This window comes from Homalodisca vitripennis, chromosome 4 (genome assembly GCF_021130785.1).
Source record: "Homalodisca vitripennis isolate AUS2020 chromosome 4, UT_GWSS_2.1, whole genome shotgun sequence".
NCBI classification, from domain to species: Eukaryota; Metazoa; Arthropoda; class Insecta; order Hemiptera; family Cicadellidae; genus Homalodisca; species Homalodisca vitripennis.
Window position 1 is genome coordinate 44,029,861 of NC_060210.1, and position 131,837 is coordinate 44,161,697.

At 33.9% G+C, this 131,837-nt stretch overlaps 1 protein-coding gene across 13 annotated transcripts; it reads right to left on the reverse strand.

Moving 5' to 3' along the window:
- Positions 1-13,988: 13,988 nt before the first annotated feature.
- Positions 13,989-104,200, reverse strand: LOC124359235 (glycerol-3-phosphate acyltransferase 1, mitochondrial). Of its 13 annotated transcripts, none has more exons than XM_046811817.1 (15): positions 104,053-104,196; positions 90,506-90,587; positions 58,963-59,227; positions 48,226-48,387; positions 47,826-48,001; positions 40,866-41,099; positions 38,743-38,930; positions 36,890-37,125; positions 35,687-35,843; positions 34,563-34,895; positions 27,910-28,106; positions 25,985-26,110; positions 23,562-23,669; positions 21,683-21,758; positions 13,989-16,378 (listed from the first exon to the last, which is right to left on the reverse strand). In XM_046811817.1, the coding sequence occupies exons 3-15, from the start codon at positions 59,215-59,217 to the stop codon at positions 16,209-16,211; spliced, it is 2,418 nt and encodes an 805-aa protein (XP_046667773.1). In that variant the 5' UTR covers positions 59,218-59,227; positions 90,506-90,587; positions 104,053-104,196; the 3' UTR covers positions 13,989-16,208. The 13 variants fall into 13 exon arrangements, with proteins under 13 accessions (XP_046667773.1, XP_046667765.1, XP_046667763.1 ...); XM_046811809.1 differs by lacking the exon at positions 90,506-90,587 and adding an exon at positions 80,801-80,927 and having other exon boundaries at positions 104,053-104,192; XM_046811807.1 differs by lacking the exons at positions 90,506-90,587; positions 104,053-104,196 and adding exons at positions 80,801-80,927; positions 86,733-86,885.
- Between the last annotated feature and the right edge of the window lie 27,637 nt (positions 104,201-131,837).

Below are 131,837 nucleotides of genomic sequence, written 5' to 3' on the forward strand. Positions count from 1 at the left end.
TAAATAAATTAATAAGCATAATATTCTTGAAATGATAAACATATGTTCAAACTGTGGGTGTAAAGATGCGATGAGTGTTCAGATGATTTAAATTTATCGAAGATTTAATCCATAGGGAAATTTAGACTTTGTGACAATTTGACATGCTTGTTCTAAATTTCTTAATTTTGATGTATTTGAATTATTTTTTATTGATCGTATTGGTTTACACACACACACACACACACACACACACACACACACACACACACACACACACACACACACACACACACACGCACACACACACATATATGTTATATATATTATATAATATATAATATATATATATATATATATATATATATATATATATTATATATATATATATATATATATATATATATATAAACTGTTTCGTATAACTAAACTCACGAGACAATCCAAAACCTTATTTGTTACAGTAATAAGGTAGCCTTTAAATCTAAAACACGGAAAATTGTTTTACTGAACCATGCGCCGGCACCAATCAAGTGTTTTCGCAGACCGCAGTGTGTGCGGCATTGTTTCATGTTGTGACTTGAATACTTCCCTCCCCCTCCCCATCCTTATCTATTCATCGTTCCCTTCTTAGGGCCCCATACACCTGCGAGTCTGGCTGATTTTTAAGATTTTTATATATATAAGATAATGTTTTTTATACTCTCAAACCTTATGACTGCAAATAAAATATTTTAATTTTTAGACTGTATTGTTGTTTAAAGAATAACATAAATATGAAAGGTCATAGAAACATTTTAAATCTAAGCCCTACAAAATACAGGAAAGATTTTTGACTAGTAATTTCAATACATCCAAAAATAAATATAGTTTTGTGCAAAATAAATGAATTCTTGTTATTTTTAAATAAAAAAAATATATTTTTCATTATTTTAATTTAGTTGCTCTAAACTCACTAAGTAGACAACATACTTTATAATGTTTTATTAGTAAAAATATTTTAGATGCCATCTAATGTGCAGTAATTTTAGTGCAGTAATTTTGCTGTAAATCCCTCTTCGTTACTTCTTTAATAATTGTCTGTATATCCATGACTGATGCCGCTCTTAGACCGCACGTGCCCGTCAAAATTCAAACTTCAACTAGTGATGGTCGTTACAGAACGTAATAGGATTTAATAACACTATTACACTTAGTAGCCGTCACCGTTGTAATAGGTTACAACAAACACCCTATTATTTTTTGTCACGTAAACATAACAGTACTTAGTAAACGGCTATCTGAGAAACAGTCTGGATCTGTCACTTCTACCCATCACCCTATTACAAAAACTACGAGTAATACGGAACGAACGGTGTGTCACTGACACTGGATTCGTTACGTTACCGCTGTCACTATATATTTGAGTTTTGTCACGTCATTCACACGTGATTCACAGACCATTCGTGTCGTGTTATGACACGAAAACTTCAATGCACTTGCGTTCTGACTCTGAGGGCTACTATCGTGTTTGTGCATTTCAAGTTGGTTATTGACAGTTCTAACCGTAATTAATAGTTTAATAGTAGTGTTTTGGACTTTTTCCACTAGTTTTATACATTAATAAAATTGTGTTTAATAGTTTCACTCAGTTTTTGTAGTTAATATCTTTAATTTGTGTTGACTGGTGTGTGAAACAAAATGAACAGAAAACAGAAGACTAGTTATTTGTGGTCTTACTTCACAACTACGGATCCCGTAAGTAAAATTGCTAGGTGCGATTTATGTGGTCAATTGGCAATTTTAAAACTACAGTTTCTAACCTTAGAAAGCAATTTAGAAAGAAAACATACCACTGTTGCTTTGCCACCGCCAGGAGGGAAACACTTACCGTATCAAATGTGGTTGAACCCCTTGCTGTTCCTTCTTTGGCCTCTACTTTAAAACAGGACTACATCGAACACCAACATTGCCATGCAGAATGTAAATTCTGACAACATTGCCACTAATAGTTCAATGTGTAATATTGTACCAAATAACCAACCAAGCATTAGGTCCTTCATACCTCAGCAGAAAAAAAATTAGTGAAACCCAAAAGAAGAAACTAGACAAGCTCCTCTTAAATGTGTTTGTTCAAGATTACCAACCCTTTTCAGTAGTAGAGGACGAAGGTTTTAAAAAGTTCGTCAATGGTCTAAATCCAAACTATGTTCTGCCAAACAGAAAAAAACCATTTCATCTTCTATGATACCAGCAGAATATGAGATGTGTTTTGAATGCTGTTCGACAAGAAATGCTAACAGTATCAAATGTTACTTTGACAACTGACACTTGGACCTCTTCAAACACAGAGAGTTATATGGCTCTAACTTCCCACCACATTTCTAACGATTTTGAATTAAAATCAATTTTACTTGAGTGTTCTGTCATCAGATCTTCTCATACAAGTGTAAACTTGGCGGTAGAAATAGACAAAATTGTAAAAAAATTTCACCTTGAAGGCAAAATCATGATCATTGTCTCTGACAATGCCAGTAAAATTTGTAGGTGGCTATAACTAATGAACTAAAACTAAAACACTTCGGATGTTTCGCCCATACAATTAATTTAATTTTGCAGGATGCATTGAAGGTTTGTCAGAGCTTAACAGATCGCATAAAAGCTATAGTTTCTCATTTTAAAAGAAGCACTAGTGCTACAGAGAAGCTAAGGGAAGTACAGAAAAATTTGGGACTGGAACCCAAAAAACTATTCTACAAGTAGCTACAAGATGGAACTCAACATTTTATATGTTGCAAAGAATTTCAGAGTTTTAAGGATGCTGTTAAAACGACAGTGGCTTTAATCAATAAAGAAATTCCAGTGCTCCACCGAAGATGAATGGAAGACTTGCTCCGAATTGGTAATGGTTCTGGAACCATTTGAAGAAGTAACCAGAATATCTCTGGGGAAAATTACCTTACAGCTAGCCAAGTGATTGGATTTATCAATGGACTAGTTTTCTGTCTGCAATAAAATGAGAAAAGAAACCCTAAAGCGAAGTCTCCAAACGTGTAGTTGATGAATTGCTCAAAGGACTAAAAACCAGATTTTCTAACATTGAAAACAGCAAGACTATAGCTTTGGCGACGTTGTTAGATCCACGTTTCAAGCTTGCAGTATTTTCAGATGAAAAATCAGCTGGATCCATAAAAAACCTACTGCACTGAGCTCATGTCAGCCATATGGAGCAAGAAGACAAGCACTTCTGTGACGTCTGTCAGTGGAAGTCAGGAAAAAGACGATGGAAATCAGCCTCTTACAAAACAGGCAAAGTTTTCTATCTGGGCAGACCTTGATAAGATGATAGCATCCAAGAAACCGTCAGGTACGTTAAAATATATTAATCTGTAAACCATATTAAATTGGGTTAAAAAACACTTTAATAATCCACTTAAAATAATTGTATTTTCAGGGTTAAAGGCATCTGCTGTCATATTCAATTACGTGTTAAAACACTTTATTATCCACTTACAATAATTCATTGTATTTTCAGGTTCAAAGACATCTGCTGCAATTGTTGAAATGAACCGTTATTTAGACGAGGAATGCATCGGACGCTCAGAAAACCCACTACTGTGGTGGAAAACAAAATGAAGTTTTTTACCCTCTGTTGTCACAAGTTGTAAAAAAAACATTTTTGTGCAGTGGCAACATCGGTCCCCTGTGAGAGATTATTCTCAAAAAGCAGGATACATAATTACAGAACGACGTACCAGATTATCAGGGAAACGATGTGAACAACTGTTGTTTTTAAATGCTAACAGATATTTAGTGCAATAAGTTTTTTTAGTTGTTCTTAGTTTAGTTTTTCTTATTATATGTCAGGCAAACTGTGTTAAGAGCTGTTGTTTTATAATGCCGACATATTTTTAGTACAAGTTTTTTTAGTTGTATATTTTTTACTTGCATATTGTAGTTGTAATATACTTTGTATATTTTTTCAATACGTTGTATCTCATAAATTACATTCTAAAAGGTATTGGCTTATCAACTTTATAGCCCTGGTTTAAGACTTAATAGTAACTTAACTTAAGTAAATTTTAAATGACACACTAGTTCATAAGCAATTTAGAATTACGAATAATAATATGTTTTAGTATTGCAACTCTAACCTGTAATTTCAAAAATTAAGTTTGAATTATCAGTGTTTGCGGTGACGGGTGTTTGCTGAAGTTTACGAGAGCTACGGCTGTAACGTAACTGTCACCATTAAATAATATGGTGACAGTGACAGACCGGCCGAGCGCGAGCGGAGCCACAGCGCCAGGCGGAGCCGGAGCTGTCCCGTAATAGGTGACAAAAATAATAGGCTACTGGAACCTATTACGGCTCCGTCACGTAACGTTGGAACCTATTACGTCAAAGTAACCGTAATTTCCATCACTAACTTCAACTATCGGTGGCGGTGCGAACATGTGTGGACTTGCAGGTTGAAAACTGCGCTGCAATTCTTTCACCGTTTGGCGGCCAACACACGGCCGACTCACATGTCTGGCACGGTGCGGGTATGTGTGTCCAGGCCTTTAGCAGTAGTATTCACCGTTAAATACAATCACCACTAGCCAGCTCCATGGCGAGCAATCCACCGGTTCGGTAGAGTTTCATTCAGATTTTCATGCACATTCCAGTTGTCTTCATGCAGCCTCGTAAACAACCAGTTTTGTAACATACCGAGATACTGCTGACCGTTAATAGTGTTTCCATCAAAGAAGAATGTACCGTAAATAGATGATCGGGATATCACGCAAAACACATTGACTTTAGGAGAACCTCGTACATGTTCAATGGCTGCAAGTGGGTTGTGTAGATCCCTAGTTTGTATATTGCGTTTATTTCATTATCACTAACATGGAAATTCGCTTCATCGCTGAAAGTGTTATCATTGTCAATAACATCAAGAATCTTGTTTAAAAATGCCTCATGTTTGTGTTTGACACCAGGACGCGGAGCTTTTTACAGCTGTAACTTGTACGGCTTCATAACCAACCAACGTCTCGAAACACGCCTAAAGTAAAGTAAAGTAAAGAATGTCTTATTTTACCAGGCGAAGTTAGGGCTAAGAAGCCCTCTCTAACACTTAACCTGGGGACCAACGGCTTAAAGGTGACTTCCGAACCACCACCAATGGCCGGGCAGGAGGGCCGCTTGCAAGGACAGGATCGCTCAGCGGTCACCTATCCAAGCAGCAGCCACGCTCGACGTTGCTTGATCTGGTTATCTTGCGATAACCGCCGTACCCGCTACACTGCGCCATTGGCTAAAGTGTTGTAGGCAGTTGTAACTCTCGACTGGCACGACGATTTCATTTTAAAGGAATACGTTGGAAAGCAGTTTGAATTAGTACATTTTCTTCAGGAACATGAGGGCGACCATAACTCTTTCCTTAATATACACATTCTGTATCTACAAACATCGATATCATCTGCTAATTTTCCACCCATTCGGAGGATCAATTTGGTGCCTCAACCGGAAACATCTTTAATCAAGGAATTCCATTCGGCAAACTCAAAACACAAAATAATTACTGTTGCGGAGTAGCCATTTTAAACATCCTGACGGTTGCCAAGAGAAACAGAAGACAAATGACATCTAGCGTGTATTAACATAAACTAGACTATGTATTAGTGTCTCCGATACCCGAGCTGAGGCGCAATAATCGATAGCTTGGACAAAATAATACTTTGTAGTAATGAAATGAAAAATTCTTTATTTATACAGGCAAAGTTAGGGCCGCATAGCCCTTTCTTACACTTAACCTGCGACAACGAAAAACATAAAGCATTAATTAAGTATTACCGTAAGAATAAAAAAATTAAAGAAATAATTACATTTAAAGAATGTGGTGAAATTAAAATAATATTTTAACATGATAAAATTAAAATTTAACAAATTAATAAGTTAACTAATTATGTAATTCTTAAAACGTATAAAATAAAATTATACTGTTAATATATACATAAAACTAAAGTAGTTGTTGGTAATGAGTCCTAACTTTTATCACACACAATCCTACATTCACCCCTCTGTCAGTGCCAAGCCCACAGCATCTCAGACTGGACCTGGCTCGGCTAACCGCTTAAGTTCAGTTTCGCTACAAACCGGAAACAGCTATCGATGGAAGAAATTGTTTGGGGAAGGGCATTCCACAACCTACAAGCCATTACATGAAAGGACTTATCCAAAATTGCAGTCCTGTGCTGAGGCATTCTCAAAATGTATGAGCCAGAGGGAGTGCTTTTTACACCTACATGAGACACAGATTTACAATATTCAGAAAAATATCTTGGAAAACCAAATTTTAATATTGAATGAACTAGCTTTAGAAGTTTGATGGATCTTTGATCTTTTAATTTTAGAATATTTGACTGAATATAGTACAGTGTGATGTGCTACTCCCGTCTCACATCGTAAACTTAACGTATACGTACAATAGTTTTGAGTTCTTTGCAGCTTATCACTAAGTACTACAGTCATCTCATTGATCACAGAGTTACAGTAATTGAAATGTAGAAGTACAAGTGATTTAGTCGAGAGCAGCTTCATATGTTCTGGTAAAAATCGTTGTAAACGTTTCTATGATATATCTATTTCTATACATATATTATTTTTGAAACACCCTGCATTTTATAAGTTTATAATGTAAAGCGTCGTAAATAAATATTTTTAAATTAATTACAATAATCCTCAAATTCATTACAATGAAATTCTAATTAGATATTGTCCTTATAAATATCTTGATGTAAATTAAAACCACATAAAGGATTTGTTCTTTCAGATGCAATGAGTGGGTTGTAAACTGTAACATAATTATCTCTGCTATGATTTAGGGATAGCGATATTTTACAGACCCGAAAATATTATCGTTTTACACGCTGCAGAATTTGTGACCCTAAAAGATCAAGGTACAATAAACGGTTCTGAAGGAGACACTGCACCTGAAAACCTTTCTGGTTTAAAAGTAAAGTAAAAGTAAAGAATGTCTTATTTTACCAGGCGAAGTTAGGGCTAAGAAGCCCTCTCTAACACTTAACCTGGGGACCAACGGCTTAAAGGTGACTTCCGAACCACCACCAATGGCCGGGCAGGCGGGCCGCTTGCAAGGACAGGATCGCTCAGCGTTTATAAGTAAATGAAGAATTCGCAAAGGATAATGTAATGAAAGAGGATGTTTAAGAAGAAACTTTAGATCAGTTCATTGAAGGATTTATAAATCCCTGTGCCAATCACACCAGTGGTGCCAAATGGTATGCTTAAAAGTGTAAGCCAAGGAAAATAAATTGTTAGATTTCGAATCGAGGCAACGGATGTATTAAAAGGAAGTAGAAGCACAATTTCATATTTACGTAAAGCCGCCTTTCTCCAAAAAAAAAACAGTAGCAGTCGTGGGACTGCCGATAGAAGTGAAAACGGAACTATTAAGTTGAGAGTAATTAACAATACGTTATAGTAGCAGTACATCTGTAATAAATGTGACGCGTTTTTAATTTTCCAATTTTAAAATCCACGAAAAAATATTATCAAATAACTAGAAATCTATTTTACCACGCTAGTAAGATAAATCTTATACCGTAATAATACTCATTTCATGATGAAGAGGTTAAATATTAAAAACATAATTAAAATGAATAATGTTAAATTTTAAATACAAATATTCGTACAAATATTAAAAATGTTTAAAAATATATTCGTTGTTTTCATTATTCATTTATCTGTATAAAAATATGTTGTAATTGCTCAATATTAATAGTTAGTTAAACATAGAATACAAGTGAGTAAACACCGAGTGAACAACAGTGAGTTGAACACCGTTGTAAATAATACAGTTATTGCTACGGATAAAGTATATAATTGCAATAACAATTAAACCCACAATATTTTTAAAACTAATAAATTAGTTAAATTAACTTCGTTCTTTCGTAAAGGTATTTTTATTGCACAATAAACTAATTTATTGAGTTAATACGGTATCAGTGAGCCAATGCGCCAACTACAGTTCCGGCAGAAACGTTCACTCATCACTTCATACGCTACTACAGGCTAAACTAAACTTCCAATAAAAAAATGATAAATTACAAAAAAAATATTCATCTATTTTCACACAACTTTCTCGCTGACAAATTTTGTCTGACCAAAAAATAAAAAAAAATCCTCGCTTACTACTTTTTTCTTGTCATTGTAAACGCTATGTAAAATGTAAACAAAAATCAAAATTATTTCGAAATTTTTTTAATATTTAAAAATGTAACCAATAGATTGCCAATATTAAGAGCTTTAATTTGACGCATCTTACAGAATTGTACGACATTGGCTTCACTTTTAAATCGCGAGAGGAAGCCGTAAAGGTCACTGATTTTAGCAGTCTGTTTTCATACTCCGCCGGGACAGTTTTAACACAGCGAGACTGACTTTTTCATGCAGGTTAGTAGTCCGCGGCCAAGTCTACGGTTAAAAAACACAGCGAGACTGACTTTATCATGCAGGTTAGTATCATTAGCATGTCGGTGACGCGAACCGAGGATTTTACCCTCTACCAAAACGCTCAACGCGCCTAAAGAAGTTTTCACTTCAATAAAAATTTTGACTCATTAGTTGCTTATTCCATTGTATGTTTCAGGTGATATTTTAACACTTGTTTTAATGCAACTAAGACAACAAAAACAACGCATGTGGACTGAAGAGGAGAAGAACCTTGCCCTCTCCACCTATTAGGTTACAAATCACCACTTCCATACAGATTCCTACAAGACAGAGGGTTTAAATTACCATGTGATACATTTATTCTAAAATGGATCAATAATTTTTGTGCCACAAATACAATTTCCGTGCCACAAATAAACATAGTATTGTTTATATAGGGAAACGAAAATGTTCATTACATACAAGTCCACGCTGTAGTAGCCTACGAAAATTAAATATAAGTTTTATATATTTATTTTATTTTTTTAATTTTCTGCCACAAATAATAATTTTTGAGCCTTAATAGTTTTTGTAAACAATTATTGAAATAGTGCACTTTCACGGTGTAATGCGAAACCGATTAATAAGAGGAGTAAAACATGATTTTATGTGTAATAAATACATCATGGTACTGCATTTATAGGTTTTTGAAAATTCAGACCCAATTACCTAACAGAAGTAATATTATATTTACATAAGTAACGAATATGTACAGAAACAAATTGAGTTGATAAAAATATTGAATTCAAACATAATGTTATTAAAAAAACTCGTATCTTCATTCTGAGCAAGCCCAATTTTTAATCATTCTAAGATTTCAATGCATACATATTATTTTTTACATCATGTATCCTACTGTGTGTTTGCATATTGCCTACATCGGAAGGAAACTCATTCCATGCTATTGAGAAACTGACCACGGGACACTTTGCTCAAGGTTGGGAAGGTCATAAAACTACTAAAACTAAAACCTACTTTTTGACTCACCCTTCTGAATGTGTGAATAAAAAAGGAACATGTTAGGATGGTTTTCTATGATTCGACCCTTTTCCTAGGTCCAGCTGTATAAGGGCAAAATTCTTTAAATATATTTTATTACCTGATTGAAATTACCATAGGAAGAACCAAACCATTTATTGTACCTTAAGTCCTTTGAGTTTCGCTAATGATATTTAACTGTCACAAAATGCATTTACAATGTTCGATTTTTGTAATATTCGTATGCATATGAATTGTGAAGTAGAAGTGCATATTTTTTTAATTTGTAGAAAACTATTAAGCTCAAGAAATATTTTTGCAGCATAAAGAAGAAAAAATGTGTAGAATCAAATTTATATTTTTTGCAAAACAGCACAAACTTTTGTTGTGTATTTTAGTTTTATAAGAACTATTATGGTACCAAATTTATTTTAGACTAAATAAAATGAATAAATTAAATTTTACGTTAGGTTGATCCTAAGGGAGCAATATATATATTTGTCTTTACATTTGAATAGCTGCTTCTGCGTTGTTATCTTGTTGTTGACGCATTTTTTGTGTATTTCTGCCAGTTGCACAGTTGCAGTGGTTTCAACTACACTATTGAAGCAATTTCTAAGTCGGACTTCCCAGTAGTAACAACCATTCTCAACTGTGTTGGGAGGACTTCGTTAAGGCGATAACAATTAGGTCAAACTCATATACTGTACAACTTCTTTTTGTTATTTTTGCACTACAACGTGGGCTTGTAGTGCATATTAATGATTGGCTCAATACAATCTAATTAGACACAAAAGTTATGTTTTCTGTACACGAAGCCCATACTTTGTATAATAAAATACACATATAAACCTCTTTATTTGGGGTTTGGAACCTATACCAGTAAATAAAACTATAAGGTTCGTTGAGCCAACGAGCCAGTTGAGTAATCCAACGTCTATGTTTTTATAAAGTGGGTTGTTGAGTCAACTGTCATCTGTACAAATTACATTTCTTCCAGGAAGTTCATTGGGCCAAGGATCAGTAGAGTAATGGAACAGTTTCCTTTATTTGTTACTTTTGCACTACAGTGCGGAATAAGCTTACAGTGCACATGTTTGATTGACTTCAAAAAAATCTGTTGAAGCACAACATTTATTTATTGCAGGACAAAATTCGTACAATAAATGCGTATATAAAACTCTCTACTTTTGCACTACAGCATTACTTGTAGATTTATTATTGGTTAACAAAAAAAGCTATTGAGACAAAAATGATTTTTTCAGCAAAAAGAGGCAAAACTCATAAAAGTTATTTGTATGTTTATAATTTATATTTATTTATATATATATTTTTATGTCTCACTCCCAACCTCGAGTCAAGATTGCTGATCAGTAGTGATGCGCAAATCATGAGCGAACCGGCTCATTAATTGATTTGAGATCTCTCAGACCATGTGATGAAATGAACCAGGTCATAAGGTGAGCTGACTCCTGATTGAACGAACCATCGCGTAGCAACCAGAGAGTCGCCAACCAGTTTAACATTCTTCGGTTCACATAGTTCTTTTTGATCTGAGTGATCTGCAAGACAGAGGAAAACTGTTTAAAATCTGAATTTATTATGGATGACAGTTACACATCGTTGAAACCTATTGTATTTCACGTACAAAGCCTTAGAACCATTAAAATTTATTTTATTGCACAGATAACATTAACGATGACTTTTGTATCAGTTACGTTTCACGGTAAGGACGAAAAACAACAAAATGAATATTTAGGTTATATTTTTAGTAATAAAAGCAACATTAATTATTTTAACTAATATAATTGATTGAATCAAGATAAAATAATTTAATAAATTAATTTTTAATTGGTTTATTCCATGATTTGATCGAGCCGACGGAGTGAGTGACGTTAGTGATCTGATCCGAATGAGCCGGAGCATTCCAAAGACCTGTTCTTCCCATCACTACTGATCAGTCCATTCGGGTGTCCCCTGAGGAACTAGTTCTGATTTACTCTTGCTCACTTAACTGCCTCCAAGCTATTTCGTACTCATGGTGCTGATCTGCGGATACGAGCTGAACTACAAAATTTGATCGTGGATAGACAGAATTGCTTACACAGTGACTTCCAACGGGTTGCTCAGATGTAATTAACATGTGGTTATTTTGTACTCAAATAGATTATATTGAGTACTCAAATCCAGGAAGAAATAAATCCTTCTCATAGAATATTAACAGGCACAAAGGCGTTAACATTGGAGAGGGGGATGTGAAGGGAATAGACCCCCTACCAAAAGTCCCAAGATAAATATTTGTAAAACATCAATTGAACTTATCTGAAATCTACTCTTAGTAGTAAAATGGCTTAATATATATATATATAAGATTCAATCCCCCTTCCAAAGTGAAGTCTTATTTACTCCACTGAACTGGCCAACCATTTAAGAGTTATAATATCATCAGTGCTGTACACATTAACCTTCGTAACTAATAATACATCATCCCTTCATAATCAATAAAAGCATCTTCCATTTATAACTCTAGATACAGCCACATTTGAAATCTACCTTCCATTTGTTCTTACTTAAAGATATTATTTCCTTTCTCACAGACCAGTCCTGTACAATAATCATTTAGTGATGGACAAGCAGTTTTGGTTCACACAGGGTGAAGCTACTAGTGAGGCGCTTGGGTCCGTCATTATAGGTGTTTAGGTAGTTATGTCTTATAAATTGTACTGTTGTCTGAGTGAATGGAAAATAAGACCAAACATTTTAAGCAGTCATTTTCAAGCTCTATAATTTTAAAGAATTTTCGGTTCCAGTTTCTTTTTTCCATAGATAGTTTACCAGCGTGTGTGATGGTAACAAAACTGTTATAGGACAGCTGGCTTAGGTCAATTCTTTACTTTAATTCTTTTAGTCTCTATGTACAGTTGTATAGAGCATTCTCCAGTATCATTGTCAAATTAAAATAGACTACAGCTGCTTAACCAGTTATCATCTTTATTGAGCTGTGTTGTCACAAGTGAAGTTTCTTCAAGGTGGAATGAAAATATTTTTACGTCCTGTAGGAATTTTTCATCAAGGGGATGTAGAGATTATAATTTGCCCGAATTTGAGTTTATAGCCACCTTACATATAACTTGTTTCATAATCAATCTGGTCTCAGCAGCAACATTTTCATCCTCGTCACTCACATCAGTCTGCAGAGATTATGTTGCTGTCGTTAAAAATTAACAATATTTGTCTTGTTCAGCAGCTGAGTTATTTCCTTGGATGCCATTATTTAAGGATATAAAACTCTGTTATCTCATGTGAGTTTACAAATGGTTCCAACCTATATAAATAAACTACCTTTTTTAGTCAGCCTTTATCTATCTAGTGACCTCTGTCAGAGTTTAGTGTATAAAATACTGCATTATCATGTCTTTATTTCTAGTTTGATGTAATAAGTCTCCCGATATTTCAACATTGTTCAGTTGTTTTGTGTTGAGTGAAAATCAACTAAAGATAAGGGTTAACATTGTTCAATTGTTTTGTGTTGAGTAAAAATCAACTAAAGATAAGGGTTAACATTGTTCAATTGTTTTGAGTTCAGTGAAAATCAACTAAAGATAACGGGTTAGTCTTTGAAGGCCTGACACATTGATGAATTAATGTTTAAAATGACTATGAATTAATTTCTACTATATACTAGTTTTTTACATTTTAATGGTTTAACTATGAACGAAAATGTGAAAAACTGGATTAAACTCTTCTACAATACATAGTTCTGCAATAACAATAAAAATGGCATTGTAATATAAGCATATACAACTCTAATACTTCTATCATTGCTAAAACCCAGCTTACTGCTAACAAAAGAACTGATACTCGTTTAAAATCGCAAATACACATCTATGAAAACCTTACAAAAATGTATATACCTCCATCCAATTGCCATTAAACTGTGTATATGGATGCAGAATAATATTGACTTCATGCGAAAATAGTTGTAATCATAACTTGAATTATAAACTCAACCTTACACATACTGTATTTGTATTTCATCTAAAATTGCGAGGTGAGGCAATAAAGGTGCTTAACATATTCAGATAAAAGTATCCCTAACTTAGGGCATAGTTATGAAAAGACAATCAAATGTTGTATGTATGTTACCAACAAGTTTTCCCTTGTAATGCCTTTTTATTATTAGTACATTTTAAAATCTACTACTAATAAAAATATATATTGATTTAAAAGCATTAAATTATATTTAATAATCTTTTTAACATAATTTTATTACTAACATTTTTAAAATACTGAGTTTTATGTAAAAATAAAAATAACTAGAGTGCAGGTTTTGCATTTACAATTGAAAACAAAAGGGTTAAATATCAAAATACAAACCGTAAAAAGTGGTGACATTACTTTATGCACTTATTGTTCTTTCAAAATTGGCAATTAAGGGTTGAATAACGTTTTGTAATCTTATCATCAGCTGATCTATGAGCTACACAGCTCACTTGTACCTGTGAATTTTCACTTGATATCCTGTTGGAGAAGGGAATTCAAATAGAAAGTACTAAAATACTAAACAATTTTATTTAAAGAAACAAATAGTTGAGTATTTTAAAAATAAACAGCATTTCTGTACTACAAAATATTGCTTGTAAATAACAACAAAGTTAAGTCTACTTATTTATTTATATACACTGTACAATAACATGTTGCCACTAAAGACATTAGACTTAACACAACTTATCCGTTTTTCATTTTTAATGTGTGGTTAGGTATAAAATTCAATTGGTCTAAAAGGTATGCCATAAAATAATATATTTTGTCAAAATATTATTAATGTTTTTCTAAATACTTGTATATTATCAGTATCAGAACAAAATGAAGCTGTACACTTTTAATGCACAGCTTCGATGGTTAACACTGATATTGCTGTACAGATGCACTGGGCAGTACAGAACAACATCGGTGCTGTGGATATCAGAATTTTAAGTAATTGCTCATATTATACTAAACCGTTTTTATTATATATTGTTAACGTGATTAATTGCACAGTTAACCTGTCATTTTCCTTTCTTGAAGGATAAGGCGTGTCTTGTCTTTCAAAATATAACATATACAACAATAAGGCATCATTTGATATTATTGGAAACACTGAGTAACTGGGACGGATTGAAATAATATATGAAATGTTTTATTTGTTAGGAACAATAATGAACATTTTATGTACCGTTCGAAAAAACAAGTCTCAAGTAAATTTAGGGAAATAATTTATATTTAAGTTATAATCGGTCTACCAGCAAATGAATGAGCTTTACAACCAATTTGATTGAGCAAAATAACTACCTATCTATGAAAAATAGTGAGATTTGAACGATATTTTTTGTATGTATACACAAATTGTAAAGTAAGTCACACGTGAAATGCTTTCAATGATGTACAAATCGTATATGAATGTTAAAACATTAAATTAATATTAATTTCAAAGTAAGAAAACAAAACTAATCATAAAAATGCTTAAAAACACTCATTCATGTAAAAAAAGATAAATGTGAACCATTACAAAGAATCAAAGACTGTATAGTTTCCTCTAACATCAATCAGATAAGTTGATATGATAAAAACTATCTCATATAACATAAATGACGAGAACACATGGTAACTGCCAAGCCATTCTCAGAATGGACCTTTTAACTCAAAATCGGTTCCAACTGAGTCTTGTGATCCACTATCACAAGATCAACAGTGCGAGTGAACTGGAACAACTCTTAGATTTATTTGGCCTCCTGTACAAATGGAATAGAGTATTCTTTTACTGTACTATACACAACTACAACTATAAGTCTAACCTCAACTGAAAAAGTGACTTGGTAAACTTTGGCTTTGCCACTAAGGCTTTATATTTACAGATATCTATACATGTGAGAAGGAGTGTAAACCATTTTGATAGATAAGAACTGATAACAATATTAATGAAGTGAAATAGTTAGAGAAAGTGTGTACTATAACGAAATAAAATATGAAAATCAATTAAATCTATTGAGAAGAACAGTTTGTATATCACAGCTTAATTGATTATTTTTCTAACTGACAATCACAGCAACAAAATATTGTTTTTTGATCTCAATTACATTTAATTTAGAACACAATAAGGAAAGTTTAGTCCTAATAACACTGACAATTTTGAGCACTTCATTTAGGTGGACAATTTAGTACTAAGTCTGCAGATTAAGTTTCAGAGATTAATATTAAATTATTTTTTTACTAACAAGATTGTTTCATTGCAAAGCATAGCATAGAATTGTATCTTGTGTGACTAGTGTATATTAAACTAATAGTGCCAAAAACATAAGAAAGTAATATTTGGGTAATTTAAAACAAGGCTTTAGATAAGAACAAACTACCTTATGATGATTTAAAAAGTAATGTACATGACAGGAGATAAAACTAGTTTATTGTTAATATTATGAACCTTTCTTCAATTAAACATTCATATGCACATTTTGTCAGAGAAAATACATTATACTTTATAGTCTACAATATTGTTTCTCATGATAGGAATGTTACAACCACAATTTTTTAACAAATTCTGTACACAGTAAAGAATATTGACAAGAACAAAATCTCATAACAATTGTTTAACTACTTGATAACAATCCAACAATAAATGAATATTGCTAGATTTTCAAATTCAATGTCACCGGTTTTAATTCCATGTAGTGGAAATAGTCTCATTTCACAGCAAATAAAATCTATGAGACCATAACATTCTGAATGGCACAAGGTAGCTACTGGAACTGTTGTATCCGTTGTACTATTGGAGCCAACAAACCCTCATCCTCATAGTGTTGCCCCAGGTAGTACAGTTTTATCCTGTCCTGGTTGTGACACTCCACCACCTCCCACTTCTCCACCAGCTTCAGGACGTTCCGTATAGTGTCCACTGACACACTCTCATCTGCACACAAAACAATAATCAGTTATACCATACCACCAGATAATACAACTGTATCCCGTCCTGGTTGTGACACTCCACCACCTCCCACTTCTCCACTAGTTTCAGGACGTTCCGTATAGTGTCCACTGACACACTCTCATCTACACACAAAACAATAATCAGTTATACCATACCACCAGATAATACAACTGTATCCCGTCCTGGTTGTGACACTCCACCACCTCCCACTTCTCCACTAGTTTCAGGACGTTCCGTATAGTGTCCACTGACACACTCTCATCTGCACACAAAACAATAATCAGTTATACCATACCACCAGATAATACAACTGTATCCCGTCCTGGTTGTGACACTCCACCACCTCCCACTTCTCCACGGGCTTCAGGACATTCCGTATAGTGTCCACTGACACACTCTCATCTACACACAAAACAATAATCAGTTATACCATACCACCAGATAATACAACTGTATCCCGTCCTGGTTGTGACACTCCACCACCGCCCACTTCTCCACCAGCTTCAGGACGTTCCGTATAGTGTCCACTGACACACTCTCATCTGCACACAAAACAATAATCAGTTATACCATAGCACCAGATAATACAACTGTATCCCGTCCTGGTTGTGAAACTCCACCACCTCCCACTTCTCCACCAGCTTCAGGACGTTCCGTACAGTGTCCACTGACACACTCTCATCTGCACACAAAACAATAATCAGTTATACCATACCACCAGATAATACAACTGTATCCCGTCCTGGTTGTGACACTCCACCACCTCCCACTTCTCCACCAGCTTCAGGACGTTCCGTATAGTGTCCACTGACACACTCTCATCTGCACACAAAACAATAATCAGTTATACCATACCACCAGATAATACAACTGTATCCCGTCCTGGTTGTGACACTCCACCACCTCCCACTTCTCCACCAGCTTCAGGACGTTCCGTATAGTGTCCACTGACACACTCTCATCTGCACACAAAACAATAATCAGTTATACCATAGCACCAGATAATACAACTGTATCCCGTCCTGGTTGTGAAACTCCACCACCTCCCACTTCTCCACCAGCTTCAGGACGTTCCGTATAGTGTCCACTGACACACTCTCATCTGCACACAAAACAATAATCAGTTATACCATACCACCAGATAATACAACTGTATCCCGTCCTGGTTGTGACACTCCACCACCTCCCACTTCTCCACCAGCTTCAGGACGTTCCGTATAGTGTCCACTGACACACTCTCATCTGCACACAAAACAATAATCAGTTATACCATAGCACCAGATAATACAACTGTATCCCGTCCTGGTTGTGAAACTCCACCACCTCCCACTTCTCCACCAGCTTCAGGACGTTCCGTACAGTGTCCACTGACACACTCTCATCTGCACACAAAACAATAATCAGTTATACCATAGCACCAGATAATACAACTGTATCCCGTCCTGGTTGTGAAACTCCACCACCGCCCACTTCTCCACCAGCTTCAGGGCGTTCCGTATAGTGTCCACTGACACACTCTCATCTGCACACAAAACAATAATCAGTTATAACATAGCACCAGATAATACAACTGTATCCCGTCCTGGTTGTGACACTCCACCACCTCCCACTTCTCCACCAGCTTCAGGACGTTCCGTACAGTGTCCACTGACACACTCTCATCTGCACACAAAACAATAATCAGTTATACCATAGCACCAGATAATACAACTGTATCCCGTCCTGGTTGTGAAACTCCACCACCGCCCACTTCTCCACCAGCTTCAGGACGTTCCGTATAGTGTCCACTGACACACTCTCATCTGCACACAAAACAATAATCAGTTATACCATAGCACCAGATAATACAACTGTATCCCGTCCTGGTTGTGACACTCCACCACCTCCCACTTCTCCACCAGCTTCAGGACGTTCCGTACAGTGTCCACTGACACACTCTCATCTGCACACAAAACAATAATCAGTTATACCATAGCACCAGATAATACAACTGTATCCCGTCCTGGTTGTGAAACTCCACCACCGCCCACTTCTCCACCAGCTTCAGGGCGTTCCGCATAGTGTCCACTGACACACTCTCATCTGCACACAAAACAATAATCAGTTATAACATAGCACCAGATAATACAACTGTATCCTGTCCTCGTTGTGACACTCCACCAGGTATAAAATAGTTGTGCCCATTTTTCTCTCTGAATTATACTAATTGCACAGCTTTAAAGGCATATTTACCATAATTTGTCACCTTTTCTTTGGTAAATATTGTAAAAGTTGTGATGGTTGTTTTGTGCTAATCATACTTTCATCAATTGAAAGGTTTTCCCTTTTCTTTGGTAAATATTGCAAAAGTTGTGATGGTTGTTTTTGCTAATCATACTTTTTTTCAATTGACAGGTTTTTCCCTGGTATAAAATGTAATTTAGAGATCCTGTTAGCATGGACCACTAATTGTTGAAACCTACAACATGGGTCGTAGCCTGGCTGTCCTGAGCAGGGCAGGTTTGAGGTATTTACCAAATGAAAAAATGTCAGAGTTGCCTGAAACCTATTTCTATTAAACATTCTACTAAACCAAGGTGTATACTGGCTGGATGTGGTGACCACAAATGAGTATATTGTTACCTTATGGTTTAGTCCCATATTTATTATTACAAACAGAAAGGCACTGATCTCCATTCGTGTAATGGACTTCAATTTCTTAGACCGTCTATTTGTTGGCAGATTATTCCTATTACCAATCAAAAACTGATCAGCATACATGTTTGTATATCTTGAAAACATATCCAACAGAATTGGCGTGAAGAATGAGTTAGAATAGCTAACTGGAGCTGAGTTTCTATTTGGACATTGTTTTATTGAAGAGCTACAATTTAAAGAAAACTGTCATTGTAACCTGGATCATTTTCCTCATCAACATCAGCCCATTCAGATCCATCTTCAGAGTCTTCATCTGAACTAAGGATGACATTTCTAGGTCTAGCTCTAGGCATTGGCCTTGGCTGAAAGTTAGGGCTAGAAATGTACGAGTGAGGATGTACAAAAACTGGTTGTTGCCTAAGCCTAATTGATTACTTAGGCTTGATCTAAGTCAACACTAGCGTCATAATCGGGATCACGGTCAGTATCATCCCCAAATAAACAACTGTCACTACTACTGTCTTCAGAAACAATTACATAACTCACAAAAATGTTGTCAAGGTATTCTTCTTCAACAACTCTTCTTATGGTCTTCTCACTTACAGGGGACCTTGAGCGATTCATAATTGTAGAAACAAGATGACAACTCTTCTCTAGACTAAAATAATATAATATTTACCAATGAAATATTAAAAACTCAACTTCAGAACATAACCTCAAACAACAACACAGTATGAGATAAACAACACACTGAGAAAGATGCGTCACATTCTGTTGACAGCGTTGTCAGTGCCTTCTAGATGGATTTTCGTTAAGTCAATTGATCGGGAAGTGTACTATAAAAATTTATTTTGAAAAGAACAGTTCTTCACGAATAATTTAATATGATATTAGTTTAAAAATATAAAGTTTTCAATTTTTAGTAATCTTTTTCTGAACATCCGGTAAAATCAGATGTTGGCACTTTTTGGCCAACTTTTTATGTCCGGTAGAATCAAATCGGACGTTGGCACTTTTTGGCCAACTTTTTATGTCCGGTAGAATCAAATCGGACGATGGCACTTTTCGGTCAACTTTTGACATCTGTTAGAATTGGATGGAATAAGGAATGGTTAACTGATGATGGTAATCCATTTGATAGTGCAGCAACATAATAAAAAAGCAAATACAGTATTGCAGTTTGGCCAAATTAGATCTATAATATGAAATACAGTCAAATTCCACTAATACGGTATTCTATAATAATTCAGCACGCTTGGTAATCCAGCACACATTTTGGAAAAGTAATATTTATCTGAAGAATGCAAAACAATAATCATTTAAATCATTAATCATCATCACAATGCAACAATGTTTTTTTCCATTTGTGATGGACACAGCGTTTACGCGGGAGTGGAGAAGAGACTTGGCGTCATATTTGGCCGACTTCGGGTATTATCAATTAGAAACAAGTTAGTTACGTGACTGGTTATGGCCGTCGGCTGTCTGCCTATGTAACCAGTTTCCACTGTGTTGTCTTGTCATATGTTTGCATTTGTTTACAGTTGTCATTCTCTCAGTCTACTATTTAGTTTTAGTTTACAGTGATAGCTTTTTAATGAACTCTTGTATTATAGTTACAGTACTATATCAAGCTAGTGAGTGATTGAATTGTGATTAAATAGTGACATGGGTCCTATAGTTAATGTGCCTTCAAAAAGAAAACACTTGACTCTTACTCTGACTCAAAATAAAAGCTTGACATAGTGAAGAAGCTTGAGAAACAGGGATGAACGCGCCCTAAAACTTACAATGTTCTGACCAATTAATATGATGCGTAGATTAACCACTGTAGATAGACCGTAAAAAAAAAATAGTTCTCATAGATCCACGTATAATGAGGATTACCTGAATAATAAAAACGTTTTTACTGTGATAGTTTATTTATTTACTGCCTACATTATTTCTCTGATATTATCCAATAATCCACCATATTTGATAATTCGACATATCTGAAGTCCTGCCGGGTTAACGAAAGTTTACTGTAATATCTCTGTTTACAATTTTTATACCATATGCACTGAATCTGTAGTGCATGTGAATTTGTATATACATAACATAGCTATCGTGAAAATTTAATTCTACATTTGCATTTTTTATACGTTGTAGAAATGTTTATTTTTTTTAATAAAGTATTTTGAACTTGGACCTGAACATACATACAAATACACTTATGCTCATATTAACAAATTCGAATCTATTTTGATAGAGTTGGCTTATTATATCCCAGATCTTAAAATACTAAAATAAAATTTAAAAAAATAGTTTTGGATTAATAGGAATGAAGGCTAAGGATTATTTACTAATGGATAGGAAAATCACCAGGCTTAATGTTATAAAGCTAAAAGCTTATTTGAAGGAGTTTTTGTTCTTAATTCAGACTAAAGTAAAAATAAAAGGAAAATAATTTTTGTTTTTAACTAGTGGTTTATATAACGTACATATTTTTCAAATTCCACAACTGGATAAAGTTCTCCATAGTTGTTTTATCTATCATACTTACTTCCTATGTACATATAGTAATGAGTACAGGGAACTCTTAAATGTTATTATCTTGAATATTTAAAATAAAAAATACAGATGATTGAGTACCATAAAGTTTCTACTTACTACATGTTAAATTGCCTGTCTCCAGTCTGGTCCTGATGTCACCAAGTACATCTTCTATAAGTTGTCTCTCTGGTACCTATATAGAACAATAGGGAATCAGCAAATTACGGATAAAATAAAATAATTACATTTAAAATATTGAACATTTCATTCATATTTATTATGGGGCTCAGTTAATCCCACAGCGGGGCGTAAGACAAACAGAAACTGAAGGTTCGGTACTCTTCTTTAGCAAGACAAGGCAGGCAGAAATATTACATTGTACATCAGTGTTTCCTATTGTATTCAATACATTACAGAATGCACGATTATATTATTATTATGCTCTATTATAAAGGGTTAATCCAGGCCACCTTGTTGTATTTCTGAAATATAATTTCAAGCATGAAAAAGAGATCGCAATTGGATATTTAAATGAATATTATAAATATCTGTAAGAAATTATGCTATGTAAAATAATATATTTATAAAATGCCACCGCATGATCAAAGATGAAGTTTAAGCGTTCTTAATAACGCTAGCATGAAGCTCAGCGTCACTATCAAAATTGCTGCGTTGCAAGCCAGGTCTTCATAGCTGGAAAGAGGTGTTGGCGCTTGGTGCCAGATCTAGGCTATTAGGCAGATGATCAAACACTTCCCAATCTAAATCATCCAAGACTTGCTGTGTACGAATGGCTGTATGGGGACGTGCTTTGTCATGAAAAAACAAAATTTTTGAGCTTAATTTCCCCTACGATTATTTTGTATTGCTTGTCGTAGCTTCTGCAATGTTTAACAGTACCTCTCTGTATTAATTGCTGATCCTCGTTCAAGGAAATCAACCAGAATCACACCCTTAGCGTCCCAAAAAAACAGTTGCTATAATCTTTCTCGCTGACAAGAGTTTGGAGACAATTTCTTGAGTTTTTTTGGAGAATGTGTGTGCCCCCATTCTTTAGACTGCGTTTTTGTTTTACAATTGACATGCTTCAACCATGTTTCATCACCAGTAACGATACGATCGAGAACTTCGTTACCATGTTTAATGTATTCATCAAGGAAAGTTAGTGATGCAGCAAGTCTTTGTTTTGTGTGATCTTCCGTAAGAATTTTTTGAACCCACCTGGCACAAAATTTGTGGTATCCAAGCTTCTCTACAACAATTTCATGAAGTAAACTTTGTGAAATTTGTGGGAAATGTTCCGAGAATTCAGTCATTGTAAAATGGCGATTTTCACGAACTTTGTCATTGATTTTCAACATCAAATCTTTAATAACTAAGCTAGGAAGACTGCAACAACTATCGTCATGAACATTGGTACGGCCATTTTTAAAGTTAATACACCACTGCATTACTCTGCTTTCACTCATTATTCCATTTCTATAAACTTCACATAGTTGGCAATAGATTTCAATTGGTTTATGGTTTTTTTTTGACAACAAAAACCTAATCACTGGATGCACTTCACAAGTAGCGGAATTTTCAACTGCAGTACACATTTTAATTAATCACAATGAGGGAAGTAAAAGAAATAAAAACCCTGTGCAACTACAGCTCGATGCATATTGAACGCCGGTGTTTTTACACCACAGTAGCCCTGCCCACTGCCGCACCATTAAAAAACGTCTGTTACTCTCTGGATAGCCCTTGTATAAGATTAAAATGTTATATTGTATAAGAATGAGTATACAGGTAAAATATATAAAAATGGCCTGGTATATTTCAATATGCCATGAAAAATCGTGCTATCATTAAAAGGATTAATAAATCTGATTTTAAATTATATATTTTATTAATATTGATAGTCTTTAGTTACCACCACTGATGCATAATAGTAGTTTTTCAGACATTAGTTTTCTAAACTAAATTTACGTCAAGAAAACATAGTTTTAATTACCTGTCTGTTCTCGAGCCTGTGCAGATTCTGTACTGTTGTTGTGTAAACATCAATGAACGGTTGCAGCATCACTGAGTACAGTCTTTGCAGATCATTGTCAGTGTTTACCTGACAACACAATATTTTCAATTTCACATCCAGTAATAGTTCAAACAGTTAATAAAACTTTCAAGGAAAATGAATGTGCTGGAAAAAAAATCTTTGGGCCAACCACTAGACTTAATTTCATTTGAAACGGGTGCCAAAAACATTCATTCCCATGGGAACTGACACAATAGGAAATTAAAAAACAGACAATGCATTCTTGGACTTTAATAAGCCAAGGACTTGCATATATACAAAATTACAACATATTATTTATTATTATTTAAACCATATACATGTCTTAGATGTTTACAGAATTATAAATTAGGCTGTAATAAACTGAGAGAAAAGTTAAAACTCATTGTGATCTAAATCTACTGTGAGGGCGGAAAAATATCATCCTTACACTAATTGTGTGCCACAAAGCGTACATCCTCAGTCAAGAGGTCACATCTGAGAATATTTGTACTATTTTCAGTGTTATACCCACGTTGTATTTTGTTTAAACACTATTTTGTATTTATAAAATAGTTTTCTGGATTTTATTATTATTTATCAAACTTTTATAGTGGGGCCAAAATGTTTGTTTTACTAGATTATAATGTCTTTCCTTAAAAACTGCCACAATTAAAATTTAGAATTGTAAGAGAATAAATACATTGTTACATACTGGACTAGCTTAAGTACACAATCTTATAGAGCAATACTGGACTATAGGTAAACCGCTTACAAAAAGACCCTGGATGATCTCAGTTCACGCAGGGTGGGGTAAATACAACTCCGACGCTGTGATGCAGCACTCTCCAAGTATGCACCACTTCTCGGCAATCGCTCTATTAGATCAGCTGATTGATCTGGCTCAGTCGGTCTTGTTCACTGCTGCGATTCGTTCAGTTGAACCGGTCAGTACAGAGCCTTACTAAGCCTTCCCGCTAGAGCGTGTTTTACTGGTCATCATGTTGACCGAACAAAATGAACAAACGAACGACTGGATGTAATGACCGAGTGAACGAAAGGATCTGCTAGTAAAAGAGTGTTTGAATAGAGGAAGAAACAGCATATTGTCCAGTGAATCGAAAGATATATAACAATAAATGTACTATTTTAGGAATCTAGTAAATGCTAATATATCAATTAAAACATATTTTAAAATGTAATTGTAAGTTACTAGATACATTACTAAATATTTTAAATGGTAATACTTTTAATCAATGGACTTTGTTGATTGATATGCCTTTGATTTATCATAAGTAAGGTTATTCCCTACAAATGGGGAGACTCCCTAGTCCCCCTGTTGAGTTATACGATTACGGTTTTATTCTTAATCGGTTAGCAGTGAACGAAAGTAACGACATGAACAATTTTGAGGACCTAGTGTAACCTAATGCATAAACTCTATAGTTTTAGTTAGTCCCATATGATGTTAAGCTATTTTTCATGGATAAGAATTTTTAAATGAACTAATAATATTATAATTTTTAACGATGATTAAAAATAGCATATTTGGTTTGAAAAAAATATCAAACTCATTCGGTTGACAGGAAAAAGTGAACGAAAAGTTCTAGGTGAACGGGTCTTTTGAAACACTCTGATCTGGATCACTTGACTGACCCGTTCGAATTGAACGACACATCTCTAATGGCCACTGCCACTGCACGGCTAACCTCAAAACAAAATGCAAGCTTCCTGGATACATCTATGTCTACATTAATATTTTACGCTTAGACCGCGACACTTGTACATGCCTATACAAAGAAATATATAGTTATAGAACAGGTAAAGTAGTTGCAGTGTAAACAAATCTGTGAGAGCGAGACACGATCCACACAGCTGATAAACAGATACAAGAAGGTACTGGTCCCACTCACCACCCCAACTCCCCGCCGGAGGGGGGCCCCTCCTGTGCGGTACTGCTCAGAAATTTGCTTCTGCGCAGGTTTCTTTAATAGCGGTTGACCTATAGTGTACTTTTGCACAATGTTAACACTCTCAGCCCCAGATGAAGATTTATGATTATGATATTAATTACTGTAGAGTAACACAGACACCTGGGGCTGAAAGTATTAAAACATATGGTTTTGTATTTTCCAATTGTCAATGACACTGGAAACTTGACGGATATTGGGTTAGATCGTATACATGGTAGCCAACCTGTAAAACCAATATGAATTTGCCTAATATAAATCCTTCAAGCATTTTTGTGTCTAGTAATCTGAATTTTATCTGCAGCAATACAAAGAGTAATTTTTATACAATTCAAACCCAAATTTGGTATCCTCCGAAGGTCAAAGATTATAAATTTGGGAATCTTTCCATAAAACACCAATACACATTTTTACCTTATATTCTGGACCTAGGTCCTCCAGTCGATTGCTGATCACTAAATCCTCCTCATATTCGTCATTATTTTCTATGTGCCTGGCAAACCTTTGGCTCCATTCTTGTTCTTCTGTCAACATGGCTTTCTGAAAAACAAAATTACTGAGTGTTTATTTGAACATTTAAATGTATTTAATAAATAATATAGTGCTACTGAAAACTGTAGGAATGGTGTGTAATTTTATAATGCTACATAATTGTGGACACGTCTATTCTATGCCATTTGCGATTGTTAACTTTTTAAGAAGGATGGCGTGAGAGAATTCAATACGAAATCCTAATATGTATGATTTATTCAATTCGCTCATTTAATAGTTTTGATAAAACAAAAACATTTATATAAAATATCAAAATAATAAAAATTAAATATAAAATATGAAAATCCCCAAAAAATTGTAATCTAGGAGATAAAGAATTGTTAGTGCACACATGTTAGTTTCATGTTCACACTGATAAATAACATTTAAAATTTTAAGTTAATTCATCAATATTTTAGAGACTACCCATAAATTAGACTTATTGGCCAAAAAAAGACCAGGCTCATTTAAAGCATGCTGTAGTTTTACTAATATAATTGTAACTCTGTACCATTTATAGCAACAACCATAATTCCCTAAAACTATCCAGGAAAAAACAAAACAGAAGGAAGCCATACTGGGCCAACAAACACACCCAACTCAAGAATCTGTACGAGGTGGATTCAGAAAGTTCCCGGACTGTACTCGCCATTTTTTAGACACGACTGTATAAACTGGTGCACTAGTAGCCTCTGCCACAATAGCCACTGAGTCATTTTGTCGAGTTTTCGTTGCTGTGAGTGGTTAGGTTATGTCTATAAGTTGTGCTTTGTTGTTGTGTGTTATCATTATGTAGCAGTTTTTGTGATGGCTGATAAATAAATAAAAAGCTCCCTAGTCACTGCCTTATTTCTTGACTCCTGTAAAGCGTTTGATGCCCTCAACCACAATCAGCTTCTCTATAAGCTACAAACACTGGGAACTATGGGAAAAACAGCACAATGGTTTTCTAGCCACTTAAACAACAGACAACAGCTTGTTGAAATAGTAGACACACGAAATGGCACTAAGTACATTCTTAAAAACTCCCATTAAGAAGAGGAGTGCCAGAAAGCTATTGAAAGGTTTTTAGAAAATTGAAAATCACTGTGACATCACTCTACATATGGAAGACAATCCCTCATATAGTTTCAAACATTCAAAGAAGAAACGAAGACCAACATCACATAATAAACATCTCCAACTTTACTCTTCCGATACACCGACTTGCCCTATATGAAAAGAAGCCATCCTTCAAGGGAGAACTCTTCTTCAACAAACTCCCGGACAACATAAAAAACACACCAACTACGGATCAGAGGAAAACTTTCATAAAACTGTTGTATTCTTTAATTGTTTGCTACTGAATATTTAGGCTTATGTAGGATAACGTTGCTGATATAAGTTGTATATTACACAAATTTTACTTGGTTATCATAAAATAAAACACACAATAGCATCAGCACTAGAACATAACCAATCTAGCAAAGAAGCAGTACAACAAGAAACAAATAACGGTCATCATCAACTGTAACAAAATAAAGAATGGTTTGAACAGAACAAAGAATGGTGCAAGTTACGGAACATTGAGCTTTATTGACAGCAACTGATGATAAGCGAAGTTATTAATATTTCTTTCATAAATGGCCTTATTTTAATTGGAGATAATTTATTTTGGTAAAATGTTTAATAAATAACACATAGGTAATATATTTTATTGTTACTTAAATGTAAATTTTCTCAACGATTGACGGATCGGACGTTGGTCTCTGAAGGGTAAAAAAGTTGTTTATATTGCAGTACTTTTTACAACCTATAAAATTACTGACCTGTTGAGGTAGAAGGATTTCTGCAGTGAGGAAGGATTCTATCACTTCACTGATGGCAGTTTCCAGAGTCTGGCAAGTCTTTGTGAAGATGAACTCGTACTGCATCACCTCACAGAGCTCCACACACTTGGACATTAGCTGGCCCTGGTAGACGACTCCTGTTGAACTTTCCTTCAACAGGCACTTGATACAGGTACCTGTATTCCAATATACATAGCACTTCATGTAATATTTCACTACACTGATGTTTACCACAATTTTATGAAAATAGTTTAGCAAATTTACTCCCTTAACAAAATATATACAAAATGTAAATCCTACAACATCTCCATCTGATCACAAGAAAATATTTCTTGTAATGGAAGTAAGAAGAAAATAAGACACATGAAAATATAAGATAAATAAATAATATATCTCTGCAAGTTAAAACCCGATAATAACATATTTCTAAAGCTACATAGTTTTTGTCTGCTTGTACAGTAATATTAAATCAAATTTTCATGGGTCAGTGAATAATACACCATTAACCTATTGCAGATTTATTTGTTTGGCTCCTCCGGCCCCATTTTTTGAAAGTTAATTTGCGTGTTTTCAGCAGAACAGAAATGTTTTGACACATCGAACTGCCCAGTGTGATACACGTAATTGATTCTGTAAAATGCAAAAATAGTTGCTGTGATCACTAGCACTACTTAACGAAGAGTAAATTCAGCCAATTCAATAACTGCGATCTATGGAATATTTACAAATGTGTTTGAGAAATCTAAAGAATATACGAGGGCTATCCAAAAAGTAGGTTACGTTTTGCTCTGTAGCCACAATGGGTGCGTCTATCATCGGCACTTTGATGTCAGGGCGTTTCTCCGTTCAGTCGCAATTCAGCCGTGAAAGTGAGAGGTCGCTCCTTGTTGTTTTACAATAGCAGTTTAAAATGCGTGACAATTGATAACCCTGCGAGTTGTGAAGTGCGGTTGGTAATACGGTTTTTGTTAGTTAAGCACAATAAACTAATTGAGATTTATCTAAACTAAAATTTTGTATAGAACTTCGTTTTTGAAGTAACCGCTGTATTGTTGGATAAATTCCAAGTTAATTATTGTGTCATTGTACCATTCAACTGATGGTGACCATAATATTTTTCCTCAATAAACTTGAAAATCTTTTATTATATTTAACTCAATGGGCCAATTATACAATAGTTATTGGAGGCGATTTGAATATTAAATTTGATATTACAAAAAAAACAAACCATCTGAGTTAAATATTTTTTAAATTTATTAAGGGAGTACAATTTTTATTGTCTGAATCAATCTCCCACACACGAGGTGCAAATTGCCTTGACAACATTTTTGTCAATTGTAGGCAGAATAGGGTTAACTCTTGTAATATTTTTCGTTTTCCCTTTTCTGATCATGATGGTGTAATGGCTGACCTTAATGTGCTAGATACTCAAGCTCTTTCTGCACCAAATGATAAAAATGGTTTTATTGGAAAAAACATGTACTTACAAATTGTCTTGCCTAAACAAGAAATATGCAACTTAATATCTAGTTTGAATGCTTATGACTGGAAACATTTAATTAATGAAATTAAGTTCACTGACGCTGAACAATCTTTTTAGTCCTTTTTTCAAATTCTTTTAAATAATATAAATTATTACTCAGTTATTAAGAAAAAATCATTTATAGCTAAAAGCAATTTTAAATATAAATGGTACACTAGTGAATTAAGGAATATGAAAGAAAAATTGTTATGTTTTGACTCTTTAATCAGAAGTTCTAGGGAGCCTTCGAATGAACTTCTCCAACTTTTTAACCCACCTAAAAAAAAGAATATAAATTATCTATTAAAAACGCCAAACTTAATCACAACAAACAATTATATTAAAAACCAGCAACAATAAAAATAAAGCTGCATGGGAAATAATTAAAAGCAAGAGTAAAAGTACACCCCATAGGCTTCAAACTGATATTACTTCAGAAGATTTTTAGTAATTTTTTTATTGACTCAATAAAAAAAATTAAAGTGAAAACCGGTACATTTATTAATAGTAGTTTAAATTCATTAAAAGCTAATTGTATTAATTCATCATTTTTATCATTTAAATCAATCAAGCCATCTGACACAATTGATGCAGCTAAAAGACTAAACAATTCAGATAGTAATGACATCTACAATATATCCAATAATCTGTTAAAGAGATTTGATTTATACTTTTGTTGAGCCACTAACCACTTTGCTTCAATATGTGTATGAGTCAGGGTAATTTTTCCGGAGCAACTGAAGGTGTCCAGAATTTGTCCAGTCTTTAAAAAAGGTCCCTATAATGATCCAAGTAGCTACCGCCCAATTTCGGTCATCCCAGTCTTGTCTAAATTACTAGAACTACTGGTCTATGACCAAATAAGTGACTATTTAGAAGAAAATAAAATTTTAAGTCCATCACAATTTGGTTTCAGAAGAGGTAAATCCACTATTGATGCCATTGACAAGCTAATACGAAATATACTGTCAACTTTTGAAAATAAGGCCTTTGCTCAGGCCACTTTATGTGACCTGAGTAAGGCCTTTGATTGTGTAGAACACAGTACTCTTTTAGCCAAATTAAAAGCATTATGGAATTCATGGAAGTGCCCTTGATTTTATAAAATCATACCTCATCAATAGAACACAAAAAAGTATACATCAAAGGAAGTTGGTCACAGGAAGTCAAAATAGAGTACGGTGTCCCTCAGGGATCTGTACTTGGACCCTTACTTTTTTATCATATATATATAAATGATATAACATTGGCTGTTGATGCTAATACGCTTCTCTACGCTGATGACACAACTTTTTTCAATAGTAGTAATAACCTGAATGAAACTAAAGAAATTAACCGACACCACAATAAACAAGGCATCAATATGGTTTAAAGAAAACGGTTTTTTAATGAATGAAACTAAAACTCAAAACATTTTGTTTACTTTAAAATCAATTCCTGAAAATAGTTTTAATTTTGAATCAAGTAGTGTAATCAAAATTTTAGGAATTCATATTGATAATAATCTTTCATGGGGACCTCACATTGATTTTTCTGTCTACTAAATTATCTAGAATTATTTTTTTATTGAAACGTCTATCTTGCTGCATAAAAGTGAAAAATTATGTTCGGACTGCATATTTTGGATACTTTCAGTGAATTTTGAGATACGGATTAATACTGTGGGGAAATAGTGCTAGAGTTCAGGAAATAATGGTGCTTCAAAAGAAAGCTGTTAGATTGTTGGTAAAGCTGAATATCTTGATAATTGTAAACCTGTTTTTTTATTAACCAAGGAATACTTACATAGTTAATTTATATTTGTTTGACTTATCTGTTTACATTTTAAATAATAAGGACTTAATAAACCATACACAAACACATAATTATAACACACGAAACAAAAATAACATTTTAATTGAATATTGTCGACTGAGCAAATCTTTGAATAGTCATGTTATAATTGGGCCTTGAAGGTGTATAACAAATTGAAACATTTGATAGAAAAAATACCCTCTTAAAAATTTATAAAAATAAACTTTATGAATGGCTATTATTAAAAAACCCTTTATATAATATTGATGAGTTTTTTTCTATTAACAAAATAGACTTTTAATGATTGTTTTAAGATAAACTCATAATATAACTAATATAATTATCAACTAGACAATTAATGTCTTATATTGTTATATATATAATATTTATGTATTATACTTATTAAATATTATTTAGAGACAATGCTACTTAGTCTGTAGCTGAATTAGACTTTGTCAATGCATGTAACATGTTTTACGACAAATAAACGAATTTATTATTTATTATTATTATTTATCACCAACTCTGTGAAGTTTATGAGAACAATGTGATTACAGAAGGTAGAGTGTGTCAGTGGTGCATTAGGTTTAAAAATGGCTGAATTAGTGTGCATGATGATGAATGAAGTAGACGGTCAAGTATTGTGACCAATGAAGTAGTCTGCAAAGTTGATGAGAAAATTTAAAAAGACCGCCGATTAACAATAACGGAACTCTCACTTAAGTTTTTCTCAAATTTCAAGGAGTTTTTACACAAAATTGTTACACAGAAGTTAGGTTACCATACATTTTGTGCAAGATAGGTACCGAAAATCTTAACAGAAACTCATAAAAATCAGTGTATGGCTGCTTCATTGATATTTTTGGACACATATGAAATAGATGGTGATTTACTGATTGTACTGAATGTATGTGTGATTCCAATTTTTGAATCATTACAGGAGACAAGAATTGGGTAAAACACATGAATTGTGACGCAGCGCTTTGATGATGATAAGTAACTGTGGGAGAGTGTGAATACCTGGTTGAAATCTCAGGTGGTAGAATTTTATAAAGCTGGAATTTCAACTAGTTCACCGCTAGTTGATAAGTGCTTAAATTTGTATGGTGACTATGTTGAAAAATAGTATTTTAGTGTCACTTTCAAATGTATATAATAAAACTTTTTTTCAAAACGTAATCTACTTTCTAGATTGCCCTTTTATATATAATTTAATTTGAAAGTTAAGTAACCCTAAAAAAAAAAACATTAAATGTATTATATATAACACTGAACTTGTAACAATTTGTTTAGAATCTGTTAATCTTACCCATCTTAATTGGTTCAAGTATTCCACTAGTTTGAAATAAAATATATTATAGACCAATAGGTTAAAGGGAACAAATTGTTTCACCATAAATCCCGTCTTCTATTCACTCAATAACAACTTACTTACTGTCAAGTGTTACAATAAATGCTAAAATTATTGTATTTCTTGAGATTTTTTTTTCTTTTTAAAAATTTAGGTTTGGTAAACCTAATAGTCTAGAAGCCAAAAACCTTTTGTATAAGCACACAAAATTGTTTTCTTGGTAATGATGGAGAGATTTTTCCTAAGAAAACAATCGGTCATCGTGATAAACATAACTCATAGACGACTATATAACCACCAGACAACTAGAAAAAGAAAATAAAACCCACAATTTAAAGGCACTATGTACAGTTAACCGATGATGATTTATTATTTATTTACGTGTTTTACAGTTATTTTAAATACTTTGTGAGAATCTTGTCAATTACTGTTGTCACTACACGAATTATGAGAGCAGTGCCTGTAGTTCCATTATGTAAGTATCCTTGTTTTAACCCTAAAACTGGCTTGCATTTTAGCCTTAAGTGGCACAGCTTTTTAACCCCTTGTGCAGAGTAAACAAAAAAATAAATACAAAATCAGTTACTATGCAAAATATAAAGGATTATATATTATTTAATTCAGAATAAAATACAATGACAACAATAAAAGAAATAAATATTGGGTTTGCCTTTACATTTAAGGATGTATAGTGCTCTGGAAGATGAAACTTATTTTTGAAAAACAATTGTATCTTCAATTTAAAAATTGAATTTGAATTACAAAAATCCAAAACATACAAAAAATTCAGGTTGTTATACTAATCAAGGAAGTCTACTTAAAATATAGAAAGAAAATAACATACAAAATAAACGAAACAGGTTTTAATTTGTTTTTTTTTTTTTTTTTATAAAATACTACTTTGGGAGATATAAATGTAAAATAACATTGTTTTAAATATGTGTGTCATATATCATTAAGAAGATCAACTGATTAAATGGAGTAATATATCTTTATTAATAGTGCTTAACCCTTTAACAATCAGGCCATAGTTTTAACTTTACTTCGTAACACCCCAGCTATTGAATTTTAGTTTACTTGCCAAAAAGGCCATCCTAAAATGGAACTTTTGACACACTTCTACAAAAACTGGTGTAACTCATCTATAAATAGTAGTATCTTAATGATTTTTGTTTTGTTTTACTTAATATTATATTTAAAAGCATAAAAATATTTTTCTTAATAATGAAACCTGTTTTAAAAATTTTGTTCCTTTCAATGTATTAGTTCTTTTGTTTGTATTTGATTGTTAAGAACTAGAAGATGGTAAGAAAATATACAAATTGTTACATGTATACTGAAAAACTCATGTGAATATGTTCAGAACTAAAGTTTTTGGAAATATTTGTCCAAAAATGTAAAAATAAGAAAGGTTATCTATTAATTTATGTTTCGTTTGATATTATATAACAAACTAAAAATAAAGAAGTAAAGGAATAACGTAATCAAATAAGGGTGCAGAGATCTTGGCTCATGACCATTTGGAAATATAGTTCCAGAACCAGTAGATCGGCCCGTGACCATCAAGGGATAAATTTGTAAAAACAGCCAACAATGTATAATAGGCCTATATCAGAGTGACCACTAATTTTATTAAAGAGTTGAGTCAAGCTAAGAAAAATAATAAATGAAAACACAATTTCTTCTGATATCTTCCTATTTCAACCTCCACCAAAACTATTGTAACTGATGATTGATTTCCTTCTTAGGAAAAATTCTTTTATAAATTAAAAAAAAAAAACAGATTGTGCCTTTATACAGTATACATTGGCTTTTGGCTCCTGGACTACAATACAGAATATAACAATGATTGTTTCTATAACCACCTCTCCATCTCAGATAGCTTTGATAAAATATGATGAATTCAATGGCTCGATGTGATATTCTATAACTTATTGCAGTTAGATACAAGGAAATAGACCTCACCTATTACAGCTTCCAACACAAAGTGTGGCATGAGTCCGTTGCTGTAGTATTGTAGCTCTATAACATTAGGCAGGATAGTAACAGGTGTGACAACAACGCCACTACCAGTTCTCTCTCTCCTCACGAGACCAGGCCCCAACACGTCGATGGCATGATTAATCACATCCACGGAATCTCCGACAAAACCGCAGTCTCTATCTGTGTAACTGAGCTGCTCCCTCAGCCTGTCCAGGGCCTCGGCAATTGATTCTATGGGGGCACCCTCTCGGAACACATTCAGGAGCAGGAAACTTACAGCATTCGTGGACATCACTGCTGTTGACCGGCAACAGTCTGACAAACAACACCACTCTTTCAACTCTACAAGTCTTAGGGGAAATCTTCACATATTTCAAATAGATCTAGATTAAAGTAATAAGAGCTCATGTTTAATTCACTGCAGGAAAGTAAAGAAAAATGTAGAAAACGTTACATTTAAACTTATAAAAGGCAGCAAAATGCTCAGCATTTTCCTCCAAAGTTTTCACAAGTTGTTTGTATTTTTTCATTAACTGTAGTATCATGTGATTGATTAACTGTGTTTGAGTCTCCATCATTGTATCACATGGGAACTCTTGACATTGCAAAGTCACAACTTGTCAACATGTCTGATACTGAGTGCTCACAGCTTTTTTCAATGTGTTGTTAAACATTGCAGGTAATTTTGCAGTTGTCAAGTGGTTTTTATCTGGCCATTGCATGGTACACAATGATTGATAAAATAACACATTAGATCAAAACAAATTTCTTAATCTATCCTCCATCACTTGTTTGATATACTGTACAACAAATGTATATCTGATTAACAAACATGCTATTTAGAAAATGTGAACTTGTTAACCCTTAAGTACTGACACGTGGTGTTTTCAGACCCCCGCCTTGTTAAATATAGAGACACCCGGGTCACAAATAACCACACTAGTACTTAAGGGTTAATGATTGCTTGTGTGATAATTTTTGAGGTAGGTTACTTAGTTTGGCAAGAGAGTAAAGTTGTGTTTAGAGAATGAGTTGCCCTGAGGTAGCTTACACTAAACCTGACATTAAAAGTAAACTGTAAAGATAGAATGACCACAGATACTGACCATATACTACGTGCCTAGCGATGCTGTCCACCAGCTGCCTGTGCTCCTCCACCACCACATCTGTTCCATACAGTGAGGCCGTCGATGGAACACTATGCAAGATTTTCTTCTTGTTAGTTTTGGGGGCAATCTTGCTCTGGAATGTGCTCACCAATTCCTGCAAACCATTTCATTGAACCTATCATTAGTGATACACAAATGTTCTGGACAAACTCTATGCTCTTTAGTGAAGATAACTTTATTACTCCATTATACTAAAACCAATATTTATAATTTAATAATTTACTACCATAGGATTATAGCATACAATAAAAAATATACTGAAATAGCTATAATATTTGTGAAGCAAACAGATTTAGATTTTTTTTTTCCATGCTTACTTGAATGAATGATTTCCAAAATTGTATCATTTAACTGCTGAAATTTGAAAAAAATATCACAAATTAGGCTTGATATCTTAAATTCAGTTATGTTTCGCTCATCGGTGTTCACCAAGAGATTTTTTGAACATTTCAATCTCTAAATGTGGAAATTTAACCATGAAATCTACTAAAGACTTGGAGGCTCAGGACATTTACAAACTTTACAAGTTTATTAACATTGGAATTTTGAAACAGAGGTTACTTTTAAGTCATTAGTGCTTCCCGTCATTGCTTTAAAAAGTTTTGCTTTTTAAACTAATTGAAATGATATGAGATTTTACAAACACTATTATGTTATCTCATGGGTCCTTCTAGTATACACGTTTGCTCTATGATTTCTTTCAGTTCCTTCTTATCTCAATGGCCTTTTCACACTGCTTTATTAAACAGGGTGGGAGGGTGCTAATATGCCCCACCTGGTAGTGAATGTATTATATATATATATATATATATATATACTGATGTCAGGGAGAAACTAAATCAGTGGAATAGAATTTGGTGTTTTCATCATTTGTTGCTGTTTATTTATTAAGTGGGTTTTCTAAAAATATTTTAAAATGTGCCTAATATTACTTTGGTTAATGTCTAAAATATTCTAAATAATAATTCTATATGCCACATAATAATAAATATTTTAGACATTAACCAAAGTAATATTAGGCACATTTTAAATATTTTTAGAAACCCACTTAATAAATAAACAGCAACAAATGATGAAAACACCAAATTCTATTCCACTGATTTAGTTTCTCCCTGACATCAGTCACGATTAGGTTCTTACCCTGAGACTGAAAGGCTGGTTGAAGTCGACCCGCATGATACCGTAGTGAGATGTGAGAGCTGACCAGATGCTGCTCACAGCTGAACGGAATGTCTCCATTTCCTTGGGTTGGCCGGTCTGCTCACGGACAAAGTTACCATCTACGATTCGTTCATAGTTTATGCTGACCGGTACCAACAGAGCGTCCTCTATTGTACCATCCATGTACGCATCCACAAACACACTCAGTAATCCTCCTACAACAATATCAAGTTATGATGTAGCTGTAACCTCACATTTGGTATTTGTCTCATCAATGTGTGGTTATTACTACTGTGGTCATCACAGCAACTGTTACTGTTAGTAAATGACAAGCATTTTAACACTTTATTCATTGTAAACATTTATTTAGCTATTACTAAATGTGAATAAAAACAATACTTTTTCAAATGGTTTATTTTTTTGGACGAGGCCTTTTGAAACCATAGGTTTCATCATCAGGCAACTCCACAAATCAATTTATTTAGCTGTTCCAGTAGTCAGTAACATATATTTATTGATTGGAAATATGAGTATGGTACAAAATTGTAATTCTTTGTAAATAAAAAAATGAGTTCTTAATTACTCTCATTCTTATAAATGTTACTTTAATGTGTGTTATTACCTTTTTTTTAAACAAATAAAATCCCAAAATGTTCGTTTCCAAGAGTGAACAGATTTCAGTTGTAAAATCAAATCTAATTGAATTAATTTGATGCTTTCATAGTAAATATTAGATTTTTCAGGAAAAAATGTTGCAATTATAGAACTAAAGATAAGAACAAATTGTGTCTCTTACTTCATTACACAAGTAAATATGTAAAATGGCATCCTAGTTTTACACTACTTGTGGAAAAATCAGCTTATATCTTCAGAGCAAAATGACATGATACTTGGTATTTTTCACTTATGAACTAATGGAAGTATTACAATATGGCTATTAAATTTATGCTGAGTGATATTTGTATATGTGTTTAAATCAATTTTATTAAAAAAGTTATAATTTGTGCATTTTAGATTTTTTATTTGTGAGAGGCTTAGGTAACGTTGGCACTTTGTGAAGAACGTCACTGTCAGTATAGACCACGCAGACTGTTAACACTGCAGACTACTACTAAACATGACATAGTAAACTCATGCTAGTCCTAACTAATTAGTACTAAAATCGGTAAATATTTAACAGAAATAATTAGAAATTTACTTATAAAAAGGTACACAACAGAGTTAATAATACGTTATAATTATGCCTACACGGTTTTAAAAACATTTCAGTTTATTAGTATTGATACAAATATTGCTATTGGCTCGGGTTAAAATTTATTTTTGTTCCAAAGTCAGTTTTAAAAATGCAAATTTATATATTTTTGAAGTTATTTACAAATCTTTTCGTATAAATTGAGGAAAGGATATGCGAGAGGAAAGGGGCAGGAAGTAATAGACTATGTTATCCTGTGAATGTTGAGTTCAGCTCTAGTTTGAGCTTCTTCGTCACCAAAGTTTTTGAATCTCTTCAGCTGAACATGACTGCAAATTCCAGAAGTAAAGTCTGTGGCAGTGTTAGATTCCAGGCACTGCACTAAGAGGAAAGTGAACTGTAGCTAAACTCCACATTCACATTGAATCAACCCTTCTCACCACAGCTACAACAGCGGTGTTGTATATAACTCGCCAATTTGTATTTCTATCTCAGTTGACATTTATAAAAATGTTGTAAAATAAAAATGACCCAAAGCCTCAATCATTTTATGATTTATTTTACTACTTGGCTGGAGTTGTTAGGACTAATAATTAAGGGTAAACAGGCCGACAGTACTACGACGAGAGGTTCACTATACCTTTGGGCATGCAAGGTTTGCCTGTGCGAGTCCGACCGCCCTCTATGAAGAACTCAAAGTTGTGGCCTGCTCCCAGACTCTGCATCATGTATGTATGAAGCAGGGCTCTGTACAGTGTGTCCTTCTTGCCCTTGGTGGGATCCATGCGCCGTTTGATGAAGAAAGCTCCTAGTCCTCTCAGCAGCCAACTTTAACACGCCATAGAAACCAACATTACGTGCTGAAGAAGTGGTCATCATGAGACATGAACATTACAGTTGTAGTCTTGTACTATAATAAATCACTACTATTAATTCACTGTTTTAAAGGATTTTTAACAAGTGTTTAGGTACACAAAATTATTTGGCTGGAGCATTTCTGTCAGTATATTAACCATACAACTACATAGAATTTTCAAACCATTTGATTTAATTCTTTGTACTGTATACATTAAAACTTGCCACAAACCCAACAAATTAAACTTTAATATTCAAAATAAAATGTTTTAAAATGTTACTACCTTAAATAAAATTTGAAAAGAGTTCCCATGTTGACAATTAATATACTAAAAATATTTATATAATGTTAAATAATAATGTTTTCAGTTATGTTGTTGGAATTTCACACATTGATTTTGTTTCCTGATAACAGAGAAAACTATGAGACAACAGACTGAATCAAACAGGAGCACATTCAAAAATAAGTTTTTGTTTTCAAGGGGTATGTCTTAAAACCAAAGGGCATATCGGGGGAGAGGAAGAGGGAATATGAAATTGATACAATATTACACATCCGAAAATTTCAGGGGGGAAAGTACTTCAATTGCTCCCTTCAGTACGTCATTGTGGATAGAGACATTTAACCCAGTATGAGAATTACATAGGCTGGGTTCAAGCTACTAACTGAAAAATATTAATCTTCTAGTCTGTTGTATCTCTATTCATTGATACCACTTTATACAGATCATGTGAACACAAAATAACAAGCTAATTCATTCATTGAATGGAATTTAGTTTTTAAATCTTTCCTTAACCCTTTTAACCCCGACGTCCGTACTATACGGACGTCGTAAAAATGGCGTCAACTCCCGACGTCCGTATAGTGCGGACGTGCACTTTTTATTACTTTACTGGCCACGTATTTCACCAAATGCTTTGAAATTTCACAGACTTGTGCACAAAGATATTTTGCATCGAAATATATTAGTTTGTAATGGTTTGACTTCGTATTTTGTCAGTCTGTGACTGAGCAATTGCAGTTCGTCTCGACTGACTGCTCACGCTTGTTGCAGACAGTTGTATATCACGTGGTTGTGAATATTCCGTTTTCTTCACAGTTTTAGGTTAAAGTATAAAGTACGGCAGTTAAAGTTTAGTTTATTATTTGTTTTATTTCAAAATGAGTAAAAGACATCGTTCAAAGTCTCCCGTAAGTGAAAATACAATAATTAGTAACCTAGTTGCAAATGGTGTGGATGTGATTAGTGACGATGATTTGAGTGATGGATATCTTGAAAATTTACATTTTGTAGTGATGTAAATATTGTTTTAAAACTTTTTTAAAATTTAGATTATGAACAGTTTTAGTTATTTTGTCAGAAATAACTTTGGTTTTATGTTTATTTTAAGTACTGTGAATTTCAAAGGTCTTGTTACATTGCCTTGCCCAGAAATGGCAAAAAGAAAAATTTACACGGCTTTGCAAAAATTGATGTTACTCTACTTGTAAATAAGGTAGGCCTATAATTTTTGTTTCCTTTTATTAAGGATTAAATATATCATAAAGTAAATGGGTATTTTTGTGTCAAATATTTTTTTATCTATATGGTTTCCATGATCAAACTTGAAATTTTTTCATTTTTATTTATTTTTTATATATTTATATGCATTTAAAAAAAATTACTTTCAAAATAATAATTTTATTTGTATATTTCTGTAAGCTACATTTATAAAGAAGTAAAACAAAAAAAGAATTACCTAAATATCTTAAAAAATAACTGAGTTATGAATTTTTTACAAAACCCTTACATTTTGTCTGAAAATGGCTTGGGATTTCTGGCACATCACATGATTTAATGGCCGGGGTTAAAAGGGTTAAATGATAAAAAATGTATTAAGAAACAAAATAAAATAAATAGCACCAACCCAAACACAGGGATACGTAAGTTTTCCCCAGCAGCAACAAGGGGACTCTGGATGTTGTTGTTTGCCAGGATGAAAGTTATAACAATGTAGTCAAGGTGAGAACGGTGCAGCGGCAGAAAGATGAGAGGAAGCTGCGAATCACTGGCTTTACGCAGGGTGGCAATCTGAGCGGGATGCACCACCACACGCGAGAACAGACGGCCCATAACCTTGTTCATCACGTACGATGCCAGTCTGCTGACACACATACAAAATATTAGTCCTATTGATATTTGTGCTTATGATACACAGCCAATCAGGATCATCACTCACTTAAGTTTTCCTGCTCACAAAACACATTGAAACATTTCATACACAAGTAATATCTTTAGATATTTTGGCCTCACCGTGGATATCTTCAATCAACAGACATTAACCAACACTTCTTCTCTTAACAATCAAATGTTGGCAATATTTTATGTACTGTGAATCTGAAAACCTAAATGATAATGATAATCTAAGTCCTAGTCAAATCAGAGTTAGTTAAGGCAACACTGAAGTGTTTAGGCACAGAAGATATCGTTCATCCAAACAAGAATAAATAAACAACTCATTACAATTGGCACCTTGTCTGTGCTATTTACAAATTATAATTATATTATAGAATTGCACTTTAAGACATTATTCATATTATAAACTGCCTAATTGACACATTTTGCTATGGAAATTTTATAACTAATTATTGCACATGTACATACATTACTTTAATAATTATTTATCTGTATATTAAAATATTTATTTTGGAGTAAATATACCTGTAATTTTGTAAAATAAAAGTACTTTATTTTACAATATTATTATAAATGAAAGGTTTTAAAATTAAATTATTATATTCTAATTTATGTTTACTAATACAATATGACATTCAAATATTTAAAGAATGATCAAATAACAAAACAAAAATGGATAAATGCTGCAAAACTTACTCAAATTTCAAATATTAAGTCAAGAATGCATGTACATATTTCACTAAAGTAAATTGCTAAATTAATCTAAATTTCATGCATAAAACACACAACAACCCCCTTGAAAACCTTGTTGTTTTTAAGGAAACTCTTAAAAATTGCAGATTTCATTAAAAAACTTATTTTGAAGATTTTTGTGTCTTTCTTCATGACCAACTTCAAAAACAATTCATTAAAAACACTCAACACATTACCATAAGCATATCTTCCTATTTTTCCAAAAGAACAAAATAAATTAACCCTATGCACTCGAAAGCAATATTTATAGTTTGTCCTCGGTGCTCGAATGGCCAGCTGTACTGCCCACTGACATTTCCGCCTCAGCTTGGTTTTAATTTAGTACGCTATGTCCTGGGTGCTCGAATGGCCACCTGTACTGGCCAGTACAGAATACGACCATGTGCTCGTATGGCCAGTACTACTGGACACGACGTAAACACTTTATTATTATTATTTTAATTTATACTTATATGTTCCGGCGAGTGCTGTAACCTATCGAGGAACTCTTAAACTAAATTTGACATCTGCTGACATATGGTTTCCCGCCAATTCCATTTCTGCGTAGCAAGATTTCAGACAACTGATGTTTCGAACAAGGTCAGTCACCCTCGCCCATTACTACTTGTTGTGTGTGTTCATCTTTGACTTGTGTTTCGTACTGTTTGATGTTATTTAGCTGTGGATTTTTATTAATGTGTAAATATTTGTAAGTAATAGTTGAATAACTTTATAACACATTCTTTCATAATAAAATGGCAGCTGTGCAATTGATTATTTTGTAAATATTTGTAAATAGTTAGTGTTTACATTTGGAACAGTTCTTTTGTAGTAGGCTTTGTGATCAATACAATTTGTTAAGTTTATTATTTTGTAAATATTGTATATTTTTAGTACATTTTTTTTAATAAATGAACAATGGATGACTGTTTAAACCGTTCTGATGAAGTTAGAAATATATTGGCCGAGATGAAAGTGACATTGATGAAGACAGTGGTTCTGAACACAATAGTGATTTGGATTCCAATTTCAATGAACAATTTGAAGATGAACTCCGTGAAGAATTGGGTGAAGACGCCGATTATAGTATAATGGAACAAAACATAAATGATGAAGATGATATTCAAAATATAACAAATGAACACAATGTGGGAGAGGACAGTGGTGAGTTGTCAGTACGTGGTACAGATAGCAAGTGAAGACGAAGTGAGTCCAGACGGATGGCAAAAATGGAAAACAGGTAATGCTAAATTTAGAAGGTTTAACTGGGCAGGTAACAGTGGCTATAAACCTCCACTAACACACACACCAAAGACTCCCCTAGATTTTTTTCAGCTGTTTTTTAATGATACTTTGTTATCAGAAATCGTCAATGAGACTAACCGTGTTATGCTGGTGAAAAAAATTCAGATGAAAACACCACTCCAAAAAAGGTCAATGTGGCGGAGGTCCTGGCATGACATGTCATTATCAGAATTAAAAGCTTTCTTGGGTGTAGTTCTTAACATGGGGATGAACGAGAAAAACCAGAACTGGACGATTATTTTTCTACTGAATGGGTAGATTACCAGCCGTTCTTTAAGGACGTATTCAGCAAAGAGAGATTCCTACAATTATTTTGGAATCTTCATGTCAGTCCACCCCCTCTGGACCTGTACGAGGTAGGCTAACACGCTCAGGTAAGATACGAAATGTGGTGGCATACATGGATCAGAATTTTAGAGAATTCTATGTACCATGAGAATAAAGTGAGTGTTGATGAATAAGCACCGTCGGATACAAAGGTAGAGTTGTTTTTAAGGTGTACAATAAGGACAAACCAATTAAAATGGGGTATTATAATATTTTGTTCTTTCCGAATCAAGCACAGGCTATATATGTGCAATGGAGCCATATTTTGGCAAATGTACCACTGATAGAATGCCACGGCAAGACTTGGGCGTTACCAGCCATATAGTTATCCATCTGGTTGACAAACTAAAACAGACTTATGGTGAACATAGAAGGACTTTCATGTCTTTACTGATAGGTATACACGAACCTAGATCTTGCTCAAGTACTTTATTGAAATGAAAATTCATATCACAGGAACTGTTATGATGAACCGAAAAGGCCTACCAGCGCAAATAAGGAGTCAACAGAAGAACAAAGCAGGCAAAATCAAACTAAAAAAAGGTGACATTATTTGTTATAGAAAAGAAGACAAAGTTTGCAGTGCTCCTGTGGCAAGACACAAAGTTGGTAGCTATGTTGAGTACCCTGTATGATAACTCAACCCAAACTGTTCACCGCACAAAGAAAAAACGGACAAGAAGAAGACGTTGAAAAACCGACTGTGGTTTGTAAATATAAACCAATCAATGGGCGGGGTAGATCTCGCAGATCAATACATCTCTAGTTATTGTTTTACAAGAAAATCCATTTAAGTGGTGGTGGAGAAGGTTTTCCTTCTGGCTTCTTGAAACGGCAGTTTGTAAATGCTTTTATACTTTACAATCTGAACCAAGGACAAAATAAGATACGGCAAAGAAAATTCAGAAAAAAATTTTGATTAAAACAATTAGTGAGATGTAAGAAATTCAAGGAAAAGAGGAAGGCCTTCCACTTCAGATGAAGAAGAAAGACTAAACGGAAAATTGCACATCCCCTATCCACTTGATGGTGGCAAGACTAAGGACACTGCGTAGTTTGTAGTGATAGGAGACCTGGCAAAGGACAGAAAACGCAGCAAAATTTTACTGCAAAACATGTCCTAACAACCCAGGACTTCACATGGGATTATGTTTTGAAAAATTCCACTCCGCCAAAAAGTTCAAAGACTAAAAAATGTTGGAAAACGTTTTATGACTGTGTCCATATGTAAATATCAAATTGTAATTTCAGCAATTTATTTTAATTATTAAATTTAAAAATGTATGTATAAAAATAACATTAACAAACAGTTTGTTTATCTTAGAATAAGTTAGTTTCATTAAAGTTGTTCTTTTAACTATCTATAAATGGTGTTTACGTTCATTTTTAAATACCTATTCTTCTAATACAAAGGTCATTTAAAAAGAATTACGAGCTGGCTGGGAAAGTATACAAACATGGCGACTAGCTGGGAGTGGAACTAGCGCGGCCAATTACTACTGGCCATTCGAGCGGCGAGGACAAGCAATGACGAAACTAATAACGGGCTGTCTGAAGACGTTGCATGGCCAGTACTACTGACCATTCGAGCGCAAGGGGTTAATAATTAAATTTACTTATGAGAAAATTTACCCACAGCCAATTACATTTCAGATTATACAATGAAGTACAGATCCAATTTATGACTCAAAAAGCAATTAATCAGAGTTGGCTTAAAACTGAAAAAGATCTCTCTTGCGTTCCTCGAGGGCCAATTACTATATATCAGTCATATAGAAAACATGGCAAGATCAATTGAAAATGCTCCTAAAACAAATCTTTGTTTGTAGGCAGATCTGAATTTAGCATTGGAATTAGCATTGGAGTGCCAAGGTATTTAAGGTATATACTCTTAACTGTTTAGCTTTTCTCTTTAATGAACACAGTTGACCTTAGATAATAAAAAGACTATAAATAACACTGAAAATCATTCTACATATCACTCACTTCATACTTGCCCATGACTTCACATTTTAAGGAGAGATATTTTTTAAATATTCTGGTTGTATGAGAGATATTGTCTTTCTGGCAGCCAAGAGGATAAACAAACTTCTACGCAGCTAAAGAAGGCTTACGACTTAAAACTAAGGACCTTAAGACAAGAGGCTAGTGCTGCTCATATTGACAATGCTGCTAACAAAAATAAGGCTGTTTGGGAGATCATAAACAGCAAGAGAAATCATCAACACAAGGACACAATTTCTGGATTTGACTTCATAGTTAAAAACGGAGACAAAATTGACGACCCTATAGATATAGCCAACCATTTGAACAACTATTTCTCAACTATTGCTGATGAAACTCTCAAACAGAACCTGTGCATCAACTCAACAATGCAATTTGTTCAGAACCAACCTGTTGGAATGCCACTGACCTCTATGGAACCCACATCAATTGAAGAAATAAGTAAAGTAATAGACTCACTAAAAACAAAATCCTCTTTTGGCTTTAATGAAATATCCTCAAAAATTCTAAAATTTTGTAAAAATGAAGTAGCGGTACCGATTTTTCATATCACACAACTGTCTCTTCTGCATGGTACTTTCCCCTCAAGTATGAAAATTTCCAAAGTTATCCCTCTTCACAAAAAATCCAGTAAACACCACATAGAAAATTTTAGGCAAATATCTTTAATTCCAACTGAATCCAAAATTATTGAGAAAATTGTACTCTCCAGACTTTTCAAGCATCTTCAACTGAACAACCTTTTGACAGAGGAACAGCATGGTTTTATTAAGGGACGATCCACCATGACCGCAATAGTAGATCTGTTTGAGCACATTGTGGACAATATCGAGGCTGGAAATAATGTAGTGGGAGTTCAACTTGACTTGAGTAAGGCATTTGATTGTCTAAGCCATGACTTGATTATAAAAAAACTTTTTCATCTAGGAATCCAAGGAACAGCACTTTCATGGTTCTCAGCATACCTTGAAGGAAGACGCCAGGTTGTAGAAGTGACTCAGACCATAAAAAGAGTTACTACAATTTCTAGATCTGAGGTCCTGTCAATGGACCGTGGTGTACCGCAAGGATCTGTGTTGGGGCCTGTACTTTTTATATTATTTACTAATGATTTTCCTAAGGTTTTACATTCATACAGTAATTTAGTCATGTATGCTGACGATTTTATGCTATTAACTGCCAATAGCTCAGTGGAAAATCTGGAAATAAATTCATACATTGCTGTTAACATTGCTATGGACTACTGTAGAAACAATGACCTGGTTTTCAATGAATCAAAGACGAAACAAATTTCATTTGGGAACAAGAAGGATGACATTCAATCTTCAATCCAAATCTTCATTCTCTCAGCTCAACTAATTATCTTGGAATCATTGTTGATGACAAACTTTCTTGGCTAAATCATATTAATAACTTATGCCTTAAACTTAGCTCAGCAATCTATGCCATAAAAATGACGAAAGCTATAAGCATGACAAAAGCCACAATAACAGCCTATCATGCTCTGTTTGAAAGCCATATGAGATATGGCTTAGTGGTTTGGGGTGGTTCAACTGAAAGAAATCTCCAACGAATCCACATTCTTCAAAAAAAGGCTCTAAGAATCATGGCCGGCTTGGGATTTAGAGAGAGCTGTACAGGGGTATTCAAAGAGTGGAGGTTATCAACAGTAGTCAGCCTTTATATTGTAGAATGTATTGTGATAGCTACAACTCATAATGTCCAACAGCACCAAGACATTCACTCTTACAATACTAGGCATTCCAATAAATTTACTTTGCCAATCCACAAGTTAACTCTCTCTGAAACAAAACCAACCTATGCTGGAGCAAAATTCTTCAATAATCTCCCTGATGAGCTGAAGAAAATGGAAGGAAGGAAGTTGAAGAAAAGCCTGCATTCCTGGTTCCAAGAGAGACCCTTTTACTCAGTAAAAGAATTCTTGAATTGGAGAGCCGACTCGCAGAGAATGTGAAGACCTAGGCAGCTAATGACAACAAACCTGGGAAAGATTTTTAAGATAATATGTATTTGACGCCATTTCCTTCTTGATGAATGTGAAAATAAAGAATTGTCTTGTCATGTCTTGTCTTGTCTTGTTTGGTCCCCAGAACCTCTTCATTCTGGTAGGTATACCTATCTCCCCAGACTCTTGGGAGGTTACAGTTCCAATACCACAGTTCAAGAAATCAATCACTGCCTACAATTACTTTCTTATAACCAAAAGCATTAGCATCGGAATTAAATAGCTGAAGTAAAAAAATATTAAGAATTCATATCTAAATGTTACATTCAAAATTATGTATGTTCAAACTTATTCTACCTGAGAATAACATCTGAGAAGGTAGATCTCAGAGCTGTTAATATTTTGACTGCTCGCTCATGTTGTCGTTTGAGCATCGCAGCAAACAAGGCTGGGTCATCATCAGCGTTGCTGTCTTCCAGAGCCTGACGTGTTGACATATTGATGACGTCTTGGATCTTGGGGTCATTTAGCACCTGATGTACAGAAAGTGTGAATATTGTTTAGATGTGAATATCGTGTCTGCTCGTTATTGTTATCGACAGAACCAGTAAACAATACTGTATGCCGAAAGTAAGAAACAAAGAATACAGTACAAGGTGAGTCTGCAAAGCAAGTAGAGGTGATCCTTAGTTCTAAGAATAATGAGATATTTAATATAAAATTATTGATTTTCCATTAAAGGTGTTGATATACTTACGGTCTCATAGATGTATGGGAAGTGAAACTTTTTGAAGGATAAAGCGTGGTACAGTTGCGGAAATATCTTAGCGAGAAGAGTTTGAGGATGAGTGCCAAGTTTCTCCACTTGCAGTACGTCCACCACACTGACATTGCGGTAGTTCTTGTCCACATGAGCACTCTGCAAACACAAAGTCACTTATTATATTAGAAGTGAATTTATGTCAATGATTATAAAAACTGTTTCAATCACACAATTGTTTTTGTGAAGTAACACTGTATCTAATGTTAATGTCACTTTTAGACATTTAAACCTTTAACGATTTTTGTGTCTAAAATTATATTGTTTTGCTGAATAATTCTTATTGCTGTTTCTAACAGGGACCGGTTTGAAGTGCTTAGATATATACTTTTTTAAGCAAAAATTTTCCACACTACAACTAAGTTCGCATGGCTCAATAAAATTTGATTCTATTTGCAGCTCTTCAAACAATACAGTTGTTATTCTTTCATAACTCATTTGAGAGACAAGAATTCCTATCTTTGAATTCAAAGGGAAGTAGAAGTCTCGCCAGGCTGTTGTGGCAGTTTATATTTGGACTCCCATCTGTCGAACTGTGAAGTATCTGGCTCACCTCGATAGTAGATACTTAGTAAATAATTGTTCTCCATCATCACGAGTTAGAGACATTCCAAAACCCAAGGATTCACTTCCCAACCCACTCCATGACTGGAAGCCAAACAAAATCAAGACGACAGATTGTGTTGTATTAAGCAAGGGCACACCACTTTAAACCTACTGAACTCCTCATAGAAGCTTGATGCACCTTAAAATACATTTATTACTTCTAATCCTAAAAAAGTTATTAATGGCAAAATAACTCACACCATAAAACGCAATTATTGACAAATCTAGAGATGCAACATAAAGCTAAAGAAACTTTGACAGGGCTTTTAACACAGTGCTACAATATTCTCAGTACAGCCAACATTTAAGTCGATGTTGCCTAGTTTTCTGAACCTATAGGTCACTTAACTTATCTAGTCACTGGATTAGGGACTAGTCAACCTTGGTGATAAAAATTCACCATCACTTGATATAGGTATTTCACAAATGATTATTGCACATATTATACAGGGTGATTCAAAACTAAACGGCAATCTCTCGGGAGCTTATTCTATAGCTAAAAACAAGTAAAAAAGTTCATATAACCATACGCCCGGAAACGCTTCGTTAGCGAGTTACGCCTAGCGAAAGATTTCGCCCGGATTTCAGAACCCTTGGTGAAGTCAGGCCGTATAAAAATGGTAAAGGTAGTTACAAAGATACAAATACGATTGTTTTTTATGTTTTTATATCTGACAAATTTATTAAAATTCGTCCCAGAGCTGTAAATGCAATACTTTCAGAGATATCTTACGTAAAACACAAGAATTGGTGCAAAGAAATAACACATTTTTGTGTTTAACGTAAGATTACTTCCATAAATGTTAAATAAAGGTCATTGTTTTCTTAAACAGATTTGTAGAACATTTAATTCTGAAAAGATTCATGTGAATTACTTAGGAAAAAAATTAATAATAGGTATTGAAATTTAGCTTTATTTAAAAATAAAACAGACGCACAAAAATGCATATTCTTATCTGCATAAAATACTAACTAATGTTTAGGTTGTGAGTAACAGCTGATCATTTATTCTAGACTGAACATTAACATAAAATGTATTTACCTTTATAAAACTGTAATAATCACCTATAATAGTTGCTCAAAGTGTCCTCCGTTGTTAGCAATGCACGTTTTCGCACGATGAATCCACTCTTTTCTAGCGCGTTTCATAACGTTTGGAGCATTCTTGATAGTTTCTGCCGCCTCTGTTATGCGATTACATAACTCCTCTATGGTGTTAATCCGTTTTGAATAAACAATTGACTTCATCCAACCCCATAAGAAAAAGTCTGCTGGTGTGAGGTCAGGAGAACGTGGTGGCCATTTTACTGGTCCATTTCGACCAATCCATTGTCTACCGTATGTATCATTTAAATAGTTTTTCACATCATTAGAAAAATGTGGAGGTGCTCCGTCGTGCATAAACCATGCATTTATTCTGTTTTGAACAGGAATATCTTCCAAGAGGGTAGGCAGGTTTGTTCTTAAAAAATTTAAGTACGCTACTCCATTAAGTCGATTAGGGAGGAAAAATGGACCAATCAAATTATCACCCAGAACACCAAGCCATACATTGACTGAAAATGTATGTTGAAAATGCCTCGTCGCAGTTTCATGTGGGTTGTCGTACGCCCAAGTATGGGTATTACGAAAATTTACAATTCCATTTCTAGTTAAACAGGATTCATCAGTAACGAGAATACGCCGAAGAAAATACTGATATCGTAAACAATTTCTTCTTAACCAGCGGCAGAACATCTTCCGTTTATTAAGATCTTGCGGTAATAAGTCTTGAACACGTGTTATAAGGAATGGGTACAACTGTGCTTCATGAAGTGTCCGCCATACGCTTGACTGGCAAATATTTAACTGACGTGATAATCGTCTGGTGCTTGTGGTTGGTGATAATTCTACAGCATTTATTATTGCTTGTTCATTATTATAGTTCCTTGCGCTACGTTGACGACCAGTATCTATTCGCTTCGGTTTAAAGCTACCAGTTTCTCTAAGTCGTCTCTCCACAGCTTCAAATGTTTTGCGATCAGGTGTTCTTCGATGTGGAAAAGTATCACGATATTCCTGAACTGCAGCTAAACCATTCTTGTTAACTTTGCCGTAAATCAGTATCATGTCCGTATACTCTTCAAACGAATACATACCATTTAAATTATCTGCCATTATTTACTAAGATAATTACATACACTTTTATAAAAATATTTAATAAAATATTTTAAAAATAAATATTTAATAAAATATTTTATACACTTGTATAAAATATTTCCAAATAATCACAGGATCTCACAAAATACAATCTTCACATGCCACAATACAAAAACCTCCATAAAGGTTATTCAAATATTACTTCATGAACTTAATTGTTGATCAGCTGATATTGCCAACCTTTGCAAAGAAAATATGACGATAAAAAGTGTTAAATAAATGATCAGCTGTTACTCACAACCTAAACATTAGTTAATATTTTATGCAGATAAGAATATGCATTTTTGTGCGTCTGTTTTATTTTTAAATAAAGCTAAATTTCAATACCTATTATTAATTTTTTTCCTAAGTAATTCACATGAATCTTTTCAGAATTAAATGTTCTACAAATCTGTTTAAGAAAACAATGACCTTTATTTAACATTTATGGAAGTAATCTTACGTTAAACACAAAAATGTGTTATTTCTTTGCACCAATTCTTGTGTTTTACGTAAGATATCTCTGAAAGTATTGCATTTACAGCTCTGGGACGAATTTTAATAAATTTGTCAGATATAAAAACATAAAAAACAATCGTATTTGTATCTTTGTAACTACCTTTACCATTTTTATACGGCCTGACTTCACCAAGGGTTCTGAAATCCGGGCGAAATCTTTCGCTAGGCGTAATTCGCTAACGAAGCGTTTCCGGGCATATGGTTATATGAACTTTTTTACTTGTTTTTAGCTATAGAATAAGCTCTCGAGAGATTGCCGTTTAGTTTTGAATCACCCTGTAGATGTCTGTTGATGGTACAATATTACAATCAACTGATTGCTACACTTATCCTTCCCATATGTAAATTATCTAGACACTTTTTATAAACCATCTGAATTAATTAGGTATTTATGAGGTGGGTATAGTTTTTTGAAAGGAATAATATGTTATAAACTGCTGATTAAAATTAAAGAATTTATTTTAGGTCCCATTGTTTAAGAGTTGCAGTTTATGGTTGCTTAGATAATGTACCAGGACTATACATAATACACATATCACAACACATTGTTAATTGATATGTAGAGGATAAATAAATATTCAATTACTAAATTGGTCAAAGGTTCCATTTTATAAATGAATATAGACTAATGGTTATAGTCTCGGCTCTAACCGAGAGATTACGGGTTCAAATCCCGGGGAGGTCCAAAAATGTAATAATAATAATAATAATAAATAAAAACCAGTGGACTTTGAAGCCAGCATAGCTGATGCTAAGGCTTAAAAACAAGAAAAAAATAATAAATTAATATTTTTGATTATTCATTAATTTATATTAATTTAGTAAGAACAAAATGGTGTAAATATAACCATTGGCTATAAAATCTGACAATACACTATCAATGGTTTCCCTGTATAATTCAGCAAGAAGGAATTGCAGTCAGCACAGTTGAATATGATAAAATACTAAAAGTTTGGCCTGTGCAAAGACACATAAAGAGGTCTCTGGTGATGGGAATTTCTTCCGCTGATCATTCCCAGACTGCAGGGACATTGCAATCATCTGGCCTGGCCACCCATGGGCAGAGTTTTATCAAAACCACCGTTGAAGATTGTTCTGAGTTTATGGAGAAAGCATTGTGAGTGGTGGTGTTGAAAAATTAAAGATGGCCAAACTGATGTGCACAATGAAGGTCAAGGACGCAATTCTGTCACTACAGACGACTTTGATGGACAAATTGACAAATTGTTTAGAGAAAAACGTAGATTCACAATAAGTGCTTTGTCTTTGGGAGTTCCAGAAGTGTCAAAGTCTTCGATTTACTATATTGTTACAAAAAATTTAGGCTACAATAAAAATTATGCCCCCAGGTGCCAAGAATGTTGACTGACACCCACAAAACTCGTCGAATGGCTTCAGCTTTGACATTTCTTGAACTAATCCATGAATTTGACATTTAGTCATCTTTAAACTTTCAACACAATTCATGAACAACACCATCACTCATTTTCCGTATTCCAAGACAGTAAGCACACTAGAGCATCTGTCACTCTCAACATGTTAATGTTTCATGAAACAATTTATTGAAATGTATTTTAAATATGATAAGGAATAAAATATCTACAGAGTGTTTATTGAAGAGTAGGCTACTGTCATTGTCATCAATAAATTACTTGTAGATCAATAAATGGTATATTTATATTACAACTTTAATTTCAGTAAACACTCACAATAATTGACAATTTACTCTAATCGCATCAGCTTTTCAACGATGTTTATCCTTTTTGCACTGAATTCAATTACAGTAAAAAAAAAAAACAAATAATGCTCAGGAAATTATACTTTTTTCAATTTATTAAATTATTTAAAATGTTTTGATATAAAATATAATCTCTTGATTAGTAATGTATTTAATATAAACAACTAATCAACATGTGAGAAACTTATGCCACTGATATCGTGGGAATGTTATTCTTTCACTTATATAAAAATGTCTCTTCTATAGAGAAAGGAAAAATAACTATTCTGTCAGTGTTCATATAAAACATTTCTTGCCATATTGGTTAAAAAATAATAAAACATTCATACAATTTACAGAAAATTATCCTATCATGTTAATAATTGTAAAAATATATTATAAAACACAATTTATTATAAAATTGGCATTTAAAACAATATTATATTAGATCTATAAGCATAGAGTATAGTACAAATTCACTTTACCAAACAAATATTCCTTATCCTTATAATATAGATTTGAAAACCCAAAAAGAACATCCATGAAGTGAGATGGTCAATCATTGTTCAAAACATGAAGTGTATTTAGAGGTTATAGTGGGAACAAAACAAACAGTTAAGTTAAATAAAGTTTTAAGATGATTTGTTTAAAGTATAGCATAAAGAAACCAACTAATAAGAAATGTAACCTCCTTCAAATCTTGAAATTGCATAAAGTTGTGAATTGCAGTAGGACATTCCACTAAGAGCTATCAAACATTGATATAATTTTAGGTTAGGAAACATAAAATGTAGTTATTTAATCGAATTTTAGAATTATAACGAATTAACTTATCTATACCATGAACTTATGAAGAAACTCACAATTAAAGAAGAAAATTGTTTATGTAAAAGCTATATTAAATTTTTACAAGCAACATCTGTCTTAACAGCAGCTTGACTTTAGCATTTAAAAGTTATGAAAGGGGGTGTTATGAACAGGAAATAGAAATAAAAGTAAAGTTCAAAAGCAAGTGTTATAAAGCTATGGTGACATTGTGTAGTATGGGATACCTGGCAAGACCAGCCTCTGGCTATGAACTCCATGACATGTGAGTGAGCTGGCACTCTATCAGTCTGTCTGTCTGACTCGATATATTTAGCCCTCGCTCCCTGAATGGACCACTTTCATTATCCACTTGACAAGCAGTTGCACCACATTATCATCAGAACATGTTCACCTCTCTCAGTGAATATAATAATATTATCTATAGCTAGGACAAGTGTTAGGCTGTTTTCAAATGCATTAAATAATATCCCTAAAATATACTCTAAATAAAACAAACAATTAACATTTTGATCAAAATATAAGGTTTTTTTTAGATAATGGATAAATATTTCTTTAGCAATATTTCTGAATTGAAAAAAAAAATAAAAATTTTGTGTTTGACTAATATTTTTTAATCTTAAGTGGCCAATTTGAACTTATATACTAATCAATTGGTTTAATAATGAATTAACTTTCTTACTGTAAAATATAATACATTTCTTTGTTATATTTTTAATATAGCAAAGAACTGGTCATCATCTTTTCATTAATTAAATTTAAGTTATATTTCAATTAAATTCTGAGTTTCTTGAAAAATGTTTTGTAGGGACATAGAGCTTTTAGAAATTACTCTAAAACCAGTAAATCAGTACTCTAAAACTATCTTGAGAAAACTGTTAGGCTAAAGCAATTTTGTAAGAATAATATTTTGTTGAAAATGTAAAAAATCTAACAATGTCCTATTGTTTAAATTGATTAAAAATAAAAAAGTTACAATTATTTTAATATTTGGGTGTTAATTCTTTTTTTACAAGAGCACTCTTAAATAAAAAATTCTGATTCTTTTAAAATTATTTGTTTTAGCATCATAAACATTTGTTTTTAAATAAAATAAACATCTTCATCCACAAAAAATTAGTTTTTTTAATACGAGTACACCAAACTAAAATAGCTTTAACTCTTAATTTAAAAAAAAAATAGGTAAACAAATAGGATATCACTGGATTTGTTAAAAAAATGGAAACATTATCTTTATTAACTTATTTATTTCTTTTTGCTGTAGGAACAATCAGCTTTAAAATATTTAGTTTTGAAAACTCTTAACCTATATTATTTTGAAATGGAAAGTGATATTATTTATTTAATTTTTTGTTAATGTTCCTTTGATTACATATTCGCTGGTTTAAGTTTTTTTTGTAATATGCTTTAAAATTAAATATGATTTGGTTGATTTCTGCTTCCTACTAATATAATTAATTATTAGACAGATGGAATACTGGATGATCTTAGTAAGGAACTTTTTTACGATAATGATTACAGCAATGAGCTGTATTTGGATGGATTTAACCTTGAGAGATTGATTGGGAAGCCAATAAGTAACCACTTCGACCTTGACCCTTAAGTTACATCGCAACAATGCTGATAGTGTCATGGGCTATCAGCCACTGACCTCAGTGTCCTATCATCTACAGTTGCCTTTCTGTAGATTAATGCAACAAGTACAGCTCCTTAAATGTTATATAATTGCTATCTCATGCATGTGCTGAATGGGCCGCACAGTTTCATTGTTTGAACAACGTTTATTGAAATCTAACAAATGTGAAGAAACCCTGTTTGCATATTAGCTTTTCATATCAACACGTTCACAGCAGTACCATTCAGATAGCTTAAATAAATAGCTATGTGGTACCTGCTTCTATCAATGTGTTAAGAACTAATACCTCTTTTCTATAATATATTTTTAACACATTCAACGTGAGAAAATGAAGGAGAATTTGATAAAATAAAAATATGTCATGTAGTATTACGTGCTGCAGTCAAGGGTTTTAAAACCAAACAATAACAGCTCTCATATCACTAGATGTTCCATAATTAAATGTTCAATTTTATAAAACACTTTCTACAATAATTTTAACTATAGCAAACTTGAAATACTAATGAGTTAATGTGTAAAGAAATGTTTAACTCGTTCTGACGAGAGGTTACTCCACTGTAATATCCTTGTTAGTACTACTGTTAATTTTGTGTCATTATCCTGTACTATCAATATTATTATCAATACTCTCCCTTCAATAAAAATATAAACACTAGGCAATAACAACATGGGTATCAGAAAATGTATTTTACTATTTTACTACTACTTAACACTTTAAAATAAAATATACTTCCATGAACAGTTAGGAAAAAGGTATATTTCATACTGGCTGACATTTTGAAATATCACATTGAAGATACCTACAATGATAGTTCTGTAGCTCAATTCATACCTAGTGACAACCCTCCAATGATTGGCCTACATTAATTTCAACCTCTTCAAAAGTATCATTGGCACCAGAAATATAATACAAGACAAAATTAGAAAAGTAACTAACACAAAGGCAACTCCCACCACTCTACTCTGGATCCATTCTAAAATAACTAGTACAATAAATCATGTTTTGTATAACACTAGATTGTCATCAACCAGGCTTAAAAGAATTTTCAACAAATCATGTTCTGTGACATATAAAATAATCTTACAGATCGTGACTCTAAGCTAATATTATGATACATTGTGAAGAATTATAGACTAAACAAAATATGATTAATTAATATCATAGCACTACTTTAAATAAATATTCATTAATCAGATGAAGCTATGACATAGATAGAACTGTATGTACAACTAGCAGAATTAGCGTTAAAGAATCAATTAAAAAATCATAATCAATATATTGGTTGAATTTAAAAAAGAGAGAAAACATTCTAAAACTTTATAAAACTAAACTTTGAAATTCATAATCTTTTAGACATTTTTCAAACAGGTTTATATCATCTATGGGAATATATCTTGAGATTTATTACAGATATAAAAATAAAGTTTTGTAGCATGATGCCTTATTATCAAAACGTACAAAATATTCTTCAGTTTTGTTATTTTTTTTAAATCAGTAGTTCATACTCACTGTTCCAAAACAATCTAAATTCTACACTTAAACTAATCTCAAAATACAACCTCCTCCACTAGTGAGAGATGAGCCTACATCTATTAGTGAACTAGTGAAGTATTCATTTTCGTTAAAATTATAGTTTGCATACATTTTTAATTTTGTAAGTTGAGATTTATAAGTAACTTGATTTCCTACACTAATTTTTAAAATGATGTACCTGGATACAAAATGGTAACTCAATTTAATATACGCTAAATCTTACTTTCCTTATATAAATTGTGTCTAATGTACTTCTTGTAGTAAAATGTAAGCAGTAGACATAACCTAAAAGTATACATTGTAATATACTGTATTACACTTGTGACATATTTTCTAGTATGAACCAAAACAACACTTACTGCTTTACATATTACACAATTTTTCTTCATAATATGTTACACAACACAAGTTTCCATTTTGTCACATAAATAATTAACTCAGTAGAACATAATGGCTGTGACTACTCATATACTGCTTCAGGTCCTCCTGATATCAGATGTTGAAATCAGACTGTTAGTGTTTACATAAAGATTCAGTTTTTATTATGTTGGCACAGCCGTATTCACTTTGCTTCAGAGAATCTGAATTTATTAAGTTTATATTTCTGAAACCAAAACCAGCGCTAAACCTTAGATTTCAGACAATAATTTGAGATTCAAGTAAATTTTTACACACTAATTATTGTGTTTATACTGCAATAGTGTTAATTTCATTCTAAAAAGTAGTTGTTCAACTCAGAGTGTTTAGCAGGAATTTCTTCTTTCTTAACATATTTTTCGATGTTTCAGTAAAACATTAATGTTACACCCTAAGTTTATTTTATATGTATCGACTCTGCCTTACACTGTATGATAAGATCCTTGCATGTGCAACTGGTCCAAGATGACAGGTAGAATAAGGTTTAAAAGAGGATCGACCTCTTATTTTTTGTAAAACAATGTCATACTGTGTTAAAACTGAGAATTTACAATCTGAGATTGATTGCAATCATGATTTTATCATGGGTAAACAAGGTCTAGCACCAACCATCATGCATGCTAGAGGATGCGTGGTAGGATGCTTAAGTATGAATAACTGTAAGGGAACAAATCACCTAAAACATTACCATATAGACAACAGTGTATAAAATAGTATCAAGTCCACAATCTTCTAATAGTTCCTCTTTGGTTAACAGAAGGGTTGACTGTTTGTAAAGTGAATCAGATGACAGTTTTATATAATTAACTGACAATAATTGACCAAATAAAGATTAGTATGTAAAAAAATTAAATAAAACTGTTATACAGTATTTATTGAAAGGTTGAAGGTATGAAATGACCATGCAAAATAAAGCAGACTAGAGAGATTATAGTCAGTGTTAGTATAGTCAGTTTGCATAATACAAGAACAAAATGTGTTCAAGTTTTGCTCACTGGCGGCAGCACAGATTAAAGAATTGGTCTGTGCAGCAAAGAGTTAGCTTGTGCACACTGTGAGAGGAAGAAAAGTGTCAACTCAAAAGTATAAAAAGGGTTTACATTAATATAAAACAGCAATTCTTTTTTTATACAAGTTGAATATTAATATGTACTAAACACAATCAGGCTTGAAATGTAGGATCTTTATATACTTGTGAATAAACTCTCTTATTTCGATAGTAGAAGTAAAATAGAGACTGACCCGACTGCTGGGGGTGCAGGAGGCACAGCTCATCCCCATGAAGGGACGAGGTTGTCTGTCTGGCAGCTGACTCCATTCTGTCTCCTTTATCTTGAATAGTTGCCTGTCTGAGGCAGTGCGGAGTAGTTCCTTGCTACGAGTGCGTGGTGTGCTGGGCTTGAGGGATACGGTACGTAGACTGTGAGGTGTGGGCACACCACGTGTTTCCCATCGTGTGTAGACCTCTTGCATACGAGTGGAGAGCACGTCCACCATGGCGCGCAATCTGCAACAAAAACCGTGATTACTATAATCGTGCAAGTTTTAACTTTTAACTCCTGAAATCTACTTATGTTAGATTGATTGGAATATTGTTCTAATAGTTTAAGACTGAAAGAAAGCCTGGGTTTGAAATTTTTCTAGCCAATTTTTTTTTGAAAGTTTTCTTTATTAATTAAATGCACCAAATAACTTCAATATCAGTCTTTTTATCATGAAATAGAAGAGGAAAATTTTGAATTTTGTCAATAGAAGCTCAGAAGATAATGTGAGCCAAGTTATGTGAATGAGAACATAAAATCTGTGGAGAACACAGGTAATTAGGATTGTAGGAGGGAGATGTGCAATGTTTGTAAGATGAAAACTTTATATTAAATTCTTACATTCTATAAAATAGCCGTAGACACTTCCAGATTTTCAATGACAATTGGTAGAGTAAGCAAAATAGAAGTTCTTGAAATGTTTGCTGAAAATGTGATACACAAATTCTTCCCTAAAAGTAATTCATATTATGAATTCTTACCACAAGAACTTTAAAACAGTAGGAGGCTGTATTACTTAAAGAGATTAGATAAACTTGTTTGTGTTACAGTTATCCCACCTGGTCTGTTGCACTCTTTACTTAAAAACTCATATTAATAATGCATTTATACTTTACTTTATCAAACATAACATAAGGGTAAGTATTGTTGTAATTAAAATACCCTTTTGAGACAGTCCAAAAAATTGACTTGCAAAGATTTCTGTGTGTATTAGTATATATGTATTAACCATGATCAAATGTGCAGAACCGATTTCATTAAAATTTTTCATACACATAAAGCAAAATGTTTTACAATATTAAAAAATTACTCAGATTCCAATTGCATCTAATCAGAAATTCTTTAGATGCTACATGAAGCTGAACAAAACTCAAAAATAATACTAATGTTGAATTTTAATATTAGGGAGATACGAAGTTCACCATACAAAAGACCTGTCTGATGAAGAACATTCAGATTCAGATTCAGATAATTCTTTATTCATAGGTATTACAGTCAATACATTGAATAGTGTCATTAACTTAAGTATTCAACATTTCTTAAAATTAGGCTAATTTTACTTTATTGCATTTATAATTCCTTAAAAGAGTATAATACTTTGATTGTTAGGTAATCCTTAGGTATTTTTTTAAACTTATTGAATGATGGTTCAGCCTTAATATGTTCTGGAATTTTGTTAAAAAATTTAATTCCTGCATACTGAGGTTTCTTGCAAAAAAATGCCGAATGATGAGTGGGAATGGCAAAATCTTTACTTTGTCTGGTGTTATACATGTGAAAATCACTATTAAATATTTGATCATGATATCTTTGTTTTAAAGATACAATTACTTCGTAAACATAAAGGCCATAAACTGTAAGAATGTTTAATTTTGAAAAGTGTTCTTTAACTGAGGTTTTTGGTTTCAGGTTCTGAATAATTCTAATAGACTTTTTTTGCATTTTTATAATAGAATCAAGATTTTTTTGGCTAGTTGCACCATATAAGGAGATTCCAAAACTGATAATTGAATGAATGTAAGAAAAATATATGATTTTCAGTGTATTATGATCACATAGGTGTCTTAATTTGCTCAATGCATAAACACCAGATGATATTTTTGACATAACCTTCTGGACATGTGTGTCCCAGCTGAGGCTATGGTCCAGTTTCAAACCTAGAAAGTTTGTTTCATTTACTTGATTAATTTCAAAATCACCTGTACAGATTTTTGGATCAGATTTATTTTTAATGTTTCTTTTTTGAAAGGAGATGAGATTAGTCTTTTCAAGACTAAGCAATAAGTTATTTTTGGTAAAGTACTGTGAAAGGTATGTTAATATTTTATGCAATTTAATTTCTATATCATTCCAGGAAGGTTCATTTATATTAATACTTGTGTCATCTGCATATAAGCAAATGCCACTTGAACAACAGAGTTCTGGAAAATCTGTTAAATAGCAAACAAATAGTATTGGTCCTAAAATTGATCCCTGAGGGACGCCATGTTTTATGAGTTTTGCATTAGATTTGTAATGATTTACGATATTTTTACCATCAAGATAGGTTAATTCAACAAACTGTTTACGGTTTTCAAGGTAGGATTTAATCCAGTCATAAGATTTGCCTTTAATGCATAGTTTGTATAATTTTTCTAGTAAATTGGAGTGAGAAATAGAATCAAAAGCTTTGCTAAGATCTATCAAAAGTCCAACAGTTTTTTTATTACAATCCAAAGCATCTATTACTGATTCAATAAAGGAAGTGGCTGCTGTCGTCACTGATCTCCCTTTACGGAAACCATGTTGACAATTATGAATTAAATTATTTGTTTCCAAATAATCTACAAGTTGATTACACATAGCTCTCTCAAATATTTTGGAAATGGAAGGTAAGAGTGATACTGGCCTGTAATTTTCAACATTCCTTCTGTCTCCTTTTTTGTAAAAAGGTATAACTTTAGACATTTTTAATTTTGATGGAAATTTACCTAAAATAAAAGATGAATTGATAAGATGAGTAATTGGTTTAATTAATGGTTTTTTGCCTTCTTAATTAGACTCATTGATATTTCATCAAAACCACTGCTTTTTTTGTTTTTTAGATTGTTAATTATTTTTTCTACTTCCTCCTCATCAATCGGCTTACATCGAAAACATTTTTCTGTACTAATAACATGGCTATTTTCAATAAAACAGGGCTTGTCAGATGTATCAAAATTTAATTTTGGGAGAATTCTGTTTTCTACAATGTTGCTGAAATAGTTATTAAAATTTTCGCAAACTTTCAAAGGATTGTCAATGGTTTCACCATTTACTTTTATCTTAATATTGTTAATTTTTGGTTCTTTATTACTGACTTCATTGTTAATAATTTCCCAAATAGTCTTACTTACATTAGTAGAGACTTTAAGCCTTTCATTAAAATGATTCTTTTTATGTTCGTAAACCTTTTTTCTATAAGACTTATTTATCTTCCTTAATTCTGAAGACATACATTTATTTTTTGAATTTCTGATTAACTGGCTAAATTCTATTATTTTTTGTTTTTCTAATTTCAGATCATAAGTTATCCATGGTTTATTTTTCCCTTGTTTTCTACACAACTTCCTAGGAAAATGAGAGTTAAAGTAAAACATTAATAAATCATAGAAAATATCATATTTACAGTCAGGTTCCGACATATACATCCCTATCCACGATTCACATTCTAATGATTGTATGAAGCTATGAGTATTTATTTCAGAAAACAATCTTAAGTATTCTAGTTTTACTATTGGTGGTTTAGAGATATTACTATCTGAACTTATAAATAATAGCTGACCATCATGATCTGAGAGTTGGATATTCAACCCTGAAACACAAACATATTTCTTTTCAATATTCGTAAACACATTGTCTATCGTACTTTCTGATCTATCTGTGATTCTAGTGGGAAAATCCACCAAATACCTCATCCCATTAGCCGTTAACATATTATCGAGATCCCTAGCATTTCTGCTGTTTTTCATCACATCAATATTTATGTCTCCTAAAACAGCAATGTTATAGTTTTTTCTTAATAAAATTTCAAACATTTTATTGAGTTTTTCAATTGATTCTGATTCATTATTTGCTATTGGGTTTCTATAAAAACCTACAATATTTAATAATTTGGAATTTTTTATTGGAAGAATTCCTTTGTATTCTACCATACAGCATTCGAAAATTGTTTCAGAGAGAAGTTGATTTACTCGTATTTCATGAATGACAATGGGTTTAAATTTGATATGTATTTTTGACAAAATTATGACACCACCACCTCGAGATCTCTCACGGGCAAAACTTGAATTTATTCTATAATTTGATATTTTTAATCTTTCCAAATTTGATTGAACCATTTTATGTTCTGAAAGTACAAGTACGTCAGGTTTAATTTCTTCAAGTGTTATTTCGAGAGATTCTATAGACGATTGAAGTCCTCTTATATTTTGATGGAATACAACAAAAGTGCTAGTATCTATAGGGGGTTTAAATTTTTCTCTAAAAAAACAGGTTTATTTTTTGTGTTATTTATGATAGAGTCTCTTACATTACTAAAAGAGTTTTTTGACCTTTCAGTAACACTTTCTTCACTGTACTGCACTTGTGGTTGCTGGCTGGGGTGTGTAGTAGGGCTGTCAGGGACAGATATCAGACTATTCCCCTCGCTGACTGGTGCTGCCCTTAAGCTGGTCTCATCAACTTCTTCAGGGTTAGATAGTGGAAAATCTTGATTAGAAGACACACTCAAAGCATCACTCGAACAAGTTTGAATATCGTAACTTGCAATAGATGAGCGTAACTCATTGACAAATTCTGGAAAGCTCTTCTTATTCCATAGTGAGTTTTTTTGTTTTTCATTATATACAACCACATTAACATTAGCTCCAGTCATCTGTTGAAATCGCACCAAGTTCTTTGAAAAAATATCAATTGAAATCTTATCTCTTGTACACCCCATGGGGGAACATATTAGTTGTTCAAGTGGTTTATTTTTAAAATCTTAAATTAGACTGTTGAAAGCTAGATTGTAATCCTGCATTGATGGCTTCTTATAATACTTGTCTTTGGTCACCAACCCATACACAGTAGGACCATTGTTGACAGTCTGGCAGGTTAAGTGTTTGTTGATAAAATCTGATGGTTTTTGATGAACATAATATGTTAATAATAATGTAAGTAAACATCTATACTACAACCCATTTTAAATAATTAAAACCGCAATAATTCATATTTCTACCTAACAATTCACCTACTTGGTTTCAAATGTAGTTTTGTAATGCCCAGTAGCTTTAAATTTTAATTGTCAGAAACATAAACAATAATTACATCAATGACACCCAACAAGATAAAGACTGAAAATGGCGACTTCAGTCTCTATACCTTGTTCGCTGATGCAAAGATAATGATTAATTGTATTACTTATATGTATCAAGCTTCTTAGTTGACAAGTGTCAAGCTAAAAAATATGATCTGCGAAAAATCCATTATTTGTTATTTTATCCTCACAGTTTCAACCTTAGCCATAATCAGCGCACCTGATGATCCTATGTTAAACAAAAAAGCTCTACTGTCAATTTCAAGAAAATCAAGGTTGTGTTCTTATTTACTAGTATAAATTGGCTCTTGCCTCCCAGAAAATATTTATCTTTTTTGTAGCTGGTTTGTGGAGTGGGAACAGCTAAACACAATGTCTAATACTGTATATAACCAGACAATTGTTTAATTTTTAACTTATTTACATTATCAGTGTACTATTTACAGTAACATAAAATTGCAAACTATCATCCCGTGAATTACTTTGGATTGCTCAAGCCTCAGGAACACTAGTATACAACTAATTGATTACAATCAGTAATCACAGAACCAAGCCCAGTAGAAATAACTTAATATTTATATTTCAAATGTATCTGCAGAGTCATCATTTGCATGCATAAACTGTTACAAACTATTGATTCATAGTGACGATTACACTAAAAAATTACTTAAATTCAGTTCCGGTTATGTAAAAATGCTGCCACATTCAGATTTACTTATTTATAGCACACAAATTGCAAAATAAAAGTAAAAAGATTAAAACAATAATAATATTAAGACTATTACCATTATATATACATATATACACATGTTACATAATCAATTCAGCAAAACAGCCTTTGAAAATTCACTATACAAATAATTATGCAATTACATAAGAATACAATCTAAAAATTGTTCAATTGCTCGCAGAATTCTTCAATTGCTTTAATGTAAGATCTTATTAATACCGACCCTACTCCGTACAATAAGTGATCTAACAGGATGACGTTTGGAGTGCGGTGCGCCGTACCGCCCGCCAGTTAAACATCAGCTGATGTCTATTAATCAATCGACCAATGGCAATGAGGGTTTAGACGGCTCGGCGGATACGGGTGCTCCGTCACTGAATTGCCCGGTGTTGTTTGTGACATGAGAGAGGGGTTAACGTCAGTTCAAACACCAACAACATATCAATATAGTCTTTGTACGATTATATCGTATCGAACTCAAATAAATCAGTTATGGTCGTTGACTATGATAAACATGATCATTTCATTGCAAAATAAGATAGGCCTACAGTGTTTATTTGACTTGACTTTCAGTTACGCAAAATATCCTAGCCATTGTTCGAAGTAAATGAGAAAAATGAGGCTAAATATTTTAATAAGTTTGAACTCAATGGAATCTAAAATATTATTCAGGTCCCTCACACACTCATGTTTATCTGCAGTGTTTATAAGCATGTAAACAGCAAACACTGAATAGAAATTATACTCTCGCTGAATTGTAAACCCCAAAAATAACGTTGGCGTCATAAGAAATGTGTCCTCAATTCTGCCACTTAAGAAAAAAAAACACAAACGCTATTACATTATATTTCTTTTATTCAGTGTTAAACGTCCAAAATGTAAACTCAGCTAATGCATTATATAATAAACCGTGATTTTTAGATACAAATTATTTAAAATGTTCGAAACGATAACTAATCTTTATTTTTGATTAAGTTTAAATTGTAACATACTAAGCAAAAATTAGAGCACTGCTATTCTACAAAAAGAGTAAATGGAAAATAAATCGGTATGTTGTATAGTTTATAAATAGGTCTGCCAATATTATGAAGAAAATTTGGTAATACACAGAATACAGTTCACGATTTTATAATGTACTTAAATTTTGTGGCTGTTATACATTTTTTTAAAGATTTGTGATGTCGCATTGTCATGCAACAATGAGACGACAATTAAATCATTGACGGAGATAATAAAACACGTTTAAACGTTTTGTTATTCAACGGCTATAAATATCATGTAATCATTGAACAACTCTGTCTACCGTATAGATTCGAACAGCACAATTACACCTTATGGTTGATACGATATATATATATTACAAATAATGACAAGTTGAAACTTGCTAGAGACCATGATTAATTTGTTTGATCCGATTTTCTTTCCACTTTTCAAAGAATTAGCAAAGTAATAAAATACGCAATAAATAAAATACTGACGGATAAGTAGTTCAAGACTCAGGCATTGACTTATGAGACTATAAAAACATAGGTTACTAGTACTTGAAGATAACTCTTCTTTATCGTTCTCTAGGCAACGCGCATCAGACCGATAACATTGTAAAACATCACACCATGTTACATAAAACATTACAAAATAAGGATTTAAAGTAGCCAAGAGAGAGGCGTTCTTGATACAAGCTATTGTGAACACAGATTTAGATGGACCTTGATAAGAGCGATTACTTCACTGATAATACAGGTTATGGACCCGCAGAGACCACGAACTTTTCTAATGTAATAGGATTTTAAATAGTGTTACTGACTAGAATTGTTATACCCTACAGCAATTTCTCTTTTACTATTGTACGTTTTATTCTACAATCAGGTTTACAAGTACTCTGAATTATACGGAGTAACAGCAATTACTATCAGATCTGATATTGAAACTAGAGAATATATATTGCGATATAGAGAAGACATGCGTTAGACGGAAAGTGTGACTCATTGTCTTGGCTCCAGTCGGGAGAGAGTCTCAAGGAGCCAAGATCGCGCTAATGTCTGCCAACAGGTTAAGCTTAATACTACTATACCACAGTAATGATCGCTTATAATTATAGCAAAACGTGACATAGAGGAAAAGGTATCCTACAAGTAATATTGTATACAGCATGAACGCAAGGAATAAAAATGCTAAGTGTAGGTACTTTTTATGGCCCTTTATGCTCCTGTACATATAGTTAAAATATTACAGGAGAGCTAATTAACTATTTTTTATATTTATTTTAGACCACAGACAACAATATTTGTGTATATTAACTAAAAATAAGTGCATATATGAAACAATAAGTTCATTTTCTATGGAATTTCAAGTGATTTTCAGGAATTTCAAGTATTGGATTTCAACAAAATTGTATTAAAGTCGCATGTACATTATTTTTTTATTTTTCAAAGCATTGTACGTAATTAATTAAATCTTAAAAAAATTAATTAATTGAACAAAATATGACTGAGACATTCAACATATTTTGTCAAAACTAGAGCAGTAGTACAACAACTTTTGAATTCTTTTAATAGTAAGACCCAAAAATAAATACAAACTAATTTAACTAAACAGAGACACGTGTGTTTTACTGCCTAACCCCATCATATATGTATTAATCTAAAATATTCACGATATATGTTTTTAGGCTTTTGCGGCTGTTGTCACCTGTAACTAACATCTCCCTGTGTACACAGCGTTGAAACATTGTCACATAATTCAATTTTTTAAATACTTTGACCTTGTTGTAAAGAGCTAACAGATGTTTACTCAAACTGCCAATAATACAAATGAGTATGAATAGCTATTCCAGTTCTATTGAGAAAATTATATCTATACCTGACCATTTTTACACCTTTTAGTCATAGAAAGAAGGCTACACCTGATGCTAACAAAAATGACACTATAATATTATTAGGCACGTCTACAAAGGTTTTCACCTCAAGGAAGCGTTCTGAGTTCTCTATTTTTTTTTTACTGTACATATCAGACTAAAACGCTTGTCTGAAGAAATTCAGACTGTACAGTTTGCTGACGATATGTCACTTTACACTTGTCACAAGAACTATGGCACAGCATCCAACAACATGCAAATTGCACTTGATGAATGTAAAAACCTTTGATATATTATATCTTGAGCTTAATACCACCAAAATTCATATTACTGTTTATTCGAGGCAAAGATATACAAACGAACAATGTGGAAATTTTTATATTAATGGCCATGAAGTAACAGCAGAAAATAACATTAAACTTTTTTGAGTGACCATGGATAATAAATTATCATTTTCAGAACGTATCAATAACCTGTGTAACCAATGTCAAAGAGACATAAATATACTTAAAATGTTAGCTTGTGGTAGACGGGATCTCATCCTGGCCTGATACTTAAATTATACAAAGGCCTCATACTTGCAAAACTAGATTATTGTAGTTTTTGTTTAGTCATTTATATGCAAAGTAATTAAACAAATTGGAAGTTATACAAAATCAAGCTATGAGGATAACCGTGAACGCATTTAGTATGTCAAGGCACGGGTCTGAGGAAAAAATAAAATCCCTTTGTGTATAAAAGCCATAAACAAGATTGGTGGCTTTACTTTAAACACAAAATACATATATCCGCAATCACTGGGATTTGGACTGTTCAATTTTGTCGATCAACCCCAATGTAGTATTCAACACATCAATTCACAATAATAATTTCAATAAAAAGATCTGCAATACTACTATAACTCAACAGGGTATAAAAATATAGTGTTTGCATCAAGCTATAGACATGATGTAGCCGTTTTAACAGACGGTTCAAAATATAACGAAAATGTTTATGCTTTTTTTTATATTCCAGTATTCCATATATAATGCAAATTCAAACTAAATCAGCATATGTAAAGTTACTCAGTAGAAATATATGCTATTTATTTGGCAATAGAGTATGTTTTCTTTAAATGAATCCAGCATAGTTTTGTATACTGACTCTCTATCAGCAATCGAAACACTAGCAAACTGTAGTAAGAGACATAAAGAAAGTGGTATAATTATGATTTTTTTTTAATTGCTAGTGGAAACACAGACAAGAATATATTCTCAATGGATAGGTAGAAATTTAGCCAAATTGAGAGGGTGGACAAATTAGGAAGGAAGTTACAAATAATGGGGTACAATCATAGTGTTTTCCAGTCTCTATTGAAGATTATAAAGCTTATCAGAAAAAGTGTATGGTGAACAACTTTCAAACATCTTACAACGTTCTACAAAAGCTGTGTGGTTTAAACAAATACAATGGCACTTTACAAAATATCAATATATCATGTAATCTTAGCTGATGGGAAATCATTAATATTCGTAGAGTGAGGTTGGATCACAGAAATGTTAATATATTTTTATTCACAATAAAAAGATAATTCACTCCCCTCTGTCTGAATTGCACAATGTCCAAGATAGAAACAATGGAGCACGTTTTGCTAGAGTGTCCCAAGTATTGTTATGCCAGTGTGTGTGTGTTATGCCTATTGTTATGAAACCTATGAACTTGGTTTCAAATAGGTCAATCAATCAGTAAATTCAGTCAATCTACATGCTTTGACTGACCGAGAAAAACAGACACCCAAATTTATAAAGAAATAAATACATTTTTAATCAGAACAAAAATAACTCTATAAAGTAATACAGGGTAACCACAAGGCATCTCGGTAGCGATGGGGAGGGGGGACGAACGGGACCGGCCCCCCTCCCCCATGAGCATTGTATTTCAAATCGATTGCCAAATAGTTTTTCTTCAGCAAAAAAGAACAATTATGCCGTAATTTTGAATTCAGTCATAACAAAATATATAAATTAAAACTTTATATATAAAATATAATTTGCGAAATACAGGGCACATACACATATTACATATACACATACAATATATGTGTTATACACATATATTTCAATTCTGTTCCAAATACTTAACATTTGAATTTTACCGTCACGCAGCAACTATGAAAGTGAGGTTAGTTTTTACAATTTCTTGTGGTATCTACCTGTACCTGGTACTTTCAGTAACCGAGCACAAAATATACTTGTACAGATTTAGATTCATACTACAGTACTCCTAAAATGGTACAGGTACGTGTTCCAGCTACTGTTACTGCTAAACGAGTTCGATTACTTTATACCAGAAACGTCAGTAAACATGTAAAAGTAAAGTAAAGTAAAAGTACCTTTAGCACTAACCTCTACCGGGTACTTAGGCTTGCGGTAACTTGTACCTACTCTCAGGACAGACGAGTATCCGGTACAAAGTATCTGTTACAGTAGTCTCTACGTGATCAGTTGTCACAGTAGTAACTGAGTTTCTCGAGCTATGAGCAGTTCTGTACTGTGCTAGTTTGTTATTGAAGTGAAAACTTCTTTAGGCGCGTTGAGCGTTTTGGTAGAGGGTAAAATCCTCGGTTCGCGTCACCGACATGCTAATGATACTAACCTGCATGATAAAGTCAGTCTCGCTGTGTTTTTTAACCGTAGACTTGGCCGCGGACTACTAACCTGCATGAAAAAGCCAGTCTCGCTGTGTTTTTTAACCGTAGACTTGGCCGCGGACTACTAACCTGCATGAAAAAGTCAGTCTCGCTGTGTTAAAACTGTCCCGGCGGAGTATGAAAACAGACTGCGAAAATCAGTGACCTTTACGGCTTCCTCTCGCGATTTAAAAGTGAAGCCAATGTCGTACAATTCTGTAAGATGCGTCAAATTAAAGCTCTTAATATTGGCAATCTATTGGTTACATTTTTAAATATTAAAAAAATTTCGAAATAATTTTGATTATTGTTTACATTTTACATAGCGTTTACAATGACAAGAAAAAAGTAATAAGCGAGGATTTTTTTTATTTTTTGGTCAGACAAAATTTGTCAGCGAGAAAGTTGTGTGAAAATAGATGAATATTCTTTTTGTAATTTATCATTTTTTTATTGGAAGTTTAGTTTAGCTTGTAGTAGCGTATGAAGTGATGAGTGAACATTTCTGCCGGAACTGAAGTTGGCGCATTGGCTCACTGATACCGTATTAACTCAATAAATTAGTTTATTGTGCAATAAAAATACCTTTACGAAAGAACCAAGTTAATTTAACTAATTTATTAGTTTTAAAAATATTGTGGGTTTAATTGTTATTGCAATTATATACTTTATCCGTAGCAATAACTGTATTATTTACAACGGTGTTCAACTCACTGTTGTTCACTCGGTGTTTACTCACTTGTATTCTATGTTTAACTAACTATTAATATTGAGCAATTACAACAAGTATAATGATTGCATTGAACTTTTTATTAAGATATTGTTAAGATAATTGTATATTAATTATTTTTTCAACCACTTTGTATTTATATTTTGTTCATGATTTGTTTAACCCATCATATGTAACTAATAAATAAAACATAAAAAATTTCATATAGTTTTAATTACTCTCAACTTAATAGTTCCGTTTTCACTTCTATCGGCAGTCCCACGACTGCTACTGTTTTTTTTTTCGTCATCACCACGAGGCAGTACCGCTCTGGGCGCAATCTGGCGATTTGCGCATTAAAACGAACAGTTACTGGTAAAATAACAAAACCTGCTTAATGTGATACGTGTTAAAAATTAAACGTTTTAAATAGTGGTTTGCAAAATTATTAACTCCATAACGTGGCCAGTGCCGAGTTTTGTGAACCTTCAGGTCAAGAATAAGGGATAAGATGGGAATTTAAAAACAACTTTATTTTCATTATATTATAAATTCTAAAATTACATATTCAATTAACAGTGCACTCATATCTATCTTGTATAAACATTTGGTCTTAATCGGATCAGAAGCTTCTGAATTATGAATTTTCCAATTTGCAGTTTGGTTGATAGGCGCTAAAACCGGTATATTTTTGTTGTTATTGATATGAAACTGGAAGTTATTTTTAATGAACATTTTTATATGTAGAAACGCAGAAATAAACTGGCATTTAATATAACTGCCGTTATTGTAGCTCCTCATGTAGTTTGTGATCAACTTTTAAACTCGGATATCTATATTTTTTGATCCGAGAGTACGAGAGTAGACATCAAGATTTAGGTTTGGTCTTGATCTGTCACTTAAAATAAACTATTTTGAACAATATTTTGTTAATGATACTATTATATTTAGTTTTAGTTAAATATACTTCATAAAAAACGTATTTGTTTCAGAAATTTTAATTATTTCTGTATAGATTTCCATTACTGTAAACTATACACTTCGACCTGATCCCTGCACTTCTTTTATTAGTTCAGAAGTACTATAAAACAACACAACTAGAACCTCTCGTATTTCAAAATTTTCTACGAGGGTTTGATATCGCGGGTTTCCATGCTCCCGACTCCCCGGTGTTGCGGACACCCCCAAGAGACGCTTTCTGGGTGGGCCACTGAGGCATCCAATAAATAAATTAAATTGATTAAAAGTTTATAGCAAAAAGAAAAGTAAAAACATGTACATCGAGGCCGCATTTTAATGCATATAAGGTCAGCCACAAGGCAAGTCAGAAGAAAACAAATGAGTAGTAGAGACGAGTTGACTTTTTTGGGGAGGAAGATCAAGACGATCTGTCCCCGTAGTGGACAGAAAGTAAAGCAAGTGCAGTACACTGCTCGTTCTCCATTAGGTTTCTTAAAATTTCGGGGGGATCCGGATCCCTTGGATCCCCTCGCTGGCCACGTCATTGACACTTTAGATTCATAGTTACGATACAGAGTGTAGTAAAGAAAGACGAATACAGAGTTTGTTTTATCTCATATTCCAAAAGACAATATAATTAGCAGGACTACTTTTAAATTGAATGAAAATAGGCAATTTAATTGTGAAATGATTCGCATATTTCCATAACCACAACTCAGGTTGGGAATAGTTATGTATCAGTTTGTAAAAATATCGGCTACATTTGTGGAAATTTGGGGGTCCGGGCCCCCTCGCTGGCTACATCCTTGAAAGAAGCGTAAACACTAATTACTAACAAAGTAAAGAGGGGCTTCCAGCGTCAATGTAGTGGATGTTGCAGTTATAGTAACTGTATTTTTACTGGTAAAAGCCTCGCGGGCTCTCGCCTCCTGTAGGATCATATATCCAAGCTACATCCAAGCCGCCTATTTATGTAGCTCTACCATTAATTACTGTTCAGGTATTTGTAACTTTGAGGTACTAATCTACTACTTATACAGACATAAATTTTAAGTTTCTCTGTTTCCAACCTTTCTGAAGGGAAATAATTAATTCGGATTCACCCTTGTAAACACCATACACAACCTTCACGTGTTTCTCCCTTGAGAAATAACGATATACGTGGTAGGTGGTAGTTAGAAGTAACACAGACCAGCTGTACGCGGTAATGGTAGCTGCAGCACGCGCACAGTTTTTGTCCATTCACGCTACATGACTTTGGCGACCGAGTGGTTATTATTCATCACTACATGTGGAATGTTTGCCTAATATCAAAAGCACTATCATATAATTTCAAAGGACAATACTAGTTTGAGCCCTGATCTCAAATCTCAATTACCATGATAAAAAACGAAGAAAGTTAGTTTTATACGGCACTTCAACACATCCGGTCAGTATGCACGTAAACACGGGAGTCATTTAGTCACGCTGTGAACGAAATGTGCAGAGGCTTTCTCCTACAACAGCTGAGCCACGCCACTTTCTACAGGCTAACAGTGACCATTGGCTTTTAACCTGTAGTCAAAGTTTCAGATTATTGATGATACATCGTCCTTCATCCCACGGCTAATTGTTTACTTGTAAACGTACCTACATTACAGTAAGCATTGTGAAATCAAATTTATCCTGCAATCATTTCTTTTACAGCTCAGAAGTAGCAGTGATACAATTGGAGGGGAATTTCTACATGCTTTTTGTCAAATCCTATATTTGACTGTAAATTTTCGATAAATGCGTACATTAGACGCTAATACAATTATCTTAAATGATTTGTTTACAAATGCAGACTTTGTAAACAAATCCAAAAGCGAATCTTGCAAGTTTATACATGTGATTAAATTGTGTGCTCTAAAGATACAAAAACGTATGAGCTCAATATTAGCTGATGGTAAAATGTATTGCTGATAACGTTTTATGCCAATCGAAAAACATTCGCTGGAACAAAAAATCCTCCAACATGAACAAATGTGTTCAAATTCCCTAAATGAGTGGTTCCTGTCGGTCAAACGTCTCACCCAAAATAATCCAGGAAGAAATATTGTGTCAATTTACAAAACATTTGTAAAAAATACGGTACATAAAGTAGTAACGTACGCTGTACGCGTGCGCATCCGGTGTAAGCTACGTGTGAGAACGCACGCATGCGCGCGCGCGTAACACATTAAAAATGTCTTCTAAGGGCTAAAATCGATCTACTGATGGTGCTTAAATGTATCAAGAACAAAAACTTAATAGTAAATGTGTCCTGATCAGCACAATAGTGTTAGTAATGGCAACATGAAACAAAATACGTGTTAAAGCTTGAACGTTCACTGCACCTACTGTTATACTAAACCCTTTCAGAACATGCAACGATAACCAATTAAATACATATATAAATATGAAATCATAAGAATTTGATGGATCCCATTCACCTTATCATGAAAAGTTTACACAATACCATAAACGTTGCGATTTTAAATGAGACAGTGTGTTTAAATTGTCTGAAATACTTTTAATCGCATTTAACTAATATGCAAGCTTTCATATTTGTTTAGGTCAAATGTTTTATTGCATGCACTAATTGGATATCCCCTCACACCTTAAGACGAAATTACCTATAAACTACCAACATCTATTTTCCTGTCTCGTAATTAAATATGTTTGCTTAAAGTGTTTATTTTAATTTTTCTTGTTATTCTGGAACATGTACACTAAGAGCATGTTTCTACTTACTTTGACACGGTGAAGTGACAGCGAGAGACAGTGGCGCGACACGACTGTTCGGGCCGCAACTGAGGCGCAACCTTGCGTCACCTCACACGCCATTCCGCTCGCTCCTCAGTAGGCCTAGGTCTACCACTTCTGTCGTCGTCCTGAACTGTCTTCATTTAGTAAAGTAACGCCGCACCGCGCCGCACAGCGCCACTGCCTCCACTCCTTGCGAGAAATCAGGTCATTTTTTGTTTTTTTTTTTTGGCACGGCAACAAAACCATAATGTCACCGACCTAATGAATATTTTATGTTTAATACTCAAGTATCTACGAAATATTGAAAGCGATGCTGTTATCAGCAAATGGAATCGTCTCTTAAGACTAAAACTCAACAGCTTCATGAAGTAATGTGTCTAATAAATGAACCAGATTGTCCAATTTGATTAGCCAATCTCTCGATGTCGACTATTTCATCGGCGTGTATGCCACACTCGTTCGTTTCCGGGGCTGTTACACAACACACGGCACTGGGAAAGTGGGTACTGGCAGACCGCTTCCGAACTATTGGCTGGGAGTCTACCTCCCGTGCATGTTGGCAAGATGCAGGTGCGATCTAACTGCACCTCCCAGAATACCTCTGTCTGATCGCGACGCGTCACTCTGGACTGACAGCAAGGCTTACAACAACTAAAAATATCTTCAATAATAATGTTGATATAAAAAACATTGAAGATTTATGACTATGTACGGTTATATCTAAGCAAACAATACAGTAAACCCGGAAAACTTCAACTTGAGTTCCTAATAGGTAAAGAAAGTTAACTGATTAATATTCTATCTAATAGTGAGGAATTAAGAATTCAGTGGTAAAGGCATTTACACAAATCCTACCACCTAGCCGAAAAGGGTAGTACATGAGTAAATGTTGTGTAGAATTCGATTACACAAAGCACTGTGTTTTCTCCAGGGTTTGGGCATCTAAAACCCGATGTGGGGTTACATTTTCCACTACAGGGGACTGCAATTCCCGAATGTAAACAGAACACAAGGAGTCATGCAAATCCAAAAAAGTGGCCTTCCAATATAGCCTTGTGTTATCAAAGACGCATTTGTGAGAGAATTTGCCCGTTTCGTGATAACATTACAAAATGTATATTGTTCACTGTTTACTTTGTAGAATACATTCATATTCTACTAATAGAGTACAGAGATATTACATATATACTATTCATAATATTTAAGAATACAGAGATTTGGCGACTGTGTATCTAATAAATACTTAGCACCTGTCACTAACCCATAAAAATACATCATGGATAATAAGTAGACTAAATATTACACATAGAAAATGGTACATTCCATACATTTAAAAGATAAATTTGTTAGTTATCGCACTCTGAACTTAGCATTTAAAATATCAAGTTACACTTTCGGCTATAATTAATATTTGTTTTCGATATTTTCGCAGTCATAGAATCTAAAAAACAACGACTAATTAAATATATTTTATCAAACTTGAAACTATAAGTGGGTCTAGACACTAAAAAGGAACTTAGTATGCTATTTTAAATTGTTCAAGGCAAGCCTGTTTCTTTTCAAACTGCAATACCAACCGCGTTCTTCCACTAAATTTACTAGTACGCAATGTCAACACGGGCAGAACTTATTGAAGAAGTGGCGTACGTTTTACCTCAAGCGAAATCTAGCCAATTGTATTTAGAACAAAAGAAACACGCGAAACGCCAATGCACAATGTAACTGTTCTGTAGCAGATGCCTTCTTTATTATTATTTATTTAATGTACTGTCTAAACAGCCCAAGTTTGTTAGAGAATTCAAAATAAAAGTGCATAATATGTTTTACCCGGCAAATGTTTTGGATTTTAACGATTGTGACGTTATGTGCAGTAAATACAATTAAACAAGTATAATTTTATAGTCGAAGCTTTGCTATTGTTTGGTTGAAATGACAATGACCCTACCAGTGGTCATGATAACACACCAGTTCCTATCACATTGACCAACGTGCGTAGAATGTGATATTATTCTACACTTTCCATAGGTCTTTGTGACACAGGCATTAGAGTTGTGACTACTAATTGTGGCGTCGATGCGGTCGTTATCAGTTTTAATTGGCTATTACTCCGAATAAATTAACAATGTCCCGGGCGCAATCGACTCCAACTGGTGATTGCTATAATTAAAACATTGCGCCCATCCAAATAACAATAAGAACAAGTAATACAAAGACATTATAGCGTTTGTATTCGGAATCACAAATATAAGAAATCTTTCTAAGAAAGTAACAGATGTCGACTAGAGCTTGTGGCGGTTTGCAATAGTCGATTACTGCTGCCAGAGTGAAGAAAATAACTACTGGACACTAAATATATATGATAATAGAGTAAAATATCCATCCTTAAGGTATTGCTATACTGGAGGCCTATAAGGACAATGCTAACTTCCAGCACTTTTACGGTGATTTTTTTGTAGCAGAATTATGTGAGGCGTCTCATTTTTACGTAGCCAAAAACTTTTTTCCAGATGTTTCGATATTTCATTGGTCTTTGTCAGCAAGAAACTCAAACTTATTCTAATTTATCGCAACAGCATTTACAAGTATACGTTTTACAAAAGAGACGAATATCGTTATCCGTATCATATCTCTAAATAAGACATCAACCATGATTCTCCATCCATAACTACGTACGTACAAGTGTTTTAACATTGATTGTATGTGGTAAACCTGTAGACTGCTCTTAATGGCAAACCCGTAACTTATCGTTACAATCACGAAGTCGTAGGTTTTGACAATGCATACTACTAAGTAGCGTTATGGTGTCGGCAAATTAAAATCGACAAAAAATTGAAAATATGATCACCAATTATAATTATGGTAATCAAAGAAAAATACAATCTCCATAGTTCCGCAGGTTGAACAGTGGCCAGTGTTTACAACAGCCATGATCGCTGGCACTGACAGAGGCTTGTGAGGTTGGTATGCCGAAGTGACGCTGAGTACCGATCTGTATGCGGACAACACTACGACGTGGCCCCGGCAGGACCAGGAACACCTTGCCACATCCTTCAGCGGCCGCGCGGACACAGATTCACAGAATTGGCAGTTCCACAGGATATCCTTACGTTACGGAAACTGTTTAGTACACATATTTACAAACTTCTGTTTGTTTCTTCGTAATCTCTCTCTGCCCAAAGCAGACCAAAAGTACTACTCCGAATTACTATATTTATATAGGTAAGAATATCACTGAATGACTCCAAAGTACTGTACTGATTTTCTACAACAAACATACATCTCGAATTAATTTTAGTATTTTGTAACCCACGACAAACACTGGCTTTGCACAATAGTAAATTTAGAATGTGGACCAGTCTCACCGCACTGTGTTCAAACGTCTGTCTTCAGCGTTAAAAAAATGTTAGTTACAGGAGAGTGAGCCATAATATTATCTTCCACAAGAATATACAACATTAAAGAAGAGTTATTCATTTATACAACATTTTATAATAATTAAAATAAAACTTATTAATAAATATACCCATCACCACTGACTATACAATATAAGAAAACAATACAAGATTCGATATTAACGTCAGCGTAAAATGTCGTATTGTCATGGAAAAAGTTGTTGAGACTATTTACTGTTGTGGTCTAACAAATACAAAGTTAAGGCTTACGCTAATGAGAATTAATTATAACTGTCAAGATTACCTTTCATTGCACGGAGAAACAATTATCGTATGTTTTACTACATTACTTACTATTTTACTAATCACTTAACAGTAAATGTAGGTTTATTCTACCATTGCCTTAGTTTGTTCACTGTAGTCCCCAAAACTGTACATGAAGTAATGCATATTTATATGAATGTCTGTACAAATGTACAATTTTATCTTCCGATATTGTGCACGTGTGCTCATGAACAATATATTATGTTCACTACTATTTACTACGGTAATACTGTAATTACAATTTCGAAGTGTACACAGATCGTTTCGAACTTTCTTTGACTTGGAAAGTGTCCGGGTAGTATTATCACAGTGCATTCCACTGCTTCTTTTCGACAACATATACAGCAATGTTAAGGTGTGATGTGTAATCTAACAACAACAACAAGAAAGTATGGTGCAATCGATTTCAAGTTTTTTTATTTTAATTTCATTGTCATTTAAGATCACTTCTCTGAGGAAAGAAAAAGTAGAAAATTTAGGCAATTTGTTTTATCAAGTCCAAATACAAGTGGCTAAAGATTAAAATTTGACATTTTACGCATGTGCAACATGAGCGTTTATTCATGTAAACATATTATATTTTAAATTGTATTTTTTAATTATACATTATTTCGTTAATTACAAGTGTTTAAATAATATTTCCTTCCTTTGCAGCCATAGTTTTTATGCACACTATAAGAAGTTCAAATCCATATCTTCAACTGCTTTTCTTTCGGCCTGATAAGAATATGCTCCTTATTCTGCTACTGCTCGTAGAGTGATAAAAACACATATTTCATTGTCACCAATTGTTTCTTAAAGGGCTATGAGCAAACTGTTATTAAACCCTTAGAGCGCTAAATGACTATTATAGCGTAACTGGAGAGGATTAGCATGTTCCAGGTCCTTTACAGCATTCCAGGGGTTAAATATATAGAAAAATATAATAGAATTCTCAACATGAAAACCGTGCATCCCCTCAAGATTGCCTATGCCACTTCAAACAGAGCATCACGATATATATATATATATATAAATCGAGACAGTTCTTTCTAAGCTTGCCGCGCGAAACGATATAATTTTTGTATGATTATCACTTGATTTCAGCTATGTCATTTTAATGAAATTAAATTTCAATGTTGTATTATTAATGTAATTATATTGTTTGCCAGATTATTGTTGTAAATCTAAAACTATTGAAACATACAAGTTTGATTCACTTTTATGGGTAGTTTCAGTGTTTTTGATACTTAACCAGGGGTTCAATACGATCAAAAATACATATAAGAATGTTTATTTTACCAAACTGTCAAAATCCACACGAAAACGGTATTTTAACCCATACTGGCTTATTCACAGTTTTGTTTGTACGCCGGTGACAGTACGTCTGATCAATGTACAAAATCTTGCCAACAGTCCTTGAAACCATAACAATGCCCTCTTATAGATAACACTTATCTAGAATATACTGGTATCAGCGAAACATTACTGAAAGCGACAGCAATGCACTCCACAACATCAAAAGTTAGACGTGATTAATGTTGCTTAGCAGATACGGAGAGATTCATCGGGTCGAGCAAAGTCAAAGGTGAATAAAATCACGTTTAGTTCAGGCAGATAATATTGGGCTGCTCTGATTGGCCATGCGTCCGTCAGCTGACAACGAAAACAGAACCGATAGTAGAGACTAATTACTGAATGTCGTTAATCAATGTTCCACTTGCAGAATATAAACCACACAACAATTGTAATTAACCGTCATTTAATTAATTCGTGTTGTTTTCAAACTAAACTGTTGTATACAATCTCACGTATTTAATTAAAAATAATCTTAATATTTTCTACTTTCGCTAGAAATAAGTGATAGCCATATACGATTGTTGATTTTCTTTACGAAACGAAAACAATACGCAAACCATGTTATTTCAAACAAAACGGATTTTGAAATGTGATCTGGAATTTCAAGTATGCTTGCTGACTATGCATGCTGGCAACGTTTCAATTTCGTATTTACAATTATTTCATATTTGATATTTCATATACAGATTTGTCAGATTCAATACACAGTACAATATTTCAATGCCAACTTAACTCATACTACTTTATAAACAATACAAGATCTAGTCACAAGTAACAAATTAAAGTGAACTCAGTTTGTTTTGCGATAAGCTACCATGAGTACATCAGTGTCCAAATTCTGCCGCCGTCCACTGGTCTGTAACTCTGCAACGATGATATCCTTGGTATTGGGTGAAAGTTGATTTATTCTAGCGATACCAGGAGACAATACAAGGAAACATGCAGCAGTAGAGTAAAACAGCATAGGCCGACTTACCTTTCATTGAACAGCCAATAAACGAGACCGCCGAAAATACACCACTCGAAGAGGCCCGGCATACTGCCGCTAGCGAGGTAAAACGACATCATTCGTGCTGAACCACTAGCACAAGCACATGTCCCCACTGCAAGCACAAGTGTGGGCGGTCACTTGCTGTGAGGTATTGTCTAGACTGTGATACGTGACAAGTACACGGCTTAGTAAAATGTGTAACAAGTATATTGCTAGAATGTAATGAATTATATAAGCGTACTAACACATCTTTTGCCCACGGGTACTTGATAATCGGTGGTACACATGAAAAAGAAGTTCTTATGTCCGTCGAATTATTATTGAAGCAAAACGAATTTGTAGGATATAACCTCTATCTTAAAACGTGGCCTATACCCGAATCATTTAAATACGTATGTAATAAATATAAATAAATAAATAAATAAAATAAATAAATAAATAAACGTATGTTAATTTATTTATTTTGTAAGCAATTTGTATTTTATTCTTCAATACAATATTATCTTACGTATTTTATGTTTTTATACGTTTTATTTAATTTGAATTCTCTAATTACGAGTACATGATATGACAGAGTTGCCTTTCACTGTTTAGGAGGTTAATGGGAAGGAAATCAGTGATCATTGTATTGGCGGCTGTGACCTTACCTTTTATCCCATCAGAATACTGCTAAAAACTACATTTACCCCCTCCCTTTTTGGGTGTCGATTTGAGAGATGTACAAATGTCTCATTTTCGGATCATAATTGTTTTTACAGCTTAGGAGACGAGAGCCAATATTTGCGTTGTATAATCCCACTTAATTTTTGTGAGATCGAAAGAAGAACTTCCCTCAAGACGAAAATTCGTGTCCGTCGCTAGTTTTGGTGCGCGTGTCAACAAACAGACACCGATAACACAAGTCTACGTATCGTACACGTACAACAGATAGATACATTCAGTGACACTGCAGATCTGTGCTAGGCGGCTATAGTAGCCTGCTGTAACTCTACCCACGAGTTATAGTGTTGTAACCGGCAATATCCTATTCGCCAATCTACATATTCCGACCAGACAACGAGAACACAAGTCTACGTATCGTACATGTACAGTAGATAGATACATACAGTGACACGGCAGACCTCTGCTAGGCGGCTATAGTAGCCTGCTGTAACTCTACCCACGAGTTATAGTGTTGTAACCGGCAATATCCTATTCGCCAATCTACATATTCCGACCAGACAACGAGAACACAAGTCTACGTATCGTACATGTACAGATACATACACTGACACGGCAGATCTGTGCTAGGCGGCTATAGTAGCCTGCTGTAACTCTACCCACGAGTTATAGTGTTGTAACCGACAATATCCTATTCGCCAATCTACATATTCCGACCAGACAACGAGAACACAAGTCTACGTATCGTACATGTACAGATACATACACTGACACGGCAGATCTGTGCTAGGCGGCTATAGTAGCCTGCTGTAACTCTACCCACGAGTTATAGTGTTGTAACCGACAATATCCTATTCGCCAATCTACATATTCCGACCAGACAACGAGAACACAAGTCTACGTATCGTACACGTACAGATACATACACTGACACGGCAGATCTGTGCTAGGCGGCTATAGTAGCCTGCTGTAACTCTACCCACGAGTTATAGTGTTGTAACCGACAATATCCTATTCGCCAATCTACATATTCCGACCAGACACCGATCTCCGATTGAATGCGGTTCGCTGGTCAGTACGATAATACTGAACTTTGCTGACATTATCCATGACTCGAGATCCTTTATTATTTGGATACACTTGATGTGTCTTGGTATGTATACAACGACAAATCATTGTGAATAATGTTGTTCAAATCATTTACAATCCAACGTAGCAACAATAACTACTCACTGTTCCCTTATTTAATCGAATTCCAGAGTAACTCTGGTAAACCGTACATGTATTCGTTCAATATCTAAATCGTACACTGAATATTTATTATTGTACAAAATCGATATCAAATGGCAAACGTACATTTGTTTTCTATTTAAACAAACTCTCGTTTTTAAGCATTAAAAGAAACATCTGCATTTAATAAGATTCTAATAAACCTCTTAATATCTGCAACCGTTCTTCAAAATTTATCAGTCCATTCGTTGTTACCTCTTCCAAAAATTACGAGTTTTTACCGCTAACACTAATGTAAATTCTGGGTAATTGCTCCGGGACAGAGCTATGTGTTTGAGATCGCAAATGCTTATGTAGTATGTGGAAAAATATACATTTGCTGTGGAGTCTCTCAGACCCCATATACTTTATATTTTTATTTTATGGTTGTTTTTATTGAACTTATATGCAAATGGCTCCGACTTTTCAGACATTGAGCGTGGCAAGTTTACGGAGGCACAAGTGACTCTGAGGTAAATAATAAGCATGACTTAAATTATGAGAACAGTCCTCATAATACAAAATTGAAAATAAGTATTGTGGATGAAAACTAAATATAAGTAAAAGAGGGGATATTTCAACAGGAAAGGACATACTTTCCTGTCTTGCATGATATATCAAGATTTTAATGTTGACAAATTTCATCTTTGTTCACTAACACTTTAGAATTTTTTACGCAGCTTCATCGGTGCGTAGAATGTTCATTACAAAACGCTATATAACAAACTGTTGCATGCCATTAATATTATATATAATTGTACTTTAAGTAGAAACACAAATTTAAAAACAATTTGTTTTTGGAGGTTTATTTATAAGTTTATTTCAATAAGTCGTAAAAAAACACAGGAGAAGCCTTTTTACCTAAAAAGAATAGACACATCGTGCACTAAAATGTGCAAATCTGTTTGATCTTTGAGACCCCTGCTCGCCCAATACGCAACTTTTTCGCCTTGTAAATTAAGAGTTAAAAAAGTAAATTCACACATTTCTAACAGTGACCTATTAAATATTACTTTCTCTGACGACGTTCTCTAATCCGCTACAGCACTATCAGTGGACTATGTAATATTACACAGATATTATGCAACACAATACAGATTGTGAGTGTAACATAGATATACGAGTGTCTGCTGTATAAACATAACAGGCTGTCCAATACAGTGACACCACAGTATCTCGAAAATAGCCTTGGTGCCAATGACTATCCTTCTACCTCATCCCTCCCATTCTGTGCCAGCACCTCGTGCACGTCCGTGGCTAGTAGCTCTAGTCCTCTCTACGCGGTCTGCTGTAATGATATAATAGTTATAATTCCTGTGACACCTTATCAGCGCATTGTATTGAAATCATCCTTCTACCTACCTCATCCCTCCCATTCTGTGCCAGCACCTCGTGCACGTCCGTGGCTAGTAGCTCTAGTCCTCTCTACGCGGTCTGCTGTAATGATATAATAGTTATAATTCATGTGACACCTTATCAGCGCATTGTATTGAAATTAGGGTCAGGCGCCATTTCTAAACTATCAATTGGCTTCCAGCTCAGCCTACGTTAAGACAGTGGCTAACAGTCTTCAAGATACGATATCACCTGAACACTTGCGGATCAGCAAATGTAAACACAGTTTCAAGAATACTGATTCACGCGTGGCCAGGCTTACTTGTACATTTACAATATTAATAAATCTATAACAAGGTTTCTGATCTTGCCATAGTTATGTTCAAAAAAGAACACTGCGTTCAAAAACTGGAATCAATCTATCTTCTTCCGGTATCAAGGTACAAGCTTAAAGATATAGACAAAATAAAAACTAAACAATAAACGGCGATGAATTAGTCAAAGTCGATAAAAGACCAAGCTGTATGTCCTTTGACCTGTATGGATTTTCAGGCATGTAGGCCTATAGTACTTGAGTTTTATGAACTACAACTTATTTTGTCAACTTTGATTTGGGCAAGTTCATCGCCATTATATGATCATTTTTGGGTATGCTTAACGTTTTCAGAGATTTTTGCCACCTGAACGAGATGATAAATTCCAATCCTCAATAGTACAGTTATATTTTTGTAATATCTACCGTCAGTAATACATTTTATCTAAGAATATCCATAACGTCAACTTTTACGAATTTCGCTATATATAGTGGTTTATTCAATATCAACACAATAAAATATTGTTAAATAATTTGTTAATCAATTTTATGAGATCTTATCAGGTGATTTATAACCTGACTGATCTATACTTTGGAACAAATAAAAATAGTGTTTTAAACCGCCCTAATACACAGTCTGTTTTATTGTGTGCACTTTGCCATATATTACACATCCTAACTCTACTACTGTGTATATTTGATCTAATATGATTTAGTTACATCAAGTATAGATTCTGGTCAATTTTAATACAGACATTTTGGATTATACGTAGACAATCCATTACCTATGAAAACTTCAAATCAGCCTGTATTACAGAATTACATTTGTTAGCAAAAATAGGTCTTGTCTTAGGTCTACATACAGATCATTCTATTTTAGGTTCGAGCGGTCGTCGTTTTGATTTTTTATAAAGAAAATCTGGTAGAAAATTATGTTATGAGATATTACAATTAATTATAACAAATTGTCTCTTTGATGGTTGAGATATAGTTGTAGATAAATAATTTTATTGAAAGTGGTTTTCGATCGAACAGATCGAAATATTAGAAAACGTAGCCTAATATTTTGAAAACACTGCGACTGCCTAAAATGTCCACGAGTTACATTACATGACTATGTTCGTCAATTTATAAGAATTTAAAATAACAAATGTAGTACTGAAACGAATTGGTAGTGTAATTGCAGATTTTATAACAGTAGCCAATAATTGATTGATATCAACAATTTTCAGTTTTCCATATTCAAGAAAATACAAGTTTACGTTTACATTTACACTGCTAATCGTGAATGTGAATTAACCAACGGACGCACTCCAGCATCTATGCAGAAATTCAAAACAAATCTAAGCCGCTCTTTTGTTACGACATGTATAATTAGTTTATTGACTATATTATATATTATCAATTATATATACTTATTTATTTGTATTTAATAACCTGTTCTAACGTCATATTCCTTAAATATTGCAATTCACAACTGTTCGATTTCAATACGAGCATAAATCAATAATATGACATTGTTGTAATCTGTAGCCTATGCTGGAGATTTACACAAGATAGTCGCATTGCTGTTATTCTTCAATCTGCTTTTAAATAAACGCTCGTAATATTTTTAAGTGGGCATAACATTATTTTATTCTACATTTAATTTTAACTTTTTCTTCGGCATTTAAACTGCACAAAATATACACAAACTCTATCGTGATTTGATATTAGTTGAAATAAGTATTTATTTTATTTTATTTTAATAAGTGTTTAATAATAAGTAGTTGAAATACCCCATTTTATTTAACACGTGTATTGGTTATTTATATTTTGGCGAAGGAATAAAAGATTGATATAGTTTAATTGAATTCAAAAGTGAAATGTATAGTTATGCAATAAAATTATTGAATTACTAATTCTATACTTATTTTATAAATACGCTAAATTGACAGTTTTATAGTTAAATATAAGTTTATTTAATCTGCTAATATTTTTATTTATAACGTTTCTACGTCCTTTTTTATCCTATGTTTTTTAATCTGCAGGAATAGTACTTGTGTGTACCTACGTGGGTAATAATCCTTCTAAATAGACTACTACGTTTATATAAGTATTTAGTAAAATTATAGTGACCTAAGAATTTTTAAAAACTACACAAAGAAATGTGTACCACCTGTTTGAATTAAAATAATATATGTTTTAATGTGTTAAATTTTAAGTATATGTTGTGGAGTTTTTCCAGTACATATAATTTATAGGCAAATCAGAATTGAACGGTTGCATATCAGCTAATCTGAAGAAAAGTGGCGATGATATGAATGAATATTTTGGAATTAGTGATCAGTTGAACAATACCTCACGACAATGACCGACACTAGTTTCACAGCTGGGCACTGACGACGAAAGACACCGCGAAGCGAGAGTACACACACACTACGGTAGCGCAGCGTAGCGGCGACTGAGTGAACTGGTAGCAGCACCTCACACTACACGTGTGGCTCGCTGATAACTACGATAAGACACTCCGGGGCCGAGTGGCGAGAATCATCGTTGCAAAGTTCACACTTAAGAGGGCGCTGTACCCATCGACGATCGTGAGTCGAGTCCCATATACCCGATGTTAATTTCAAACATTCCCCCTGATGTAACAAAATGAGATCATTAATTTCACGAAAAAAGAGTACGGTATTTTGAAGTTTATGTACGTAAAAAGGGAATCCAGAGATCAACATTTTTATCTGAACACCACGTAATGGTGAATACTAAAAACACAATCACAATTTTCTATTTAATTACTAGTGTTGTTTTTTGGAAAAGTGATCACTAGATTCATATGACAGTGCTAAAATTGTTTAAAAATCGTACAAATCCAACTGAAAAGGCATTAAGCAAACTTGAATTTAAAGAACACAATGTTTCTTAGAAAACTTTTATTTAATTTTTTAACCACCATGTTACTTCAGTCCCGTGCTCGGAGTTTCCTGGATTTTTAGCTGCAAACTTACATACCCGTACAAGTTCAAAATACAGTTTAACCGGTTTTGTTGAAATGTTGCCCACAAAAAACTTTTACATTACGTGAAGTAGTTGATTATACAATCTACCTAGTCTCTATTACATACTATGTCCCTTAAAAGATTGGCCTGGTAGATAAGTATAAATAATTAATTGCTGATTAAAAGTAACTTTTGGTTTGACTTTCTCTCTCCACCATGTTATTGTTCGAGTTGCTTCCTTTTTACATATTTGATGCAGCAAATCGAGAGGAGTCTAGGAGATGGGAGAGTTATTGTCATCAGTACACAATCTACTATTGGACTACTAGAGGAGTCGAGGAGGTGGGAGAGTTATTGTCATCAGTACATAATCTACTATTGGACTACTAGAGGAGTCGAGGAGGTGGGAGAGTTATTGTCATCAGTACGTAATCAACTATTGGACTACTATAGGAGTCGAGGAGGTGGGAGAGTTATTGTCATCAGTACATAATCAACTATTGGACTACTAGAGGAGTCGAGGAGGTGGAGAGTTATTGTCATCAGTACATAATCTACTATTGGACTACTAGAGGAGTCGAGGAGATGGGAGAGTCATTGTAATCAGTACATAATCTACTATTGGACTACTAGAGGAGTCGAGGAGATGGGAGAGTTATTGTCACCAGTACATAATCTAATATTGGACTACTAGAGGAGTCGAGGAGGTGGGAGAGTTATTGTAATCAGTACATAATCTACTATTGGACTACTAGAGGAGTCTAGGAGATTCTACTATTGGACTACTAGAGGAGTCGAGGAGGTGGGAGAGTTATTGTCATCAGTACACAATCTACTATTGGACTACTAGAGGAGTCTAGGAGATGGGAGAGTTATTGTCATCAGTACACAATCTACTATTGGACTACTAGAGGAGTCGAGGAGGTGGGAGAGTTATTGTCATCAGTACATAATCTACTATTGGACTACTAGAGGAGTCTAGGAGATGGGAGAGTTATTGTCATCAGTACATAATCAACTATTGGACTACTAGAGGAGTCGAGGAGGTGGGAGAGTTATTGTCATCAGTACGTAATCAACTATTGGACTACTAGAGGAGTCGAGGAGGTGGGAGAGTTATTGTCATCAGTACATAATCAACTATTGGACTACTAGAGGAGTCGAGGAGGTGGAGAGTTATTGTCATCAGTACATAATCTACTATTGGACTACTAGAGGAGTCGAGGAGATGGGAGAGTCATTGTAATCAGTACATAATCTACTATTGGACTACTAGAGGAGTCGAGGAGATGGGAGAGTTATTGTCATCAGTACATAATCTACTATTGGACTACTAGAGGAGTCGAGGAGGTGGGAGAGTTATTGTCATCAGTACATAATCTACTATTGGACTACTAGAGGAGTCGAGGAGGTGGGAGAGTTATTGTCATCAGTACATAATCTACTATTGGACTACTAGAGGAGTCGAGGAGGTGGGAGAGTTATTGTCATCAGTACATAATCTACTATTGGACTACTAGAGGAGTCGAGGAGGTGGGAGAGTTATTGTAATCAGTACATAATCTACTATTGGACTACTAGAGGAGTCGAGGAGGTGGGAGAGTTATTGTCATCAGTACATAATCTACTATTGGACTACTAGAGGAGTCGAGGAGGTGGGAGAGTTATTGTCATCAGTACATAATCTACTATTGGACTACTAGAGGAGTCGAGGAGATGGGAGAGTTATTGTCATCAGTACATAATCTACTATTGGACTACTAGAGGAGTCGAGGAGGTGGGAGAGTTATTGTCATCAGTACATAATCAACTATTGGACTACTAGAGGAGTCGAGGAGGTGGGAGAGTTATTGTCATCAGTACATAATCTACTATTGGACTACTAGAGGAGTCGAGGAGGTGGGAGAGTTATTGTCATCAGTACATAATCTACTATTGGACTACTAGAGGAGTCGAGGAGGTGGGAGAGTTATTGTCATCAGTACATAATCTACTATTGGACTACTAGAGGAGTCGAGGAGGTGGGAGAGTTATTGTCATCAGTACATAATCTACTATTGGACTACTAGAGGAGTCGAGGAGATGGGAGAGTTATTGTCATCAGTACATAATCAACTATTGGACTACTAGAGGAGTCGAGGAGGTGGGAGAGTTATTGTCATCAGTACATAATCAACTATTGGACTACTAGAGGAGTCGAGGAGGTGGGAGAGTTATTGTCATCAGTACGTAATCAACTATTGGACTACTAGAGGAGTCGAGGAGGTGGGAGAGTTATTGTCATCAGTACATAATCTACTATTGGACTACTAGAGGAGTCGAGGAGATGGGAGAGTTATTGTCATCAGTACATAATCTACTATTGGACTACTAGAGGAGTCGAGGAGATGGGAGAGTTATTGTCATCAGTACATAATCTAATATTGGACTACTAGAGGAGTCGAGGAGGTGGGAGAGTTATTGTCATCAGTTATTGGACTACTACAGTAATCAGTACATAATCAACTATTGGACTACTAGAGGAGTCGAGGAGATGGGAGAGTTATTGTCATCAGTACATAATCTACTATTGGACTACTAGAGGAGTCGAGGAGATGGGAGAGTCATTGTAATCAGTACATAATCTACTATTGGACTACTAGAGGAGTCGAGGAGATGGGAGAGTCATTGTAATCAGTACATAATCAACTATTGGACTACTAGAGGAGTCGAGGAGGTGGGAGAGTTATTGTCATCAGTACATAATCTACTATTGGACTACTAGAGGAGTCGAGGAGATGGGAGAGTTATTGTCATCAGTACATAATCTACTATTGGACTACTAGAGGAGTCGATGAGATGGGAGAGTTATTGTCATCAGTACATAATCTACTATTGGACTACTAGAGGAGTCGAGGAGATGGGAGAGTTATTGTCATCAGTACATAATCTACTATTGGACTACTAGAGGAGTCGAGGAGATGGGAGAGTCATTGTAATCAGTACATAATCAACTATTGGACTACTAAATACAACTGTTTGATTTGTTCAACCTACTCGCTATATATATATATATATATATATATATATATATATATATATATATATATATATATATATAGCTGTTTTGAGTGGCACGTCTTTGTAACTTACGACAGAGACTGGGTGGTAGAGTTTATTGGATCCTCCTGAGGCTGCAGTTAACCCCATTGACAGCCTTTACTCATCAGTAGGCCTACACCACAATAACAAACAGAAACTGATCATTATCTTATTGGGTTAACGATCCAGTAGTTATTATTATTGATGGCTAGCACTTCGATAAAAACTTTTAAATTCAACCAGCTATCATATTAAAAATCGAGCGTTCTTAATTAATTACACAAGAAATACATCATCACGAATTTTAATATTGATCTTGGATCTATTTAAATTTAAGTAATTTTAAAGTAATTTTTTACGTCTAATATTATTATTATATTATTTACACTAATAATAGAACCCTTAGTTAGCAGCAGTGGGTGGATTGATTTGGCCAAATGAGAGTTGTTAGCAATTCCCCCCCTCCCCACCTAATAAAGACAAACCTGTTTTAGCTGAAATTTCGTTTCAATCTTTAACTGTAAAACAGTCTAGTCCTATCAATCATGTAACCCCACTATCACGTAAACTCAGTATGGCATGTAGACAACTAAGAAGAAAACATAGTATTAATAACAGTTAATTATTAAATAAAATTAGAAAACATATTATGCTATTAACAAATGAAAACAAACCTATGCACACTTGTATAACTATTTCAGTTTAACCTTCTTTTGTATCTATATATTGATAGGTTTTTTTCAATAATTGTAAATTAATAGCAATAATTTATAAACATAAATTAAGTTCTTGACTAGTTTAAACATTGTAAATTTAAAGTTTCTATATTATTTAAATCTAAAAATTACTACTAAATCCTGAGAATTATTTGGTCTGGTATTAAAACACTAAACAAAATTTTGTTTTGCGACGTTATTTGTCCAATGCGATGGACAATTGACAAAATTACTGTGCTTTGTGCAGACTGTGCTAAACAAACTAACAACACTGTCACACTATAGTAAGAGACATATCGATGCAAGCCTGCGTTGTGGAGCAGTGTTGCCAGCTGTAACGGAAAGATAACTTGTGATGGGATAATCGATTAATTCAATAATCGAGCGGACGTTACTGCTATCTTAACTTCTTATCTATCTTCTTAAATCCTTTACATTCACGATTTTAATCAATATATTATGTTTAATCTATTACACAGGATATAACAAAAAAATAGTAATATAATCACATACAGAATAATTTAACGCCGAAGAACAAAACGGATGTAAACAAACGGAACGAAGCGAGACATCGTCGTGTTGCTCATTCTGAGAATCAGCAGAAATTACTGAAATGACCTCGCGAGTGATGGGTCGCGATTCGCGTATCTGCTACTTTTTCGCGCGATTTTTAAATTGCAGTTAACTGTTATTGAACGAAAGTGGCAGGAAAAAAATCGCGATAGCATAAGAGAAGGAATAGTTACACTCGCTGCCAGTAGGTGTCAGCAGCGGATGAGCAGGTTATATTCAAGAAACATTCTACATATGCTTTTAAGTTCAAGTGCAACTAATGGAAACAGTTGTTCATCTTATAAATAATTGAATTTTTACAACATACGAAAATATGTATTCCTTTAGTTATAATATGTAATTATAATTATATAGAAGAAATATCATTATAATTCATTTATTAGGCATCATTATACGGTATATATAATTTAATTGGTATATTTTACAAAACAAAATGTATTTTCAGTTATAACATATAATTAAACTGATATAACAACTATCTTCCTTATCATAATTTACTTCATATTTATCATACGAAAAGATGTTTGTTTTTTTTTCTTAATAGTGTGTTCTTAAGTAAGCTATAAACCAAGTACTTGTTTTTATTCTGGAGAATCTTAATACCAAATGGCTAAGATGAGAAATAAATTCATCAGTTAAGAAATCGAAGTAGCTAATATAGGCCAGCAGGCGACTGCGACTATATCGCTATTAGTACAGGAACTAAAGTAACAGGTAAAAAATTGCGGGACCTGATAGGCCAGCAGAATCGCGACTGCAACTATATCGCTATTAGTACCTGAACTTAGGTAACAGGTAACAAATCGCGGGACCTGATAGGCCAGCAGAATCGCGACTGCGACTATATCGCTATTAGTACCTGAACTTAAGTAACAGGTAACAAATCGCGGGACCTGATAGGCAGCAGAATCGCGACTGCGACTATATCGCTATTAGTACCTGAACTTAAGTAGCAGGCAAGAAATCGCGATGCCGGTACCTGATAAGCCAACAATGCTCGCGAATCGCACTGCGTCTTTATCGCTATTAATACCTGAACTTAAGTAGCAGGTCAGAAATCGCGGTTCCGGTACCTGATAAGCCAACAATGATCGCGAATCGCGACTGCGACTTTATCGCTATTAATAACTGAATGAAATTCGCAGGTAAGAAATTGCAGTGCCGGTACCTGAACTTAAGTAGCAGGTCAGAAATCGCGGTGCCGGTAACTGATAAGCCAACAGTGCTCGCGAATCGCGACTGCGACTTTATCGCTATTAATACCTGAACTTAACTAGCAGGTAAGAAATTGCGGTGCCGGTACCTGATAAGCCAACAATGCTCGCGAATCGCACTGCTACTTTATCGCTATTAATACCTCAACTTAAGTAGCAGGTAAGAAATCGCGGTGCCGGTAAGTCGCGAATCGCGACTGCGACGGTACCTGATAAGCCAACAATGCTCGCGAATCGCGACTGCGACTTTATCGCTATTAATAACTGAATGAAATTCGCAGGTAAGAAATTGCGGTGCCGGTACCTGATAAGCCAACAATGCTCGCGAATCGCGACTGCGACTTTATCGCTATTAATACCTGAACTTAAGTAGCAGGTAAGAAATTGCGGTTCCGGTACCTGATAAGCCAACAATGCTCGCGAATCGCGACTGCGACTTTATCGCTATTAATACCTGAAATTAAATTAGTAGCAGGCAAGAAATCGCGGTGCCGGTACCTAATAAGCCAACAGTGCTCGCGAATCGCGACTGCGACTTTATCGCTATTAATACCTGAATGAAATTAGCAGGTAAGAAATCGCGGTGCCGGTAACTGATAAGCCAACAGTGCTCGCGAATCGCGACTGCGACTTTATCGCTATTAATACCTGAATGAAATTAGCAGGTAAGAAATCGCCGTGCCGGTACTTAACAAGCCAACAGTGCTCGCGAATCGCGACTGCGACTTTATGGCTGAACAGCTATTAATAACTGAACAAAAGTAGCATAATAGATTAAAAGTCACTGACTTATCAAATTGCCGTAAATTGAATCTAGTTTTTTTCTGAATTGGCATACAGTTTCGTAATTGGTTTGAGATTAATGGGCAAAAATTAAATCCAGAGAAAACTCAACTACTGAATTTTTGAACACCACAATTTTAAGATCCAGAAAAAAATCATTATTATTTCATCGTTTAGCACTTCTTGTAATTGTAAACCTCTATTTAAAGAACTAAAAATATTATCACTTCCAAATGTATACATTTTGAAAACCCTACTAACAGTACAATCACGCTTATCACGTGATAACTTTGATCATAATTACAATAAATTTAAGATTTTAAGACAATTTTCAATATCCCATACATCAACTGCGCCTTGTTTTAAATAACTGGTACCGATATATGACAAATTTAACATTAGGTTAAATGACACGACAGATTCCCCTTTAACAAACTTCATATACACTGAATTTGTTGCAGAATATTTTAATTATCCCAGTATAAACTTACTGGTGATTTTACTGCAAACTTTATATACACTGACCTTCCACTTTTTTGCCCTCCTTTCATTGGTTCAAAAGTACTATAAAATAATCATTTTAGGACCTAATATTTCAAAAAAATTTCCCGTTGTTTCCATACCCCCGACTCAACAGTGTACCGGACTCCCCCCAGAGAAGATTTCTGAGTGTGCCACTGATCTACTATATTATATTACTATCTTCATTCTTGGGCCAGACCTATTTTCTTAGCTATATTGATTTTACATATCAAATAATAAAAAACAAATTATAGGTACGACGAGCTGATTTTGATAACTTTCTATACAAATTTGAGACAGTCTAATATACTACATTACAACCATCATTCTTAGGCCGCACCTATTTTTGAAGCTATACCATTTTACGTCCTGTAAAAGCCGAACCTCAAAAACGTATGAGCCAAATTTTATAAAACTTTCTTTACACATCCAATACATTGTCTACTTTATTATATCCTTGACTGTATGAAATCATCTGTGCCCAATAATGTCAAGTTACCGCCAAAATGTAATGGCTGCTCCTTGATTGCATGAAATCACTTTCTGTGACCACATGTAATGTCTGTTCCTTAAACCAAGAGCCAAATATTATACGAGGTGGGTACAAATAAAAACCCAACAGACGATGGGAGGTAAATTTGTTTGCGTCCATGTAATGGTAAAACATTCCTTAGAGATTTGTTCATCACACCTTAAATATAAAATAGTTTTCTACATCACATTTAAGAAAGTACAGTAATTTCTATTATAATTCCAAGAATTACATTTATTTACCACTACATATATGCCTCCTGAGTAACGCCAAATGAACAAAGATATTGCATACCTACTAATATAAAGTTGCAGGTATATTATCAAGAATACTAACCTGGTTCAGGAACTAGGTTACAAGTAGTTCAGGAAGTAGAGAGAGAATCTTTATTTCAAAATCGTCAAGATTTGAAATGGCGTTATAACAATCAATAAAAAATATAGTCATGAATATAAAAATTAAATTAAATCATTAACGGCGTAGGATGGTCTGTATAGGAGACAGTTCAGCAGTCTATGTTTCAGCACCTTCGGGTTGTTACTCTTGATGTCTTCTGGCAGTTGATTAAAAAACTTATCTGTTCGAAGAAAACATTGCAGTGCCCAAGGACTACATTGACGCCCATGTAAGCATTAATTTCTAGCAGTTCCAAGCATTTATTTGGAGAGAGAGAAATACCGTGTAATCTGCATACATTATTGCATGACTGAACTGATTAATGAAAGCTGGAAGGTCATTTGTAAATAATGTAAATAAAACCCCAGAACAGACCCCTGAGGTACACCCTTGTCACTTGTAGGTCCGAACTCGTGTTACTTGTCATCCCTCTATCAGAGTTTGTAATGTTTTTTTATAATTTTTACGATTTTGCAATCATTGGGGTTATGAGTGTGGTAAAAATAAAACTAAAACTAACAATGCATCTTCAGTTTGATAGTTTAAGATAACAGCCAAATATGAAATCTTCCATTTTTTTTTTATTATACCCGAAAAAGATATTTTAATATTAGGTAAGTTAACATGACACCATACAGTTGTACAATATATGTGCTTAATAAATAAAACTTGTCTATTTATGAGTCTGGACACATTTAAAAAAAAATAGTATATAGGCAACATTTTAACTTGCCTAATATTATTGTAATAGAATACACAATAATAGCTTTCGAGTAGGCCCCAACATAAGGCATTGTGGTTGTATTGTTGATTAGTTTGAATACTAATAAGTTTCAAAACAGTATACATTTTACATTTTTTCACAATTTTAAACTGATCAAAACCAACAGCAACACTACTTTAGAAAATATACCAAGTGTGTTAAGATCCTTGTAAGGAGACACCAGTACTAGGCTTCCCTTTTCTGACCTTGACCTAGAATCATCTCTGTAACTGGATTAGAATTACTATGCCATAGAAGGTATGCAAGGAACCATGACTCAGTTGTGTACTCTTGGACATTAAATAGTTTAATGATATTATAACTTCATTGCAATCTTATTAAATAATTGAATATGCAAAATTTTAGGCACGTTTACTATAAGATTTGACTTCATACCACAATTAATTTAGATTCCGTTAGATAGTCTGTGCCAGAGTGTACGTCTTCAGGAGATTACCCAAACACTGCTGCTATTATTAGTAAATGTCATGAAATAACCTTGTTCAAAAAGGTGTTTCTGAATGTCATTTTTCAAATTTTCTGGAAAAATATTTCATGAACACACACAATTCCATTTAAAAGAGAATAAAATGTAAGATTTATACAATATATTTATAAAAACTGACTAATGGAAAGAATTCAACGGAATGTTAGATTTAATTTGACTGTACATTTTGTATACATCAAGCGAACAGAAATAAGTTACCTCTTAACCATTGTTTTTAACTTCAGTACTGAAGTAAGATTCACTCTCAAATTTCCCATTACTCTGAGAGAATAAAATAATCCCCTCTTGTAAGAAAACATAGTTATAGGTTTATATAATAAAATTCGGTAAAAGAGTTATTGAAATTTTTTACATTGTATTGTGAGAAACTAAGACAGAGTAGCTAAAACAATTAGGAATAATTTTGTTAAGTTATAATATTGCTTTTCAATTTTGTCCAAAAAAATTTCCTTGCATTTTGAATCTTCCTAATATATGATACAAAATATTCATTTAAAGTCTCCTTAATCTTCTCTTTACATTCTACTGAGTTTGGTTCAACAGTAGTATCTCCCTTTCAGCTGGTATGATTTGGCTCTCTATTTCCCAATGATCGATAACCTACATATTTTTCTTCCTCTTATTTGTCAAATTGGGCTGTATGTGAGGAATTTTAATGAGTAAAACTGCCTCCACAACTTTAAATGCTGGTAAATATTCAGTTTTAAATAAAGACACAACTTATACTTTTGAACGGAAAACAGCAAGCACTCAAAGGAAACAATGACAATTTTGCAGATAAATTAAGATCCAAATTAACTTATTTCTGAAATCCCTCATAGATATGTCATTCCAAAAATGCACAGTAAGTATCCCTCTCCAAACAATAATTAATTAGCTCTCGTAATTTACCTTATAAGAAATTGTCTTTACACAATTTCAAAAGTCCTTTTGGTCATTTAACACTACTTGCTAGAAATACTGACTCTTTCATTTAATGTTCTAAGTAACTTACATATAGAGAAGTTTAAATTTATGCTTGAAGGTTTTTAAATGGACAATAATTCAGCCTAAAAACCATCTAATTTCAATTCCATTTAAATCTCTTAATATCTGAAACATTATGGAAGAGCTGTTTCAAATATCTTCTGCACCTGCAATGATCCTACTGACCAATTCTTCTCTATTGAATACTATGGTTTCATTGACTATTTTTCATACCACCTGAAAACTAAGTCTGGTGGTGCAAAGTTGGTTGACCTTGATGGCCAATATACAGAAGTACACGTCCAACCTGTAAACCCTTTGTCCAAGTAGACACTCTGCCTTGGTAAAATGTGCAGGTGCAATGTCATGCTGAAACCACATTCTCAAGATGTATCATTTATGCCAGGGCAATGATATCAAGGATGTCATATAAATATTAAATAATTTGTGATGATTTATACAGGTGGATGAATGTACATCAGTATCAATTACAAACCATAAACCATTTAATCTCAAACATTTATAGAGAATTTTCCTCAAAATTTTGAATTTGTAGATCTTTGAGATTTTCCTCCACTCAAATATGGATATATCTTGAGTTAAAAATGGGAGTTTTTTTAGAAAAGTGTATATTTCCTCAAGTTTAACTTCATTGTTGTGATCAACCTGCCACAATTATTTCCTTACATATGCACAGTTGAAATATAAAGTTCTATTTCAAATCAAGTACTCATACAAACCCTTGAAGGGGAACTACCATTTTTTACTATATATGATGAATTCTCTACCTCAATAATGCTGTCTCAAAGTACTCTTTTCAATCTACTGTTGTTATTCTGCATGGTTCTTTCTTGTCTCAGAAATAATGCTTGTGTTATTGGCAACTATTTCATGAAAAATCTGAACTTTTTCTGAAATGTTCATAATTTAGAGAAAATCGCATCCAGAATAAGAGAAATTTACCACTGAGTTGGATCAAATTATTCATATCAATCATTCACTGTTTAAATGTTTATATGCATTGTTAATTAAGTAATGGTTGGAGTTATTGTGTATGTTACACCCTATCACAATCTATTTTTTTATTTTTCTAATAGCTTTGTTTAAACTGTAAAAATGGAGATTTCTGTTGGAATGTAAAATAAAATAAAATAAATTAAACCTACGGGACCGGGAGAATAATTCAATAACAATGCTGAGTTTGGCAACATTTCACCTTCCGCTCAGTGTAGTGTCTGAAATCTGACACTGTCAGACTTGACTCCTGGAAAGTGACAAGTCTGGGACAATGTCAGATTTTAGACGCTTTACTGCGTGGAAGGTTACATGGAGCTCAAGTACATTGCCATCAGGAGGGAATCAAGTTCTGGATGGATATTAATGAGTCAATAAGAGAAGATATTAGATTAGGGTGACCAACATGAAAGGGTTGCAAACACAATATATATATATATGGGTAGTCTTTAATAAGCGGCCTGAACTTGTTATTCAATTATTTTTATCAAATGGTTCGATATATTTTCAAACTTTGGTATTATATAATAATCATAGGCAACAAAAATTATAATTCATTGACAGCAAGAATAATACAATTTTTAATAACATCCATTTAACAATAACATTAAATATAACACAACATATTAAAGAAATTTTACAAAATTTTAAACTTGCCCGGATAGCAGTGAGCATTTGGTTTTATAAAATGGAGGATAAGATTTTCCCCAGAAAGATGTACTTGCCTGCAATACAAAAATGGTCCGCTAGACAGTAAGCCAGTATTCGTAAACTTCTTTTAACTGCTCACCAAGAACTTTCAATAGTTTGGGTATTTGCACCGGTCAATGAATTGCTCAATGAAGTTTATTGAATGGTTTATAGTAAAATGTACAAACCCATGATCAGTTAAATGAAAGTAAGACTTCCATGAGTATGTGACTATTATGGTTTGACATGTTTAAATATTAAAAAGTATTAGAGTTTTTTGTGTCTCTTGTTGTCAGGACAGACCTTGAGTATGTAACGATGCCCTCTTCTTTTCTCTTCAGGTACAGTTTCTATTAATCTTAACAATCAAGTGCCTTCAACTAATATTCCACAGTTGTACTTTCTTTTACCTATTTTACATTCAACTACTTCTACTACAACTCCAAAACCACCCAACGTTTCCTCTCTATCACACTTATTACCTAGCCAAATGAAACAATTTGCTTAACACATTATATACTTTTTGTCACTGCATTCTACCATAAAAAGTCATAGTTTGTCTGGTTCATATAGAAATAGTACTTGAGAGTGACTATATTTCTCGTGCCAAATTTAAAACCTTCAAAGCATTAGTTGGCAAAAGCGTTTTTAGTGAGATTGTGAATTTTCTCACCTGTTTTTTGGCATCTAGATACCACCATGTTTGCACCTCTGACACAAGTCTTAAAAAGATGGATTCCCAGGAGCCAAACCCACATCTTGAAGCCACTTGAAACAAATCTCATCACTTTGGAATATCTCACACAATTTCCTCATATTAATTACCATTTTCAAGTTCTTCAAATTTTCTAAAAGGTACTTTTTGTTGTTTATTGTTTACAAAAAAACATTATTATAATTAATAAGGCAAAATAATATTTTAATTTTAATTAACTGTAATATCGAATTAGGTTACAATATAATAAGAGCCCACCAACACAACTGGACGATTATTATCGATACTAGGAAATACGACATTCGACCTATAGATATTCATAATTAATCATTGCCAGCTTTCTTTATTTAGTCTAGTGACGTCATTACCAGCTATTGCTAATGATGTCATTACCAGCAGTTGTTATTTCGTTTATTTAGAAGAAGGCTAGCGACAAGAGAAGATGGCAATGAATATTTAAGTATTGGCTCAAAATATTTTTATAAACATTGAGCAGTGTTTTAAATGGCTGCAAGAAAAGGAGCTAGCTATGTTAAATCTGATATTTCCAGTTTGTAATGAGGAGATGAAAACCAGGATTAAAGGTGAGAATCAGATAGTGTGTCACTGTAAAAAAAAACCAGAATAAACATGATGTGTCTAAACACGCATTAGGGAAGACTTTTTTTGAACATTCAATGTTTGTTATTATTAGCATGATTAAAATCTTGTACTATTTTAGTTAGAAACAAATTACAGTGGAGTCCCGCTAATCCGAACACGTGTAATCCGAACGTCAGTTAATCCGAACAGGTCCAGGAGGAATTATTTATAACGATAATGAACAGTTATAGGAACTAATTACATACAAAATGAAAATGGGTGCATCATTTCGTACATAAACAAAGAAAACTTTAATTAAATAGACATACACTATTTTATTAAGACAAATTGTGTACGGTACAGTACATAAATAATGAAATTAAATACAGTACCAAATTAAGACTTATAGGTTAAGTATGAGTTAAATTACTGTATTAAGAAGTGAAATCAAACAAAAATTGGACGTACAGTACTGATATTATTATTGAGTACAATATTAAATGTTAAAAGACATAAATTCAGTTATTCTCTTCTGTCTCATTGAAGGGAGTCTATTGGATGACGCGTAGTTTCGTACAACTATTGAACGCGTGGACCCGTACAATATCCAGTACGCTCACATTGCTTAACAATAGAACTCTCACACTAAATACGGTAAAAGTGCTTAGTATTCGCAAACACGTTTATTTGTCAAGAAATACAATGCAACAGTCAGAAAACATGTTTTAATAAACAATATTGATAATTCTATAACAAAATAGACCCATCTCAAGTTTAAAACCGTATTTTTCTGTAATTCTGGCTAATCCGAACAATCACATAATCCGAATAGGGCTCGGTCCCAATTAGGTCGGATTAACGGGACTCTACTGTACTTATGACTTTTTAGTAAATGAGTAAAAGATTAGAAAAAGAAAATATAAATTGTGAAAGACTGGTAGAAGGTACAAGGGTAATAGGCATGATGGAAATAAACACTGACATAGACATTTCTAAACAGGAGAGAAGAGGTGGTAGATTCCATTTAGAGATTTGGGCAGAAAATAAACGCGATGCCAAATCTCTAATCCCATTGATTGTAAAACATATTAAACCTGGAGCAACATTGTTACTGATTTATTTAGAATCAAATTGGAGAGCAACAAAAACATTTTTTAAACCCAGTCTCAGAAATTAGTGCATTGCCGATCGTGTTGGAGAATTGATGTATTGACCAGAAATTATTGGAGGTGATCAATTCAAGCATTTATTATTTGCTACACAACAAGTGTACCCTGTTAAGTAATAGTTAGTACCACACGGTCCAAGAGTACTTGTAATACGGTTGAGTTATTTCATACAATTAAAAATCAAATTAATTTCTTTGACATGTAAAAATATAGCCTTTCTATAATAAAATTTGTAAAGCCTAAAACTTAATTCAATTCGAAATCATCGTTTAAAATTTTATTCAAAGTTAAAACATATTTGTAAATTAATTAAAAATTGAAATAATGTGTTTCGTAATTGACTAAAATGGCGTCAAGTGACGAACATGTCTTCTTTATTTCACAAGCAGTCATGTCACTAGCATTCTCCTACATACACAAAATAATAACAGCTGTTAATGACTTCACTAGTCTAAATAAGGAAAGCTGGCAATGATTATTTATGAATATCTACAAGTCAAGTGTTGTATTCAATAATATCGGTATTAGAATCATAATCCGATTGTGTAGGTGGCCGCTTATTATGCTGTAGCCTTAATTAGACTTTAATAACTTGCCTACACTCGTTATTAGATTGCTATTATCGAATGGTTTGATTGTTTTTATCCGAAGGAATAATTCAATATTATTTTTTATTTAGACTAGTGACATCATTACCAGCTGTTGTTATTTCGTTTATGTACGAGAAGGCTAGTGCCAACAGGCACAATGGCAATGAATATGTAAATATGGGCTCAAAATAATTTTATAAACACTGAGCAATGTTTGAAATGGTTATAAGATAACGACCCTGCTCCTTTAAATCCGAATTGACAAGATGAAAACTAGAATTAAAGGTGAAAATTAAAAGAAAAGTAAGAACAAACATGACATAAGTACTTAAAAACGAACCTTAGACAATTAATTTTTAACATTCTAAATTTGGTTATGAATGTAATGAAAAATCGTGTACTATTTTAGTTGAAATCAAACAAACTATGACTTTAAATTATTAATGAATGTACTTTTGATGGCATTAGTACCTGCAGAAATACCATATATTTCAGATTGGCTAAAGTAAATTGTAATTATTACGCTGCTCAAACATTGTTAAAATATAATTTTGTTATTTTACGCAATCTGAAACTAATACATTTATTTTACATATAAAATAATAGCTTCACCATAATAAGATTTTAAAAACATAAAACTTAATTCAGTTCGCTACAAATTAATTCAAAGTAAAATTGTGTTTGAAAATACATTTAAAATTAAAATCATGTGTTTCTTTATTGATAATGGCAGCAAGAACAGTGACGCACGTGTCTTCTTTGTTTCACAAGCAGTCACTTTTATCCTTGAAAATACATAAGGTAATTAATTGTTATTGTTTTGTTGTAATTATATTAATAATACATTATATTTTGATTTGTAAATTATATTAATATTTACACTTTAATTTCTAAGATTGAAAACAAGCAAAAACATAATGTTCTTTTAAATATTTATTACTTTATTTGGTCCACCATTTTGTTTTCAGTCTTTGACAGTTTGCTTTCAGTCATTTCGATAGTCATCAATATCAATGATTCTAATTATTCGATCATCATCATCCGATTGTGTTGGTGGCCGCTTTTACACTGCAGCCTTAACCAATTTTAGATTATATTAATATTTATACATTCATTTCTAAGATTGAAAATTAGCAAAATCATATTGTTTTTTAAAATACCTTTTATGTCATTTGGTCGGACATTTAGTTTTCAGTCCTTTGGATGGTCATGAATATCGATGATTTGAATCATTCAGTAATCACCATCCGCTTGTGTTGGTGGCTGCTTATTATAATGCAGCCTCATATTATCCTTAATAAAAAAATTGAAACACTCAATAAAAACAATTGAAAATAATTGTAGACCACTTATTAAAGTCCACCCAAATATACTAATGAAAACTCACCTACCCTAACTACCTGACTGTCGAACCTACCCGAGGAACAATTGGCCCACTTAAGAACATTGTTTATAACTGTTGGTATTGGAGGTAACTCATGAAAACTCACCTAACCTAAACTGTAAGACCTATCTAAGGACTAATCGCAATACCTGACTGACTGCATACTGGAGAGCCAACCTGTCCATGAGAGCTAAGAGCTAACAGCCATAACCTCCTTATTTAAGTTTCCTCGCCCTGTTTGTTCCCTTTCTGCATTAGTACACATTACAGGAGTTGTGAAAGATGTTTTGTGCAAAACTTGAATGTCCCTAAATTGGATAAATTTAAACAAATACTATGTTTTTAATATTCCTACAATAAGTGGTTTACATTCATATAAACTTGAACTGTCACCACTTAGAGATTAGTAAACATGTACTTCCTAAGATAATATATGAATTAAAGCTAATTTAAATTACATTTTCATTTAGAACTTACTTACAAAATGTAAAGCACGGAAGATGAAACAGGTAATTTTTAAAAGAAGGGCTTAAATCTTTTTAAACACTGTTTGAAACACCTCGGCCCATAACTTCATTTCGCACGGATTATAAAATAAACTGCCAAACGCCGGCATAAGCAGAACCAGAAAGCAATCTGAGAAATTGTTTTTCAAACGAACATATGTTTTAGTACTTCAAACAATTTCCCAATCACACAGTCCAGAAGCACTAACATATGGCATTATTAGAGGGAATTTCTAAGCACAGACTAAGGAAAATTTTATGATAAAATCTAAAAGAACGTTATATTCACTGTTATTTTAAAATGAGTTAACGATGCCGTGATAAAAATACAGTGATGACTGCAATGTTAACTCAATAGTATTATATTTATTTATATTTTATAGGTTAAAGGATTAAGGTCTTGTTACGGGTTCGGTCTTCGGTGAATCAGTGTTTGCTTTTTCAAGTTAAAAATGTGCATTATTACTTTTTTAGAGGTAAAACTAACTGTAGGTCAAAAATAAATTGTTTTAAGAATTTCAGTTTTTTTCCAAAATTATCTCTCAGGAAAAACCTCTTAAGAATAAAAAAATAAAGTAATATGCTCATTATAAGGCGAGGTATATCAAAACTAAGGTAAAAACAAGAGAAGAACAACTACAGATAGAAGACTTTGCCGGCACGAATAACCATGAATGGTGTGGCGGGAGGAATGGCGGGAGGAATGGCGGGGTAGCGTTATGCGCTACATCCCGAAAACATTTTCCATGACTCTTCAGCGACAGCCCCCTTTCTCGGAATCGTATTCACGCAAATAACTCACCGTACTCGCTGAAATCAGTCTGTTGTTTACTGTGACAGTACTGAGTGTGGTGGTTGTTTGTGGTTCGTTTTTACTGATAATGTGTGATGAATTACTCAAAGGTAGAGTAATTCATAGTCAGCCCCTAGACATCGTAAGTAATGTTTATAAATTTATGAAGGAAGAGGCAGACCATAAAACTGTTAATATTCCGTTGTAAAGAACTGCTGCAGCAACTGGTGTATCCGAACGAGCTGTGACACAAATCAACAGTGAGCGTAAAAGAATGAAGGTTATTAATCAATGTGGGGCAAGTTTTACTACACCAAACAAAAACCGACATTAACGTTACTCATTTACATGAATTTGATAAACATGTAGTGAGACTAGTGTACAATTTTTGAAATTGAAGAACACCGAATACCGACTGCAAAGCTATTGAGGGAGGCGCTAAGGGAAAAACAAAATTCCTGGGTTGTGAGAAAAGATTGAGGTGGATATTAAAGGACCTAGGATTCCTTATCAAAGGACAGTAAACGGGAAATTATTAATTGAAAAACCAGAAATCCCAAAGAAAAGGATAACATGGTTTAGGACATTGAAAAGTTACAGGGAGTAAGGACACCCAATCATTTATTTAGATGAATCCCACATACTATCTTCTCACGTACCTAACCAAATTTGGTCGGATGGCTTAAATAAAGGGTTACACGTGCCGATTTCCGAGGGCAAAAGAATGATAATTATCTATGCTGGTGGAGAAAAAGAGTTCGTGCCTATTGCTTTTACCTGTTGAAAGCAAGCAACCACAGTGGAGACTACCACAACGTGAATGGCGACATATTGATGAAGTGGGTGAAGGAAAAGTGTTGCCGAGCCTGGAACTAAATTTAGTATTGGTAGCCGATAACGAGCCCTACCAGAACTAACAAATTGAAAAGGCTCTTACTTCAAAAAGTAGTAAGCAAGATATATAAAGGCGTGATATTTAAAAAACGGAATGCCATTTAGCAATGATGTGTTTTTATCTGAATTGTACAAATTTGTGCATCTACATAAACCAAGACAAACCTTGGACAAAACTGTTCAGCTAGAGAGTTATGACATCTGACTTCCGCCTTATCACCCAGATCTCAATCCCACTGAGTTAATTTGGGCCGAAGTGAAAGATTAAGTAGCTAAGGATTATATATCCTGTGCTATGTGAAGGGCAGCCAACGCTCTCCGTGAAGACAAGATATCAATTATGGACGCACAAAAGTGGTCAGTAAACTGCAAGCACGTAGAGAAAATGGACTACGCAGCCGCAGAACCTCTAATTGGCAATATTATAGAATCCTTGGGAGATGGTTCGGATACGGACAGTAGTGACCCAGAAGAGGGGAGGAGGACCATTTGAATGGGATTGAAGAACTACAATGGAAAAACAATAATTGTAAGTCAAATTTTTTAGACATTTATATTTATTCAAGCCTTTTAACTAACTAAATATTGTCACTGAAAATTATATAATTACAGAAACCAAAATAATAGCAATAATTGGACATATATTTGCTTTTTTCACTTGTTATAGTGTACCGTGTTTTTGTTTTATAACTTATATGTTGACACTCAATAGTCAAGTATTTATTGCGGAGACAAATAGTACATTTTGTATAGCTAACGTCAAGTATCTAATAATTTTGACACACATGCTACATCGAACTCTCATTCATACATACATTTTGACACTCACTCTGCTCCATTCATCGCCAATTTTTTACCCACCTCAATTCGAGAGCAAGTCTTCTGATTGTGCGGCCTCCCAGTTATATGCTATAAACTCGTTCACGCTATAAAAAGCGTTGGACACTAAACAGCGTTTCAAACGAGTTTTAAATGTTTTATGCGTAGGTGAATTTTTAATTTCATCTGGCAAGCTGTTGATGAGATGAACTCCTGCCTGTGAGGGCAAACGTTCATGAACTACCGTCCTGTGTCTCCCGGTTCGGTAGTTTTCTCTGCCTCTTGTCTCGTACGAGTGAACATCCCGTCCGTTGGTCAAGGTGCATTTAAGCATACAATATGACGTTGTTTCTAAAATGTAGAGACTTGGCAGAGTCAACAGTTGCAATCTTTTGAAAAGTGGTCTGCACGACTCTCTTAATTTAATGATGCGTATCGCTCGTTTTTGAAGCTTGAACGCTCTTAAAAATTGGTTACTTGCACATGCACCCCACAGCACTACTAGTCCATAGGTGATATGTGGATAGATCAAGCCATAATAAGCCGTCATTATAACCTGAATAGGGCAGTACTTAGCTAGAGACCTCAGCACATAAATGCCTGAGGCTAATTTGGAGAAAACTTAATCGATATGAAAATTCCATGTCAAACCTTGATCAAGGTAAATTCCAAGGAATTTCGAGGAACAGACCTCTTCTAATATGGCCTCATCCAACACGATGGCCGGGCCATATTCGCAGTCTGTCGAGCGTAAAGAAAAATTTATTATAACATTGGATTTTGAAGAATTTGTTTTTAGATTGAGGCTGTGAAAATGTTGCACACAACTGTTTACTGCAACAAAGGTGTTTTGTCCTAAAACTGATTTTGTTGTTTCATTAAAACAGAGAGTCGTATCATCCGCATACTGCACGATTCTTCCGTGTGGTAGTGATGATTCTATGTCATTGACATAGAGCAGGAACAGAATAGGGCTGAGAATTGATCCCTAAGGGACTCCATAAATAATTTTAATTGAAATAGAAACATGGTTTGAAATTTGGACAACTTGAGATCTGTGGCTTAAAAATGAACTAAGCCACAAGAGAGGCACGCCTCGAATGCCATGGGACCCCAATTTGTCAAGCAGCGTAAGATGGTCAACACAATCGAATGCTTTAGATAGATCGAGAAACACACTTAACGTGTGATTTCGACTCTCTAGCCCCTCTACAATCGTCTCAACAAGACTCACAATTGCGTCTATCGTTGATTTGCCCTTTCTGAATCCAAATTGTTCATTTGAGAGCTGATTGTATTTGTTAAGAAACTGAAGCATTCGTATTAAAAAAGCTATTCGAATATTTTGCTTATTACAGGCAAAATCGAGACAGGCCGAAACTATTGATGAGTGTGGGATCGTCTTTTTTGAAAATAAGGATTACTTTTGAGATTTTTATGAGCGAGGGGAAAACTCCTGTGCGAAATGACAGATTAACTAATACAGTCAAAGGCCTCACAATATGCTTAGAGCATTGCTTGATGAGCCACATTGACATTAAATTAGTATCATTGAACTTTTTCGATGGAAGCTGCTGAATGATTCTATCCACCTCTTCCTCAACGACAGGACTGTCAAGACCATTGAGGTTACTGGACTTTGTCTTTGAATGGGTTTTACTTGATGTGATGACGGACGAGGGCCCTGCTCACAGGCTACATTTGCAAAAAAACTTGTTAAATTCATTTGCCACCTCAATATCATCATCCACAATTCGATCCCCAATTTTAATTTGGCCTTTTTTCGAATCTTTGACTTTATTGTTAATAATGTCCCAAATGGTTTTGGAAATGTTTTTGGAAGACTTTATCGAATTTAATGTATCATGTGATTTTGCAGCTTGAATAACTTTTCTATAAATCTTTTTATACTTCCGGAAAAACACTTTAAAGTTATTGTATTTTGTGTTTCTGTGAATTTCGGAAAAAATTTAAGTTTTTCTCACGAAATCAGGATGCCTTTGGTAATCCAATTATTTTTCATGTTTTTATGACAAACTTTGACAGTTTTTGTAGGGCAGCAGGAATTAAGATGAAAATTGAGACAATTTGAAAAGCTGCTCTACAGATTGAGAAGAATTTAAAAATTCCCACTTTTCTTTTGCAAGTGAAGCATTGAGGATGGCGATATTTTCTGGCCTTGTGTCTCTTACTGTTTTAACAATTTTGGGCTCGCGTTTGAATTTCTTCCCGCTGATTATAGCTTCTTGACCATAGTGGTCTGAAATCGCTGTATTAACCACAGACACTGCGACATTGGGAAGGTTGAAAATGATATTATCGATAGCCGATTGTGACGTTGGTGTTATTCTTGTGGGGGCTTTTATTAATAATTCAAGATCAAAAGACCTTAGCAAGTCGGCTAGGCATTTGGTGGTTGTTGTCCAAAGCGTTAATATTCAAATCGCCTATCAGAACGAAGTCAAGGTCATGGTGAATCAGGTCCATCAACAAGGATTCTAATTTTGAAAAAATATGTCTTCGTTTCCACTGGGAGACCTATAGATGCCGATGATGACCAATTTTGAATTTTGGGTTTGAAGTTTAATCCCGGCTGCTTCAAAATGTTTATCGTCACAATAATCGTTAAATCGAAATCGTGAGTTTAAACTGGCATGAAAGAGATTGTTGTTCCACCAACAACACGTTAACACCTAAACGCAACCCGCTAAACAGATAGCGTTTATTTGTTGAATAAGTTATATTTGGAATCCGTGCGCGTAGGAATGGAATTCCTCCATATGTACCTACATAACTATCGATGCAACTACTTGATCTCTTTTGTATTCACAATGCAGAGGACACTGTCAATACGGTGGTTTCCATTATGAAATACAGCTGATAATGCGAAGAGATTAGTCTGTCAACAGAAAGATAATGATGGCAATTGTCAGGCAGTTATGGTAAAATACAATACGATCAGCCCTTATCAGGATCATTTTCAGATTGAATCAGACCAGCTTGGATCAAGGCTGAGCAGGATTTGAATCAGATCTAATTCACCAACCTTGGTCTTAAGTCTTTAATCGAAAAGAATTTTAATTTGATATATGGCTTTAATTATAGGTTGTACACGATACTGCCCTATTAAGAACAGGAGTCTATGATGGGGGGGAGGTGATGACCTAGCTGTAAAAACGTTTACAAATAAAACATTCTTTAGTTCACTCTTAAAAATTGTTTCAATTAACAGTTTTTAAATTACAAGGTGTTGAAGTATTTTCAAGCCAGATAGTTTGATTTTCTTGTTTCTTTCATCCAAAAGAGTGAATCTGTGTTGAATAGTAAATATGTTTTTAAATCTAGTGAGATATCATTGTACTATGTTATAATATTCTAGACGTTGTGACAGTATATCAGGCACAATTTAATACGTATAGACAAGTCTCAGTGACTATTTTGTGACATTTTCACTGCAATAATAGCGCGATTGTAAGCCCAACACGGCTCGGATGGTTCATTTTTGCCAATATTGCAAATCAATATTTCTTAAGATTTGAAATTGAGCCACTCCGAAGAATGATTGAGTATAATATGTGACTCGAGTAAACAGCTGCTGTAGACATTCTTTGTTAATTGAGTGTTTTCAAGTTTTGAGAGATTTCAAAGGAAAAAGATGCCACTAACTTGCCTTCAATGTTATTCAGTTGACCACTCCTGTACAGGTATAATTCCAATACCAATCCTAGCGGTTCAACTAAATTTGTTAAAACTATCTCGGTAACATCAATGCATAGGCCGGGATTTGAAGAATTGTTTTGTTATGTTTTGACGAGTTTGAATGTAAATGTTGTTTGTTTTTCGGGATTTAAAGCTATTACCTACGAAAATTTGGGCTAAGTAGTTTGCCTTGATGAAGAATTCAAGAGCTCCCAAGTCACGGTTCCTGGTGCTCTAATCACTCGTTAGCAAACAGTGATTATCAGTTGCCATTTACATAAACCAATAACAAAAGACGACAAACAGATTTTAATCTTGTGGGAAAATACTATTTCAGATCTATCTAGGCTCTGAAAGAAAACATTACTTTTTGAATTTTGTTGTGCTTAAAACCTGACTTCTTGATATCTATTGGTTAATAATGAAACTAAGAAAGACCTACATTTTGAGCTCTTCAAATAAATTATGTGATCATAATACTTGCATTGACACAGTTTAAAACCTTAGAAAGGTCAGAAAACGGTTGAAACCCGTCTACCCAGCCTCAACTGTAGCCATTGACAAAATCAGGTAAGGCTAATTTTGTTGATTTGGGTTTTCTGAAACTATCATAATGCCCTTCTACCAGGAGGTTCTTTTCCTCCAGGTAAAGAGTCAGCTGACCACAGACTACCCTCTCAATAATTTTTGAGACTACATGAAGGAGGTATATTGGACGATAGCTGCAGACGCCAGACTCATCACCCTTTTCATTAAACATTTACTTTACTTTGATCACCCTTCATGCATCTGGGGATATGCACATAGGAATGGACATGTTCACCAACTCCACTAGAGGTTGTGTCAATTCATTCTGACAGAATATGATAGCCTTTTTACACAATACATCAGTTCTGCTCATGTTTTATTGGTTTAAATTTCATTACAATTTTCCTAATATTTGATTATTAATTGGTTTGATACAATCTATTTTTAAGATTATTACAAGTGTGTGCTGTGCATTGTTTTTTTTTTTATTTACATTGATTAGGTCAGCAACATGTATAAAATAGTATTGTCCTAACTTGTTAAATACCAGGTTTTAAATACTATCAACGAAATTTCAGTGTTAAAGTATTGGGATTTGTGACGGTATTACACTTATAATGTTATGAATATATTTAAAATAGACCTTTTAATACCTAATCCAAATAATATTATAAATGTGAAAGTGCCTTTGTTTGTTTTGCTTTCACGCGTAAAATATTCAACTGACTGTACTGAAATTTTACATGGACTTTCTTACGGTTACTGGGATGAATATAGGCCTATTTTTATTTAGAAAATCTCTCCGGTCTATGCCCCAGTGGTCTTTAAAGTAGCAAAAAATCCCATCTTAGTCTCTAAAGCTGTGAAATATTAATTAAAATAGCATGTATTATGTATAATAATGTAATCAACTCTTCTTTGTAAACATTGTTTATTGTTTTCAATTTGTTAACATTTATAATCAGTACATTCTCTATGAATAACAAATATTTCTAACGCCGTTCTAGATTTCAGCGATTAGCTAAGTATTCATGTACGTTAAAAAATTTGACACCGAAAAATCTCTGAAGCAGCAGGCAAGAACTATGCTAGATGAAAGGTCGCTGGACTGTGCTTTCGAACTAATGTATCAATTCCAACATCATTTTTCAATTTATAATTAAACAAATGCGTAGTGTCATTGTTAATGTGATGTAAAAGACAATGTTACTGTCTAACTCTCAATATAAATTTAAAGACTGGTATAAGACTCATCTTAGTTCACTTTTGACACAAGTAGGCTTCTCTGATCTGTGATATTTATTTTCTTGTTCCGGAAACAAGGCAAAATCTAGTATGGAACAAAATATACTAAGAACAAAGTAAATTATAAGCCTTAAATAAACCCACAATTATAAAAATTTCAACGTATTTTCTTTCTCGTGGCAACAAGGCAAACTCAAAATTTGCGTCGGAAATATAATTATCTCAAAACAGCAGTAACCGTACACGTGCAACGCCTACTAAATTTCGTGCAAATTTAATGAGCGGGTAACTGCTAGCAGTGCAGAAATAAGATACAATGACAGACTTTACATTTAATTACTGTTATGAAACCTAAATTAGTTCAATTGTTGCAAAAGTAGGCTTCTCAGAGCTGTGTATGTATGTATATTTTTTTTCTTGATCAGGAAAGGGCCAAATCAGCTGTGGGACAAAAATAACATTGAAGTACCTAAATTAAAACGACCATAAATATACACTTTTTAATATATTTTCTTAATCGTTGAAGGAAGGCAAACTTAATATTGGCGTCCTAATATAATTTACTCGAACAATAAGTAAAAAACCTACGAAATTGCGTACGATGCCGCGGGTAACTGCTAATGTAAAATATTTGTTAAAAGTCTCCAATTTGCTTTGAGTAGTTTATTATTGTATTGTCCTATTACAGTATAATAAATGATTACATATTGCATTATATATAATAACAAATCTGAATCATAGGATTGAAATAGTTATTACTAACTTTTTCTATATAAGCAATTAGTTTTAAAAACAAACTTAAAATTGGAACCAGTATAACGTTAATGAAATAGTATAATGCAATAAGGCCGGTTTTTTAAAACGTAGCCTAACATTTGGGTAAAATGATACATTACTTATTTGAGGTAAATGCTGTTTAGTTGTGTATTCAAAACATACAATACAATTACGTACAGGGGAGTTTTCATTCTTCACATTCACCCCTCCCCAGGACTTCTCCTCTGGCCGGGGTTCCACGATGCTGTGTGTCAGTCTGCCGCAGCTTTCAGCCCCCCCATCTGTGCGATGTGAAGCGCTGTGATTCTGGACGCTTACTCGGGCACTGCCATTGTTAGTTAATTTGGTATTTTAACTTGAACGTTTTGGCTGTTTGTACCGATTAGATATTAACTTTAATATCGTAGAATTTAACTCATTAATGTTTATTTTAAATAGTAAATGGTTTATTTTACTGTCAAACCGGTAGAATGCGCTGGCCAAATACTAAAACATGTTGTACTTTTGATTTTCACAAAGTTTATTGATTAGAATATAAATATTAAAAAGAAAATAGGCATGCCTCTCTTAGTCAGAATCCTCCTTGCTTAACGCCACTGCACTGTCCTCAAGGATGATCATAGAATAATCATTGTCACTGTCTTGTTTCTTCACCCACACTAATAATTAGTTGATCAACCGCAACATCAATCAATCCATATAAGACTCCCAATTGATGTTAATTTTGTTTTACATGATCGCATCATTTCCCCTACTGCTAATTCGGAGAACAATTTTTTTTCACATTATTCGGTTTTTTGGTTCAACGAGTTTGACAAACTCTGCCCTGTTTTGAATTTTACATCCATAGCAACTTACTGAGATTTCAATCTGGGTGGTAAGGAGGAAGGCGAATGGTTTCGTGGTCGGCATCAGTAAACAGTTTGTCAACACTACATGGGCTTCCAAAGCGTGTTTGTATCAGCAACACAACTGGGTTTTGGTAACAGGCCCTTAGAATGCTACTTTGTTTTTCAACCTCGTCATCATATCGTTTTTTAAAGATGACATAGTTGCCTTCTTGTCATCCAGTTTGTTGCGATAATTTGCTTACTCGAAAAATGCAACACACTGTTCTGTTACGTTTAGTAACAAAATATCTCTAAACCATTTGGTAAAAATCATATTACCACGATAATTTCCTGATTTTAGTTGCGATTTAAAAATCAAGAGTACATTAGGCCCAGAACCGTCACGCCCCCAGCACGTACAATTATAAGAGTTTTGTCTTAGCAAATGGGTTTGGTTTTACCTAACTCTGCTTTAGACTACCAACAATAAGGTGTTGTATGGGAGCTGTGGATAAATGTTTCATAGAAATAGATTATATTTTTCACTTTGTGTTCCTTCATTAACCTCGACAAGTCATCTCTCAAACCAACAATTTGAGGTTGTCCAATCAATAATTTTCTGTCTGATTAACATTTCACCATCAGAAGCCCATTCTGTTCATGTTTCTCAAATACCACTTACCAAAATGAAAAATATTTTCTTCCTTAAGGACAGAATTACGTAGGCAATGTTTTCATTGACACGTAAAATTCGTGAATTTCCTTATGAATAACGCCCTCAGTATAGCCGTTGATTATAATTCTTTTCGTGCTTAACCATTTTGCCTGTAGGAAAAAAGAAGTCTGCGTAGACTGAAAGAGTCAGCGCGCCTTGTGCAAGCGATCTCTTACCTTCAACTATGATTCTTGTAACTAATGATTTGGACACATCATTAGTGTCGCGTTACTCGTTGTTTCAGCAATATTATATTTTAACTGTTTATTCTTTTTAGGCCCATTAAGTATCTCATCAAACAACAAACAATCTCTTTAGCTGCTCACGCAGAGGTCTTCCGGATACATAAGAGCACTTGACGTCGATTCCATTGTAAATAATAAATTTCATTCACATGTATGTATAAAAAAATATGAATATAATAAATAACCAATAAATCACAAAAACTATAAAAATAATGTTTAAAGCTTGCATGCTTCTTAGAGGATCAAAAAGAACCGGAATGAACATTCCAAAGTGCGTTGAACATTTCCGTAACCGTATTTAATTAATATTGTTAGTGGTGGTGAATAAACGGAAACTCAACGACAGTAGTGGTGGTGAATTAACGGAAAAGAGCAAAAAATACTATGCATTGAATATGCTTACGTTAAAATAATTTAGCAGTAAAATTAAATTTTTAAACACGATACAATCTACGTAGAAGGATTGATATTGCTTAAGTCCGTCAAGTATAATAAATATAGGTACATGTCCAGACATTATTAAATTATATTAAAATACCTATTAAATTAATAACTTTAAAACAGTTATCTATTTGTTTTGGATTTCGCGAAGACCAATAAACTTCTGGAAAATGATGTACTGTAAAATTTTCATTTCCTAAATGCTAATGATCAATACAGTAAGAACTATAATAAACTAAACTGTACCGAACCACGTTAAAACACGCAACAACAAATATATTATGATATTTTTGAAAGCATTATTGCTCAGCTGTCAATGAACATACATTTATATATGGATTAATATGGATTTCTAGCGCTTAGTTTCGCATAGGTCGGTCTGTATGGGTTTTTATTAAAGTTTATATCTTAAAGACTAACAAATTAAATCCTACAAAACCTTTGTCAAATGTTTATGGTGGAAAGACCAGTAGCAAAAAGGTGTTATGATATTAATTTATCTTTAATACTTTCAAAATGGCGGCCAATAACATATTTTAACTTTGAATATCTTAAAAATCCGAAATTTTACTGAAGTATTACATTTTTAGTGGATTTTATCACACATCTACTAACACCAAAATTAAATACACACAGATTTACTGTACAAAACACAGTCGACATTAAGGTTTTCAGCGAATAGCTCGCATTACACAAATCGAATAAACGACAGCTCCAGAACACTTCATGCCAATTGCGCTCATATCAGAGTTCTTTAATTTCAAGTACATTAAAATCTGTTGCTAAGTCACTTTTTTGTCTAATAAATTAAAAACTAAGAAGGTATTCTAAACAATATATTAATAATAAACGTCTTTATGAACTGTGACAGAACAAACAGAGCATAAGGCTACATTTGTAAAAACTACTAAATAAAAGTGACTAGGTTAACTGTTGTAGCCTCTATTAGGAATAGTAAACAAGCATAATTCTACAGTAACGTTTAGATAACAATGCTTTTACAGATGATAAAATCATAGACAAGTATCAAAAGTATATGATTTCTTCAAATAAATTATCTCGTCAAAGAATATTAATAGTACCGTATGGGACATCATAAACTATAAAAATAATGTACAATACCTGGTTCAATTCAATTGGAGATGTACTGATGGAGAGAGCGACTGAGGTTGAAAACAGATTTTTCGCGTCTATAGGTCGTGAGCAAGGTCCTTGTCCTTTACCTCTGCTAGAAAATCTCTTGTGTATACAGAGCACAGTAACCTCTTCTTAACTGGTTCCTGTTGTCCAGGAAGAGATGCTCCCAGCTAAAAATCAGCCGATACTAACCTATTGTTTGTGTGGCTAACAATTAGCTTAAAGCATATTGTGAAGCCGTAAACTCTATTGCTTAAATTTTTGTTTCTATCTGTTCAGCTAACTCAGCTTTGACCCTCTCCTCCAACTTTTTAAAGTCCCCACAAATACTATCTAAACCTCTGTTGAAATCATATTTTATTTCTGTTATCTTAACTTAAGGGCAGTCTGACATGAAAAAAAAATTTTTTTTGGGGAATTTTGGTTTTTTATTTATTAATATTCTTTAGAATTTTCTCTTTAAAATGGTATATAATATACCTTATTACTATAATATTAACCTTATATAAAAAATATATATATAAAGGCTTGCAACTGTTGTTTGGCGTTGAGCACCACTCCTTATAGTAAACAACAATCTATAAAATAGATATTAATTGGTTTTGTTATGTTGGTACTGTTTTGCTTTTAGTCTGGTTTTAGCTGATATCACACACTGTCAGCAATATGACAGATGTCATCTGTTGTTATTATTTTATGTTGGAGGTTATTGTGAAGTTTTGAAATACTGTGTTTTGTGATTTGCAAGTTTCCCTGTTGTTTTTATTTGTAAAGGAGTTTATTGTAATTGAATGTAGATTAAAATGGGTAATAAGAAGAGAGTAGGAACTAAGAAACTATGTTACAAGAAGAAGACTGTTGTTCGTAGCAAGAAAACAGTAGTAACTTCAGGTAATGAAGAGGATAGGCCTAGAACACCCAAAGTTGTTTCCACATCCAATGAGAAATTGAGCCCTAACCTAGCCTGCTATGATAATTCAACTGATACCTTACAGTATGACATAGTAAACATTGTACAGCTAGAATCAGTTTTGAAAGATGTTGCAGTGTGTAGGGTTTGTCATGGCAACCTATCATTTAGTCGAAAACCATTAGCAGGGCTCGCAGTACAAATTTCCGTCTCCTGTAGCTGTGGCATGACAAAAGCTTTTGACAACTGTCCCAAAGCAACAGATATTAGGCCTAGGCCTATTGAGGCACCAAGCAAAAGTTCACAATGCTACTATGACTTGAACCTAAGGTTAGTATACGGCTTGCGTGTAATAGGAAAGGGCTATACTGCTGCCCAAACTCTTTGCGGCATGATGAATTTACCCGCTCCGCCCAGCAAGTTCAATCAACATGAACAGTTTTTGTCCAGCCATGTAGAAAGTGTGTGTGAAAACTCTATGAAGAGAGCAGTGACAGAAGCAGTTATTGAAAATGGAAATTCTAATGACTTATGTGTTGCGGTTGACGGAAGCTGGCAAAAGCGAGGCCACACCTCGCTAAATGGCGTTGTCACAATTACTTCAGCAGATACGGGTAAAGTAATAGATATTTATTCAATGTCAAAATACTGTAACTGCCCTCAGAGAACAAGCAACCAACACTTAGAAATATGCAAGGCAAATTATGTAGGTAGCAGTGGAGGTATGGAAGCTGAAGGTGCGACTGCAATGTTCAAAAGATCCGAGACTAAATACGGTGTTCGCTATGTGGAGTACCTTGGAGATGGTGACTCCAATGGCTATGCAGCAGTTGTGGCAGAAGCACCATATGGCCCAGATGTGTCCATTCAGAAGTTGGAATGTGTAGGACACGTCCAGAAGAGGATGGGGACAAGAATAAGGGACTTTATCATGAAAAATAAAGGCTTGAAGCTTTCTGACGGAAAATCTCTTTCTGGGAAAGGTAGGCTAACAGGGAAGGCGATCCAACAAATCCAAATATACTATGGACTAGCCATCCGTAGGAATACACACAGCGTGGAAGCCATGAGGCGAGCAGTTTGGGCGTTGTACTGTCATGTTCAGTCTACTAACGATACGCCTTTACATATTTTATGCCCAGACACCGAAGACACATGGTGTAAGTATAACAAAGCCGCCAAAGAAAAAACTAAATATGACCACAGCCAGCATTTTCACCTCTCACCTGTTCTAATGAAAGCAATCAAACCTATTTTTAAATCTTTGTGCAGCCTAGAACTACTCAGAAAATGTCTCAAAGGAAAATCTCAAAATCCTAATGAGTCTATGAATAATGTCATTTGGGCTCGGCTCCCTAAACGCACCTTTGTTACACTAGGTGCTCTTAGGCTAGGTGTCTATGAGGCAGTCCTATCATTCAATGATGGGTACAGCTCCAAAGTGAAAGTTTTAGAGCACATTGGGCTAGAACCAGGACTGAATATGCGGTTAGCTTTAAAACGTCTCGACACCCAGCGGATTCGCAAAGCAGATAAAGCGGCTACCGACATTGAAAAAAAAATCAGGCAATCAAGGACTTTAGCCAAAAGGAAGCTGGAGGATCTGTATCAAGAAGCAGAGGATCCAGACAACCCTTCCTACAGTGCAGGCCATCATTAAACCAAGGTATGAGTCCAAAATATGCTACCTTCTTGCTTTTTCTTGATTTGCCGAAACTTGTTATTTTTTAACTTTGGGGCCCTATAACTCAAAAACTACTAGGCCTACCCCAGTCAAATTTTTATACAGTATTCTACTTACTATTGCCTAGTTCCCCTCATGGGAATTTATAAATATCTCTTGTCAATGAGGCACAGTAAACATTTTTACTTATAAAAAAGTTAGTTAAAAACAATAAATTATAAAAAAATTATAACTTTTTAATTTTTTTTTCAAATTTAAAAACCTCATGATAAGACCTAGATTATAAGCTATTTAATAAGTAAAATAAAAATCAGGACTCTATCTATAACCATTACAGAGATATAGGTTCCCAAGTTAACATTATGTTCTTATGGAGGTCGGACTGCCCATAACACTCCTCTCTTATTCGATCTATGTTCTGTTTCAATTGTCCATGGTTTTTTGCATCTCCATGAAATTGCATTATTTCATTCCTTCTTTAGCTTCTCATTACTTTTATTCATATGGTCTATTTTATTATTTAATTCCTCGCTATGCTTATCCGTTTTATTGTTTAAATAATTTGTTAACTCCTTATAATACCCCTAATAAAGAGATAAGAGTTGTATTTCACTATTTCTTTAGGTATTTATTTAGGCTATTCATCATAACTCTTATAAATTCGATTAGACCTTCACCCCTACTTCTTTCATTACTACAGGGACTACTGGACGTATTGGTCTCACTTCTATTATCTATTTCATCATCCTTCTCTGACAACAACATTTCATCAATCACGTATACCTACCGTTCCTCGTGTTGTGTTTCACTAGCTATGGGGGATGACCATCCTAAGAACGGAGTATCTCCCAAACTATATAAATCAAGCTCTAGTGGCACACATGACGGGGGATTTACTACATTGTCCTGACTCTAATATTGTATTATAATTCTAATTTTTACATAATTCACTTTTTTGACTCAGTTTATTCTGAGATAAAGAAAACACTTTCTGTAACAACTGAGATTCAATGTACTGCTGTGATTCTGCGATACTCTAATTTTTGCGTAGGCTACAGTGCATTCAGATAGTCCCTGTGCACTGGAATTGTGACTATGCATTTATGAAAATATGTATAAAGAAAAGGCTTAGCATTTTGAAGAAAAAATAATTTAATACCTTAAATAATTGTTAAACCATATCTTAATACACAATTACATTGTTTATAAAAGGGGTTCGAAATGGCCTCTATAGGCATCAATTCAGCATTGCATCTGTTTCATTTTGTTTTAAAAAAACTTTACCAAACTGTAGAACAGTGATTCCTCGAATGCATCCCGTTATCGCGGTTTTAAATTCGTCAATCGTGTGTGGTCTGTTCCGATACGCTGTTTGTTTCGTCGCACCCCATAAAAAGAAATCGAGGGGAGTCAGATCAAGAGATCTTGCAGGCCACAAATTCTTGGACATGATTCGTTCACCAAACACGTTGTTCAGGAGAGCCATTGAGATGTTAGATGTATATGCTGTTGGCTGTTGCCCCGTCTTGTTGGAACCAACCATTAATCATTTCCACTTGTGTTAATTGATTTATGAAGTTGTAACATGTTACTTTTTTCTTAACTACAAAATTAAATATTGATTAGTGAAATTTCGAAATTACAACACAATTTTTTTTGTAAGCTATTAAACTCAAGTCGTTATATTATAATGTTATCTGAATTAAAAGTACGAAATTTATTATTTTTACTAACGATGAATCAGACCATAACTGACAGGTCCGTGCCCGCACGGAATATCGCCACTTCCCCACCGAGAGGAGAACGCTTCCCCCAACCCCTGCGGTCGAGCGAACCTATATAACGACGGCCGACTGAAGAGTCGAGAGTATCCGCGAACGGTGCAGAACGACGATCGCTGCTCTCACAGACGACTGCTACGACCCCTTCCCCGACCCCGCTCGCTGAACCTACGTCGATATACAGCATCAGGTAAGGGACAACGACTCTGTTCCTTACCTAAGTATTTATTTCCACCATCAATAATTCTTAAAATTTTTATTTGAAACATGTTTTTATATTTTATTTGTAATTTAAGAAAATTAATTGATCTATAATATATTATTAACCCATATATGCCCATTGCCTCATTATTGGGGCGGTGGAAATAAAAAATGTTTAAAATTCTTTAAAAGGTTTTGAGGTAATTTTCCAGTTATAAGTATGTTCAGGTTGGTAGCACTGAAGCTAGATTTAGCACCAAGGAAAGCTGCAGTGTCATTGTTTACTTCTCAGATGGCAATGAAAAGAGCTTCTAAATATTAGTTGTCATGGATTCTAAAGATAGGTAAGTTTTTCAACATATTCCATAACATTTGTAATGCAATTAATGATATAATTATGTTCAGTATAATACACTCTAACAATGGCATAACCAATAATTATGTTTCCTTTCATCATATTCATATTAATAACCTAAAATATTTTGCTGCCCCAATAATGGGGCAATGGGCACGGGAGGGTACCGATATTTTTTATAAGCGAACCCTTCAATCTAATGCAAATAACATGTTTTTTTTATTTCAGTTTTACTGGAATAAATTGAATAATAATAATATATCTGTTTATTTTATTTGTTAAAACTTATAGTTTTGTATTATATCTTGTTTCAGATTTACAGTGGAGGAGATTTTTGGCGCTTCTTGAAGGAGATAATCAATGCATTTCGGCGGATATCTATATGGTGCCACCAGAAAACCATCTAAATAGTGATGAAGATAGTGGTGAAGAAGAGGATATGGACATAAATCATTTAAGTGAAGTCAGCTCCGAGCCCCAGATGAAGCTAAAATAACAAGAATTACTGAATCTGGAGTAGAAGAATTGTTTTTAGGATGCAATGAAGATCATATTGATTGCCAGGAAAATGTAAAATCAGGGTGACCAAAACACAGCCAGGCCTGCTACAGGTGATGATTTTACGCTTGACACAAGGCCAGGTCTCTCAATTATTTGATATTAGCTTACCGAGCACCAGCTGGGATAGTGGATCCAATAACCACAATTCTACAAAAAATACTTTAGATCTAACACCAAAGAGTAAAAAAGTTCTAGTAGGCCTAAATCAAAACTTATCAAACAACCAAACCAAAACAAAACTAATAGGCCTAATAGGCCTATAGTTAAAAATAAAAAAGAATCTGGTAAGAACCTGGGGAACTACAGATATACCGCCTAAAGTTGAGAAAGTTTGGCAAAGGCCTGAATTGTTAGATAATGATATGTCTCTCCAGTTCAGTTATTTGAATTGTTTTGGGATGAAGAAGTAATAGATCTCATTGTGCGAGAATCCAATTCGTATGCATTGTTCAAAGGAAACCATATTTCAATACTACTAAAGAAGAAATAAAGGTAGTTTTGGGAATACTTTTACTGAGTGGTTATTGCAACTGTTTCTCGGCGTAGGTTATACTGGGATAATAGTGTTGATACTTACCATGCTGGTGTGGCCCAAAGTATATCTAGGAATAGGTTTGAAGAGATTTTTGAGACATTTCCATGTAAGTGACAATACATGCCTTGACCCTACCGACAAGTTTACTAAGGTAAGACCTTTATTTACAATGATGAAAACTAGGTGGCTGAAGAATTTTCCCACAGGATCGATATGTAAGCATTGACGAGTCGATGGTACCGTACTACGGCCGTCACGGTGCAAAACAGCACTTGCACGGAAAGCCCATGCGTTTTTGGATTCAAAATATGGTCACTATGGTACTCGACTCGGATATCTTGTTCAAGCAGATAGCCATATCAGGGGGGCCTCAACTGGTAACACCAATCCCGCATTATGTGTGGGCGGCTCTGTTGTATTCAAATTTAATTAATAAACTGCCCAACTCTGGAGGATTTAGTGTATTCTTTGATAATTTTTTCACGTCTCTTCCTCTTGCACTCCTTGACCACCTGAAACAACTGGGCCATGATGGCACAGGCACCATTCGAGCAAACAGGTCATTGATGCCCCTCTGATGTGACAACAAAGATGTACAAAAAATGCAAAGAGGGGATTATTTCCAAACTACGGACACTGCAAGCCGGCACCACTCTCATTCAATATAATGATAACAATGTAGATAATAGTGGCGTCTAACAAATGTGGGGCTTTTTTCCCATGGGCACATGTAAACGTTTGGAGGCAACCAAGAAAAAAAACGTATCACAATCAAGCAACCCTTGTGTATTACCGAATATAATACCTACATGGGAGGGGTCGACCGTCTCGATCAGAACATTTCCATATAAAGAACTGCTATTCGGATGAAGAAATGGTACTGGCCCATACTCATGTTTCTCTTGAATGCAAGTACAAATAATGCATTCCAACTCTACCGGTTAACACCAGCAGGCCGTGACAAGGGTTCGTTGGATTACCTAGGTTTTATAAGAAGAATATTGTTTCAAACCTACTTGGCTTCAACTTCTGGACTTCGACCATCATCGGGAATGAACCCCGAAAACTGCTAAAAAAAGGGTTCCTGATGAAGTGAGATTAGATGGCAAAAGCATTTCATTGTATCTTCAGCAACCCAAGTAAGATGTGGACAATGTCACAAAAATACTACAAAAAATTGTGATAAGTGCAAAGTCGGCTACCATGCAAACTGTTTCCTTCTTTTCCATAAATATATATTATGGCTAATCTTAAAATAATTATTCTGTGTGTTTACATTTTTATGAATAATAAATTTTTAATGATTTCATGGTAAAATATTTGTGTTTTTATGCTCCCACCCATACCCAGTGCTCCAAAAATGGGGCACCTTACATCCTGCTAACACGGTACCCTACTGTGCCCAATGCCCCAAAAACGGGGCGTCACTTTTTTCACATATGAAGTATAAAATACCGTATTTAAAGTTATGGTAAATATATCTTAAATAAGTACTAATAACCATATTTTAAAATTATAAAAGATTTTAATAAACAAAAATTAATTTGGGCATATAAGGGTTAATATTTGATGGTTATGATTTATTTTTATAAGATAATTATTTGATTTTAAATATACTCTTAATATTTTATTTGCTGTACAATGTAGAATCTTGGAGCATTGGAAAAAAGGTTTATCGTACTATCACTAGTATAAACAAATTCAACATTTTCCAATATATAATTTTTATTTTGTGCAAGGCCTTTCTGAATCAAAGATTCCATCATCAGGCACTTCACAAATTATAAAATGTTTACATTTTTAAATAATAATTAATTTTATAATAACATATGGTTAACAATTTGGATGTACGGTTAGCCAGTATAAAATATTTAATCAGAATTACATTTTTTATTTCTTTATTAATTGAGATGAGAGTAAAACTGAATTTTGAATTGGTCCGTCTTCATTGTTGATAGTTTTTCTTGATTTGTGTTAATGTAAAATGTTTCCCAAGCATTTAAGTGTATTGTGTTAGTAACTTCTTTTAATAATCGTAAATTTTTATTAGAGACTAGCGGGCCCGGCGCGCTTTGCTGCGCATTTCAATAATTTTTTGCAAAAGTTGCCCGCGGCTTCGCACGCAATTTCCCGTTGAAAAACAGTACACTATATTCACTATTCTTTTTCTATCACATTCTAAACATTGCTGAGATAATTGATAGTCGTTCCATCGTGAGCCTATTGGGCGTATTATGAAGGTATGTACCATATTCCTGCCTCTATCTAGCTGTTACCCACGGCTTCGCACGCAAATCTTAAGAACCGAAGTCCTTATATTACTTAGTAAATTTTTTTTTTTACTATAATAAATTTTAGATTAAATTAGTTATATCTCCGATGCCACGATTGAGCTTGCTTTGTTGTCTCGATCGAGAGAATATGTACACACGGAGTTTTGAGAACCATACTTCTGTCAAAAAAAACAACTAAGGTTGATTTTATAACATTCTTTATATTTGTAGCCAACGTAAGATAGTAATTATGATATCTGCATTACTCTTCTGATCAAGCATGAGCATGGTTTTATATTAAATAAATATTGCAGTTAAAGGTGAATTTTTACGTCAAATTTGAATTGTATTATCTGGATAGTAAAGTCTATGTTTAAACAGTGATTGCAAAAACAGTTTAGACAAAATTTGTCGTTTCTCTTAAGCTTACTCTATGCTTTAAAACTATAAGTGTAATATATGTTTACAAAGAAACAGCTGATTAAAAATTTGAAAAGACGTTAACATATGTTTGCTGCAATGCATTTTCTTATGGGTATTTCTGTAACCAGTGGGGCGGAATCCTGAATCGGGAAAGGGATGGGCATAGCTTATAAACCTTCTCCGTGGAAAAATACATATACGTTAGGCCTACAAATTTTCATCATGATCGGTCCAATAGTTCACGATTCCATAAAGGACAAACATACAAACATTCATTTTTATATATATACTTGCGGGGCCCGGCGCGCTTTGCTGCGCATTTCAATAATTTTTTGCAAAAGTTGCCGCGGCTTCGCACGCAATTTCCCGTTGAAAACAGTACACTATATTCACTTATTCTTTTTCTATCACATTCTAAACATTGCTGAGATAATTGATAGTCGTTCCATCGTGAGCCTCTTGAGCGTATTATGAAGGTATGTACCATATTCCTGCCTCTATCTAGCTGTTACCCACGGCTTTCGCACGCAAATCTTAAGAGAACCGAAGTCCTTATATTACTTAGTAAATTTTTTTTTTACTATAATAAATTTTAGATTAAATTAGTTATATCTCCGATGCCACGATTGAGCTTGCTGCTTTGTTGTCTCGAACGAGAGAATATGTACACACTCCACGGAGTTTTGAGAACCATACTTCTGTCAAAAAAAAACAACTAAGGTTGATTTTATAACATTCTTTATATTTGTAGCCAACGTAAGATAGTAATTATGATATCTGCATTTACTCTTCTGATCAAGCATGAGCATGGTTTATATTAAATAAATATTGCAGTTAAAGGTGAATTTTTACGTCAAATTTGAATTGTATTATCTGGATAGTAAAGTCTATGTTTAACAGTGATTGCAAAAAACAGTTTAACAAAATTTGTCGTTTCTCTTAAGCTTACTCTATGCTTTAAAACTATAAGTGTAATATATGTTTACAAAGAACAGCTGATTAAAAATTTGAAAAAGACGTTTACATATGTTTGCTGCAATGCATTTCTTATGGGTATTTCTGTAACCAGTGGGGCGGAATCCTGAATCGGGAAAGGGATGGGCATAGCTTAATAAACCTTCTCCGTGGAAAAATACATATACGTACAAATTTTCATCATGATCGGTCCAATAGTTCACGATTCCATAAAGGACAAACATACAAACATTCATTTTTATATATATTAGACTAGCGGGCCCGGCGCGGCTTTGCTGCGCATTTCAATAATTTTTTGCAAAAGTTGCCCCGCGGCTTCGCACGCAATTTCCGTTGAAAACAGTACACTATATTCACTTATTCTTTTTCTATCACATTCTAAACATTGCTGAGATAATTGATAGTCGTTCCATCGTGAGCCTCTTGGGCGTATTATGAAGGTATGTACCATATTCCTGCCTCTATCTAGCTGTTACCCACGGCTTCGCACGCAAAAATCTTAAGAACCGAAGTCCTTATATTACTTAGTAAATTTTTTTTTACTATAATAAATTTTAGATTAAATTAGTTATATCTCCGATGCCACGATTGAGCTTGGCTTTGTTGTCTCGATCGAGAGAATATGTACACACGGAGTTTTTGAGAACCATACTTCTGTCAAAAAAAAACAACTAAGGTTGATTTTATAACATTCTTTATATTTGTAGCCAACGTAAGATAGTAATTATGATATCTGCATTACTCTTCTGATCAAGCATGAGCATGGTTTATATTAAATAAATATTGCAGTTAAAGGTGAATTTTTACGTCAAATTTTGAATTGTATTTATCTGGATAGTAAAGTCTATGTTTAACAGTGATTGCAAAAACAGTTTAAACAAAATTTGTCGTTTCTCTTAAGCTTACTCTATGCTTTAAAACTATAAGTGTAATATATGTTTACAAAGAACAGCTGATTAAAAATTTGAAAAGACGTTAACATATGTTTGCTGCAATGCATTTCTTATGGGTATTTCTGTAACCAGTGGGGCGGAATCCTGAATCGGGAAAGGGATGGGCATAGCTTATAAACCTTCTCCGTGGAAAAATACATATACGTACAAATTTTCATCATGATCGGTCCAATAGTTCACGATTCCATAAAGGACAAACATACAAACATTCATTTTTATATATATAGACTAGCGGGCCCGGCGCGCTTTGCTGCGCATTTCAATAATTTTTTGCAAAAGTTGCCCGCGGCTTCGCACGCAATTTCCCGTTGAAAACAGGTACACTATATTCACTTATTCTTTTTCTATCACATTCTAAACATTGCTGAGATAATTGATAGTCGTTCCATCGTGAGCCTCTTGGGCGTATTATGAAGGTATGTACCATATTCCTGCCTCTATCTAGCTGTTACCCACGGCTTCGCACGCAAATCTTAAGAACCGAAGTCCTTATATTACTTAGTAAATTTTTTTTTTACTATAATAAATTTTAGATTAAATTAGTTATATCTCCGATGCCACGATTGAGCTTGCTTTGTTGTCTCGATCGAGAGAATATGTACACACGGAGTTTTGAGAACCATACTTCTGTCAAAAAAAACAACTAAGGTTGATTTTATAACATTCTTTATATTTGTAGCCAACGTAAGATAGTAATTATGATATCTGCATTACTCTTCTGATCAAGCATGAGCATGGTTTATATTAAATAAATATTGCAGTTAAAGGTGAATTTTTACGTCAAATTTGAATTGTATTATCTGGATAGTAAAGTCTATGTTTAACAGTGATTGCAAAAACAGTTTAAACAAAATTTGTCGTTTCTCTTAAGCTTACTCTATGCTTTAAAACTATAAGTGTAATATATGTTTACAAAGAACAGCTGATTAAAAATTTGAAAAGACGTTTAACATATGTTTGCTGCAATGCATTTCTTATGGGTATTTCTGTAAACCAGTAGGGCGGAATCCTGAATCGGGGAAAGGGATGGGCATAGCTTATAAACCTTCTCCGTGGAAAAATTACATAAACGTACAAATTTTCATCATGATCGGTCCAATAGTTCACGATTCCATAAAGGACAAACATACAAACATTCATTTTTATATATATAGACTAGCGGGCCCGGCGCGCTTTCCTGCGCATTTCAATAATTTTTTGCAAAAGTTGCCCGCGGCTTCGCACGCAATTTCCGTTGAAAACAGTACACTATACAGTCGCGTAGTGAGGGATTTTGGCGCCATGGAGCGACTCAGTCCCTGGCGCCCCTCCCCCAACTTTTTTACCTACATGATCAATCAGTGCCGACAGTTCACCTCACTACCGTAACAAACGTTTCTTGGCCATAATTTTATCAGCAATGTAAGGCGTCTTTGACCAAACATCATGTTTTTATAATAACTTACAGTCTACTATTCTTTATAAAGTTTTGTTACTTGTAAGAGACCTAGTTTACTACGTATATAGCAATATGTATTTAAATCTCAATTCAATTCCATAGGGTTTGGAATGAAAGTACAAATTTCAATATATTTAATAAATATGTATTGAAAAACCCTAGTTTAAATTTGAGTACATTATCTAAAACGTGAACATAGTAGTTAAGTAGTTACAAAACCAACTCGCATATTACTATCTTAACTAATCTTCTTTCGTGACTTCATGCTAGAAAACTGTGTTATTGTGTCGTCCAAGTTGATGTGCCTGGCTCTGCTGCGCTCTATAAATATGGTTGCTAAGGCACTCAACGTTCTTGGACATGGTGCTGCGAAGATAGTTCTTTATCAGTTTTGAAAATGATCTCTCTGCACTTGCAGTTGTAACAGGTAGTGTCAAAAAAATCAAAGAAGCATTCACAACATCTGGAAAGCTGGAACCAACTTGAGCACGCACTATTAAAGTATCTGCAAGATCCCTTATACTTTTGTGTTTTTCCACGTGACTTAAAAAACAAGTTTTTAGCCTTACAAGCTGTGGAACCTAAGTTAAGGGAGACGTCATATTGGTAGTTTAATATCAAAATTTTGCTTGATTCTAAGATTTCTTCATCACTTGCTCCAACTAAAAAAAGAAGGCTTCAGACATTGGAAACTACTAGTAATGTGAGTAATAGCCTCAAAACGCTCTGTCAGCTGTGTTGTGATTATGTCAAGGCTACGGTTGAACACCTCAACCCGAAAACGTTTCTCATTGTCTTTAATAGGGTCATCAAACTTGCACTTCATCAAACATTCTTGCCTTCTTTTTTTGTTCTTGAGTCAGTGAAATGTGGTACAACTTTCCATTGCAAACATAGCTTAGTTGCATCTGCTTTAACTGTTTGCCACTCATCCTAAGTTTGTTAATTTTTGTTTTGAGATTTTTAAGAGCATTTTGTTCCAAGTCTTCCAGCGTGTTCCAGCCGCCACCTGTCACCCCCGCCCTGGAGCGGTCGCTCCACTCGCTCCTCTGTCGCTACGCCACTGACACTATATTCACTTATTCTTTTTCTATCACATTTCTAAACATTGCTGAGATAATTGATAGTCGTTCCATCGTGAGCCTCTTGGGCGTATTAATGAAGGTATGTACCATATTCCTGCCTCTATCTAGCTGTTACCCACGGCTTCGCACGCAAATCTTAAGAACCGAAGTCCTTATATTACTTAGTAAATTTTTTTTTTACTATAATAAATTTTAGATTAAATTAGTTATATCTCCGATGCCACGATTGAGCTTGCTTTGTTGTCTCGATCGAGAGAATATGTACACACGGAGTTTTGAGAACCATACTTCTGTCAAAAAAAAACAACTAAGGTTGATTTTATAACATTCTTTATATTTGTAGCCAACGTAAGATAGTAATTATGATATCTGCATTACTCTTCTGATCAAGCATGAGCATGGTTTATATTAAATAAATATTGCAGTTAAAGGTGAATTTTTACGTCAAATTTGAATTGTATTATCTGGATAGTAAAGTCTATGTTTAACAGTGATTGCAAAAAAACAGTTTAGACAAAATTTGTCGTTTCTCTTAAGCTTACTCTATGCTTTAAAACTATATGTGTAATATATGTTTACAAAGAACAGCTGATTAAAAATTTGAAAAGACGTTAACATATGTTTGCCTGCAATGCATTTCTTATGGGTATTTCTGTAACCAGTGGGGCGGAATCCTGAATCGGGAAAGGGATGGGCATAGCTTATAAACCTTCTCCGTGGAAAAATACATATACGTACAAATTTTCATCATGATCGGTCCAATAGTTCACGATTCCATAAAGGACAAACATACAAACATTCATTTTTATATATATAGATAGATGGTGTGTCCAGATTCAATACAGTGATTCGCCATAGCAGATTTTTCATTTCTTCCATATTTTATATTGCTATTTTATTTGCTATTTACGAGAATCAATAAATTTAAATAGAGATTTAACTCTCAATTTAACTTAAAACTTGAATTACTCCAATTATTTTTTTCTTTAATGTAACTTAAATTTTTAATTCTAATTACTCAGATTATTTTTTTCATTTCTATGAAATCTGAAGTAAACTGTGTTAAGATTTTTCCTTCTCAATTTTTTAGGACTTGGCCATTTTTTACTATTTTGTTTTCCTGGCGATTGTCCTGGCACCTCATGCTTAACGAGTTTCCTTTTACGAGCGATTCTTACCAGTTATCTCCTACCCGAAAAAAACAACAGTTGGGACTCGCTATACCACTTTTTTCTTTCCGGCGATAGTACTAGCATCCTATCCTTACAACTTCCTTTTACAAATACTTCCCGCTGACCCCTTACTTATAAAGTCAATCTTATACTCTATCGATATTATTTTAAAAAAATATGTACTTAACGATCTTTTAGCTTATTTGTCTGGTGAATTGTTCAGATAGGGTAAGTGTTGATTTTTGTTATACTCATAGAGCCCTGGTATTTACAGTAATTTAGCTTAGTAGCCTTAGTGCATGGTTCAAATAGTTTACAATATCTTAGCTTGCATACGGTAGAGTGAGCCTGCATTTTGTGTGATAAATGATTAATTTGCTTTTTATCCAAAATTATATGCCTGACAAATAACTCTTAAAGACGATATTATATTTTGGAGCCATACACTTGCCTACAGAATAATTAGTTACGTCTATTTTTAAATTATAAATTTTCTAGCTTTAGTATATCTTAAAAATATTTTTTTAAATTAACAGGTTTGTGCTTGCTTTATGTATATCGTAGTTGAACTGTGATACTGGTGCATGGCTAATCTTTAATTTCTAAGACTGTATATTTACTTTTGGTGTTATTTGAATATTGCTTTTGTTTGCCATAGTTCCCCTCCTGCTATTTATATTTTTGCTGTAATTTTGTATTTAGCTTTTACTATCATTATTTCACTGATTAATCATTCGGACCTGGGCTCTTACAATAATTATTATTACTGTATACGACTTCCCAATGTATTAATTAACATTACAATATACTGGTTTAATTTTGAAAATTCTAGAATCAAAGTTTGTTATCTAAATTCGAAATCGCTTGAACAATAACTTTCCTAAAACAAGAAAATTTTTTATTTTTCTACTTTTTCCAAATTTTATTGGAATTAAAGTGATGAAGTCAGCCCAATTCTTTTTGGAAGCACCGGTTTCTTCAGCATGGCTAACTGATTCAACTCCTAACAATAAATAATAATTCAATTAAATTCTTGAACCCGGGAAATTTCTAACTTTTAACTAACATCCCAAAGTTCTCTAAAATATCAGAACAATAACAATCACTACTGAATGTATTTGAAATAACAATTGGTCCCACAATGCATGCTCTACTCACAGCTATCCATACTCCAATTAAACTGTGAGGTTTAGTTACCAACCACACTTCATCTATATAAAACGTTACGTCAAGGATATCTTCAGAATTTTGGTCAATGAAAACATTGAAACTAATGACAATAACGTACTCT

Bases quoted from the DNA above. Each gene is read 5' to 3' on its own strand.
- LOC124359235 (XM_046811809.1), bottom strand. From the start codon at position 80,892: ATGATGTCGTTTTACCTCGCTAGCGGCAGTATGCCGGGCCTCTTCGAG. The intron at 59,228-80,800 runs GTAAGTCGGCCT...TTTTTGTTGCAG, and splicing joins TATTGGCTGTTCAATGAAAG to ATTGCGCGCCATGGTGGACG. The intron at 26,111-27,909 runs GTCAGTAATTTT...TTTGTTTTTCAG, and splicing joins AAATCCTTCTACCTCAACAG to AAAGCCATGTTGACAGAAGA.